This window comes from Rhamphochromis sp. 'chilingali' (genome assembly GCF_963969265.1).
Source record: "Rhamphochromis sp. 'chilingali' genome assembly, chromosome: 2".
NCBI lineage: Eukaryota > Metazoa > Chordata > Actinopteri > Cichliformes > Cichlidae > Rhamphochromis > Rhamphochromis sp. 'chilingali'.
In genome coordinates this window covers 55,274,537-55,378,414 of record NC_137930.1, presented here as the reverse complement: position 1 = coordinate 55,378,414, position 103,878 = coordinate 55,274,537, and the positions used below count along the sequence as shown (strand labels likewise).

The 103,878-nt window shown below is 39.7% G+C and overlaps 6 protein-coding genes across 9 annotated transcripts; 4 read left to right on the top strand and 2 right to left on the bottom strand.

Moving 5' to 3' along the window:
* Positions 1 to 10,203: 10,203 nt before the first annotated feature.
* Positions 10,204 to 30,297, bottom strand: muc2.1 (mucin 2.1; the record flags this gene model as incomplete). Its single annotated transcript, XM_080863099.1, has 43 exons — positions 10,204 to 10,411; positions 10,512 to 10,635; positions 11,075 to 11,114; positions 11,213 to 11,341; positions 11,471 to 11,569; positions 11,697 to 11,819; positions 11,910 to 11,950; positions 12,181 to 12,285; positions 12,373 to 12,553; positions 12,658 to 12,689; positions 12,776 to 12,876; positions 13,038 to 13,107; positions 13,229 to 13,404; positions 13,505 to 13,715; positions 13,803 to 13,986; positions 14,099 to 14,346; positions 14,427 to 14,601; positions 14,780 to 20,151; positions 20,252 to 20,380; positions 21,260 to 21,416; positions 21,505 to 21,744; positions 21,998 to 22,177; positions 22,294 to 22,404; positions 22,859 to 22,997; positions 23,134 to 23,285; positions 23,395 to 23,507; positions 23,593 to 23,645; positions 23,781 to 24,036; positions 24,144 to 24,270; positions 24,354 to 24,448; positions 24,863 to 25,027; positions 25,464 to 25,601; positions 25,721 to 25,790; positions 25,871 to 25,984; positions 26,107 to 26,257; positions 26,349 to 26,463; positions 26,559 to 26,684; positions 26,915 to 27,131; positions 27,231 to 27,364; positions 27,452 to 27,542; positions 27,915 to 28,029; positions 28,488 to 28,743; positions 30,201 to 30,297. The coding sequence occupies 43 exons, from the start codon at positions 30,295 to 30,297 to the stop codon at positions 10,204 to 10,206; spliced, it is 11,160 nt and encodes a 3,719-aa protein (XP_080719225.1).
* Positions 30,298 to 37,269: 6,972 nt separating this feature from the next.
* Positions 37,270 to 45,469, top strand: saal1 (serum amyloid A-like 1). The gene is made up of 13 exons (XM_080862294.1): positions 37,270 to 37,410; positions 39,342 to 39,541; positions 39,688 to 39,789; positions 40,412 to 40,495; positions 40,611 to 40,690; positions 40,979 to 41,038; positions 41,119 to 41,234; positions 41,401 to 41,566; positions 41,731 to 41,813; positions 41,928 to 42,113; positions 44,077 to 44,234; positions 44,343 to 44,435; positions 45,101 to 45,469. The coding sequence occupies exons 1-13, from the start codon at positions 37,407 to 37,409 to the stop codon at positions 45,176 to 45,178; spliced, it is 1,410 nt and encodes a 469-aa protein (XP_080718420.1). The 5' UTR covers positions 37,270 to 37,406; the 3' UTR covers positions 45,179 to 45,469.
* Positions 45,470 to 52,203: 6,734 nt separating this feature from the next.
* Positions 52,204 to 57,923, top strand: tph1a (tryptophan hydroxylase 1 (tryptophan 5-monooxygenase) a). The gene is made up of 11 exons (XM_080874977.1): positions 52,204 to 52,805; positions 54,580 to 54,714; positions 54,815 to 54,998; positions 55,085 to 55,185; positions 55,278 to 55,345; positions 55,427 to 55,623; positions 55,727 to 55,862; positions 55,947 to 56,073; positions 56,184 to 56,279; positions 56,501 to 56,634; positions 56,784 to 57,923. Exons 1-11 carry the CDS (start codon positions 52,716 to 52,718, stop codon positions 56,956 to 56,958), a joined length of 1,443 nt encoding a protein of 480 aa, XP_080731103.1. The 5' UTR covers positions 52,204 to 52,715; the 3' UTR covers positions 56,959 to 57,923.
* Positions 57,924 to 60,292: 2,369 nt separating this feature from the next.
* sergef (secretion regulating guanine nucleotide exchange factor) lies at positions 60,293 to 70,965 on the top strand. The gene is made up of 11 exons (XM_080870174.1): positions 60,293 to 60,425; positions 60,702 to 60,840; positions 61,162 to 61,314; positions 63,611 to 63,705; positions 63,877 to 63,937; positions 64,322 to 64,435; positions 64,528 to 64,590; positions 64,822 to 64,980; positions 65,069 to 65,235; positions 67,409 to 67,445; positions 69,839 to 70,965. The coding sequence occupies exons 1-11, from the start codon at positions 60,384 to 60,386 to the stop codon at positions 70,024 to 70,026; spliced, it is 1,218 nt and encodes a 405-aa protein (XP_080726300.1). The 5' UTR covers positions 60,293 to 60,383; the 3' UTR covers positions 70,027 to 70,965.
* kcnc1b (potassium voltage-gated channel, Shaw-related subfamily, member 1b) lies at positions 70,963 to 83,324 on the bottom strand. 4 transcript variants are annotated; one of them, XM_080870139.1, is made up of 5 exons: positions 82,847 to 83,322; positions 81,443 to 82,755; positions 77,353 to 78,268; positions 76,533 to 76,709; positions 72,652 to 75,416 (listed from the first exon to the last, which is right to left on the bottom strand). In XM_080870139.1, the coding sequence occupies exons 2-5, from the start codon at positions 82,004 to 82,006 to the stop codon at positions 75,277 to 75,279; spliced, it is 1,797 nt and encodes a 598-aa protein (XP_080726265.1). In that variant the 5' UTR covers positions 82,007 to 82,755; positions 82,847 to 83,322; the 3' UTR covers positions 72,652 to 75,276. The 4 variants fall into 4 exon arrangements, with proteins under 4 accessions (XP_080726267.1, XP_080726265.1, XP_080726266.1 ...); XM_080870140.1 differs by having other exon boundaries at positions 81,443 to 82,752; XM_080870141.1 differs by lacking the exon at positions 72,652 to 75,416 and adding an exon at positions 70,963 to 72,614 and having other exon boundaries at positions 81,443 to 83,324.
* A 479-nt stretch (positions 83,325 to 83,803) lies between these two features.
* On the top strand, positions 83,804 to 94,178 carry LOC308389054 (CD81 antigen-like). Its single transcript, XM_080870182.1, has 8 exons — positions 83,804 to 83,965; positions 85,607 to 85,721; positions 90,612 to 90,709; positions 90,811 to 90,885; positions 91,026 to 91,139; positions 91,266 to 91,367; positions 93,296 to 93,379; positions 93,496 to 94,178. Exons 1-8 carry the CDS (start codon positions 83,900 to 83,902, stop codon positions 93,559 to 93,561), a joined length of 720 nt encoding a protein of 239 aa, XP_080726308.1. The 5' UTR covers positions 83,804 to 83,899; the 3' UTR covers positions 93,562 to 94,178.
* The last annotated feature ends 9,700 nt before the right edge of the window (positions 94,179 to 103,878 follow it).

The window sequence follows — 103,878 nt, the reverse complement described above, 5'->3', positions numbered from 1 at the left end:
ATGAGGTCTATAGACTATACACATAACTATGGAAACTCACAGTAATGCACGTAAGCCAAAACTCTTGATGTTACAATCTTGGGATTATTTTAAAAATAATACTACATAATTATTACTTTAAAATAGTCACAGATTATAATAATAGCAAAAAACTATCAACAATACATAGGTCACAACTGAAATACTTGAAAAAATAACATTTGCGAAGACAACGACCATTAACTGCTTGACACGGTGTGTTCTTTTGGACAATTAGGCATGTGGTGGCAATTCTGTGACGTTTATTTTTTAAACAATATATTGCAGTCTTTGTTTGTAGTCTTTTATAATCCTATCCCCCATGAAGGAATACTCTCTACTTTTCTGAAGTATTTGGCTTCTCATTTTTAAGGTGATGAAGGTGAATTATACTAGCTTTATACTATCTAGGAGTTAGACAAGATTAGCTTTTACCTTTTTAAATTCGACTGGCTAAATCAAGAAAGAGCAGCAACACAATTCAACTTGTACACAAAGTAAAGTCTACTGGAGCTCACAATGCAAATTATTATGTGACATCTAAGCAGTTGTTTCCTTCAAGCTGCAACTCTACATCCCATCTTGGGCTTCCCCTACTTCCTACTTTAACATTTATATATTTATATTAAGAGGACTGATTCATGACCACCAATCAGAGCAGACATTCTGATGTGATTTGGGTCATTATAGAATATCCATGGAAGGCATAAACCAAGACAAATGTCGTCTTGATGCATTCTTAATCTGGACGCTACGTCCAGATGAACAGAATCAACTTTTGGAAACAAGACAATGTCTAGCCCAAATCTGGATCCAAACACCCTTTCTGGTATTTTATACTAAAACTGCCTAAATTTCTGGAAGTGCTCTAAAGAAAGGCACTATTTCTATTGGATTGACTCTAAATTTGTCTAGATGTGGCACATCAATTTAAAGAATTAATATTTTACAGCCAGAATATAGGCTTACATGGCTAAACTTATTTGTATTAAAAAGAAGTTGTACTTCATCACCTGACACATTTTGCATTAAACAATAATAATAACACTCAGTAACAGTAACAGTAAAGTGCCAGTAACAGTTACTGGAAAGGTCACAATTACTTTTTGACACTGGTGATTAAAGAATTACATTTCTTTCATAAATACAATTATAAATTAAAATGTGAATTTTGTGTTTATTCAGGTTGCAATTGCTTTAGGTTAGGTTTTTGTAAGGTTTTATAGTTGTGTCCAACGAGTCTGAGCACTGTAACATTATATACATTGAAAAGTATTACTATTTATTTACATTCAATAACAGCTGATAATTCTATAACCATTAGTTAATCAGTGTGTTTACTGGACTATCAGCTATATCAAAGTAAACACTGGATGTATTCACAGTCATTACCATACAATACATTACTATTACAATAAACACTAATAAATACAGCAATATTATAAAGGTTTAGCACTATCGGACAATTTATTTTAGTTTTCATAGTGTTTCTCCTATTTAGAAGCAATGTATTCATCTTATAACATGCAGTGTATTTAGAGCATAAGTGACTCAAATGTTGTGCTCAGGTATCTGCCTTAGGGAGGTAATCTGTGTGTGCACTATGCTTGGTCACTACACGTGGAATACTTTGAAGACAACTTGCAACTGGACCCATTGGATAGAAGCCATTAGAGCTCATTGGTATATCAACATGAATAGGGTTCTTCAAAGAGGAATGTTCTGACAAGTGAGATGCTGAAGTCTTGTGATTCAGAACGACCTAGCTAAAATCAGAAAACAGAAAACTGGAGAGTAATGTTTTTTGGAGATGAAGACTGAAGGAAATTGCCGTCCCGGGTTTCCTCCGTGGCGTGAGCGATAAGCAGAGTTTTGTCCTTTCCTTCTAAGATTCCTAATTATTTAAAGTAACACTCAGGTATGCCATTCAGCGTGTTAGTACGAGCTCGGGAGCAGCTTGGGAGAACAAGAAAACAGAGACTGCTTTAGGTTGCCTTCCCAATCGACTCAAAGGTTTATTTGATACACAGCAGTTTATATAGAGGAAAAAAAGGTTCGTGTGTCAGCAAGTTCTCAGTTCAAACCAGTACAGACCAAATAAGGAAACGTCTTCCTGCCTTGTGAGCAAAGAAGTATCCTGTGTGTAGTTTATCAGTTCAGCTACAATTTATGATCATCCCAGCAAAATACACAGAATACAGAGTTCTTTCATTAGTGAATTCTGAAACAAACCACCTGGTCTTTAACGAGCCTTTTTCTAAGAGATAAGGAAGGGAGGATGGGAGTAAGGAAGTGGTCTCGTCTCTGTGGTGTTTTCGACCTTGGGGTACCAGCCTGTGAGTCTTACACCTTAATTCTTGGGTCAGAGAGAAAGAGAAAAACAACTAGTAGATGGACCTTATTGAGTAACAGTTTTCCTGTATAAAACAATCTTCTGTAAATGCTAACCGTGGTATCAAAATATCATAACAAAGACCTACCAGAATGAAAACAGGAGTGGAAATCGAGGCATAGTATGTCTCCCTCTGTAAATTAAGAACCCCCCCAACAGCCCAGGTAGTGATCATCTTAAGTGCTAAAGCATCACAACCTATTATCTATTCAACATAATTGCCCATAGGTGCGAATGATTGTCTGTCCTCTGTATTAGCCCTCTCTGGATACCTGTCCAGAGTGTACCCCACCTCTCACCCTATGGTAGCTAGGATCGGCTAAAGTACCCCCACAACCCTGAATTGAAGAAGTGGAAGAGGATGAATGGATGATTAGCATGTGTGGCCACCCCTGATTGTACATGTTTTATGCTATGGTATATACATGCATATTCACACTGTTTTTTTAGTGAGATTCATTGTGAATCATCAACACCGGTGTGGCCTGTGATGATGCATTAAATGTCTATGGGGGGAAAAAACTGCAACAATTTAGCAAGAATTTAAACTGTGATTTCAAAGTGTTTGCATTTCCTCTCATCACCATCAAGTTTAATTACACATTGGCAGCCTAACACTAAATACACGTTCTAACTTGTGTAAGCACACACCATCGCTAGAAAGTACAGGACTGGGACTAAATGAATAAACAAGTCTTCATCTATACAATACTGGTTAAAAGTTTTAGAAGTTATTAAGTTAAGTTATTTATTTCAGTTAAATTATTTGAATCAGTTCACTGCAAAAGTAGTTTGAATCAAATGAATAGCTTGAAATGGTACAAAGGTAATTGGTAAACTGCCAGAGATTAAAAAAAGGTGGGTTATCCAAAACTGAAAAATAATGAACATTGCAGAATTGTACAAAAGGCCTTTTTCAGGAAACACAAAATGGGTTCCCTGAAAAAAATTCTTTTTTAGAGCTGTTCTGCATCAATAGAGGTTGATCAAGCCTTGAAAGCTGGTGTTACTAATTTCTACAAGTGTTTCAACTTTTCTGCATTACTTACAACCCCCTGTGTCTTTATGAAATCAGTGTTGGAACCCACTGTGGTACCATCCCCTCGTCAGCATCGGTTCAACAGTATTGTACTGCAGAAAGTAGTGTGTTGGTCCAAAAAAGGGTGAGAAAAAGGCAATAAACAATGGAAGAGAGACAGACCACCATAACACTTAAAAATGTAGGTCTTTCCTATGGAGGAAATACAAAGAAAGTCATGGTGTCCGTGAGTACAATTTCCTGCACCATCAAAATGCAGTCAGAAACTGGGGCAAACTCTGACAGAAAGAGGTCTGGCAGACCCAAAGCCACAACTGAGTCAAAGGACAAGTTTCTGAGCATTAACAGCTTCCGTGATTGGCAGCTCACAGGACAACAGCTTCAAGCACAGCTTAATAGTGGTCGAAGTAAGCAAGTCTCAGATTTGACAGGACAAGTTGCAGTAAGATAGCCATTGCTAATATATCAGAATAAGACAAAGAAGCTATGGGCCATGAAACACCACCATTGTACAACTGAAGACTAAAAGAAAGTATTATGGACTGATGAATCAAAATCTGAAATCTTCGGTTCATCACGCAGGATCCTTGTACGCCGTCGAGTAAGCAAAAGGATGGTTCCACAGTGTGTGGCATCAACTGTCAAACCTGGAGGAGGAAGTATGATGGTCTGGGGCTGTTTTGCTGGATCCAGGGCTGGTGACTGGTACAGAGTGAGAGGCACCCTGAACCAAAACGGCTACCAAAGCATTCTACAGTGTCATGCAATACCCTCTGCGATGCATCTAGTTGGTCAGGGGTTCAACCTGCAGCAAGATAATGACCCAAAAACATAAGTCTGAACTATGCGAGAACTACCTCAGGAAAAAAAGAACATAATGGTATGCTTGAAAACATGGAGTGGCCAGCACTGTCTCCAGATTTAAACCCCATCAAGCTGGTTTGGGATGAACTGGACAAAATAGTGAAAGCAAAGCAACCGACAAGTGCAACACATTTATGGGAAACCTTTCTGAAGAATATTTGACTTCTATTGTAGAAAGAATGCCACGGGTGTGTTCACCTTGTATATCTGCCAAAGGTGGCTACTTTGATGAGTCAAAAGTTTAGTGTACATTTTTTTTTACTATGCATTCATTTCAGAGTCCAATGAGATATTAAACTTCATAATTTTCAACAAAAATGTTAAAATTGAGGCGTTCTAACACTTTTGACTGGTGGTGTATATTTATCATGCATACACATATTATGTTATAAATTCCTTTTTTTTAACTTAATCGGGTTGGTACAGTTGTTGCACTTCAAGTGTATGAGAGTTAAAAGCTACACTTTGGGTATTAAGAGTGGCTCATGGTAAAAGTAGCCATTGATTTTACCTGAATCCTTGAATCTCTTTCTTCCTAATTATCTTGGTTCTAACCACATTGCTTTCACCTTCCTCTCTCTTCCTCAATCTGTTGTCGAGACTGCTGTCCCTCCTCTTGCACTTTTCCACGGCTGGTGCTAGCAACAGCAACCTCCTGTGATTACAAGTGAGTGACTACAAGACTCTTGCATTTGTCATTGGTTGATTTACGAGTGAGAATGAAACCTAACAGGCAGGTTATATACAATAAGGTTGACAGCATGGAGACATTTACTCAGAAAAAGGAAAATAATGGCATGCCAAAGCCCGCTTACACCTCCAACACATCGTTTTTACTTGTAATCCCTGTGGTGCATTTATGTTGCAGATGCCCAAAGTTGTGTTTATAATAGATAATTCTACCTAGCTCTACAAAATAATGTATGGAGGACATGGGAGAGAAAAAAATTAAGACAGACTTTTGCGAGATCTCGCAAAACAAACTCGGGATCTCGCAAAAGTTTTAGCCGCATTCTTCGGAGGCCGCCAGCTCAAAGCCGACCGGGAGGTCGAGGCAAGATGTGCCGGGAGAGCGGTGTTCCCCCCGGGTTTAGTAGGTCTTGACCTCCCATCAGCTTCGTGATGGTGGGTGTCAGACATCTCCGAAAACATCGGAGCACTTTTGCAAATATGTTATGTCTTGTAAACCGAGCAGATATTTGACGTTTACACAGCTACATTCACGCCTCAAAATATCTTAAAAGTTTATTTTGTGGCCCAGAAAGAGTAATATTACAACTAAGTAGCTGCCGCCATTGTTGGAATTCAACTTTTGCGAGATCCCGAGTTTATTTTGCGAGATCTCGCAAAAGTTCATCGTAATTTTTTTCTCCCATGTCCCTTGCAGGGCTCTGTAATAAGGCGAACATAATCAGACTAACATTTTTACCTTTTCAATCTCAGCAGCTCAGCAGATTTCACCAAACATAAACGTTTAACATTTAGATAAGTAAATGTAGCTACTGTGCCTCTATTGTGTAGAGACTGAAAACGTGAAAAATAACAATAAGGTCTGACACTGTCAGAGTAAGATTTAAGAAAGGCGGGACAAGACAGGAAGATTTTGTTTGTTTTTTTCAAAGATAACTGCACTGTAGGTGACATTTGATAAACTGGACAGAAATTTCCCTTAAGTCCTATTTATTTTTTTAATCAAATATTGGAACTGTATATTATATACTGCAGAGTTTTGTTTTTGTGAAACTTCCTGCAAAACAAACTGTAGTATAATAATAATTGTGTAATAAAAAGGTTGGGGTGCACATGGTTAGTATTAGGCTGCATTAAGGGTAGCATTCATGTATTTAAGAGGATGATGCTGATAAAATTTACTTGCCAAATTTGACATTCTATACTAGCTTTATAACATGTAGGCATGAGACATCTGCTCATGTCATGTTGAATTCAGTTGGCCAAATCCACAAAGAGCAGCGTCACAGGTCAGCTGACCACAATTTGTACACATTTTAATATATAGTGGAGTTCACAATACATATTAATATGCAACTTATTTCAAAGGGATATTTTTCCCTCACATACACCTGCTATATTCTCCTTTAACCCCTACATGTAACCTTTTCATTTTCGGATTAAGAATATTTATTCATGACCCTAAACTAAACACCAATAATACGAGGTGTAATTTCTTTTTAATTGACACTAAGATTATCTGGATTTAGGTAAGTCAGTTTAAATAATAAATATTATATCAAGATCATAGACTCACATTCAGAATAAGTCCTACATGATATATGTTATTATACCTGATATCTTTTAGATTAAGAATAATCATAATAAATAATGACAATCTCTTGCCCATGTACTTTTTTTTTAAAGGTCAGATACAATGAACTGCTTGTTTTACCAGAGCAAATGTTAATTGTGTCAACAAAACCTTTCCCAAAAAACATGTCAAAGTAGACAATGTTTGGTTTTCGTATGTTATAGCAGCACATGCACTGTTGTCTTTGCATGGTTTAATGATAACAGAAACTCTTGGTCTGACTCAAAGCAAATAGATCAGCTGGCTTTAACTCAGAAAATTTAGTCAAGCAGAAACTTCCACACGGAAGTGCCAGAAACGCAGATCCTGGAAAGGCTGTTTGACATTGACTCCAAAGTGGAGAAACTAAATCCCACAGACTCCTATGGTGAAATGCCCACATTAACAATTAAAATGCACGTCTACAGCTTTTGAACAGTAACAACTATACGATGGGTGAATTCATTGATTTGGAAACTGTTCAAGCTTAAAGTTAGAGGCAAGGCTGCTTTGATTGCCAGGTGTAGCTGTAGCCAGTCTTGCGCACCAGGCCCCATCTCTACTAATTTCTTTCACTGAACTGGACCAGAGATGCTACAATGTGAAGATGTGGTACTGTTAGAAATCTGGGTTTAAATACTTGGGAGATTTGTGTAACAGCAAAGATGGTGAAAGGCCAAATAAAAAATAAATAAATAAATAAATAAATAATAATAATAATAATAATAATAATTTTAAAAGTTTCTTTTACTGGTTTTCATTAGATTTGACCAGTGACAGTTTAAATTAAAGCCAAATAACTTCCAAATAAGTAATAAATATATGTGCCTAAAATTATACAGTGATGAGAGACCGATAAAAAGAGATGGTTACATTTTCACATTGGTGATTTAAGAATTACATTTCTTTAAATCACAAAATCATTTAAAACTTGCATTATGCATTTAGCAAGGTTGCCTTTTGCTTTAGAGGTTAGGTTTTCTTTAAAGTACTGTAGTCAAAAACAGACGCAGTAAAACATTTAAGTGCTAACACATCCCAACAGATTATCTGTTATTGATTTATTATTATTTAACATCGAGTATGAAACTCTACTGGGGGAACATTTAGGCATACATTTTACAGTATCTCGCACAGAGTTTTATCACATTACTGCTAAGTCTCTAATTTTAAACTTGTGCTGCAATCTGACACACTACCGTCTTAGTGACAGTTGAAAGCGCCAGACAGGTTTTAGAGGATGATAAAAGGTGTTGGAACTTAAATAGTAATATATCTTTGTGGATTAAGTGTGCAGCTGTCCTAGTGACCAAAACTGCTTCAGTGTAATCATTTGTCCTCCCTGAATAAACACAGTGCGTGCTGCGTCTGAGAACTTAATCTTGCTTCCTTCTTCTTACTGCCAGCTCATATTTGTCCTTGGAGGAGCTCTCACCTGAGTATTTGTTTGACAACATTCAAATTACCTTGGCATTTTCAGTTTGTACTCCAGAACCCCAGATGAAGTACTGAGTAAACAGACTTTAGCAAATACAATTCATGCTTAGTGTGGTTGGATGAGAAACAGGTTACATGAGCATCGAAAGCAGCTAGAGCCTCCAAAAATCCCCAAAACATTTACTTAACTGAGTTCTCCATTTAAACACAGGTTTGTGTGTGTGTGTGTGTGTGTGTGTGTGTGTGTGTGTGTGTGTGTGTGTGTGTGTGTGTGTGTGTGTGTGTGTGTGTGTGTGTGTGTGTGTGTGTGTGTGTGAACACTATTTATTAACATATTTCAGCACTTAGTTATGTGTTTATTTTAGCTTTCCATTTAGTTATTTATACTGCATTGTGTTTAGTAGCATACTGCATATACTGAGACTGAAACTAGTTATCATTACAAATAGCTGAATGACAATAAAGCTGAGTCTGAAAATTGGCTAACATCACTGTAGTTTCCACCCAGAGTACAAAGACATGTGATTGACTGGTGATGCTAAACTGACTGTAGTTGTGAGCGTGTGAGTGTGTAGTTGTCTATTTCTGTGTTTTAGACTGGTTATGGACTGGTGTACCCCTGGCTTTTACCCAGTTTTGGCTGGGAATGGTTTCCAGCCTGGTTGAACAAGCAGCAAAGAAAATGGACTGATGGAAGGAAAAAGAAATCTTATAGCATCTGACAGTTATTTGTGCCGTGTTCTTGTATACCCAGCAGAGGGTGTTCATTATGTAGAAGTTGCTAAATGGACTGGCCTACTCTGCTGGCTCCTAATATATATGTGAAAAAAGAAAGCTGTAAAGTCTTTGCAATTGCTTCAGCTTATTCTAAAACCCCAAACAACCCTGAAGCTCCCAAACAGACACTAAACATAGGATGAACTATTCCGGACTTCAGTTTTTCTTAAGCATTCATCATCCTTATTTACACAATTTGCTTATGGATTATTAAGGTATTCTGGTTGTTTTAGTAACCTATTCAAAAGTTATGCTAATTTGCATTGCAGAGGTGTGTTGCTATATTTGATTGATTTACAAATTAAAGCACAAATCTTAAAGTGCTTCTTCACTTATTTTTTTATGTTTACTACCTATTAAATCATTGTAACTAGTCTACAGTTTATTCACTCATCTGCATGCAGTGAAGCCATTAAATATAAGAAGCTGAAAATATTGTCTTTTTTCAGATAAAAATTGTATATAAATCTAGAATAATTTCATAATAATAATTTCAAATTGATCTGATGTGATCAATAAAGGACTGAAGTGATAGAATGTTTGTATCCAAGATTTTTTAAATACATTTAATTAAATTCTGAAAACAAAAAGCGTTCGTGTTTCCAACTACATAAGTGGACTGGCTGTGGTAAAATAGCAAAGTTAGCCATGTCTTTGGTATGTTGTCAAAGCAGAATTCAAAGTAATAGAAACTCTGGCTCTCACATAATTCTAGCGTCTTTTTTCATGCTTTGAAATAAACACCAACTGTATCACTGAAGCTTAACAATCTGTAACTCAATCACATCTACAGTATGTGGCCAACAATCTTCACTCACATCCAAGTCGATGAGCAACATTATTGCTGAATTCTTTTCTGTTTCATTCTTATACTTACTAATGTTGTAACAGCTTGTTTCACCCCTACCACGTTTCAAATACTCCACGCGTTTAGTGATTTTGTATCTATATCTACAGTCCATAAGCACATCTCCACTCTTTCCTATTTTTACTTATTACTGCTTCACCAAGAACAGTCAAAATGCAGACTCTCCTGGTCTTTTTATTTCAAAATTTCACCCTGCCAACTTTATTGTATATTTAAAAAAACAGCTCGCTAAACTTTAATGTTTTTGTGGAGAATAAGACAGTACATTTAGGGTTTGTGTGATGTAAATGTAAACACAAAATAAATGTTTAGATTTTGTTTTACTAGAAAGAAAGAAGATGGAGGAGATGCGACATGAACTGAGTTGCAAGTTCTTTTTTTATTTTGATCAGCAGATAAATACTCAAACTACAATACCAATTACTTTGTAAGATATATAATGATTTTTAAGAAAATATGGGAAGAAACATTTAAATGTCACATCTGTGAAGAGACGGACTGTTTCATCACAGCAGTGTGAAGCTTCTCTTCCTGCGAACATGATGTCGAGCTGTGGTGCAGTCCGTCTTGGTACACCCGCACTGTTCCACATACATGTATGTGTAGGGGACCGTGTCTCCATTCAGGCAGACCAGGTCAACAGTGCGATTGCTGAAGTTTATCTCCTTACAGCATGAGCAGGAATGCTCCATAGCTGCTGCTGCTTCAGAGTACCTAAAGATAGCAGGGGACAGGATTATTAATATAGTCAAAGTGTAAAATAACACTTTTTGTAACTTTCCAGGGAACCATATAACATTAAGGTTATCCTTACATGGTGTAAGTGTTGCAGGATCCTTCACAATATGGCATATCTACCTCCTGGGAGGACTGACAACCGCTGAATGTAATATGGGTTTTCATGGACATTAACTTGCATCCCTTCTCCTTCTCCACACCTTTTACAAAAAAAGATGTTGAGTTAGTTTCTTTTATTTCTATTTAATGTAAATCCATCCATCCATACTGTTCCGCTTATCCAGATGTCATAGGCTGAAAGGCAGGTACATCCTGGACAGGTCGACACTCTGTCGACGCCATCATAGGGCTAACACCGACAAACAGCAATTCACAGTTAAATTCACACCTATGTGGAATTTAGAATCAACAGTTAACCTAACTCCACTAAGTGCATGTCTTTGGACTATTGGAGGAAGACACAGTACCCGGAGAGAACCCATGCAGACATTAGGGGAACATGCAAACTACACACAGAAAGACCCTGGCTAGCTGCTGGATTCAAAACAAGTCCCTTCCTGCTGTGAGGCAACAATGTTAACCACCACGCCACTGTGCTGCCTCTGATTAAAATATTATATATCAAAATGTTATACTCACAAATTTTGCAACAGCCATTTGCTGCAGTTTGAATTGTTTCCTAACAAGGAAAATATACAACATTAACACAATTTGTTTCATTTCATTTCAGACAGATACAGTCAATCAATCAAGATTATTTTTTAAAAGCATACTTACAGGTTGACAGTTGCTCTCTTGGAAGGGTGGGCAGACAGTCTGTGAATGACTTGCTGTTAAAGTCTCACCATTCTTAACACAGGTGTAATGTTCACACTTATTCTCCGATGGTGACCAGGTTTCTCCTTGCTAGAAAGCAGTGAAATAGATGTATACACAAATCCACACAAACTTAGTAGTATTTATTTAAACACACAAATAAGCACTTATTGGGGGTTGGCTTAGATGAATTAACGCATGAAGTTACAACCAGCTTACAGTCAAAAGGTGTTTGGTTCCATTAATGTTGACAACACAGTGTTTCTGTACACACTTCCCGCAGCATTCATCTGAATCACTTTCCACATATCCATATCCCTGTGAGACACCGAGAGCGACGTTAGCTTGTGAAGCCCAATCTAGCAAGTGACACACTAAAGCCACCAAAGGAAAACAAACTGGGATGTATGGTGTAAGTGAAGATGACGGTTTTATTGTCTCTTACCAGTTCACAGTGTTCTTTGCATTGTTGAAACACACAAATTATTTTTAATAGACCAGATTTGGGGTCAATCTGATTGGCACAGGTACAATCCTGACATGCAATCACAGGAACTGAAGAACCAGGCTGACAAATAAAGAGAAAAGGTCATACATAATTATTCCATCATTAAAGGTAAAAAGGTGAGAAATGACAAGTCATCTGCTTCTTATTTACCTGATATTCAGTTTCTCTGTGTACACAAACTCTTTTAGGTTCTAGGAAAGAGTTGGACAAAGACGAGGTGAATTGCATGAAAGTACACACACACACACACAGATAGATAGATAGATAGATAGATAGATAGATAGATAGATAGATAGATAGATAGATAGATAGATAGATAGATAGATAGATAGATAGATAGATAGATAGATAGATAGATAGATAGATAGATAGATAGATAGATAGATAGATAGATAGATTCAGACTGTTTGAATGAGATTACCACATGTATGTTCTGCACAGCATTTTCCGTTAGGGACACTGACAACTGGCTTATATCCAATTGGACAATTCATATTGGTGACTGGGCAGGTGTTAGGTTGACATTCTGCAGAGATGGTGGCACAGTGAGATACTGCCAAAATCAAATAACATTCTGGAAAAATTTAAAGTGCTTTGATACTATATGTCTTACGACAAACATAGGTAGAACAGCAGGGGTCTGATGGACTGGTCTGGTTGACAAGGACAAACCCAGGAGCAGAGCAGTCTGTAGTGGCTGACGGTGGAGGGCACACCTTAGGCTTGCAAGTCACAGTCTTCGTAGATTCTTCACAGATGCAGTCCTGGCATTTGTACTCAAATCTTTCATTGAACTGAAAGAATAAACCACAACTTATATTATTTTCTCCTGTAAGGAAACAATAAAGAAAAGAATTTCTGAAAAAAAAGAAAAAAAAAAGAGGAAGAAGAAGATCACCTCACGAGGAATGCCCTCAGGATCAAGACATCCTGTTGGAAAATAAAAAAGTCACTAAAACTATATCATATACTTAGGTCAGTAGTAGTAAACTGAAAATATTACAAAAAGTAATTACCACATTTTTCAACACATATTCCAGACTCCTGGTTGAAGAGTTTCATTCCATCAGGACAAAAGCAGCCCTCAGTAGTGTAGTTCATAGTTGGTCCACTTGGACTGTAAAATAAGTTACGTTGGAACAGCAGTTAAATTCATTCAGTTAAGTTGATAGACAGTGTCACTTTTACTTATTGCCACTGTAACCATTTATATTTTGCCACATTTTGTTATTATCATAGTGCCTAGAAATGTTTTTGCATAGTTTTGCAGAAACTTACTCGTCTTGACAGGTTGGCTGTTCTGCAGGACCACAAGGCTTGTAAACTTTGCCTAATGGGCATTCACCAGCTGATGATGAAGAAAAGAACTTCATTGTTTTGTGCTTTGATTTTTATATACATGCTGGCAAAGTGTCACTTGTGATTCCAACCATTTCAAAACATTTACAAAATGATGAGGGGTTGCTTACTGCACAGTGTGGTGTGGTTCCTCCAGTAAATGCAAACTCCAGCCTGAGCACAGGCTGCAGCATAAGTCTGTAAACTTGTGCACTCCACTGTTGGATTTGAAACGTGACAGCTATCAAAAACACAACCTCTGTAGAAATTTTCTGGAGAGACAAATGGATGGCACTCTGCAAAGAGACTGTTTTAACAAAAGACACAAAAATTAATGTATTTTGTTTTAAGTGCAAACTGTTAATAGTACAGGAATAAACTTTTGGGACAGATCAGATCATGCTTACCTAGTTTTAAGTAGGTCACACATGGAGTCTGGTTTGCATGGAGCTAAGGTAGGTGGTGGTTCAGGTGCACTGGTAGGTAGTGCGGGTGGTGTTGGGCAGTTGGGCTGGTAAAGGTCTTCAACAGGCCAATAGTCAGCCATCACTGCACAGCTTTCCACCAGCTTACCTCCAGGCAACATGCAGTCATCAGCCTGATTATTGTTGCATGTTCCTGACAATAGTAATTAAACAGTTAATATTGCAGTACAACCTCAAAGTAAGGGTTAAGAAATATGGCCATTTTAGTGAACATTCTCACCACAATGTCCCTGTGTGTTTTTGCCAAAGTACTGGAATGGAAGGGTTACACTGAAGCCAGTTATTCCAAATGTAACAACCACTTTTAGACGAGGAATCTCTAAAATCAGGTTAATACCTGAATTCATGATCTTAACACCTTGTTGAGAATAAGGTAGGTTCAAACTTTCTCCATTTTTCAGTGCCTACAAAAGAATAATTGCACCATATGTAAAAATATACTATGAAATAATCTATCTTGGTTATTTTGCAGAAAAATACAATAAAATATTGGCAATCATATATGCATAAAGTTACCTCCAACTGTGCAGCTCCAATAAGATTATGATTAATGAGTGTGATGACTTGTGATACATATGATACTGTTATCGATCGTGGACAAGAAACATCTTCAGTTGGATCACAAAAGACATTGTCAATATAAATCTCCAGGTTATGTATCGGTAAGATCTCTTTCATCAAAACATAAGTACAGTTTCCTTGATAACTGTAGTAAAGTCCATCAAATGTGATGTAATGTGGATCTCCCCACCCTTCACATACACCTTAAAAGAAAGAAAAAAAATTTAATGGAGGGGAAAAAACATGAATGGAACAAATGTTTTTTACTCACAAAATAACTTACAGTCGCAAGTATAATATTGACAGCAGTAGTACTCGTCATATACCAGAACTGGTTTCTTTCCATTCGTGCAAGTTATGTTTTGAAGAGGTGGACATTCATATGGAATAATTTCTATTGTGTTGTTCTCTATGCATCTGGCCATGGTGCAGTTGCACAAATAGAAGGTCTCATTTTGCTTGAAGAAAATAGCACAAATAAAAATAGTAAAGGTACTTTAAGATGTTTTTTTGCCAAATACCTATGAGTTCATTAAGGTATAACCTATAAGTTAATTACTGGAAAAGTGAAAACAGTCAAAATCTCATTAAATACAAAGTTATTGAAATTTTTTTTTTATGTGTAATGGGTCTTACTGAGACACCCCAATCAGGGCAGTCTGGTGGAGGAGTTGTAGTAGGAGGTGTGGCTGTAGATGTTGTAGTAGGAGGTGTAGCTGTGGTAGTTGGAGGTGTTGGTGTAGTTGTAGTAGGAGGAGTGGTTGTTGTTGTAGGAGGTGTAGTCGTAGTTGTAGTAGTAGGAGGTGTTGGTGTAGTTGTTGTCGGAGGAGTGGTTGTTGTTGTAGGAGGTGTAGTCGTAGTTGTTGTAGTAGGAGGTGTTGGTGTAGTTGTAGTAGTAGGAGTGGTTGTAGTTGTAGGAGGTGTAGTTGTAGTAGGAGGAGTAGTTGTAGTAGTAGGAGGTGTAGTTGTAGTTGTCGTAGTAGGAGGTGTTGTTGTAGTTGTTGTCGGAGGTGAGGTTGTAGTTGTCGTAGTAGGAGGTGTACTTGTGGTAGTTGGAGGCGTTGGTGTAGTTGTAGTAGGAGGAGTGGTTGTTGTTGTAGGAGGTGTAGTCGTAGTTGTTGTAGTAGGGGGTGTTGGTGTAGTTGCAGTAGTAGGAGTCGTTGTTGTAGTTGTAGTAGGAGGAGTGGTTGTTGTTGTAGGAGGTGTAGTCGTAGTTGTTGTAGTAGGAGGTGTTGGTGTAGTTGTAGTGGTAGGAGTGGTTGTAGTTGTAGGAGGTGTAGTTGTAGTAGGAGGAGTAGTTGTAGTTGTAGGAGGTGTAGTTGTGGTAGTTGGAGGCGTTGGTGTAGTTGTAGTAGGAGGAGTGGTTGTTGTTGTAGGAGGTGTAGTCGTAGTTGTTGTAGTAGGGGGTGTTGGTGTAGTTGTAGTAGTAGGAGTCGTTGTTGTTGTTGTAGGAGGTGTAGTCGTAGTTGTTGTAGTAGGAGGTGTTGGTGTAGTTGTAGTAGTAGGAGTGGTTGTAGTTGTAGGAGGTGTAGTTGTAGTAGGAGGAGTAGTTGTAGTTGTAGGAGGTGTGGTTGTGGTTGTTGTAGGAGGAGTGGTTGTTGTTGTAGAAGGAGTAGTTGTAGTTGTAGGAGGTGTAGTCGTAGTTGTTGTAGTAGGAGGTGTAGTTGTGGTAGTTGGAGGCGTTGGTGTAGTTGTAGTAGGAGGAGTGGTTGTAGTAGTAGGAGGTGTAGTTGTTGTAGTGGGAGGTGTAGTTGTGGTAGTCGGAGGTGTGGTTGTAGTTGTTGTAGGAGGAGTGGTTGTAGTTGTAGGAGGTGTAGTTGTCGTAGTAGGAGAAGTAGTTGTAGTTGTAGGAGGTGTGGTTGTAGTTGTAGTTGTAGGAGGAGTGGTTGTAGTTGTTGTAGTAGGAGGTGTAGTTGTGGTTGTTGTAGTAGGAGGTGTAGTTGTACTTGTTGTAGTAGGAGGTGTAGTTGTGGTAGTTGGAGGCGTTGGTGTAGTTGTAGTAGGAGGAGTGGTTGTTGTTGTAGGAGGTGTAGTCGTAGTTGTTGTAGTAGGAGGTGTTGGTGTAGTTGTAGTGGTAGGAGTGGTTGTAGTTGTAGGAGGTGTAGTTGTAGTAGGAGGAGTGGTTGTTGTTGTAGGAGGTGTAGTCGTAGTTGTTGTAGTAGGAGAAGTAGTTGTGGTTGTTGTAGGAGGAGTGGTTGTTGTTGTAGGAGGTGTTGGTGTAGTAGTTGTGGTAGGAGGTGTAGTTGTGGTAGTTGTAGTAGGAGGTGTTGGTGTAGTTGTTGTAGGAGGAGTGGTTGTTGTTGTAGGAGGTGTAGTCGTAGTTGTTGTAGTCGGAGGTGTTGGTGTAGTTGTAGTAGGAGGAGTAGTTGTAGTTGTAGTAGTAGGAGTGGTTGTAGTTGTAGGAGGTGTAGTTGTAGTAGGAGGAGTAGTTGTAGTTGTAGGAGGTGTGGTTGTGGTTGTTGTAGGAGGAGTGGTTGTTGTTGTAGAAGGAGTAGTTGTAGTTGTAGGAGGTGTAGTCGTAGTTGTTGTAGTAGGAGGTGTAGTTGTGGTAGTTGGAGGCGTTGGTGTAGTTGTAGTAGGAGGAGTGGTTGTAGTAGTAGGAGGTGTAGTTGTTGTAGTGGGAGGTGTAGTTGTGGTAGTCGGAGGTGTGGTTGTAGTTGTTGTAGGAGGAGTGGTTGTAGTTGTAGGAGGTGTAGTTGTTGTAGTGGGAGGTGTAGTTGTGGTAGTCGGAGGTGTGGTTGTAGTTGTAGTAGGAGGAGTGGTTGTTGTAGGAGGTGTAGTCGTAGTTGTAGTAGGAGGTGTAGTCGTAGTTGTTGTAGTAGGAGGTGTAGTTGTGGTTGTCGGAGGTGTAGTTGTAGTTGTAGTGGGAGGTGTAGTTGTGGTAGTCGGAGGTGTTGATGTAGTCGTGGTACTAGGGGATGTGGTTGTTGAACATATCTTACAACAATATACCCTTATCTCATAGTCATAGCACTTTCTTGGAGGTCTGGTCTGATCCTCTACTCTACATATTAAACCAGTGTCCTGATCACAACTAACAACTTGGCCAGTTTCAGTCACAAAGTCATCAAAGGTTTTGTCCGGGTATAGTACCGCTCTACACTCAATGTCTTGAATATCTTCACATATTTGAAGACCGCTATCTGTGATGTTTTTGTATGTTTCCCAATCACTTTTGTCCGTTGGATCATCCACATCATACCAGTCTGACCACGCACATGTGGTACTTGGAATGCAAGTAGTCGATGAGATTGTGGTTGTACTTGTGGTAGTCGGAGGTGTAGGTGTAGTTGTAGTAGGAGGAGTAGTTGTAGTAGGTGTAGTCGTAGTTGTTGTAGTAGGAGGTGTACTTGTGGTAGTTGAAGGTGTGGCTGTAGTTGTACTTGTGGTTGTCGGAGGTGTAGTCGTAGTTGTTGTAGTAGGAGTGGTTGTTGTAGTTGTAGGAGGAGTAGTTGTAGTTGTAGGAGGAGTGGTTGTTGTTGTAGGAGGTGTAGTCGTAGTTGTTGTAGTAGGGGGTGTTGGTGTAGTTGTGGTAGTCGGAGGAGTGGTTGTTGTTGTAGGAGGAGTAGTTGTAGGAGGTGTAGTTGTAGTTGTTGTAGTAGGAGGTGTTGTTGTAGTTGTTGTAGTAGGAGGTGTTGGTGTAGTTGTTGTAGGCGGAGTGGTTGTTGTTGTAGGAGGAGTAGTTGTAGTTGTAGGAGGTGTAGTCGTAGTTGTTGTAGTAGGAGGTGTTGGTGTAGTTGTGGTAGTCGGAGGAGTGGTTGTTGTTGTAGGAGGAGTAGTTGTAGAAGGTGTAGTTGTACTTGTGGTAGTCGGAGGTGTAGGTGTAGTTGTAGTAGGAGGAGTAGTTGTAGTAGGTGTAGTCGTAGTTGTTGTAGTAGGAGGTGTACTTGTGGTAGTTGAAGGTGTGGCTGTAGTTGTACTTGTGGTTGTCGGAGGTGTAGTCGTAGTTGTTGTAGGAGGAGTAGTTGTAGTTGTAGGAGGAGTAGTTGTAGTTGTAGGAGGAGTGGTTGTTGTTGTAGGAGGTGTAGTCGTAGTTGTTGTAGTAGGAGGTGTTGGTGTAGTTGTGGTAGTCGGAGGAGTGGTTGTTGTTGTAGGAGGAGTAGTTGTAGTTGTTGTAGGAGGAGTGGTTGTAGTAGTGGTAGTCGGAGGTGTGGTTGTAGTGGAAGGTGTAGTTGTGGTAGTGGGAGGTGTGGTTGTAGTTGTTGTAGGAGGAGTGGTTGTAGTAGTAGGAGGTGTAGTTGTGGTTGTCGGAGGTGTGGTTGTAGTTGTAGTGGGAGGAGTGGTTGTAGTAGTAGGAGGTGTAGTTGTGGTTGTCGGAGGTGTGGTTGTAGTTGTAGTGGGAGGAGTGGTTGTAGTAGTAGGAGATGTAGTTGTGGTTGTAGTTGTTGTAGGAGGAGTGGTTGTAGTTGTAGGAGGTGTAGTTGTGGTTGTCGGAGGTGTGGTTGTAGTTGTAGGAGGTGTAGTTGTGGTTGTTGTAGGAGGAGTGGTTGTAGTAGTGGTAGTCGGAGGTGTGGTTGTAGTAGTAGAAGGTGTAGTTGTGGTAGTCGGAGGTGTGGTTGTAGTTGTTGTAGTAGGGGTGGTTGTAGTAGTAGGAGGTGTAGTTGTGGTTGTCGGAGGTGTGGTTGTAGTTGTTGTAGGAGGAGTGGTTGTAGTAGTAGGAGGTGTGGTTGTAGTTGTAGGAGGTGTAGTTGTGGTTGTTGTAGGAGGAGTGGTTGTAGTAGTGGTAGTCGGAGGTGTGGTTGTAGTAGTAGAAGGTGTAGTTGTGGTAGTCGGAGGTGTGGTTGTAGTTGTTGTAGTAGGGGTGGTTGTAGTAGTAGGAGGTGTAGTTGTGGTTGTCGGAGGTGTGGTTGTAGTTGTTGTAGGAGGAGTGGTTGTAGTAGTAGGAGGTGTAGTTGTGGTAGTCGGAGGTGTTGATGTAGTCGTGGTACTAGGGGATGTGGTTGTTGAACATATCTTACAACAATATACCCTTATCTCATAGTCATAGCACTTTCTTGGAGGTCTGGTCTGATCCTCTACTCTACATATTAAACCAGTGTCCTGATCACAACTAACAACTTGGCCAGTTTCAGTCACAAAGTCATCAAAGGTTTTGTCCGGGTATAGTACCGCTCTACACTCAATGTCTTGAATATCTTCACATATTTGAAGACCGCTATCTGTGATGTTTTTGTATGTTTCCCAATCACTTTTGTCCGTTGGATCATCCACATCATACCAGTCTGACCACGCACATGTGGTACTTGGAATGCAAGTAGTCGATGAGATTGTGGTTGTACTTGTGGTTGTCGGGGGTGTAGGTGTAGTTGTAGTAGGAGGAGTAGTTGTAGTAGGTGTAGTCGTAGTTGTTGTAGTAGGAGGTGTGGCTGTAGTTGTACTTGTGGTTGTCGGAGGTGTAAGTGTAGTTGTAGTAGGAGGAGTAGTTGTAGTAGGTGTAGTCGTAGTTGTTGTAGTAGGATGTGTTGGTGTAGTTGTTGTAGGAGGAGTGGTTGTTGTTGTAGGAGGTGTAGTCGTAGTTGTTGTAGTAGGAGGTGTTGGTGTAGTTGTAGTAGTAGGAGTGGTTGTAGTTGTAGGAGGTGTAGTTGTGGTAGTTGGAGGTGTGGGTGTAGTTGTAGTAGGAGGAGTGGTTGTTGTTGTAGGAGGTGTAGTCGTAGTTGTTGTAGTAGGGGGTGTTGGTGTTGTTGTAGTAGTAGGAGTGGTTGTTGTTGTAGGAGGTGTAGTCGTAGTTGTTGTAGTAAAAGGTGTTGGTGTAGTTGTTGTAGGAGGAGTGGTTGTTGTTGTAGGAGGTGTAGTCGTAGTTGTTGTAGTAGGAGGTGTTGGTGTAGTTGTAGTAGTAGGAGTGGTTGTAGTTGTAGGAGGTGTAGTTGTAGTAGGTGTAGTCGTAGTTGTTGTAGTAGGTGTAGTTGTGGTAGTTGGAGGTATTGTCGTAGTTGGCTCACATACATCCACACATGTTTTGTTTTTCTCATCAAATATGGGCTTATCTTCTGGGCATACAGGGTAACAGCCTGTATAAAAGGATATCACATAATAACCTTAATTAATATTTCTGAATGGCACATTTATCTGATTCAAGGTAATACAAACTGACACGACTGAACCTCCTACCTTCCAGGGTGGGTATCGGATTCAAACATACACCTTCTGGATTCAAACAGGTCTTGTAGCATGGAGAGTGGCAAGGGTTATAGTGCCACGTGCATATAAATGGGTCGTTGTAGTAATCACAATAGACAGCTAGGAGAAAAAGATACAAATTATGCCATTTACTTAGATGATTAAAATGTTGACTAAAATATATGAAATTTCAATTTATAATGTGAATGCAGTTCAAACTCCACTCTCACATTAAAATTTAATAAGGTTATTGAAAATATTTTGGAATTTCTGTCTGATTGCACTAAAATAAAAAGATTGCAATGAGATTATTTATTTGATTTTGGAAATAAGTAACCCTGACTATAATATACACTGAGTTTAAATTGAAGTGAATGTGTTACATATGCAAGTGTTATAAACTAAAGCAAATATTGTCTGTAGTATATTTGATGTTAGATTACATAAGTAATAAGTCTTTACTTATTACAGATGCAAAATTTGTTTCCTTTCACTTTTCCACATATTATTTTTGTTGTGATTATCGTTAATCACATTTGACCTACACTCAGTATTTAAGAATGATCCCACTACAATTGCATATCCTTTTCAATAGAGCCCAACATGTTATATTACAGGATTTTTTTAAGCTAACACAAACCAAACACCGACTCTGGAACAATCACTTTGCACATCCATTTTCTTTTGCATTTAACACTTAGAAATGTGTTGTCCGGAGAGGTTTAATTAATTGTCTGACTATTGTAAAAATGAGAAAATTCCGTTTCAGATGCTTTATAAGCTTGCAAAAGCACGTGTCCACTTTGGTCCCTATTGGTTATTGAGTGTAGCTTGATACAGAAAAGATCAAGTTTATTAATTAATAATAATAAAGTAAAAAATACGAAAAATGATGGGGTATGTTTACTGAGCAGATTGATATATAGATCTCTGTAGTTGCAAACACCAGGCTCACAAGAATTTAAAGCCTCAAAAAACAAAAAACAAACTGTTACTCACGACAGATCTCTGGAGTTCTCCATGCAATGCAAACATCATGCTCATTGCAAGCCTGAGCGTAAGCTGCAACTGCTGTGCAGAAACATTCACAGTCTCCTCCAGTGTCGCAGGCACATGAGTCTTTTACGCAGTTTTCATAAAATGGAAAAGGGCTAACCTGAACAGTGGTGCAAATTTGATGATGATTTTTTTAGAGCATTGTTTTAGATTTGCGTGAATGTGAACAAGTTACAAATTCTCATTACCTTTTTGTGGCATTCTTTAAATGTTTCTCCAATTATGATGCTACACATCAATTTTGCCCACTGATGTCGACCGGGTGTTACTGCGCACGGATCAATGTTCACCTCCGCATCTGGACAAGAGCTAGACACTTTCCAGCTGTTTGCAAACTCAAGTGGATTGCTCACCACCAGCTGACCCTGAGTGGTGTAGTCATTCTGTCCATCACCATCGAAATTACCACACAGGCCACACACCTCTCCCTGTGCAAATAAACAAAAGAGTCAATCGAGCAATGTGAGATCTTAATAAATATAATTTAGTGATTTACATTTATCATAATTTCATTAATATATTAGGCTCCTAGGAATTTTCTTTCTTTTTTTAGAAATGATTCTGTTAATTTTTTCAATATGAGGTATTGAAAACCACAAGTATGTGGTCAGACAAAAAAGGGTACAATAAAATAGTAAAACTTTAATGCAAGAATTTAATGTAACAGTTACTGTGACTCACGTTGTGCTTTGGTTCAAGCAGGATCCGAACAGCTGTTTTGCGATCCCACATCACTGCCATCCCAATCTCAGATTCTACAACCACATACAAGCCAACATTCCTTATCTTGTACTTGATCTCAGGTCCATGTCCCAGATCATCCTCTTCAACTCTTCCCCTTGATAGTTTAATTTCATTTCTCTGTAATGAAGGAAAGGAAATTTCTGTTGGTTCAATTGCAATGCTGAAAATATATTTACTTAGATTTACTATTGATGGCATAAGAAAGCTTTGATATTGTTTATAAGTGATCTTACCCCCAGTTGAATTCTGACTTTTTTAGAGCAGGTGGTGCCCGTAGAGCCACAAGGTACATTTTCAGTGATAACTCCAAAGCTGTTGTGCACCGTTTTATTGCCACAGTTGTTCTGTTAAAAAAAAAAAGGAAAAAAAAGGTTAAACTTTGTGTTTTTTGGGGGCTAAAGTAGACGATAACAGGAACAAGATTATGCACTTACATGTTATATATTGACTAACTGCCTTTGAATCTTTATGTAATGACTTTTGGAGACACAGTGTAGGTAATTCTTAACTGTGTCTCAAATCTTTGCACTTAGAAAAAATGATATTATTTACAATATAAGGCATTTGCTCCTTGCAATTTCACCTATGAGTTCTAAGTAAGTAATTGTATTTGGTAAACAAAATATACAGTGTGAATGGCATGTAACTTTTTTTTTTACAAAGGAAATTAGAGTTGCATAACTGACTTTACTCCTAGTTGTTCAGAGTTTATTTTTATGAGAAACTTTAGATGAGGACATGACAAGGTCAATTTAGGTGACAGCTGTGCTTTGGATGATTCTGGCATACATTATTTACCTTTACAGCAATATAGCCACACTGTCCTTGAAATGCATATGTTTTCTGATCAAATGTGGTGTAGTGACCACTTCCATAAATAATGCAAGTTCCTGGACATTTTTTCTCAGAGCATGTCCATTTTCCACTTTGGCAGGTACTAAATGTATCAAAAAAAAAAGTAAATACAGTACAATTTGAATACTGTGAGAAAAACATGTCATATATATCACATACTGTTTATTACTCTACAAGTATTAATTAGAAAATAACTAAAAAATAAAATAAGATCCTACCAGGTGTTGCACTGATTAGGTATTTGTGTCCCGGAGACATAGAGATGGCCATCATGTTTGCATGGACAGTCACTTTCTTTCACACAGAAACCTTTACCATCATCAAGGAGGCCACTGGGACACCGACAACCAGATTCACACTCTGTGGCATCCTGGGAGGATAGAAAGACCACATTGATAATAAATAAATAAATAAATAAATAAATAATATTTATCAGATATTGTTTTTTCAGACTTGGAGGTGCATCAAAAACAACTCACACAATCATCATTGTCCAGATTTAAACAAGTTCGAGCACACTGCACTCCAACAACTCCTGCGCTTGCAGTGGAGCAGTTGAAGTATTCTTTTGGAGAAGGACAAGCTGTAGAAACTGTAGGAAAAAAAGTACAAATTCCTTTAATATACTATATTTTGTCTTAAAAAAACTCTCTCATTGAAGAAGAAAAAAAACTGACTTGACATGCGGGTTCTCCCAGAATGGCAATGAAGAACTCCGTTGGTGCATATGCTAGAAAAAGTCACCAGAATTATAAAGATACAACACAAAAAGCCAAGTCTGTGTAAATCCATCATACTACATGTATTACGGTCCTGTTTAATCCTTAGTTTAGGATGTTTCATTTGAAATCCTGAAGTGACTCACCAGCGCTCGTTGTTGGTGCTGATGGACTTGCCTGACTTTACGTAGACTTCATTATGGTAACAGGGACACTTTGCCACTGGGACACAGATGCCGTTGTCATCTAGGTAGTGACCCTCAGCGCAGGAACAGCCATCCACAGGCAAGAAATCAGAGGTGCAGCTCTGCTGCTTTAAGCTCAATGAGCTGCAAGTCAGCTGGCATCTCTGATTTTTGTAAGAGAAGGTCTGAGATGCTGGGCAGTTCTTGGTGTATTTTTCTGTTTTACAGAAAATATGCTAATGATTACCTCATAGTTCTGGACTAACTAATAAAAAAGAACACGCTCATCAAACTTCATTACTGAGCTGTTTCAGATACACTTACCGCACACATTCTCTCTCCAGTCTGTCAAGAACACTCCCTTTGATGCACAAGCTCTTGTGTAGGAGGAGAATACAGCACACAGGCAGTCCTCGCTCTTCTCACAGTTACAGCTAGCATAAGTACATCGCTGTAGAAAACAGTGAACACATTTTTATTGTATTACAGTCCCACTGTATTTAGTTAAAGAAACACAGATAGATTGTGTTGTACCTTGTAGTAAATCTCAGGATCCACTACAGAATGGCACTCTGCAAAGGTGCTATTTGGCTGTCGTAGCAAGGCGCACCAGTGATTGGCATACTTTTCTATAAGTAGATGAGTAAAAATGTCATTTCTTGCTTATATTTCTTGCTTGTTTATATATGCTGCAATTAGTGCCTGGAAAGTAAGTTTCAAGAAAATGATAGCAATTAAAGAAATAAACTTCCTTCCATCCATCCATCCATTCTCTTCCACTTATCCTTGTCAGGGTCGCGGGGTGGGTGGGAGGTAGGGTACACCCTGGACACACCGTGGACACGTTGCCAGTGTGTCACAGGGCTAACACATAGAGGATAGACAACCATTCACACTCACATCCACACCTATGACCAATTTATAGTTACTAATTAATCCAAACCCACTAAACAAATAGGTGGAGTTCAGAAAAAACATAAACGTGGACAATAAAATAAGGAATAAGAAATAAACTTGATGGACAAAAACACTTTCCAGTTTACCATTTTCCACGCTGAAAGAACAAGGGTCATCGAGTCTGTCTTCTCTGTCTTGGCATATATGGCTAGCCTTCCAGGAGTTACTGAAAGCTGCTGCACTTCCCTCCACAATGCCCTGACGAGTGTTCATGTCATCAGACAGGACCATGTTGTAGTTCCCACATAAACCTAAAAATTACAGATTCTTAATGAAGAAATTATCATGAAATGCAAATAAGAATGCTAAAGAAAAAAAGTATATGAAAATAAATTATTTTCAATGACTTGCTAGTTGGGTGGTATTCAGAGTGGGACAATCCTGAGATCATCCCTGGTCACATACAACACAATTTCTCTATTATGTTCTTTGGCTACCTTACAAAAGGTTGTAATAAGGTTGCTGGCAGTGTTTAATTAAAAAAACAACAACATATGAATCACTGAAGTCAACATAATCTGCTGTTGTTTCATTTGTTTAAGCTGCAAATGGCAAAGTTTGTTTCGAAATGCACAGATATAACCATCTTCAACAGACAGCATTCTTTAAGTCTTGCAATAAATAGTTACTTAATAAATGCATACTAGCCCTCGTGATATAATGCTTTAAGACTAATGTAAAACTTACCACGTGTCTTTTCTCTGTAGCTCTGCTCCAGGCTGACATAGACTTGCATGAGAGGCACATGTTGGATCTGAATTTGCAAACCAAAACTGGTCTGGAGGATGATGTGAAAGGACGAAGCGTGGAATATACTGATATCCCCTGTGAATGAAGAGATACACAAAAATCAGTGGTATCAGTGGCTCAGTGGCTAAGTTCTTACATCTCAGCATAAATGAAAGTAACATCTTAAATCGAAAGTTCCTTATTTTCCGACCAACCTGAGAAGTACGGCAAACTGATACTCTGCATATTCTGCTTTACTGCGCCATCAGCAGTGAATGTTAACACCTGAATAAAAACAGAATCGATCATTAAAATGTTGCAGCTGTCAGTATCTATTTAAAGCACGAGCCCGGTATTAAACTCACATTGTGTCTGTCATTGTTCAGCAGGATTTTGATGGTCTTCAGACAGGTGTCATACTCTTGGTGTGCACATGGTACCAGTTTGACCAGAATGGTAAACGCAGGGCTTGCATCATCCTGAAATACACATAATGTAAGCAAAAGAAAAAAAATGTAGCCTAATCCAATATATTTTTACTTACATGTGCCCAACACAGTATTGTCTAAAATTTGACTGTACTGTACTAAGGCTCATTTACCTTTCTTTCCACCTTTGCCAGGGTGTAGTAACAGTCTCCATGGAAGGTGAAGTCTTTCCCATCAAAGGTGGTTACATGTGAACCTTCTTCAACCGCACACGTAGAAGGTGTTGAAAGACTTTCACAAGCCCATCTACCTTCAAAACACGTGCTGAAAAAAAACAAAAACCAAATTCATTAAGAAAACAAAATATGCAGACACATTGTTAAAAATTACATTCTGATTGCATTATGAACATTACCATTCCTCTCGCTCCTGTCTGTAAACTTCACCAGATTCATAGATTTTTCCATGCTTGCACTGGCATTCAGACTGAGCAATACACCCCCTCATGGAAATGTCATCGAACACGGTTCCTGAAATGGAAGGTTGGCATTTGAAGGTAACATCCCATGAAAAGAGAAGCTTTAACAGGTGTGTAGAAAGAAACTTATTTGACAAGCGCGCTAACCAGGAGGACAGAAGCAGCCGTCCATTTTGTGGTCCTCACAGAATGAGCTTGTGTCTTGATGCGTGCAGGTATCCACACAAGGGGATCCACTCTCTTCATAAACCATGTTGAATGGGCACTGTTTGGCTGTGAAGGAAGTGGGAATTTACGCAAAGTGTCTAAACATCAACTTGTTGAAGTTTTTCACTTGAGTGTAAAAACAGCAGATTTTTTTGTGCACTTATTTTACTTCTGACATTTGCCAAATTTCACCATATACTTGGCTCAGGTGATTTCAGTGTTTTGGTACTCTCTCTACCGCTTAATATATAAAATACAAAAAGAAAAAGAAAAAGAAAGAAAAAACAAAACTTTACCACAGAACTCAGAAGTCCTCCAGTTGGGAGGCTCCCCTCCTGCATGGGAACACTGTCGAGAGAACTCAGAGAGTGTGCTGCAGACACAAAAGTCATCTGAATGGTTGGTGCAGCCACACATGTCCTGCACACAGGCCTGAATGTAAGGCTCGGGGTCAATCAGTTTGGTACAGGAGCTCCAGGTTTCTGCATGCAGCATCTCTTCACAGGTGTTTTGCTAAACGACAGTAAACACATGCACAATTATTTAATGCAAACAAAAAAAAACATCAGATCTCTTTCGTTAAACCTGGCTAAAGTAGGTAACAAAACTCACAAACTCTTTGCATGACTCTGGCACATTCATAGCTTCCTGTGAGACATCTTCCTCTTCATATGGGTCCTCACAATCATCATTTGGACGATGGACTTTATGTATGTTGCCAAACTCAATGGGGCTGATTTTCCGACCTTTTGCATACAATTACATTAGTAGGGACACGCAATAGCCAGCATATTGAAGATTTAAAAAATTAATGAATGATGAACAGCTTTTACCATCAAGGAGGAACTCGTTGTAAACTGGAACACCGTTAAAATCTCCACAAAGTCCACAAGTGCGGTTAGTGTAATCATTATCAATTTCCACCTTAAATATGGAGTAAAGGGTTAGAAAAAGTTTTAGAAACCAGACATGACATGTTTAAGATATTAATACAGTATATATATATAATATATAATATATATAATAATAACAAAATAAAATGAAACGAATGCATCAAAGTTGCCACATTTAAGGACTTTACATGTATGCAAGGACAATAGTAACCACTGTAACTATTGTTGTAGTGAACCAGGTAATCGGCAATTCAACTCGAGGACAATGTATTTATTTAAATGCCACACAGACCAAAATATAAAAGTATGGCTAAGTATTTCTGGAGGTTGGGCTGTTAGTCATTAATAAAAGAAATGTGTTTAAAATAATGTCCTATTGGATCTGTCTATTTTAAGGATTTACCATGACTGCATCATCAAGGTTCCACATGACAATGATGCCAACTTTGGACTGGAGCTTGATGTAGACTGCATTTCTTTCCACTTGTACTCCGGCCTCGTAGTGTGGCAGTTTGACACTGAGAAGAAAGATAATATCTTTTTGACAATTATAATTCATTTATATCTATAATTAACATTATATAAGAAGCATCTCTGTAATGAATAAAGTCTTTTGCATTAGTAAATCACTCTGTGAACTTCAGCTGTGCTTTTTATGAGTGTATGCAAGTGCTGAGGGGAAGTGTGCGTAATGATGAACATGGTCAATCAATCAATCAATCAATCAATCAAAGATTAATAAGCATGTGGATATTTCTTCCTACTCCATTTCAGACTTGATGATGATTTAGTGGTTAATTCATGTCATTAGGATTGTGTGTATGTATTGTTTATATATATATATATATATATATATATATATATATATATATATATATATATATATATATATATATATATATATATATATCTGAGATAAAAGATTATCATTGTCATCATAATTCTATCAGAGTTGCTTTTTTTTTTTTAAACTTACGGCAGGTCGTTTACAGTGACCACATCCTTGCTGAGGTGAAATGCAAAATCGATGATGGTGACCACCACATAACTGACTGTCGGGTTTCCATTGTTTTCATTCCTCTTCATGTGCACAGAGAACTCTGGGAAGGTGTCATGGCAGTCGGAGACCAGGTTGTATTCACACATGCCAGGAAACTGGTACACATCACCATCGAACGTCTTGAAGTGCTCCCTGCCCCATGTGCTACAGATGCTGCTCACATGGTTGCGGACTGGAGAAACATTCACGTAAATAAAAGATGAATATTGGTGGAAGTATTATAAATGTTGTGTTCATATATGCATCAATGAAGAAGATACATTTATTTAAATAATTGAGGTTTAAAAGCAGACCAAAATTATTTGAGTCTTACCCAATCTGGCTTGGATCTCAGTGACATGGGCTATAGTCAAAGCAAGGAAGCACAACCCCACCGAACTCCCCCTCATTGTTGCCACTGTGGACTTGATGTTCCCTGAGTGGGTAATGTAGAGAGTGGTTCTTGACTACCTTTTATATTGAGATCAGACTTTTTTTTTCTCACAGCTTCTTCCTGTGTAAGACGTGAAGATTTATTGCTAGTCGTGGCAAACATGTGCTGGATGGCTGTCCAACACCCTTCACAAATCCCATATAACTTATTATTACATCCTTCCTCTTGATTGAACAAGTATGTTTGCACTTGAATATATCTTCATTTCAAGACAACAGAGGCAGCAATAAAATGCTCCTCTGTTCTAAATCTATTGTTTCATAAGGATCCAATAATTATAATTTATTAAAAACAGAAATGAAAAGGGGAAAATGAGACACTGGGATGTCAAATTTCTTACAAACCTGCCAAGGAAGTAAAGATCTCATGAGTGACTATGACCATGCAGGTATCACCTAACATAATATGAAATCTACGTGACATGCTTTAAGCAAAGCTTATGCCAACTTGTCTACCATCTGCTTTACATTTGATAAGATCATTGACAAACATCCTGCAATACTCGGGAGCTTGCTCATGTATTCATGTTCTACTCAAAAGCCATTAAGCAGCAGAGTTTGATTCCTTCAGCTTTATCTCTAGCAGCTCATTCTTGGGAATGTTGCAAATTCACAAACAGAAAGGAACTTTAAACCGAGGAAAGAAAAGTCTCAATTTGATCGGGGGTGTTTTACACATTACATACACAATTGACCAATGTATGTCTTTAACTAATTTTCATCAGTTTACTCATATATCCCTGTAGGGCTGCATTCTCAGCCCCCTACTGTATGCCCTATATATTTATGACTGAACACCAACCCAACCAATGTCATCGTTAAGTAGACCAATGTCACCACCGCTATTGGGCTCATCTCTGATGAGACAGCGTACAGGGCAGAGGTTGAGAATTGATAACCTGAAACTGAACCTCCCTCATACAAAAGAACTCAGATATTAGTACTTTAAGTTTGGGACCCATCAGAAGGCCCATCAGCGGCCACACTTCCTCTGCATCCAGAGGAAGAACAAACTCAACCTGAAGCTGCTACTGGCCTACTACCGCCCCTCAGTGGAGAGCGGGTTCTCCTACTGCCTGGATGTTTTCTATTCAGGGACCACGAAAAATCATTCACTGTACTTTTCCACCACTGAAGGGCATCGCCAGATCGTTCTGTCTCAGGAAAATCAGACCTATCACAGGTGACCCCTTGCACCCTGCCTGCTTGACCCGCTGTCCTCTGGTCGGCGCCTCAGGTCAATCAGGTCCCACACCTCCAAACGCATAAACTTCTTCCCCTGAGCCAGTGTCATGGTCCTGGGTCGTGTGACCCAGTGCTTTGAGTTTCCATGTATTTTGATATTGATTGTGTATGTTTAGTTCTTTTGGTAGTAGCTTCCAGGTTACTTAGTTTACTTCTTTGTTTATTAGATCCCTTTATGTCATCACCCCTGTGTTAAGTATTCCCTGCTGGTTTGTGTCATGTCTATGTCTCTCCATATTTCCTGTTTTATGTTGAAATGTCTTGTGTTTCTTTGTACAATGTGTTTAGTTTTACTCTCCCCTGTGATGTCATTATGTTTCTTTCTAGTCAGCTGTTTCCTCATGTGTCTCCACTTTCTCTGATCACCTCATGTGTGTATTTAGTCTTTGTGTTGTCAATCAATCTTTGTCAGGATGTCTATTTTCCTCCATGCTCGTCACAGCATTCATAATGTCAGAGCTTTCATATTGTCTCATAGCTTCACAGTTCTGTCATAGTTATCTTGTTTTAATTTTCCTAGTTTAGATTACAAGGTTAGTTGTCATTCCTCTTTCGCCCTTGCTTTTATTTTTTACCCCTGTCATCAGCCCTAATAAAGTCTCGCCTTTTGTTTGAATTCAACTCCGTTCTCCTGTATCTGCATTTTGGGTCCATAAGATACCGGCTGCTGACTTTTGGACTGTCAACAAACACTATCCCCCCACACCCCATCCCTGTCCACCCACCCACCAATCTAAGCCATGATCTGAGGAACCCTTATCACTCAGGCCACTCACACATGGACTATACTCAGACCAAGTCCAATGCACTACTTTCAAGCAATTTGCAACCTATCCTCTATTATGCGTTTTCCTCTTATTTGTTTATAATCCTCTTGTTTGATATTTATTCTTGCTGCAATACTATTTATAGCTTTAGTCCATGTACAGATGGTGTGGAACACCCACAATTTTATTGTGCATGTGCAATAACAATAAAAATCTATTTTGTTTTATTTTGTTCTATATGTCTAAACATTACAATGTTTGAAATTCCCCTCCGCGAATCGCTACCTTGTCATGGTGGAGTGGTTTGTGTGTCCCAGGGATCCCAGGGGCTATGTTGTCCGGGGGCTTTTGCCCCCTGGTAGGGTCTCCCATGGCAAACTGGTTCTGGGTGAGGGACCAGACAAAGGGCGATTCAGAAGACCCTTATGAGAATATCACAGAGGGAACAGATTTTTCGTAATATTTGAAATATATAAATTCAACCAAAACAATAAATGCTACCATAAAATCAAGACATTGTCATTTGACAATAAAATATATTTTAAAACATATCATAAAATTATATTACTTACGCAAAGTTAATATTTGGTAGTGCAGTAAGAGTGCGTAAGGCGCTGTCTAAATTGCTACTGGCTCATGAATTGCACAGGATGTGCAAATAAACTCACAGGTCTAGATCCTTGGTGACTATCATTGCCGACCTGCAGCGTCATGTTTACATGCATTAGGTCTGGTGGCATGTTAGGCTTCAAATTTTTTAACTCTCACACATAGTTTGGACAGTAGTTTTGATTTTTACTTTTAGAACATATTGAACGACTTTCATCACCTTCTACAAAATTCTACCAAACACCTGTATTTTGGTCACAGCTTACTAAATATTTGTATAGGATAAATCATCAACACCTTAGTGAGAGGAAAACTAAACATCAAATGCAGCTTTAAAGGTGCTTCTTCAAAACAGATTTTAAGAAATGTACATTTCAAACTGCTTTAAATGTACAAATATGGCTCCATGTTGAGTCAATGTGAAAGTCAGAGTTCAGATTTTTGCATTTTTGTGTCACAAGTACTATATAAGATAGATAAGTTAAACCTTAATTAGTCCCACACATGAGACATTTTTTGGTTACGGCAGAAAGTGGACAGTACAAGTTAAGAGAATTAAACGTTAATAGAATTGAGTAAGATAAAATAGAATAAGATAAAATTGAATAATATACTATACGAAAATAGAATAAAATACTTTGCTATATCAGGGATATTGCATCTATCTATCTATAGATACAGATATAGATATATTAATTAGGGTTTTTTTTTTTGCTTTTTTTCCCTTTTTGCCTCTCCTTTCTGGTACAGTAGCAATCAAAATTACCCCCTCCCTGGACCCAGCTTCCCTGCTGATGCCAGTGGGCACCCCCGTTTTCCATAATCAACCAAGAGCAGGGGCCCTAGGCCCATCCAGACTGGGTCCCAGCAGCAGCACTGCCAAGACCCACAGAGCACGGGGCAGCCCACCTGACCACACCACACCAGCAAAACTACACCCACCCCAACATGTGGTGGCTCAGGTGGTAGAGCAGATCAGCTACTGATCGGAAGGTTGGTGGTTCGAACCTTGGCTTTCCCAGTCTGCATGTCAAATATCCTTTGGCAAGATACTAACCCCAAGTTGCCCTCCAATGTGTTCATCAGAGTGTGAATGTAGTTTAGCTTGCACTTGAGTTTAGAAGTGCTTCGAATGGGTGGGTGTGAATGGGTGAATGAGGCATGTTGTGTAGTACTCCGGGAGAGTAGAAAAGCACTATATAAAAATCAGTCCATTTACCAACAATCAGTCAACTCCTAGAATGTTGTCTAGGAAATAGCAGCTCAATGTGGTGGGTTTGTTCCATACAGTACATTCAACATATGACAGGTCTTAGAGAAAGCAGATCTGTCAGTGATAAACCAAGTTTGATCCTGTCAAATCAAAGTGCCCCCAAATTTATTAAGACGTGAAGACAAGATGATTTTTTTTAATTAATAGACTAATTGGTGGGGTCTCTGTCCTTCTTAGGAAGAAGACAAACATGGGCATCATACACACAATCAGAAAAGAGCACCATGCAATGGAGCAGTTCACCATCCTGAGTAAAATTGGAGCAATTATATCAACATGGGCTTTACAAATGTCACAGTTCTGTGTCTGTGGGCTCCATGTTTTTCTGTTTGCATCAGTTATCTTTGATTTCATGATGCGTCTTTCCTAGTCTCTTGGTTTTTGATTTCTCTCTCTAGTATTCCCAGCTTAGCATTTCTTGTGTTCTAGTTCTGAGGTTGTGATTCTGTGCTCCTTCTATTTAGTGAACAGTCATCCCTACCGCTTTGTTCCCTTTGTTCTCTGTCAGCTGTATCCCTTAGTCAAGTCTGTGTCTGTTATGTGTTCTGTTTTACTTTGAAAGTCATTATTGAAATAAAATTTAATTTAATTTAATTCTTTCAAATAGATGCAAGTAAAACACATCAAAAAAATAAATAAAATCAAAGATTCAGCGCCACTAATTCCTGTTGCTCATAAATATATTTTCACCTGTTTAAAAATGTGAACACTGGCATCCTTGAAAGAGTGACCTTTGTTCTTTAGATGCAGATGGACAGCCGAGTCTTGTCTCGTGGAGGTGGCCATAGAATGGCCACCTCCACGACGTAATCATGATCAACTGAGTCCAAGGATGCAAGCTAAAATGAAAGCATTTGGCAGTCTCACTGGAAAGACACCATGGTCTAGGAAGCCTTTCACCTGTATCTGCCCAACTGCTTGCCATTCAGCATTACAAAAGGCTGGCCTCAGCCTTGGAACTCGTTCAGTTTCACCTTCACACTGTTCCAAAAATCGCTCCCAAAATGCAGTGTAAACCTCCCTTGACACTCCAGCATCATCAAAAGCATTTTCATTTACAAAGTTCATCTTTAAAGTCACATTCGTTATGTTACTGTCCATAAATACAGCCAAAAGATCATCAACAACCTTTGTCCTGTGAATTGACACACGGGGCTCTGTGGACTTCCTGAAGTCGATGGGGAAAGATGGTTGCTTTAATCAAAAGGCAAACCTTGTGCGATGAAATTCAGTACATGGTCCTGGGTACAAGACAAAACATGCACATTCCATAAGAAATAATAATCTTCCAGGTGTGTCAGAGTAGTACGGAAAAAAATGGGGGAAAAAAAAAATAAGATGAACTTTTGCGAGATCTCTCAAAAGATCCCGCTACTTTTTGAAAACTAGAAACTCGATTTCATTAATAGCATCTTTGTGTTTTCTTGTTGTTTCTGTTCCATGAGTAGGTTTCCTCCCGGAGCTCCAAAAGCATGCATGGTAAATAAATGGTAATTGTAAATTGGTCTTGGAATCTTTCCAAATGTACACTGGGACAGAGTCCAGCCCTGCATAATGCTGAATTCAACACTTGCTGTCATGGCAGGGTGTGTTTTACTACAGGACCAAAAAGAGGTACTGCGGTTTTCTGCAAAAAAAACCCCAAAAAAACTAACGAGCCATTATTCTCATATACTCAACACAATGACAAGAACACACCAGACTCTTTCAAAATAAACCGGAAACATGGAGACATAGACATGACAAAGCAAGCTTGACAGACCTAAAACACATGACGGACTAGACAAGAAACCAAAACACATAAACCAAGGAAACAGATGAGAAATAATGAAAAACCTAAACTCAAATAAACCCTAAAACATGAACTTATAACCAAAAACCTAACATAAGAGACTCAAAAATACAAAATAAAACTCAAAACAGGTACAGAGACCCAGCCTGTGACACTTGGTTAAAAAATGGCTGGATGGACGCCCATTAGGCCTTCAAACACAACTCCCTCTCTGAGAGCTTAATCTTTAACTTTCCCTGTTTATAACATATTCATCTAATAATAAGAATGCTAATAAAAAAAGAATTTGAGATTAATTTAATAAATTGTGCTGTAGTTCAGTGAAATGAGCTGTTAACAATGCAGTATAACATACAGGCTAGAGCTTACTTAGAACGAGCCCCAGACAGAGTTATTGCTTCCTTGGTCTTGCATGTTATATTTGAATGATCATATATTTGAATGATCATATTATAACTTTTAAATGTATTTCAAGTCTTCTGTTGTACTTTATTTCAATCCAACATGGAAAAGAAAAAAATAAAGTGAATAAAACAAAAATAAAAAAATCATCTGTGCAAAGCAAATTGTGGGACAGTGATCATATCTTGATATCCAGAATTGCGAATGAAATTATAATATGTTCAACCACACAGCTCCAGTGAAGATTTTTTGTTTTCGCAATATTTAAAATATCTAAATCCAACTAAAATCCTACAAAACAATAAATGCTACCATAAAATCAAGACATTCTCATTTGACAATAAAATAGATTTTAAAACATATCATAAAATTATATTACTTACTTAAAGTTAATATTTGGTAGTGCAGTAAGAGTGTGTAAGGCACTATCTAAATTGCTTGTGGCTCATGAATTGCACAGGATGTGCAAATAAAATGACTGGTCTACATCCTTGGTGACCACCATTGCCGACGTGTTGTATCACGTTTGCATGATACTGTATGAGGTCTGGTGGCCTCTTAAGCTGCGAATTTTTCAACTCTCACACACAGTCTGGACAGTAGGTTTGTGTTTGCTTTTAGAACACATTCGGCTACGTTTAACACCTTCTACCAAATTCTACCAAACATCTGGCTTTTGGGCCCAGCTTACCAAATAATTGTATGGGATAAAAGATCAGTAACTTGGTGAGAGAAAAACTAAAGATGGGCAGCTTCAGAGATGCCCAAAGAATGATTATGATGATTTATGTTCACTATTAAATTTCTACTGTCCAAAAATCACAGATGTCCTGTGATGTATTTTGTTTCTTCTTAACAACAAATTTCAAGAAATGTGCATTTTTACAAACTGCTTTAAATTTACAAATTTGCCTACATGCAAAAGTCAAAGAGTTTTTGAGCATTGTGCGTCACAAGTACAAGTATAAGCAGTTGTATAGTCATCAATTACTGAAGCTGGTGCAGTCATTCCTCTGGTGAGCAGGGATGTAACCAAGCTATCTGTGATTAGATGTATCTACAGATAAACACATGTTTAATCAAATGTTATTTTGCACGCAAAGCTCTTCTTAGTGCAAACAGGGCTTTGAACCACTCCCAAGTGAGGACAGCTGCATGATGAGAAGTCTTTTGCTATTCCTGTCTATGAGTATACATTGTGTTGATTCAGGGAGGACAGTACATGCATCAAATTACTCCAAGACAATTTTGATTAGAGGTGGGTCCCTGATTACATAATACTATTTAACATTAGATACTTGTTTCAACACTGCTTAAACCAATAAAATAAAGTCCTTAAGCAACTTAAGCATGCTCTTAAGATATGAATCAAATTTTGTAATATATTTGAGATTATAAAGATAAATTTATAGATTAAAACATTTTTTAATCTATAAATTATACATTTGTATTGCTTATATAGTTTGGTGTACTATGGAAAAAAATAAAAAATATAGTATTAAAAACATTTTTTTTAAGTTTCCATTGCAATGCATGTGGAGCATCATGATATTCTGAACCTTTCTTTGAGGAAACTTTCTCTGACTGGACTTAAATTTTAATAGAATTTCCCTGGTTTATGTATTCTAATATTATTTGGAGATTTTACATCAAATCAGCATTAAATTAATAAGCAGCCTTGGTTAATACAACAGAAACTTGTTTTATGTTTTCAGCAAGTAAATTGATATTCCAATAACCTAGATACTACTGTGTACAGTGAGTTCAAGCCCTCATGTTTGCAGAAACATTCTGATAAATGATCAGAATTTTAATATTTCTGACTGTCTGGGTCAAAATTGAATCGAATGAAATCAGTGAGATCAGTGAAATCAGTGAAACCCAGCCCTTTATGTAACTTCATGGACAGAGAAGCTGTTTAGCGGAAGGTGCCTTACAGAAGGAGAAAGAGACATGCTACAAGCCTCTCTGTGCGTTTTGTTTGTTTGTTTGTTTGTTTTTTGCTGTAAGTGCAACAGTTTTCAGAATCAACTTATAATTTTTAAAATATGACACTATCTTGCAGATTCAATCCACTACCAGCTTCGCTTCTCTCACATGTGGACACGTAGTACCGTCTGCGCACTGCAGATGGCGTTATTTATTTGCGGGTGGCAGGAAGCTTGGTCCTGGTTTCACGCATGCGCAGATACCCACTAGTACTAAATGGAGGCTGTTTGAAACAACCGAGCGGCTTGCTGTGGTGGAAAAGTTAAAAGCATCCGATGATATTGCCTTTAATTGCCTGCTAATAACGGTAGTCAAGAGCGGTCAGTATGGGTGAGTTAAAAAGTGTGCGTCTGCCTGCGAAAGTTAGATAGAAATCCACCATTAATAACTAATTATAGCTGTTAGCTTAACCAATGAACGTGAAATGGACAACATTTAGTATTTATAAGCACCACCTTTACCTTTTACTGGGTGTGCCTTTGTTGTTTCTTGATATTTAGCGTTTCAGTATTTAGCATGACACTGAAATGATACAACAAGATTTACTGTAATCTGTTTAAGCTTTGTGTGGTGAACTATAAACTGTATTCAAACCCTGCCACGGTACATTTAACGTTACGTTAACGACAAAGTGCCAGGAGGGCTGGCTGCCTTTTCCTTGTCCGGATAAATGCCTGTAAAATTAAGGTATGCCGTCATTCTAATGCTCCGAGCATGTCAAGCGCAGTGGCTGTCACGTATATGGCACACTTTAAAATGCGATTCATTGCAAACGTCTAATGTAAAAGGCAAACGTAAACTAAAGCACGACTATAACGAAAAGGAAAGGTAAAGTAAACAAGTGAAATAAAAACCTAACAAACTTAAAAGAGTGAATAAGAAAAACCTTGACTGTGGACTTTGGGGGGGGGGAATCTGAGGCTTGACAACAGTCAAGCAGGCTATAACAGAGAAATCCCAGCCACTTTGGGGTTTTAGGTGTGGTTTGGGAGCTGAATATGAGGACATATGTGGAGATAATCGATCTCTAATCTATCATGCAGCTGATCCTTAAAGGGCTCTCAAAAATTATTAAAATATATTGGTTACCAAATTCTTGAGCCATCCTGGCCATATTTTGCTTCCAAGGAGAAAGGGTTTAGTCCAGTCTTTGTACCTGACTATTTTCTGAGAAATATTTTTCCTTGTTTGTTTCTTTGTTTGTTAAGCCACTTAACACGTGACCTATCAATCACCCAAACAACAACAAAAAAAAAAAAGATAACTGACTCAAAATCCAGCAATGGCCTGAAACAGACCTGAGAGATGCGGCTATTACAACTTACATCTATAAATATATTGTTTCATGCATTGTTCAAAACACTAGACTTAAGGAGCACGACGCCCAGCCGAAAACACTTCAAACAAGTTGAGTTGTTGCTTTCACATTATGAGTGTTGGGCCGAAGTTTTGGAGGAAATCTGCAATGTAGCATGCTGCACTGCAACGACAAGCCGAACAACGCATCTCTGTATGAGCTTAATGGCACACTTGATCCGAGACTGGACACTCTGTAGTCAATATTTGCAGACAAGCTAGTTTTCTAACAATCATACAGGAGCAGTAATGATAGCTGAGGAAGCTCTTGCGTGACTGGGGTCAGCTAATGTGTGTCACAACGGGATAATGCCATGTAAGGCCCATATTTAATTCATTTTTAATTATTTAATTTAAATGTAAAAATATAAATAGTAGTTTCGATGTGGTGATAATATAAACTATTCTCTCATTTTTACGGAAAATGCACTATATTGTTATATCCATTGCTAATGATTTGTAACAGGATTTTTAACATTTTGTTTGTGTCACACAGTCTTATTGACAATCAAAAATGACTGGAATTGGATTAACGTGTGTACAGGGAATTATAGTATTTTATATAAGAGGTAATACAAGCAGGGATAATTATTTGTACGTTTTTTGTAGTTGGTAAATGCAAGGAAGTAGCTATTAAAACTCCAAGCTTTTTAACTACAGTTGTACATATGTGGATAGAGGTTCAAGTGCTTTTGTTAGGGTATTAACAGAAGTAAGGGGTAAAATGACTTAGATTTTGCTGCCACTTATTGATGTTAAATTTTTCAATCTGAAGAGATCTGAATAATCACTGAGCCTTTACATCAAGTGCTACGGAGAAGTTTGTAGAAATCAGAAACACCAAAATATTGGCTGATAATCTCCTTCATCATTTCTGTAATGCGTTCCTTGGTTTATTTCCTCAGATGGTGGCGCTGACGGTGCTGGGCAAGTGGAGAAAGAGAGCTCATCCCCTCCAGCTGAAACACAGTCTCCTATCATGGACCGTAACCCATCACCACCCCCAGACGCAGCAGATGGAGCGGAGGACGAAGATGTGGATGCCATTGGAGACACTGTTTACAGCAAGCACTGGCTTTTTAGCACCCTGACTCATCTCATCCATGTAGGCTGGCTGCTGATGTAAACTGAAGTGATAAATATTGCACGTTTCATTCAGCACTTAAGTCATGCATCGGTTTGCTGGTTTGGTAGGTGAAAGTGTGCAGTGTTACAGCAGCATTTGCTAATGTCTGTAAAATTGTCTTGCAGATGGTCACAGAGCATTCAGAAGAGCACTGTGAAGGTCCAATGCAGCTATCTGATGATGAGGAGGAAGACTTGTGCAGAGTGTGGGATATGGCAATGGATAAGGTAGACTTTCTCTTCTGTGTTCCAAAGACCACACACTGTTTGTTTTCCTTGTTAAAGGAGAATAGTTTCATTTGAACAAGTGGCATCGAGGTAAGTATACTGCCCAGAACAGAGAAATCAATTACTCGTTAAAGAAAAATTGAAAAATAACAATAGAATTTGCATTTCTGCAGGTAAACTTTCCAAATACCAAATGATGTTAAAGCTTAAAATATTGCTCTGTCACACATGATGCATACAGCTTGTGTCCTGTTTAATGGCGATCGTGGCTCAAGAGTTGGCAGTTCGCCTTGTAATCGGAAGGTTGCCGGTTCGAGCCCCGGCTCCAACAGTCTCGGTCGTTGTGTCCTTGGGCAAGACAATTCACCTGTTGCCTATTTTTTTACTGCAAGTAGTTTTGTCAACAAACTCAAGTTGGTTTTATCACACCTTGTTTTGGTATGAGTTATTACAACAGAGTTTATAATAGCTATCTTTTTTGCATTTAAATAATTTAATTACAAAGCAGTGCAAATAAAGCTGGTTTCTACCTGCCTGGCTTTCACATGGTCTGCAGTTAAAAGTGATTAATTAAATGTTTATATATTTACTAACTGACTATTTATTTACCACCTGTTTGTAGGATGTGGCTGGTTTTCTGCAGGAATTTAAAGCTGCAGATATTCTTCTAGGAGTGATTTCCAAATCATGTTGTCCACGACTTACAGTGAGTGAAATCCTTTTTTTACGCATACTTTCTCTACCAGAATAAATCCTGTACAATTAATTTATTTTCTACCGGTAATACATTTCTGATACAGTGCTTTCTTTTTTTCCTCTAGGAAATTAGTGTGGGAATCCTTGGGAATATTTCGTGTTTTCCTGAAACTTGTATGACTTTGAGCCAAAATGAGGACTTGGGGTGGGTAAAAAAAAAAAGTTCTTTGATAGATGTTGTGCATCAGGGGTGGGGAACTCCAGGCCTCAAGGGCCAGTGTCCTTCAAGTTTTAGGTGTGTCTTTTATCCAACACAGCGGATTCAAATGTTTAAATTATCTCCTCAACAAGTTCTCCAGATGTCTGGTAATGACCTAATGGTTTGTTGACCCAGGGTGATATCCAAAACCTGCAGGACACTGGCCCTTGAGGCCCAGAGCTCCCCACCCCTGTTGTACATAAATGGGTTTCAATCTACTCTTTGTGTCCACAGGTCTGTGGTGCTGCTGCTTCTGGGAGATACCGATCCTCCAACACTGCTGGAAACAAGCAGGTGCGATTTGCATTTTATGTAGACGTGTGAAATAGAGAAACGGAACGAGAAATATTCATATTTCCTCATGATGTTTGCAGATTGCTGCTGACCTGTCTTTCTCAGAAAGATGTCTGTTCACTGTGGCTTCAGCGAATACGACAGCACACATCTGTGCGCTCCAATCTCTGTTTCATCATGTGCAGCTCCACCAATAGTATTTATTTTTATTCTGTTTAATTCCAGTTTTAGTCCATTTCTCCAGTAATAACCTGGTTACTTGTATTGTTTGACACTGCAAGTCCCTGTGACGCTTATAATTATTGTTGACATGAGTGTGTTGTAAACTTACCATTATAAGTATATACTGAATGTGTTTACAGCGGATCTGCTTGAGAAGGTGGGAGAACTAGTTGACAAATTGTTTGACCTTGATGAAGAGTTAATGAAGAGTTGGATCACAGCTCAGCCTGATGAGGAGCAGGGGGATGATGGTGAAAGCCATCTGGAGATGACCTCATGTCTTCTTGAAGCAGCCAAGCAGCTCAGGTGGGAATCTGAATCTGTTTTATGAAGTATTTGTATTACTGTTTTTGATGACGCATATCATTTAACCAGGCTCTTACTGCAGAGTTAAACTAAATACAATGTACTTGTGAAATTAAAGGTGAGGTTGATTGTCAAGAATCCACAGTTGTAAATTGTTTTCACAGATCAGAGAGTCCGAATGGCCTAGAGGTTTACCTTCATATCCTCCAGTTACTTACAACTATAGATGAGGGGATTCAGGTTTTTGGTGAGACATTTCAGTACTAAAAGGTCTTTATTGAAATCTTGTTCTTAAACCATTATCAGATAACAATAGAGAAGCGGTTGCCTTTTAAAATTAGACTTTGTGTATTTCTTCTAGCTGCTTCTGATGGACCGGGGAAATCTGTGTGGGAGTTTGTCTGTGACGTCGTGTGTGAGGACCTCTGCCAACCAAATGATCTTCCAGTTGTACTGCATGAACAGAAAAGCATTCTGGTCCAAGCACTTGCTGTGCTGCAGGCTCTTTATAAATGTCACGATGAGTGGTGCAGCAAAAGTGACACAAGTAAGTTTTCATAAAGCTACACTGATGTTTAGCTGCACAGAGAATGTTGCCGATAATAATAAGTCCTCTTGATAGCCATACAGGAAGTGAAGAAAGCAGATTTTGTGGTCACCCCATTGTTTGAATAATTAGTTTAAACGAATGTTGCTGTATATCACGGTATGATTTTCAGTGCCATCCTAAAATTAGACTTGTCTGTCTGTTAAGCTGTTGTCATATTGAAGCCTAAAACACCACCAGAGGTCACCAGTGTTCACAAACATTCAGCTGAGCTCATTAAGCTGTGAGCAGGGGTCCGTTCTTCGTACCTCGCTTACTACATCCAAGATCAAATCATCGCGCCAACTTTGAGCTCGCTATTCCGGTTCTCCAAACACACCTGTTGTTGATGATTAGTATAGCTGGATGAAGTAATGTGAGATCACTGGGTGGCTTAACAGGGGCTACGCATCGATAGTAGAAACATTGATCGGCAACCCTTTGATTGGTCGGCGAAAATGTCGAAGGAGCGCGCTCAGTATTTTTCGGCAGCAGAGCAAGAACTCTTGAGTGAGGGATTTCAGGAGTTTCAGAGTTTAATCAAAACGCAAGGGAACACTGCAAAGGCTGCAAAAGCAAGGAGAGAGGGCTGGCAGAAAGTTGCTGACAAATTAAACTCGTAAGTAATTTAATAATAATACTAATGGAGTGGGTTTATATAGCGCTTTTCAAGGCACCCAAAGCGCTTTACAATGCCACTATTCATTCACTCTCACATTCACACACTGGTGGAGGCAGCTACAGTTGTAGCCACAGCTGCCCTGGGGCAGACTGACAGAAGCCAGGCTGCCATATCGCGCCATCGGCCCCTCTGGCCAACACCAGCAGGCGGTAGGGTAAATTTATTATATTATATTACATTATATCCTCTTTCACATTAGAGCCACAACAGGACCCACTAGAACATGGGAACAAGTAAAAGTGAAATATAAGAATATTCTACAGAATGGTAATATTTATCGCTTATATTGCTTTTAGTCTCTTGAAAAGAGACCCTGGAATAATCTGTTTGTTTGTTTATCACAGCAACCAAGAAAAGGGCAGAGAACAAAAAGACAGGTGGTGGTCCTGCACCCCCTCGTCAACAAGTTGGTTAAGTAAATAATACCCTCACGGGAAAATCGATATCTCTCTATGAGCACACTGTCGCGCTGAGCTAAAGGATCCTGTCTATCCCGCAATATACGCTGAATTCTGAAAACTCTCCTTATCAATCTTGCACCTTCCGCAATGGGTGGCTCGCGTATACGGACAGGACATGGCTGCGACAGGCTTCCCAAATCCACCTTCGCTTTTATAGCCGTGGTCTCTCATCTTGATTACACGAAGTAATTTACTATTACTACTCTAAAATATGAATTACATCTGAAATAATCAAATACATGAAATAGAATGATTAATAGTACATTTCCCATTTTTTAGGAAATGACCTGTATGTATCTGTATGAAATCAATAAAAGAATCAAGTACTGCATTATCTTTAGTTACATTGATAATATTTATTTATGGTAAAACAGTGGTAAAATGTCACTGTTGCTTTCGTATAAATGAAGCGGACATACCTGAGTGGCTGCGATCTAATCCTGTTTACATAAAGTAAGCCTGCTCCCGAGCAGGTTTACGCTTACGGATCTGTTGCTATGACAGCAAGTCCCGGATTAGCTTCGGAGAACCGAACGATCCAAGATCACACGAAATCGTCAACAATCAAATCCAGCTAACTTACTTAGCGAGGTATGAAGAACGGACCCCAGAACTGCAAACAGTAAACAAAGATTAAACTGTGTGGAAGTGTTTGGGCTTTAGTCTCTTTGAAAAGGATGACCCATCTGTGCAGTTTCAGTTTTTTGGGTGATGAATGAATATACGGTAAACATTATTTTGTTTTTTTTAATTTGCTGCGTTTTTGGTTGAATACCTCTAGGTTTGCCTCTCATTGGGAGCATCTTGCGGGTATGCCAGTACCAAAATGAGTGCAAAGACGGCAGTGCAAACAAAGAAGATGAAAAAGATGAGCACCTCGAGACTGTTGCAGAGATCACAGCAGAGTTTTTGGCTGACCTCTTCATTCACATTCAAAAGGTAATATTTAGGGATTTATTTTGCTCACTTTTGTGGGCCAGATCATTTTAATCAGCAGCCAGTAAAAACCAAGGTTTAAATATGGATTTTTTTTACCCCCCATTTTAGGACACAGTTGCAGATTTGGTGAAGAAAGTTTACCTCACAGAGAAAACCTGCCTCGCAGCTGCTGCCACTTTACTTCCCAAGTTTAAGAATTCAGTAAGTGCTCCTTCTAAATGGTTAATTTACAATGAGACACGTACATGTGAATAGATACCGTTCAAAGGGGTTTAGGCCGTTTTAAGTTAACTGAGGTTTCATTTGCACAAACACAACAAACTGTTGTTTTGTCAGAAATAACGGGACAACTTGTCAAATATTTTAACACAGACTTATTGCTTTTACTTGAGAAGGATGAACTCATGTTACAGAGTTACAGTCAGATTTTTAAGACCTGGAGTCCTTGTAGGTATGTTACAGTGAGTCACAGTTCATCATGAAATCCTAAAACCTTCTGATTAAAATTCAAATTTATATTATTTTGAAAAGATTTATTGAGAAAAAAGATTTATTCATAGCAAAATGAACAATGACATTCTTCACTGGGTATAAAAAGCAAATGCTCAGAATTTCTAATACTTTAATACCTTTGGTGGGTTTTCAAGATACAATACTACTATACTATTTAAAAAACATCACATAATACTTGTCCAGATGTAAACTGTAGGCAGAAATTGTTGACCTGTAATGCTATTAATACAGCAAAAGACTTATTTTAGAGCTCGTGTCAGATCAGGATGTGTGATGGACTGCTGCCATACTCCCACAGCTCCTGTGGAAAATAAACATTATGTTTCCACCCTGCCCTTCCTCCTCTTGTGCAGTTTCAGCACCTGCAGACCGTGTTGTCAGAGGCTGATCCCCAGTTGGCAGATGTGATAAGGACACAGTGTCCCGTCTGAAGCACCCTGCAGATCAGTGTTCAGCACTCATTCAGACTCTCACCTCTGCTTTTTATAGCAGCCAGTATTTCCTCTCCAAAGATCCTGCCTCAAAACGAGCTATTTGCATTTCCACTGGAAGGACAACATCACGAATGACAAACTGTCATGTATTTGAATATTGTAAGCTACTTTTAAGTTAAGTCTGGAAAATTAAAGTTTGGGTTTGTTTGTTTTTTTAAGCCTTTTTTAAGAATACTATTTTTGTATTTAATTACAGACAGTGTTTAATTAAAAGTAATTTGTCTTTAAGCCTTTTTTAGTGTTTTTTCATGTAGAAATTGCAAAAAAACAGCTGAATAATCTGCAATGAGGAATTCAAGTCATTATTAATACTACGTTCTGATTCCAGACTAGGAATAAAGTATTTTTCTTAACATTCAGCTTCAGTCAACACAATTTAGAGCTTTTAAGACAGCCAACTGGCACTAAAATTTAATAATGTCAAACCACAATTTTAAGTGTTTTTTTTATATAAGGTAGTAGTTATATATTTGGTTATAAGTAAATGAACTCACTTTGGTTATTTAAATGCTTCTGACTGTTTCTTTTTTCTTTCCTTGTGTCTGTCAGGAACATACACAGGAGAAAATATCTTCTCACAGGCTGAGAAAAGAAATTTCTAACCAAACATTAACAAACCTGTATGCTTACTTCTAAAATACTTCAAAATGCACTGTTAAATATTCTAAATGTATGTATATTTGATTAATTCTAGATTTTTATATAATTAAATTTAAAAAATATAAATATTTATTTAAGATAAAACTGAGATAAGTATATGGGCTCACCTTTTTAAGCATATGAGTAATGATGCTAATGCTGATGACAACATCAAGTGTTTACCAGAGGGTGACAGTCACTCTTGTAAGGACAATAAAATTAGATGAAAGGCTTGAGCCTGGCAACAATGAACTCATTTGGTTTCCAAATACCCCATTTCGCCCACTCATTGAGAAGAGCAGGAGAACCTGCGCATTTCCAGCAAAGCTCAGGAAGGCTCTGTGAATATAGCAGCTTTTTAATTAAAGCTTGGATTGATGTGAACGCTCTTTCTAATGGAAATCCCGAGTGTACGTGAGACAGATCGCCCTATGTGGGGGGAGAAAACACAGAACAAAACACGTGTTTGAGCGTCAGCTACACCCATGATCCACGTAGGTTGAGGTAACCAGTGTCTTGATCTAGACGTCATGACCTGTTTGTGCTGTAAATGGCTAGAGTGTAATCACGCTTGGCCTGTCAAGCTTGCTTGTAGCCAGTGACTTGCACTGTGCTCGCTACTCTGTCTCGGAGCCTCGCTTCCAGGCGTGTCATGTCACTGAGATCAGGGTGAAGCCCAGATGTTTCCTGCTGCCCTGCCAAACCTTATTGTCGGTCTGCCATTCTTCATGTAGAGTTGATATGATCCGACTCTGTGAACACAACACAGCAGGCTGTTCGCTGCGTGGATGGCGTATTATACACATCACTGGCACTGAGGCATGTCAGATCTGTCTGAGCCTGATGTTGGATGTCAGTGATTTCTTTGTTTTTTGCCCACAAATGTGTTGGTCTTTTAAATGACATAACATTTTCCCTCACACTGAATTTTGGATTAACCTTAAGGTCACGTCCTGTGAAAGGGCTTTTATAAAGCACTGACATAAAACACTGACATGGAAATGTTCTCTTTGAGAGACTGAGGAGTTAATAAAAGTCTCTTCTACACCAAGAAACAGTCATTAAACATTAAATTGAGGGACCGCATCAATGAAATTAGAAGACTATTTAAGATTAAAAGGAATTTGTCAAAATCAGCAGACGTTTAATTTTTATGATTTTGTGACTTGATCTTTCAATGTGCTTTAAGTGCATTTTCTAAAGCCAGGGTTATCATAATTGAGCTGTCACAAGTGTGCAGAATGGCCCCAACACTGTTCTAGCGGTTGTTGCTGGGGGTGGATGAGCGATAATGAAGGGATGAAGAATGCGTGTGCAGCGTCACGTCCCCATCCTTTGATTCCAAGGCCCGTCCTATTCAGATCCGCCTGGTTAAGGCGTGTTAATAAAGACGCGTGATGCAGTGGGTGCAATCAAAGCCCCCTTCAGTTCATTTCCTGAGTTCCCTGGCTTTCTATCTCTTGTCAACAGATTGACAATGAAAATGTTCCCCTCACGTTATCCCTGGATATCAAAGCCTCTGACCTTTGCTGCTCGCAAAAAAGTGATGTGGCTACGACGATATTTGCGTTTGCCTTAACTGCCTTTTGTGCTTCTTTAATAAAGTTATCAAGGAAGGATATTGTAATGATAAAATACACAGCGTGGGCGCTACTTAGCAGCTCAATCTCTTTTATAGAGAGGTGGAAAGGTTTTGAATCACCAAATAAATGAATTCAAATATAATGATATAATAATTATAAATTAAGAATGAATTAATCTGTGTTTCATATTTGTTAGACATCAGCCTATGAGAGTTATATTTGCTTGCCTTGATCTGGACGTCATCATTAGAGTGTAAAAGGCTTATATGAAGGCAAATGATTTCATAAAATAAATTAGTATCACATAAGTAAATTAATTAATATATTTTTGTTTTTTCAAGAAGTGCTGTGTTAAAAAACATCCTTTATATTTTTCCTTGAATTATGTTTTAAGCTGCTTGTATTGGTGAATCTGTTACATTTAGGGATGCAATACTGCCATTGCCATCACTTTAACTAATTGTGTTTTTTACATGATCTGATATGACACCAGAATAAACAGAACATGCGGAACATGTTCAGTGATGCTCTATCATTTTTTTGCATCACGTCCAACGCGTCTGTTTTGAATGCAGCAGGTGTTTATGGGTGCAGCTCTAGCCGGTTCTTGTGTACACTGACGCCTGTCACCAAGTGGCATATGTTGCTGTTTGTTCTGCATTGAAAGAAATGGAGCTAATTAAAGAGAAGCAGCCCTGTCACAGGAAGTGTACGCAAGCTGACCATTCATTGCTCTGATTAGTTAGTTGTTGAAACAGAGCTCAGGATTAGGTGAAAGACTGGAATTCTATTGATGAAGTGCTATTAGAAGACCTTGGATATTTGGAAATTCAAACACTGGTCTTATAATCAGCTGCTGGGAAGAGAGCACAGATATCCCATCCCACTGGTAACGTTCATCTTCCTACAATATGAAAAGAAACATTCGCTCAAATTATTTAATTTATACCCACTCGTGTATCTGAGCTTTCCTATGAAATGCAAGTCCTCACTATTGATATACCATTAAAAGAAATTTGGTGTGGCTGAGTTTGTTCAATAAAACACATTAAACGAATTCCAATAATGTCTTTATTAATAACTTTTATTATTTAGGAAGAATAATCAGTACTTTACTTGAACTGAAGCCTGTCAAATTACAAAATTGTATATCAAATAAAATACAAATTACTCGATTCATTAATAAATAAAGTTACTATAAAATCACACAATTAACTAATCAAATTACTGTGATATTAAATAAAGCCTTAATTGTAAGGGTAAATTGCCTTTCTTTTTTTCTAACTCTACAAAATCTGTACGTGTCCAGTGTGAATGGTTACATATGTATTTATAATTACATCGTATATAACAGCGGTCCCTAACCCCCGGGCCTCGGACCGGTACCGGTCCGTGAGTCGTTTGGTACCGGGCCGCGAGAGTTGAGGCTCATGTGTGAAATGTATGATTTTCAGGGTTTTTATCGGTTTTCGGTGTTATTTTGTTATCGTTTTGATCGTTAACTCGGTTTTCCTGGGTCTTTTCACGTGTGTTATGAATAAATCTTCTTTTTTCCAGTACCGGTACTAGTTTTTGTTGTATTTATCCACGACACATTAAAGGCCGGTCCGTGAAAATATTGTCGGGCATAAACCAGTCCGTGGCGCAAAAAAGGTTGGAGACCGCTGGTATATAACACAGCACAGCATAGCAGGCAGTTGTAGTTAATCTTTATATCAGCATATAAATGCTAGCACATAATAGCACACCAAAATAGTTACATTCAGTCTGTATTTAAGCTCCTCGTTAGATCTTGATTAATCATGATCTTTTATGATAAATAAGTGTTTCTTATCTCCAAAAGTTGATTCTGTTCATCTGGACGTAGCGTTATGAGACAAAACGTTTCTCCCACAAAACGCTACATCCAGATGAACAGAATCAACTTTTGGAGATTTACTTTCCTGGATGATTGAGAATGCATCAAGAAGTGTTTCTTATCTTTCTTATTGCATCCCAAACAAACAGGCATGTTTGATCATGTTTTTTTCCAGCATTTACTTCTTTATTGTGTAGTTTTTGCTGTGCTGCGTATGTGTAGCTGTTGTTGGTGTATACTGATCATGTGAGTGCAAATGTAAACCTTGTATTTCTAAACTAGGGAAGGACTCAGTGCATCAAAAGGTGGCATCTGCCCTGCTGAAGTATCATTAAGCAAAACCTCCTGCACTGTGACCCCTGACCTCTCCTTGGAGAGTGCACCATGAATGCTCATTGTTATTGTAGTGAGTTAGTGTTGTTCTTTTTCCAAACACTCTGTGAGATATAGTAAGTTCTAATACACATAATGCGCGTGTTAGCCATAGCCATGGGTGAGATTAGCCAGAGAGATCTCTTGCAGCTTGATGCTCAGACACTGTGAATAAATCCCTCTGATTAAAGGGAACAGAACTGGGACAGACTGGCTACCATGCAGCTTTAACGCGCTCAGTCACGTCTGTCACAAACCACAGGAATAAGAGTGTGTACAGTGACTTATGTGCTGCGTTTTCCTTTGAAACTTAAAAAACAACTGTGCTTGCACAATGAGCCTAGCAGGCCTATTAGAGAATCCCATGGCTGGTTTCTTCTAAAGTAGGTTATGTTTCTGTAATCGGATGTGTTAATGTGTTGAGTAGTCTCATTATCTTACTCTAGAAGAGCATGAAAAGCCTCATCAAAAGCTGGAAGAAATCTGTTTTGAGTCTAAGAGTATTTGAGTTCAAGAAAAAAAAGAGTATAAGTAGATGTATTTCTGTAACTATACCAAAAATTGCACATTTAACTTGAAACTTTAGAAGGTTTGTGTGATGAGTGTGTTCACAAAAGAGGTTTTGCATAATTTTCATGATATAATTTCCAATAATATAATTATTATACTTCAGCTGGACAACAGGGTTTCAGATTGATGTTTATTATTAGCTATATTGTTGCACTGTAGCATTTCATCTTAATTATCAAGAGACTACTGTTCACATAAGAGAGGTGAGTCATCAGGAGAACGAACTAGAATGAGCCATCTTATTCATGCTGCACTCTCTGACCCTTGTTGGCTTAAAGCATCTCAGTGCATCTTGAGTCAATTCCCCTCTGAGTGGTGAAGCAGAAACGGCACGAGCCACTAGTCATTGTTAATAAGAGTTTAGATTTTTGTTTAAACGTGATTTAAAAGAAAATTATATTCCCAACATAAGACAGGAGGGGACAGATAAACCGATGCTTTTTAAACTGGATCCAACATGAACTCTAATAGCCTCTGACACTCATTAAACAAAGGGGAGCTGGTCCTGGAGCTGTCAAGATGCAAGGACATCAAAGACATAGACAGGGCCTGTGCAGCATAAAAGTCAGATCTGTGGAAATTATATTATGAGGGAATTTGGATGTGCTCGGTGCGCTGTGTGCAACACCGTCTTACTTGATTCTTGAAAGGTACCGTTCGTTAGAGAGCCCTGAACGATACTGACACACTGTTCATTAGGCTGCTTTCCTCTCCTCGTGCTCAAGAGGCAAGACACAATACTTTGCAGAGGAAAAAAATGTTCCATCTATTAATATTTCTCTAGTGGCCACAATACCTGCCAGAGCACTCTTTATTGCTTTACACAGCAGCAGTCTTCTTAATAACCTTCAACATATTGTGGTGTAAATAAAGAGCCTCTGGATTACAAAGACTTTTATCAGAGGTCTAAATTGCATCATATGGAGATTGATTTATTCTTAAAAAATGATCTGCGCTGATTCCTTCATATTTTATGACATGTTGAATCAGTTTAGTTTTTTTCTAGCAGTGCACCAAAATGACAAACACAGACATATACAAATATATATATAGTGTATTTTTTTAGGTTTTGTTTTTTCTTCCTATTGCTAATAAATACTATTATTATGTTCTTAAAATTAGGATTGAGGAAATTGGGAAATTTAACTTCTAACTTATTACAAATCCTTAGGTTTAAAAAGCTGGGTATCTGAACTTAAACGGTTAACTGACATTTTTATTTCATCTCCCTAAATAAACAACAGAGTTCCTGTTTCAGTGCTTCTTACCATAATGTAACTTAATAAAATTCTGATTTGTTTATGTTCAGCCTGTGTTTTGTTACCCAGGGTGTGCATATTGTGTTTGCACAGTGAAGCAGAAATGTTCACCTTCTACATGGAAGCAATAAGGAGCTTAAGCTAACAGTAAGGTAAACATGTTTACGCGTTCTTTGCTACAAACTTTATGGCCACATCACATCAGTGCGAGTCTTAAGAGGCTGTCAGGTGAACACTTCTAGCTCTATCTTACACAACATCTGAGGAGGAAGTTCCCTTCATTGCCCGCTTGGGTTGTGTAAAGCATCTGTCCGTGTCACGAGTGACACAGCCCAGGACCACCTGAGACAAACAGCATGTGCATTAGCCACATGTATCATCACATTAGATCAGCGAGCAGCTAAAAGAGCTTGCTAAGAGCCAGAGACATGTCACCCGTCCTATGTGTAAGGTGACTAAAGCTTAAGAGTAAACAGTGGTGTTATCTGTTTAAAGTAATGAGGTCTCTCACGTCCAGCGCCGCTTCACCTTGATTCTGTCTGTAGAGGCCTCTGAAGCTCTCTCTGCTTTCTGTCTTGATCTCATTTAAAAAGGTGCATTGTGTTAAAGAATGGAAAGCATGCAGATTATGGCTGTTATGTGCAAGAACTTAGAGGAGCTTATGGTGCGGGATTTCGAAGTGGGGGGGAGCATGTTTGGATCACTGGATGGAAGGCTGGTGGGCTACTTAAATCTTAAACCTCAATCTTTTCTTTGTCTCAGGGTGTCAGCAAGCAATAAGAATGACCTCTGTGTACCAATCTAACATGAGTTCACATTTAACATATTTAGTAATAGCTAAACAATTCAAACATTAAAAGAGAGAGAGAGAGAGAGCAAAGCTTCCTAATAGGCGTGAAACGTGATTGGTATTCTCCTGGTAAAATCTGATTTCGTGACTGATCGGGCCTTTAGGTGAATTAAAAAGACACCCCTTTCCCCCTAATGATGTGGGCGGTGCTGCTGCTCCTTTTCCATTTGCTGCTTTGGGTGAGCTTATTGCCCCCTCCCTATTTCTCAGTGCGGTTAAATAGCACGGCGCGCCACTCCACTGGGTAGACACCCCACTTTGCAAAGAGGAAAGCCAACTAAATAAAAAGGCCTGAAAGGGGAAAAACAAAAAACAAAAAAAACAAGAACAGCAGCACTTTAACATGTACTCAAACAAAATCGAAGGACCACGTAGAGGAAGATCTTTTGACTCTATGAACCTCGGCTTTGAAGAAAAACTGCTGAACAATGAGGTAAGAACTTCACAGAAAGAGAAGAAGGAGGAAGGTTTTATTATTCTATCTTAAAGAAACCCCTTTATCTTCGATCAAATCAATAGAAACAAACAAGATGAAGAACTTTTGCTTTGTTTTGTTTTTAAGTGACTTTTTTGGACAGTGGTGGGGAGATCTGTGCGGGTCATCTTATCGAATAAGCTTTCACTTTGTCGTCAGCGCAGATTAATTTAAGCCGTTTTGTTATACCGTAATTTACGTCAAAGAGTTAAGAGGGTTAAAGAAAGAGAGACCTCTGAATTTGGTATGATAAAAGACACTTCAGTGCTCATGCTGAGCACCATTCGCAGACAGAGGAGATAAAAGATAAACCGATCAACCTGCAGTATGTGATGTCTCCAAGCACATGCAAGGGGAAAATAGAAAACGCTGACAGGTACTCCAGGACAATATCGCAGCTGCTTTAGACATGGAGATAAAACGAAAAACACACATGTTTAAACTGGAGTAAAAGAAATCAACGACGTTTAAGGCAGATTTTACAGCGGAACACGTTACTAAATCCTATTAAAGTAAAAGCTGGACAAATTATACCCCCATGCATGCAAATGTGATCACACCTGTTTTAAAAAAAATCTAACATTTTTTATGTTTCTCGTTTATACCCCTGGATTTAAAAAAAAAAATCGTATTTATTTCACAACTATAAAAAGTAAAGTATTTGATGAGGGGAAGCGATGTTCTCCCACTTAACGGCCTAAAAAACGTGCGCGCTGTAGTGATTAAGCGCTTCCCTAACGTGTGGCGAGATTTCAGAGTGGAGGGGAGCTAATAATAGGCTTCCCCGCTCTCCAAATGAGATTGCTGTAAGGCGATTCTTTGAGACAGAGACAAGTTCATCTTCGTTAAACCGAGACGCAAAACGTTGACCTCGGGCAGCGTCCTGATCCAGACTCCATGCACTAATGCTTTCAGGGATACTACCGGCAAGGGCTCACCGAAAACTGGTGTGCCGCGCGGTCTACACCATGTACGAAGGGCGAAATGTGGTAGGAAATAATTTAACTGAATTTAATTGTCTCACGTGAGGGGCGTGATCCTTTTAATCCAGTCTAAACGTTGGACTTTGGCATTATGTACCTATTGTTTGATGACAAATTCGAAAGTTTTTGGGGGGGGAGCGCGGGTTAATTTTTTTAAAAAATACCTCAATAAGCAGTATACAGGTAGAGTAAAGGAGAAGACTTTGGAGTCAATCAAAACAGATTAGTTATTCTGTGCTGTTGGCATCTTAACAGCCTCGCTGCTAAAATCTGAGGCAGGATTAAAATAATTTTCCCCTGGCGTGTGCAGCGCGCACAGGCACGCGTCAACGTGAGAGCGCTATCCGAGGTGCTGAACTGGACAAAGAAGTTGGTCAGCCTTAATCTGAGCCCTGCCTGTGCGCATGCACTGCACTTCCATTACTCATTTTTTACACCAGCGATGTCAAGAAAAAGCCAATGATTCCCTTTAGAGTAACAAATATACCTGCCAGTGTATGTTTTAAAGACTGACTGACTGTCTGCAACTCTTTATATTTATAGGATTATTATTGTTGTTATTTAGGATGGTTTTATAGTCTTAAGTAATTAGAAGCTCTGCATCAAGTCTGTGGATAAGTGCAATATGTAGACTTAATTATTATTTTAAAGACAGTTTAGATTGGCTAGCAAAAGTTCATTTGCTCCACTGTTTTTTTTCTCCCTATTATACACAACTGAATCTCTCTGTCTTTGTTGATCATTTTCAGATAAACAAGTCAACCTTCACCAAAATTGAAGAAAACAACGAAAAGAAGAATTCATCAGAGAAAGGGAGAGCGACAATCATCTTTTCCTTGAAGAATGAAGTTGGGGGACTTGTAAAGGCACTCAAACTCTTCCAGGTACATCCCCCAAACCCTGCTCCTTTTTACAGAATGACTTGATTGCGACACATTGTTAGCTTTGAAATGAATAAAGAATTCTTTTGTTTTATTCTCGCAGGAAAACCACGTGAACCTTGTACACATTGAGTCCAGGAAATCCAAAAGACGCAACTCTGAGTTTGAAATTTTTGTGGACTGTGACAGCAACCACGAGCAACTGAATGAAATCATCCAGCTGCTGCGGAAGCATGTGAATGTGGTGGATATGGAGCCTCCAGATAACTCCTGTCTACGCGAGGAAGGTGAGAAAGTAGTGAGTGAATACACTCCAGATGCTGAATTAAAGGTACAACATTAAATTTGAGCACCTTTTTTCTTCTGTTCTCAGATATGTATGAAGTACCCTGGTTCCCAAAGAAGATTTCAGACTTGGATAAGTGTGCTAACCGAGTCCTGATGTATGGATCTGAACTGGATGCTGACCATCCGGTACATTATCAACCCGCTGCCTCACTTCAGCAAACAAAACAAAACTCTCTTAAAATGAAGCATTCTTATATTTTTACATTTCTCTTTATCAGGGTTTCAAGGACAATGTCTATCGGAAAAGGCGAAAGTATTTTGCAGATCTTGCCATGGCCTACAAACAGTAAGTTTTGATCTATTTAAATGTCTATTGTATTTTTAAAAAAATCATGATTCTTATGGAGTTTTTTCTGTCTTTTTCCAGTGGAGATCCCATTCCTCGTATTGAGTTCACACAGGAGGAAGTGAAGACTTGGGGTGTTGTGTACAGGGAGCTCAACAAGCTGTACCCTACCCACGCCTGCCGGGAATACTTGAAGAACTTGCCACTGCTGTCCAAATATTGTGAATGTCGGGAGGACAACATCCCTCAGCTGGAAGATGTGTCACGCTTCCTCAGGGGTAAATTATCAATTTTGATTAAAATATTCCTTTGATTTAAATCATTTTGTTCACTTTTAGCGGTGCAATCACTCAATGCAATATATTTTCACTATCTTTCTAGAACGTACTGGATTTACCATCAGGCCTGTGGCAGGTTACCTGTCCCCCCGTGACTTTCTTGCTGGTTTGGCATTCCGCGTTTTCCACTGCACCCAGTATGTGCGGCACAGCTCCGACCCCTTGTACACCCCTGAACCGTGAGTACTAGCCAACACTATATCTAAATATGTAATCTAAATGTTAATTTTGGTTTTAATATTTGGTTTTCTTTTATTATTAAGGGACACATGCCATGAGCTGCTGGGCCACGTCCCGCTGCTGGCAGAGCCCAGCTTTGCTCAGTTTTCTCAGGAGATTGGTCTCGCTTCACTTGGAGCCTCCGATGATTCAGTTCAAAAACTGGCCACTGTAAGAGTCACTGCTGCAATCTTCTTTTCAAACAATATTTATGAAGATATTTCTTTTTTAAAATCCAACAAGGTCGTCCTAATTGCTTGTGTTCTTCTTCTGGGTTGCAGTGCTATTTCTTCACTGTGGAGTTTGGTCTATGCAAACAAGAGGGGCAGCTGCGAGCTTATGGAGCTGGACTTCTGTCATCTATCAGTGAGCTCAAGGTAAAGACATCCAAACAGGATGGTAGGATGGTACAGTGGGCACCTTTACCCAAAGAGCTTTAAAAACACAGACAGAATAGTCTTTTTACGTTACAAACTTGATCATATTCCACCTTAGGACACACAATAAATAATCTTTTTTTGTTGAGAAAATATAGATGCACATTTATTAAATGATCAACTTGTGTTTTCAACATCTCCACTGTGTCTCTCTCTGACAGCATGCACTCTCTGGTAATGCAAGGATAATGCCTTTCGACCCCAAAATTACATCAAAGCAGGAATGCATCATCACAACGTTTCAGGATGTCTACTTTGTGTCAGACAGCTTTGAGGAGGCCAAAGTCAAAATGAGGTGAGCTTAATTGTAAAGACTGTGTTGTAAAGACTACAACACTCAGCATTTAACGTATACATTATAATATATAGGTAGACCCAGCAAGAATAGCTGTAAGCTTTTTAAGCTAAACTGCTGATAGCATATTATTTAATATTGTGTTTCAGGGAGTTTGCCAAGACCATCAAGCGTCCCTTCACGGTTCGATACAACCCCTACACCCAGAGTGTGGACGTGCTAAAAGACACTCCCAGCATCAACAGTGTGGTGGAGGAGCTGCGACACGAGCTTGACATCGTCGGTGACGCACTCAGCCGGCTGAACAAACACCTGGGTGTCTGACTGCGCACAGTTCACATGGAGTTACACTGACAGTCTGTCATCCCCGGCACTGCTGTAGAGACGTTGCTTGTGTGTTGTCCTTTGCCAGTAACATGAATGTGCGTCGTTTTTTTTTTTTGCAAAAATGTTCTGTCGTCTCCACTGCATGGTTTATATAGCTTACACAATTTACAGGTGCACTAGGTATGTTTAGACGCTAACTTTAAGATATTTGACAAACCCAAAGAGCTGCTTAATCTGAGGTACTATTTGGCTTCTATATTCCAAACAGTTTATGTGCTTTGATGGTACTTCAGTTCACTTTTGAAACACTTCCAGCTGTTACAGACACCTCCAATTGTTATTTCTGCTTTTGTATATGATTGTGTGAGTTTTCTTTTCTTTTTTTTGTAAATCATTTCATTCTTCTTCTTCATGTTTAATACTCCTCTCTTCAGTGAAATGTTTAAAATGTACCTTCTTTGTATTTGTCTTTTGGTGTGTGTGTGTGTAATATTCCTTTTTTGTGTGCTGTTGAGGGAAATTATGAAAGTGACACCTTTAACTAGCTGTTCTTATAAGAATGCTCTTGTGATTGATTATGATCGATTTGACCCATGTCAGCGATTACTTTACAGTGATGATTTTTAATACTTCCTCTTGAATTGAATTCAGTTGTAGAACTCCAGAAATCAAGACATTATTTTTCTACTGTAAAGAAATATAGAAATTAGAACTAGGTTATGAATCAAACAAGAAAAAAAATGAAAAAAAAAGTCATTTGTGTGTTTATAGCATGCCAAAACAGTTGTTTAATTGTTGATTTATTACTTTTATTAGTTTTTGTGGATGTAACTTTGTTATTGAACCCTGAGAATGCTGCTGCTGTTGATGATAGACATGCAAGATGATGGCAGCGAAGACTCTGAAAGTGATTATAACAATTATTTTGAGGCTGGAGTTTGCAAAATCTCAATAAAGTGTTGCAGAAAAAATATGCCTTTGATTTGAGAGCCAGGACGCTTATTACCTAATGAAAAAGTCCAACTGGGAACAGAACTTTCCAAGATAGGTAGCAGAAAAATCAATAATGACTCTTAAACGCATTTCGTGGACACGTAAATGGCGTCATACAATTTCATTTTTATTATGTTGTTATTATTATATTATATTTATATTATTTATTTATACTTTGAGGATCTGATGAATGAAGAAAATGAGAAAGAGAGTTAGTGAATCTGGAAGTACAAAGGATTATTAAGGAGAAAGAGGATGAAGACTGGAAAGGTGCTAGGTCCAGATGATAAACATGGAGATAAAGCACATGCCAGGGTGCAAATAGTGGAACCGCACCAGAGAAATATGTGAGGGTGGCGCAGGACATCTATGAGGACAGCAAGACAGTGGTGGGGGTGGGATAACATCAGAGACTAGCCCTTGTTGTTTTCAGTGGTTGGTGGGCAGACTGACAGAGGTCAGGCAGGAGTCTCTGTGGACAATGATGTTTGCAGACAGCAGTATGATTTGTAGTGAGAGTAGAGCAGGTGGAAGACAGCCTGGAGAGATAGAGGTATGCTCTGGGGAGAAGAGGAATTAAAGTCACTAGAAGGAAGACAGAATAAATATGTGTGAACAGTGAAGATGACAGGAGGAGAGGCAGCAAAGGACAGAGCAGACAGACAGAGCAGAAAACTTACTTTACTGCCCAGCTTAAGAAATTGGTCTGATTTAACACATCAAAACTATAGTTTCAAGAAATGACACACATAATGGTAGCTTATATTTAAAGGTGAATAAAATTAAAACTTAGGCAGCAGCATAATAGTGCTGCCCAGATTATTCTAAATTTGTCACCTGAAGAATTTGATCATTTAGCATTGAAGTTGTTTTTTTGTGAAGCTGTAGTCTCTTCTGCAGTGGCGTTACAATCGATACTGAAATATCGATTCCTCCGATACCAGACATTTATGATCTAGAATTGATTCTCATATTAAAATATCAACATTTTAGTGATTTGAGGTAAATTTGTAGTTTATGATTAACAAGAACACATTGGAGCGTAACTGTATTATTGGGATCCTAGGAACTACTTCCACTAGTTCCACCTGTCGTGGTGATATGTGAAATACGGCTGTATAAATGCATCAGGGCTTATGTGCATCAGGCTTTACAGATCAACGCCAGTAAAACCAAGGAACTGGTGGTAGACTTCCGCAGGCACAAGCATTCTCCACTGCAACCACTGAACATCCAAGGTATGGACATTGAGGCTGTGGACAGCTACAGGTATCTTGGTGTTCATCTGAACAATAGACTGGACTGGACTCATAACTCAGACGCCCTCTACAGGAAAGGGCAGAGCAGGCTGTACCTGCTGCGGAGACTCAGGTCGTTTGGAGTGGAGGGCCCACTCCTGAAGAAATTCTATGACTCTGTTGTGGCTTCTGCTATCTTTTATGGCGTGGTCTGCTGGGGCGGCAGCATCTCTGCTGGGGACAGGAAGAGACTGAACAGGGTGATCCGAAGGGCCAGCTCTGTTCTAGGATGCCCTCTGGACCCAGTGGAGGTGGTGAGTGACAGGAGAACGGCGGCTAAGCTGTCATCCCTGATGGACAACATCTCCCACCCCATGCAGCAGACTGTGACAGCACTGAGCAGCTCCTTCAGTGGGAGACTGCGGCACCCACGGTGTGGGACGGAGAGATTTCGCAGGTCTTTCCTCCCCACTGCTGTCAGACTCCATAATAAAGACTTTAACTGATCAAGCACACACATCCATACATATGCAATAATACTAAGTGCAATAATCCTTTCTGTCATCGTTGTATTTTTACTCAGTTGTATATAGTATTTGTATTTGTATTCTATTTTTATCTTATTGTATATTTATTTTATTTTATTCTACTGTATATAGTATTTTATTTTATTCTATTCTGTACAGTTGTGTACTGTATTTATTCTTATTGTATTCTAATTTTTGCCTCACAACTTTTGCACTGTCCACTTCCTGCTGTGACAAAACAAATTTCCCACGTGTGGGACTAATAAAGGTTATCTTATCTTATCTTATCTTATCTTATCTTATCTTATCTTATGTGTGTTTACTCTCTCAATCAGTGATAATGGGTGATAGTAAGGCAAGTCACGTGTGGAGCTATTTCAGCTCCACAAACAGCCGAAACGTGGTTTGGCAAAACCACAAACCTTGTCGAACACAAACAAGTTAATCATAACACAGAATATGATGATGAGTTTATGTTGAGGTGAATACAAAAATCCACCCATTATTTTACCAGATATTATGTATCTGTATGTTAGATATTGTTAGATATTACATTTCTACAAAGTCATAACTTAGTTTGTAACTTTTGCCACTCATATATCCGTTTTAAGCGCCTTCGCGACAGTGTCGCAAAGCATACTTGAGTGTTTAGCCCAGATACTCCATGGAAACACACGCACGGTTGGAGTTTTGTTTACATTCTTGGGTAAGTTTGTTATATTGAACAGTACACTGTAAAAGTCGCGTATATCTGGTTGTGTAATTCCTTTATTTAAATGCAAGGAACAAAGTGACTCTTCAATTGGAAACGCAGAAGACGTAGCACTTTTGCTAACGTTAGCTTAACTAGCGTCCAAACTTACTGTCTTTACAGGTGAGGCGACAAAAAACAGATGTTAACATCTGGTTCACGGTCACCTGAGCACTGATAGTAGTTTTCGGTCTGTCATATACTTTTATTAAGCTGTGCTGTTATTGTCAGGGAGCCAACAGTTACGGGCAACTGAGCCAGGGACATGTAGAGGACCAGGCTTTGCCCCGGCTCTCTAACATTGCTGCCCTACAAAACAGGCCAGTCCGGGCTGTCAGCGGCGGTGGGGGACACTCCGTAGTTATTACCGGTACGTATCCTTTCGTCCTATATTAAACACAAACTTCAGCCCACCAGCGAATGATGTTTGTAGTCTGTTGTGGTATTGTGAGCAAGACCTTCATAAGTCATGTGGCGCCTCCTTCTGGCCAGTGAAATTAATTGTTTGTTTTTATGTTGATAATCTGTTAATGCAAAAATTATGAATGATCTAACAGCAAACGGTAGAAGCAAACTTCCACTCAGTTCAGTCTCGTTTGTTTAAGTAAATGTCTAGAGTGAGTGTACAGGTGTAACTGTCCCAAAAATAACACATCTAAGTAAAATCTTTGATTGTTTCCATGCTGGACAGAGAGTGGCCAGGTGTTTGTGTGTGGACAGAATAACAGAGGCCAGCTGGGACTTGGCCACAGTGGAGACATCGCAACTCTTCAGCACTGCCCCATCCTGAATCAGAGAGTCACAGACATCGCCTGTGGTTGGGATTTTACCCTTCTTCTCACTGGTGAGCAGTCAGCACCGTTTCCTACCAGGAATTTATCCTCATTTCTAGTTGTACTTGGTTTAAGGGTGATATTGCTAGCCAAACCACAGGTGTTTCTTTGGGGCAGGGATAATAGATCTTTTATGGCAATGTTAGTTTTTATTCTAATATAACATTTTATTATATTTGAATAATACAATAGATGAATTTTATATAAAACAAAATAATATAGCTGTGTTATATTAGAAATTTCATTATATTAGATCTAATTTTTCTGAAAGTGCAGATAGAGTGGCTTGCAAAAGTATTCGGCCCCCTTGAACTTCTCCACATATTGTCACATTACAGCCACAAACATGAATCAATTTTATTGGAATTCCACGTGAGACCAATACAAAGTGGTGTACACTTAAGTGGAACAAAAATCATACATGATTCCAAACATTTTTTACAAATAAATAACTGAAAAGTGGGGTGTGCGTTATTATTCAGCCCCGTTTGGTCTGAGTGCTGTTAGTTGCCCATAGACATTGCCTGATGAGTGCTAATGACTAAATGGAGTGCACCTGTGTGTAATCTAATGTCAGTACAAATACAGCTGCTCTGTGACGGCCTCAGAGGTTGTCTAAGAGAATATTGGGAGCAACAACACCATGAAGTCCAAAGGACACACCCCACTTTGCAGTTTTTTTTACAAATAAATAACTGCAAAGTGGGGTGTGTGTAATTATTCAGTCCATACTTTGTAGAACCACCTTTTGCTGCAATAACAGCTGCCAGTCTTTTAGGGTATGTCTCTACCAGCTTTGCACATCTACAGACTGAAATCTTTGCCCATTCTTCTTTGAAAAACAGCTCCAGCTCAGTCAGATTAGATGGGCAGCAGTTTTCAGATCTTGCCACAGATTCTCGATTGGATTTAGATCTGGACTTTGACTGGGCCATTCTAACACATGGATATGTTTTGTTTTAAACCATGCCATTGTTGCCCTGGCTTTGTTTAGGGTAGTTGTCCTGCTGGAAGGTGAACCTTCGCCTCAGTCTCAAGTCTTTTGCAGACTCCAAGAGGTTTTCTTCCAAGATTACCCTGTATTTGGCTTCATCCATCTTCCCATCAACTATGACCAGCTTCCCTGTCCCTGCTGAAGATAAGCACCCCCAGAGCATGATGCTGCCACCACCATATTTGACAGTGGGGATGGCGTTCAGAGTGATGTGCAGTGTTAGTTTTCCACCACACATAGCGTTTTGCATTTTGGTCTCATCTGACCAGAGCACTTTCTTCCACATGTTTGCTGTGTCCCCCACATGGCTTGTGGCAAACTGCAAACGGGACTTCTTATGGTTTTCTGTTAACAATGGCTTTCTTCTTGCCACTCTTCCATAAAGGCCAACTTTGTGCAGTGCACGACTAATAGTTGTCCTATGGACAGATTCCCCCACCTGAGCTGTAGATCTCTGCAGCTCGTCCAGAGTCACCATGGGCCTCTTGGCTGCATTTCTGATCAGCGCTCTTCTTGTTCGGCCTGTGAGTTTAGGTGGACGACCTTGTCTTGGTAGGTTTACAGTTGTGCCATACTCCTTCCATTTCTGAATGATCGCTTGAACAGTGCTCCGTGGGATGTTCAAGGCTTGGGAAATCTTTTTGTAGCCTAAGCCTGCTTTAAATTTCTCAATAACTTTATCCCTGACCTGTCTGGTGTGTTCTTTGGACTTCATGGTGTTGTTGCTCCCAATATTCTCTTAGACAACCTCTGAGGCCGTCACAGAGCAGCTGTATTTGTACTGACATTAGATTACACACAGGTGCACTCTGTTTAGTCATTAGCACTCATCAGGCAATGTCTATGGGTAACTGACTGCACTCAGACCAAAGGGGGCTGAATAATAACGCAAATCCCACTTTTCAGTTATTTATTTGTAAAAAGAAATGTTTGGAATCATGTATGATTTCCGTTCCACTTCTCACATGTACACCACTTTGTATTGGTCTTTCAGGTGGAATTCCAATAAAATTGATTCATGTTTGTGGCTGTAATGTGACAAAATGTGGGAATGTTCAAGGGGGCCGAATACTTTTGCAAGCCACTGTATATTATCCTTAGACCATTATGATACATGTGTTTCTAGAAAAAGGGTGGAAAAAAAACTAACTCACATTCATTGCTATATTGTCAAAAAAAAAAAAACCCTACATATTTAACAGAATGGGAATAACGGAGGACACCTTAACTACTTTCCACTCATCCAAAAGCGTAATTTTTCAGTGTGTCTTAGTTAAAGGCATATTTCTTTTCTTGTTATGGCACACTCTCAGACGGTGGGCAACTATTAGCATGTGGTTCCAATGCATTTGGGCAACTGGGTGTTGGAGAGACTGTGACACACTCAGCAGTTCTACTGGTTGTTGAGGTGAGAACACGTTGGGGGTGCAGTTTTTATAAAGTAAAGTTTTTAATTTATTTTTTTAAAATATCCATTCAATACATCTTGAGTGATCTACATTAGTATAAATGATCTTTACTTACCTGTCATCTTAATCACTTTCATTAAGGCAGATGTCATTGTGCTGTTTGTTGACAGAATCTGAAGGAGCCACTAGTTAGTGTAGCAGCAGGACTCCGACACTCACTTGCTGTTACTGGTAAGGTAGCATTGTGAACGGCCCTCGTTTTTTTTAACATCTGCCAAAGTGGTTACATGATTGGTTTTTTGCCTGTCTTTTTGTTTCTTTGTCTTTATGTTTCTTAGCTGTATTTATTATATATATATATATATATATATATACACACACAAACAGCCAAACCACGTTTCGGCTGTTTGTGGAGCTGAAATAGCCTTTTATCAAATTTAAACTTTGGCTTGATGTTCTCAAGAAAATACCATAAACCAGTCTGCAACCAGATATCTTTCATCTCATAGGACTTAGTGCATGCAGGGAATTTTCAGTCTTGGTGGAGGTATGCACTCTGACTGCTCCTGTTTTTCATGTGAAGCTATAAATCCTGTAATTCTGTTTGACTTTCAGGCTCAGGCTGTGTTTATCAGTGGGGAACTGGTCTTTTCAGTTATGCTAAGAGAGCATTCAGTCCACATGCTGTCCCATCTCACTTTAACTCTAAGGTGCCCTGTCTGGTACCAGGTAACGTAAGTTGTACTGAACATAAATAATTAATAATTTATTCTATTATTGGTGATTTGTAGATGTGACAGATATTTATGACCTTGTTGCAGGTCTGGATCAAAGAATATCACACCGGGTAACTGCAGGGTCAGCACACTGTGTGTGCCTTACAGGTAGGATGGTAGTGAGTTGCTTCAATATGTTCTGCAATAATAAGCTATGTATTTTGCACTGCTCATTCATAGGGACAATTTACACACATAAGCACACTTCTTTATCATACATCAAGTCTGCCCTCTCTGATGTCCTGTAATTAGTTCACCAGAGCATCTCAATTGCTGTTCTGCTTTTTTGCTGCTGCTTGTGCTGAATGAAGAGTAATGCTGTCGCTGTCATGTGTGCAGGAGATGGCGATTTGTTTCTGTGGGGAAGCAACAAGCATGGTCAGCTGACCACCACAGAGCCCTTCCTGTCTTCTCCCACTCTTCTGAAGCGATCTCTGCTGGATGGAGAAAAAGTGATAAATGTGTGGAGCGGCTGGACTCATAATGTTGCTCAGACAGGTACTCTGGTCTGTGATGTTCAGTAGTTTTTACAGGATTTAGAGGACAGTTGCCCAAACTGAAAAAGCAATCCCATTATCTGTTTCAGAGAGCGGGAGAGTGTTCACATGGGGAAGGGGAAATTATGGACAGCTGGGCCGTCAAATATCAGCCAGTGAGGACACAGAGCAGCAGCCAGCTGGCCCTGCGGCACAAGGTGGCACCCAGGAGGTTGGACTCCCTGCAGAGGTTGAAAACCTTTGTGGAGCAACACAGGTAGGAGTGTTTAGCACTTCGCCAGATGGCAGAACCTATAGCTGTGCTGCAATCAGTAACAATTAAATGTTTTCTTGACTTGTGTTTGGATTGTTGGTCTTGAGGATAGTGCTTTGTTGAAAATGCCAGTAGACGTCCAGCAGGAGGCAGCAGACAGTTACAGTTAAAGTAGCTGTTGATTGTTTAGTATAAGGCGAAGCATGTTTCCCCTGAACAGAAGGTTCTTAATGATTTGGATAATTATCTCTTATGTACAAAGCATACTCGCACTGTCATTATAGTTCAGCAGGGGGAAAAAAACGACTTGTGTTTATCAGTGAAGGCAGTTTTCTCTACTCCCGTAAGGACAATTACATGTGAATGGGATTGTAGCAACTAACCTGTAGTCTAAATAGTGACAATATGGTCATTGCCAATGAAGCAAATGTCAGGGACAAACAAGGACAAGCGCTCCTTTCATCTTTCCACTGCGCACAGATCATTGCAACAACACACAAGGTGTCAAAGCTTTGTCACCTTGTGTGTTGAGCGTGAAGTAAGATGAATTGGCTGAGTGGGATATGAATCACTCAGGCCACACTACTTTGTTAAAGCACTGTACATATACACTGACTGGCCACTTTTTAGGTACATCTACCAACAGCCAATCACATGACACCAACTGATGTATGAAGACGTGGTCAGGACGATGTGCTAAGGTTCAAACTGAACATCTGAATGTGAAAGAAAGGTCATGTAAGTGACTTTGAATGTGACATGGCTGTTAGTGCCAGGAGGGAGCCATGTGAGCATTACTGATGGACAAATTTCAACCCGTTAGTGGTTCATGATCAGTGGGTCAGTTTCAGTTAATCACTTGTTTTCTTTGTCAAATAAAGTGCTACATGCAAAATTCTATATTTTGCTACAAAAATGGGAATTCTGTACACTTATTTATTGGTTAAAGTGCAAACATACATGTAAATACAGTGAATAAGGAAAAAACTGCGTTTGCACCTTTCTAACGAAGCTTAAAGTTGATATTTGTTATGGCTGCCTTTATTCTTTAACACTGCCTGAACTCTCTTAGGGAAGCTTTGTTGTAATTTCTGCAAGTAGTCTTCAGGAACAGTTCTCCAGGACCTTTGAAGGACCTTCAGACTAACTGTCATTCTGTTCTGTTCCCACACTGCTTCAATAATGTTGAGGTCTGGGCAGAGGGGAGGCCAATCCATGACCGATGGTGTCCCTGTACATGAGCTCAGTTAATCACATGCCCATCTCTTGCATGTTTTTCTATCCATCTATGCTTTTATTGTTTTCAGGATCGTTGTCATTGTGAAAACTAAAGCTGTTGCTAATTAGATGCGTTCCAGATAGTTCTGCATGACAAATCAAAATTTGACAGTACTTTCCATCAATTTTGACAAGAGCCACTGGCTAATGTGCACACCCAAGCCATGACACAACCTCCACTTTTCTTTTCTTTTTTTTACAGATGGCTGCAAACACTCACTTTTGTACCTCTATCCTGACCTCCTCCATGCAAATTGACAGTTATTTGAACTTTGAAAGACCTTCAAAAAACCTGGAGAACTATTGCTCAAGACTGCTTGCAAGACAGATTGCAAGAAAGTCTGGCTCTTTGGAAACAAAATATAAAGAAATGAGGGGTGGCTCAAGACAGTACTTTAATTGCATTTAACAGCCATGCAGTGGACTGTGTCTCATATGCAGGATTCAATTAGCATTTAAGCATGTCCACTCAATTCTTGTCATACTTGTGAAGGGGGAAGCAGGAGAAAAGGCCATTAAAATCTAAAAGGTTTCGGTCAGCAAAGGGAAAGACTGTATAAGCATCCTCAAATGGCTGCATTAACTCCTCCAGCAAGCCCAGCAGTGGCTTTTAAGAGTTATGAATCAGTTGGGTCTCTGCTATAGTTTCAATTTATATTATGCGCTAAAGGGAATCGTATGCTGGAGTACCAAACGTATGTAAAGATGTGAAAAAAAATCATTATTAAATTATCAAATTTTAAAATTAAATCTAAGTGGCTTTATCTTGTCATTTTATTTAATTTGTAAGGGAGAATGCGATTAATTCAATTGTCAGTATCATATGTCATTGAATATTAGAGTCTTAAAATTGCACATTTGCTTTTCAACATGTATTTAAAAGTTATTTTCTCCACAGATTTGCTGTGGATCAGAACATAACCTTGCTACTGTAGGTGAGTGTGTTCTCTCAAAAATGTCCTTGCAGTTTCTTCACTTTTCTCCTAACTTATTATTCACATAATGCACAAGTGCACTCAACATTTCCATAGGAAACAAAAGCCTTTTATGAAAAATTAAAAGCAAAGTTTGAACTTACTGGGTTCTTTAAATTCTCATGGCTGAAATGAGAGACATCCTCAATGGCCTGAGGTGACTCTGGCTGTGTTTGCGTGAAGTAATGTAGAAGACACATCGGTGAGGCTAAACTATTTCAAGCTGCCCTCACCCCTACTAAAAAGTTAGTAAGGGAGCTGTCTAATGCATTACAGTGTTAACAATTAATCCTTGTAAAGCTGCAGAGCATTTCTGAGGTCAGCTCATTGCTCAGTGGCTATTGCATGAGGATGTAATTACAGTGTGGATAGATGGATATCATTGACAGAAGCAATTACCCGAACAGGCCTGTAAAGGGGATGAATTAACCAGATGCCCATTTACAGGCAAGTTTTTCCAGTCATATGTTTGTAGAACGATCTCCCTTTGTCTGCTTAACCGCTGAACAGACTCCGCACACTCACATGCATCCCTCAAAGAGAACTGAACAAAGATAGACATGTCTGACTGCTTGTTTGCGATCGCTCATTAGATTAAATGTGCTTTTATTCTTGCCAGGCCTGCCAAAAGTCTCCTGCTTTTCTATAGTAACCAGCTAGGCATGTAAAAGGGTTTTTGGAAGTAAAATCTATCACATTAATTTTTGAACACTGACCCAGTTTTTTTTACATGAGCACGAATATAAATATCACAGATTATCACTGAAATACAGGCGCATGCTTCCATAAGAGAGGAAACTGTGAACATCGGTGGTGTTTCTGCAAGCATCCATGCCATTCACTGGTGTTAATCTCACTAATTGATAGCGATAATGAATGTGCGATTCTAATTTGAATATGTGGAAATTGTCCATCATCCATAGTTCGCAAGAAGCACTTTGAAAAAGTTGAGTTATGGGCCGTGAAGGCAGAACTAGCAAATAGAGGTCTCATCTGAACCTCCAGCATCTCAATCTTCTGCCACGCTCACCTCTCTTCCTCCTCCTGTCTGACGTGTGGTGGCAGGAGCAATGAAATAGCAAAACAGGATTGGAAGCGCAGACCTGAGTGCTGCTATTTCGGGTGCTGAAGTAGGTCAGGCGGAAAGGAACGGAGAGCATTGCATGCTGCTTATGATATCTGTTGCCTGCTCATCCTTTGCTCATTAGAACCTGAGCAAGTTCTCCTGGTGTGTGAAAATCATCAGCGGTGGTCAGAGGTAGGGAGATGGGTCAAAGACTCTGTGGCCACAGCTCATCCAATCTGAGGAAAGATTTTTGGTTCATGTGAACATTTTTCCACTTAATGGGATTGTAGAAGCACGAACACCTTAAATTAGAGCTGTATCTGTAGAATGATGCAAGTCACACTAAAAAAAAGGCAACCTCCGCAGACTGTGTCACTGTGGCGTTGTTATTTGGGTGTGAAATTTTAAATTGACAAATTTCAAAAACAAATAACAGCATTTGTTTGCATGCACAAATGGCCTTTTGGTTTGAGATTCCTTATTTTTTTTAATTATCCTTTTGTCGTGCAGAATATTATGCAGACACTTTGTTGCCATGGAAACACTGATGTGCTATACTCCAGTCAGTGAGCCCATGAATTAAGCACAGCACCAAAATAAAGATTTTTTTCTTCCCAATGAACCAAATGTTTCAACACATTTAGTCCAATAATACTTTCTGAACACTAAATCAAAGAAAAGGTGTCAGTCCAGTCGTAAATACATGCACTGTCTTTAAGACGGGCACTACATGCATGTTTGTAACGCATAAGCGGTTTCTGGCAAACTGTCACATTGGCATGAGCTGCTTGGCATGGCATCGAGGTCTGTGAACTGGTGAAAACATATGCATCTTTCTGGCAAGCGCTGCGGCTTTTCGGGGACGAGCTGAAAACGCAGACAAAGACAAAGACAACCTCGCAATGAAACAAATGAAAAGATGACACGAAAGGCACACGACTGCAGTACGGGGAGAGCTTGAAGATGTGTTACCCTTGAGAAAGCAAGCTCGCTTCTGTTGTCATGGCAATGGAGCCTGTTAGGTAACTGTGTTGCCATGGCACGTGTCTCCTCGGTGATGCAGACCTGACCACACCCACCGATAGGCTCTCCAGCTGTGAAGAGCAGCGAGGCTTTGTTATTGACCAAGTGTCAGGGTGGGGAACAGGAGCTGTGTGTGTTTTCTTTTGCACCCTGTTTTTTTGTAATCCAGGATGCTGATTTTAGCCTACATTGTACACACTGTACTACAGCTCCCTCATTCTTTCTCCTGTCAGTTACACTGACCCATGATCCTTCTCCCTTTCAGGGGGAAGTCTCTTCTCGTGGGGCTGGAATGAACATGGAATGTGCGGAGACGGCTCGCAGGCCAACGTCTTTCATCCACAGCTCGTTCCTGGTCTAAGACCTGTTCTCATTGGCTGCGGAGCCGGACACTCCATGGCAGTTTGCGCTGCAACGACCGGCACAGAAAAAAATTCTGCACCACTCGAGTAACGCTGGAGCAGGGACATTTATTCTGCATGACAATCAGAGGCTATAAAAAGCGAATGCTTTGGGGAGTTAACACATTTGTGTTTTAGTGGTTTATCGGTGCCCTGTGAAACCCACGTGCGATCATTTTAAGTGCCCTTGACTCAACACTAACTTTCACATGTTAAAAGGCTACCTGAGCTACTTGAAGCGGTCACACTTTAATCTGCAGTTTGTCATAAATATCCTTGTATGGTTCTGTGATTTATGTTTCATGTGGCCATAATTTGTCTATGATGGACACGATGGGGTCAATGGCTTTGCAGGGTATGGCCACGCCTGTAGCTGCAACTCCACCTGACGTGTTTGCCTTCCTCAATGAAGCTGTTACAGGTCATATGAGGGATGGGCTAGACTAGTGTTACAGCTCCATCTTCTCATGTCAGGGGTTTTATTGCTGTGATCTTGAATGTCAGGAGGCAGTCAATCTCAGCAATCCATGGTGAAAAATTCTCTGTCATGTGATGTACCACTCGCACATACACACAACAGCATTTTATTTTCCATTTTTCTACTGGTCTATCAATTATTTATGCCTTTGCCCATCTGTGTCATATTCTTTGATTTTCTGTTTGTCTGATTTGCACCACTTTCATACTTCATTAATCTTGGAAGAAACTCCTCCACTGGACATGACCCAACCTACATATTTATAAGGAGTAGACCTCCGCAGTGCAGCACCTGGATACCAACTGCAGTTGTTAAGGCAGTGCCTTTGAGAAAGGCAGTGAAGGTACTCAGAAAAGCTGATGCCGACTTTTCCGTGACTTTCTTTTATATGAAAATTTTTACTTTAAATGTTCATATAAGTTAAATGTGGAAACATTAAAAAATGTTAAAGTGCTTTTACCAGGATTATGTTCGGGATGGGAAAATAAATGGACACTCGCTGAAAAGTGATAATTTCTGTGGTTCTTTTTTATTTATCACTATTGTACAAGTCTGAACTGTATTGGTCAAAAAAGACACAAAAATCCCTAAACAACAAACCAATCAGAACGACCACTGAACACCTTATTGAGATAACTAACCACAAAATGCACGGTGTTCAAAACACACACTCTGAAATCGCACCAAATGCCACAAATTAGTTGCCTCTAAGTTGTGTAATTGATTCTGTTTCATGATAATAGCTTTCTTTCTTGCTTTCTGTCTTACATGTATTATAACTTGACCAGCACACAGTCCCCCCAGCTCTATTGACATATTCAGATCTGCTGTACCAGACTGCACTCAGATCTCAGCAAGTGGTTGGCAGTGTGTTTGCAGTTGTTTGGTAAAAAGTTGGTCCCTTCTCACTAACTTTGTCTACACAAACAGTGGATCAGGACTCTGTATCTTTAACTAGGTTATGCTCGTTGCTTGCCTTTAGAAGCTGATCAGCACTGGGGTCGATGCTGCGTACACGTGCTTTCAAGTACTGAGCTGATGCTTGTTTTCAATGTGCTGGTGACTGATGGTTAATTTAAAAGAAAATGCATATTGTTTCATCGTCGTGTTGGTTAAGCTGTAATCCTGAATGGTAAGAAGAATTTACATAACAGAGGCACTTGTCCAGTATGATGAGGATAATGGTTTGGTATTAGTTAGTATTACATACCAATGTAGCAATTTGGATGTGTCCAAAAAAAATGATGAAGAGGTATAATCCAATTATACGTGATTGTCAATTAAACAATTATTTAAATGCCTGTGCTTTGATACGAGAATGCATGTTATATAGGAGCCGTCTTTGATAATCAAAGTACAACTGCATACCATCATTCAGTAAATAAAAATCTGTCATTTCGTTCCTACCTACCCTGCAAAACCAAGATTTGCATCACAAACTATTATTATTGTAACAGCACAACTTGCCATTTTAATGCCTCTTTAATACAAGGTAAGAGTGGTGTGTTTTTTAGTTTTTTTAAAGTTTTTTTTTAAAGCATGACATTATTATTACTATATTGTTGTGGACATTATCTTTGATGCATGAAAACATATCGAAGGAATGTTAAAGATTCACTGGTGCAAAACAGTGCAAAAGTCTACAAAGGTGTGACGATGACAGTGCAAAGTTAATGACTTGTTTTCAACGGTTTAGTCTGGCTGACGTGACGCGTGACAGGTTTTTGCTGAAGGGGGTTTGCGGTTTAAAATCGGAGCAACATTTCTTTTTGTTCACTTTTGGACAGAAGAAGCACACAAATATTTGATGATCACTCAAAAAACATTGGTACACACAACTTCAGCACACAAAAAGCATATTTACAGCACTGGCACACACCAAAAATAGGCACACAAATTACAGCACATTAACCAGTCACAGATACTGAGCTACATAAGGCTTGACAACAAAACGTCCTCTGTGCTACATCTATGCTGAGTTTTGTGATGTACAGGTTGTCACTGTCACACCCATTTAAAAATACTAATACACACAACAATGCTACAGCACTATCAGGTGGGTGATGGGCCGTTATGGGTCATACACATAGTGGTTGGTACACCATGGTTCATAACACAAACTGACTCTGTTGGTTGTCTGCTCCGGTGCTGTCGTTGGGTTTCTATAAACATATAAAAAAACAACAATAACAAAAATAAATTATTACACAAATTATGTATAATGGTGGAAATGATGGCGATGATGGCTACCTCTGCAGGTGCAGGGAGAGGTGAAATGACACTGGCTTGGAGAGTAAAGAAAATGTGCTCCGTTAGTTCTTCATGGTAAACATGGGTTTACCATGTTTTGGGTTTTTGTTCCCCATGCTTAGCGGAAGGCGTCAGACACCAATGTACTGTCTGTGTGCAGAGGTTAGACTCTGAGTCGGTTAATAAACATGCCCAATCATGCTGCGTTTGACAGGTTTATGTACAGTAGTTCAGTCATTGTCATGCGTTTTTTTATACTTTGCGTCATGCTCTCACAGTCACCTCTTTTTTTTCTTCTCTTTTTTTTTAAAGCTCTCTTTGACCTGGACAGGGTCAAACAGCAGTTGGTAACACTAGCCGGACGCTAGTAGGAAAGGAAAGATGTATGTAGATGCATGTGCTGTTGAATAAAAACGGAGTCTAAACACTCATTGTGTATAAAATTTATTTCATGCAAGGACTTATATTTACATATTTTTATTTGAATACTTTTCTTTTGCATAAATGTAAAATACATGCATTTACCTTTCCCCAAGTAAACCCACAGCCCATGCTATGTCTCACTGTACTTTTTTTTTCCTTCCCACCCCTCCACTTGAATTGCATGAGCATATAATTCACCTGCATCTCTTCACATCAAATCTTAACAAGTTGTTGTTGTTGTTTTTTTGTTTTTTAAATATATAACATCACTTAAATACCACAAGAGACATGACTCAAAAAATGTAAAACTCTGCTCATTCAGAATAAAAACAAAAACTAGTTGCTATAATTTGCCTATCTTCTTCTAGAAATGAACATTTCTGATTGGTCAACAAAACAAAAAATAAAGAGGAAAAGAAAAGAAGAAGAAATTTGTTAAAGTGCCCTGAAAAATTTGTGCATAATTATTGGGACAGTATCAATACATGTAACCGTAACAGTATTGATGTTTTAAATCAATAGACATACATACTGCACGAGTCATCGTGACATCTCCAACTGATCCTAACTCAATATATTTTTGCTCTGTGGAGTTGCCTTGTCCCCTTTACTTATATTTTGTGCTTTATTATACAAAAGACGTGGGGACTAATAAGTGATTTTTTAAGGTTTTCTTTTTTAGTGCTTCTTTTTTTTCTTTTTTTTTTGCTTGGTGCTATGTATCCCTACTAAAGGTTCAGTCCTAGTATGTGTTCAGTGGTGTAACAACAATATCCAAGAGGGCTATTTTTTTTAAAACTGTGATTAAGGGAACGAGGGTTTTGCAAAAGGTACAAGGTTCACCTACAAGGTTATAAATAAAGCTTTTGTTACACTGTTATGAGCATGGAATAAAGTGTAATGATGCTACACTGGGAGCACTTATGTTAATATCATGTCAATTTATTACTCGTTTTTACTTTGCCTCTCCAAGTATGAAGGCACCGTTGTTTCGTAATTCATGAGTCCTGCCTTAATTTAGCAGCACAGCGGTATAGACGTGGTGGCAGTCTACTGATACCCTTTAAAAACTTGTGACTACCAGTAAATATATTTGTATAAAAACTATTTATGCTCATAACAGCATTAGTTGGCTTTATGACAGATTGTTCAAGTTAAATCACGCTATTTTTTTTTTCTGTTGGAGGCCCCAGTCAAATAAATACAAGAAAATAAATATATGAATTTGGGGAAAGGCAAAGAATGGTGGCTACATAAAAACCTCTGCTATGACTGAGTCTCTTGTAAAGCTGTTTCAAAATGCATAAAAATGACAAAGCTTATGAAGCTTTTGAAAGAAAACCTTTTTTTTTTCTCCTTACAGGTAATTGCAATACAGTTAGCTTCTTGTTGAACATAATTTCTCATGCAGTTCATGCAAATGAACAGTTTTAGTTCTGTTGACATTAGATGTATTCATCACTGGCATCATAGGAATTGTCATCATCTCCATATTGCATCGGACATCATGAACTGTATGTTCATTTTTTCTTTTCTAATGGCCACTCGGGTAACATTATCTGGACTGCACTTTCAGAATGACGTCTCTACTTTGCAACGTACAAAGCACTTAAGAGAAGTTCCCTTAACAGCTTTTGGATATGTTTTAAAAGCCTTGTATAATTAATGTCCAGCATATTATTGGCAGGGGTTACATCTTATGAAAATTTATTTCACAAAAAAAGTTGTTGAAAAACAAAAAACCAAAACCAAAAAAGCAAATGAGATAAGTTATTGGCAGAAGAGAATGAGAGATCAAAAGCAACAGAGCAACAGGCAATGATGTAAACACAAGGAAAAGAGTGTGGTTAGCCTGTGATAAGAAGTAGAACGGTGCTTTGTCTGCAACTGAGGTGACCCATGCAGAGTGGCATGTGCCAATGTTTTCTAGTCTATGATATGATGACACACCCAAGGAGAACACTTGGGAAGCTTAAGTATAAGCACAGTTAAGATACAATTTTCCAGAAAAATAAACATAAAATAATAATAATTTTAAAAGAAAAAGAAACAAAAGCAGGTGTGAAGGCAAGTGTGAAAGCAAAATCTGACAGGAAATATAAGAAGTGTGGACTGGCCTTCCAATGGCATTGTATCTGCTACTCAACCATGCTACATAATGGATGGGATGGGAGAATGTGAGTGCTGCATTAGACAGGGTGGGCTGCAGGGCAGGGCGGACACTGAGGACACTCCAGAGGCATCCCCGCTCATGCCAGACATGCTGTTAAGGCTCCAAGGCTTTTCATAACCTTCAGTTGAAAAACAGAGAACGTTCTGAGTACACTGCAGCACTGAATCCACGACAAAGTGTTTTGGTGTTCCTCACTGGTTATACTACACCTGTTGCTTTCTTGTTTTTGACTCCAAAGAAACAGGTCAACACAGACGTGAGACACATTATTATTCTCCATGCATTGAGTGCATTAGGAGTACAACAGCATGCACCGGGTGGTACTGGAATGGTTTGGAGTATAACACTTAAAAAGTCAAGAAAGCTAGGCACCTCAGGCAGGGAATGTTTCGTCAGCTACAGGTAGAATATCACACTGTATGCCGTTTTCTGCACACAGCTGGAGACTTACAGGACGTTCTTAGAGGAATGTTTTGATTTATCATTAATAGAAAATTTAAAAGCAAAACAAAAACAAAGGGGCGATCCCCATTATTAAAGTATAGAAATCTGTAAATTTCAATTTTGTCTTGTCTTCTTAATAATAACATCTGATATTAGCTGTCATCCATCTGTGTTGTGCTCCTTCACCATACTGATAGCACCCATCAGCAAGACACTTCATGCACCGTTATGATCAAGAGCAATGTTCTCAAAAGTCAGGATTCCGCATGGTATTTATCATTAAAACACATATACATACATGGTACACGCGTAACACGTAAATACTTTCTTAGGCAGATAAGACAACACATTCTAGATCATATAAATCTCGAAAATAGTTTTCTTACTTGTAAATAAATAGGGGTATTACATTATGCACGTATCAAAAAATATAGTATGTAGATGTGGACAATTACTCTGGACATTTGTGGTGATTGTGCTTGATCTTAACATGTTTTAGTGAATCGGAATATATACAAATCCCAGCAGGATGACTGAGGAGAAGCAGCTGCTGTGAACGTGTATGATAGCTGTAATAAAGAGGTTTGTTGTTGTGTGCATGTGTGTGTGTAACTGTGCCTGTGTCTCTGTGAGTGTGTGTGTGTATGTGTGTGTGTGAGAGAGAGAGCCTGTGTAAAAACTGAGGTGTAACTCTCAGCAAAGAGGCAAAAAAGGGGGCTTGTCCTGCCTATATGGTCTACAGGGTGTCAGTGTCTCAGGGGGGCCTGTGATTGGCTGTTACTGTACGTACCCCTCCTCACTCTGCCCCCTGTGTGGTTGGGGCGTTCAGTAGTAGTGGTGACCAGGAAGCAGGGTCGCTCTCTCTCGCTGGGGCTGAAGATTTCCTCCGGAGATATGGCCTGGTCTATATGAGGGCAATCTTCATTGGCCAGAGCTGCGTTAGCTGCCTCACCGTTCAGTTTAGAATCTTAAAAGAAACCAAAAATTAAAACGAACAAACAAACAATCAGATTTTTCTGTACAGGCTGTTTATTTAATTCAAGCACTACATATTTGAATATGTAGTTTGTTTTTATGTTCTGCTACCTTAATTCACACTGGGATAAACTCGTTCAATAATGCTGTCTGCATAACTGCTGTTTACCTTCCACTCCTTTGCGGAAGCTCTGTTTGAAGCTTTGTTATTGAAGCTTGGAGATTTATGAGCGCAAACTGAATCAAAGGTCAACATATCTTCGCTGTAACGACACCAAGGGTGGGGTGGGGGACATCAAACTACTTACACTTTTCTTAATCTTACAAATACATGCATCCGGTTAGTTTTAAGAGAGAGGAGGAGTGAATCACTGCATTAAGGAGTGCAAAATCAATAGCAAGATTACTCACAGTCTGCTGAATCTCTCTATTCGCCTATCCAGTCAAATATGCTTTTCATTACATATTTTATTGATTTGTTATGAGCGGAGAACTCGTTTTGTTTAATCTCGTGCCTGAATCATAAGCTGATTGAAGTGTGGGAACAGACGAACAGTGAAACAGCACAATAGAAATAGGATGAATAGAAATGAGACAACTCATTTATCAGAAAGTATGTCACGCTTGTTTCTTACCTTGAAACTTTATCTCGAAAACATCGTCATTGGCAATGGGGCTCTGATGCTGGGAGCTGATGCTTGTTTTGCAGAAGTTAGGAGAGCCTGGTTGGGGTGCCCGAGGGATATGCCTGTTTTTTTTCTTTGGTAGTTTCTGTTTTGCCATCGCCAGCGAGTAATACATTCCAAAGTTGTTGACAATCACGGGGACGGGCATGGCGATGGTCAGCACACCTGCCAAGGCGCACAGAGCTCCAACCAGCATACCGGAGGTCGTCTGAGGGTACATGTCTCCATAGCCGAGGGTCGTCATGGTCACTACAGCCCACCAGAATCCAATCGGGATGTTCTTGAAGTGCGTGTGCTCGCTGGCTCTTGGGTCGTTGGGATTAGCTCCAATCCGTTCAGCGTAGTAGATCATAGTGGCGAAGATGAGGACACCGAGAGCGAGGAAGATGATGAGGAGCAGGAACTCATTGGTGCTGGCTCTCAGCGTGTGGCCCAGCACCCTCAGCCCAACAAAGTGACGGGTCAGCTTGAAGATACGCAGGATCCGCACAAAGCGGACCACTCTCAGGAAACCCAGCACATCCTTAGCTGCTTTGGAGGAGAGGCCGCTTAGGCCCACCTCCAGGTAGAAGGGAAGGATGGCCACAAAGTCGATGATGTTCAGCGCATTTCGAATGAAGTCAAATTTGTTTGGGCAGAAAGTTATTCGCATTAGAAATTCAAACGTGAACCACACCACACAGACACCTTCGATGTAGGTGAGATAGATGGCGGTCTCAGTCTCCTGGTAGGTGTTCATCACTGTCTCATTGTCCACCACGTCCCATTCTGTGCGGTTGATGATGGGATTGAAGGCTTCGTGGGTCTCCAAACAGAAGGTGGTGATGGACACCAGAATAAAGAACAGCGAAGCCAGAGCCACCCACTGAGCAGGAAATATTTAGGGGGCAGAAAAAGAAAGGAAAGAAGGAAGAGGAGAAGGACAGAAAGGAGAATGAGCACACTAATACATGCAGTGTAATCAAGCTTGACGGCCTAGCAGCCATTCTTAGTAAGACACAATGCAATTTAATCTTCTATCGCAGACAGTGGCATCTAGTTTGACAGTGGCAATAACACCCCAGCTGCACTCCTCTCTGATGTGTGTCTTGAATCTGAAGCGCCGCTGCAACAGGGACAATTAATGCAAGCTTGCTGTTCTTCCTTCTCATCCATCTGCTGTATATCAAGGTTGTGGCATTTTCAAGGGTATGGTACATATATAATTATTAAGCGCCTGTAGCAGCAGTAGCAGCAGACAGGACACTAGTGTCAACCCACTGGACTAAATTTAGCTGGGGTTCTTCCCTTTAGCTCCATCACCACAGCAGGTCTTCCCTTACACAAGGTCATACTGTCCACATCATAAAGCTCTTGGGAATGACGGTGAGCTGAGAGGCTCACTGAGCTGAGGACAGACTTTTATGTGAAGCCATAATTTCCCTTAATGGGAAAAAAAAAGTACTTCACCCCCTAGTATTGATTAGCTGATCAAATTTCTTTACATTTAGGTTCTGTTATTCTTCCATACTACATGGGTGTAACAGATACAGTGCTGTCCCCTGGGTATTGATCCCAGCCCTGTCCTCATGCACTACTGGTTTACAGCATGTGTTATTGTTCATGCTCTTTACTGTAGGGGGGAAAAACAACAACAGTAAACAGTAATCTAAGTTCAATCAGAGGAAAAAAGATGGACAGAGAAGTGCACAGGAAGAGCAAATATCTGCTTAATGATCCTATGAATTGCAAATGTTGGATCAATAGCAATCGACTCATGCATAAAACCTTCCTTAAATGAGGCCCTGCTGTACCTTTCAAACTAATGCACAGTCTTGTTAAGTAGCAGGGAGGAATAATGAATGACTAAGTTGGAAAAGGGCCGGTCTGGGCATGAAGTCCTCTGAGAGAGGGGAATGATCTGTACTTGTCAGTCGGTCTCATTCAAAGTGGGCCACTAAGACAGGCGATGCAGCACAATATAATAAGAAGAAGAAGATGGAAAACAGGCCTTCATCATCATGTCTCATCAGTGGCAATTCATTGCCCCGTGCTGAGGAAATCACTGCTCCTTATGAATGCCTGCCTTCCTTCCATCTTAGCATGATGGTCCAGAGGGAAGCTGTGTTGACTGCAGAAGCACCAACTCCTGTCAGCAGAGCTGTCCTCTTTGTTCAGAGAGACAACATCCCAGTTCACAATGTGGATCTACACGCTGTTATGTAACACAAATTTGGCGTAAAATGTTTAGCATTTACGCATTCAAAAGGAACGTGGAGCACTTAGCATTCGCAGGCAATCGAATAGTGAGGCGACTTTAATAAACACGCAGTGGTCGAGATAATAACGTTCAGCTTTTGCAGATATGATGTAAGAGGAGTTTTTTGCCAAGTTTCAAGGCGTTAATAAGTGGTGGTGTTTTTATCAAATTGCATAATGTTGTTGTTTTTGTCCACCCCCTCTCCACTATGTGCTGCACGAAAAAAGAAACAAGTACTCCTTAGACAGTAATAGAGCACAGTACCACCACGCTGCAAAACAATGACTTCAACCAACTGCACACGTTGGAGTCATAATCGACACCTGCTGGCTTGCTGTGTTTTAGGCGACTGTAATCTAAATGTCATTGTGATTTGAATTTTTGGGAGTTGCACTAACCATATTTTTTTTCTCTACTTTGACACAGAAAATTAAAAACAATTATGAAAACAATCCTTATTTGAGGCAAGTCACCACTGCTGCCACTACCATACAAACTCCAGTGCGATAAAGCCTCATAATTTGAGCTGCTTTGCCCCTGATTCCTCCTAACAAGCAGGCTCGCTCAACCCTCTGAACATCCCACCCTTCGAACTGTTAAACAAACGCTGTGTCTCATCAGACTGCCTCCTAAATTATGTGTCTGTGTGACAGTTAGGAACAGTGTGGCCTGGAGGAAGGGCAACAAGTGACGATTGTTTGCTCCTTATTGGCTAATTCTCACTGTTGCCAGAAAACCATGGGTCTACTGTGCTGTGCAGTGGCAAGGGTTTTTCCACTGATGTATCTACTGTGAATAGAGTCAGTAATTAACTCTGAGGCTCACTTCTAATTAATCTTTCTGCCTGTCTTTGTGGAGTCGATCCCTGCTCTGCTTTTGTCATGCTTGTTGTTAAATGTAGGACACAGCTGAGCTTCTGCTGGGGGAATCTTTCCTGTGTGAAGAAAATCAAATTTGGAAGTGTGTATGTGACGGGTGGGGGGTGGCACTGATTCCATAATGCTTTCTGGAAGAGTGAGAACAAGTCAATGCAGTTTACTCTGTCTGGATTGGTGCCTGATAACTAATTACTACAGCTACAACAGCAGCTGTTAAAGCAGCATGCAGCACAGCAGTTGTTTTAGGGGCTCATGGTCCAAAAAAAATTACAAATATATTTTAAAAAAAAGTGTAAAGTTGTCCTTGTCACCAATGGCAAGTATTACACCCTGATGGAAAAGTGCCCATGACAAAGACTAAAAATGTCACCCCTAACAGCAACCTAATTTTGTCTGGAGGTCTGCCACAGAAAGAAAATGTGGTGATGCCAAAGATCTGGTTTCCTAATGTGCAGCTGACCTATTTAACCAAAAAAGCCAGCCTGCCCTGGGATCCCCGTGTTGTGGAAATATCTATCTAAAGACCTGTGAGATTCAAAATGAGTTTCTTCATCTTCTCCAGCAAGATAAGAGGAGGACAGAAGTGATGATTTTCATGCAAATGGTTCTTCTACATGAAGTTGGTTCATTTCCCCCCTCTCCTCCTCTTTCTCCCACATGCACTCTCATCGACCTGCTGTGGGGACCCTCAGAAGAGCAATTTCAAGGTCATCAAAAGCCCTTTCTACAAAAGCCCACCACCAAACGCCTTTGTTTCACCATCAAGGAGCAGAAGAGGACCAATTAACAAGTGTATTACTTTTAATGCATCATGACAACAACACCAGAACATTTTTAGCATTTTTGCATAACATACATAATATATACTTTAATTTAATTTAAGAAAAACAATGACACAAGGACATTTTTAAAAGTGACTCACCCTTGCATATTTAGAGGAGTAAGGGTCCTCAAACAGAGCCCAAACCCGTTTCTGCCACCGACTCCACAGGCTCCCATTCCTGGTATCAGGAGAGTCTCCCTGAGCCAGCCTTCTCGTCATTTCATCCACATCATCCTCAGCATGCTCCTGGTCTGGCTCCTGATCATCATTCCCCAGGTCTAACAGGCCCCCCCCGCTGAAACTATCAAGGGCCTCTTCTGCCTCCCGGTGCTGGCGATAGGTCATCCAGCAGCATGGCTCCACGTCTGTTTCATCAATCCCCCAGAAGGCCAGTTCCTCCTCATAGAGCGGCCCGCAGACATCGGCAGGGCAGTGCAGTTTACCTGTCCTGTAGTAATTAAGGATATGTGCAAAAACGCCAGGGTGGCGGTCGAAGAAAAATTCCTCGATCTTGGCATCATAGTCAAAGTGGTTGGGCGCATCAGGCTCGGCCAGCCAGGACAAGCGAGTGCCAGGTAGAGTGCGCAGGGTGCTGCGGTATGTCTGATGTCTGATCCCTCCCACGTTTATCACAATGCGATCCTTGTCGTCGCTCAGGCCCATCGCGTCCCCTAGGCATTTCTCCAATAAGTTCCCTTCATCGCAAAGGTAAGTCTAGGCGCACAGTGCAGACCATGCACAGGAGTGATCAGGGTGACGGAAACAATTACATAAGGAAAGCAGCTCACAAAGCAACCAGTCCTTTTCTCAGCAGCTGTGAAAGAAATCGGGGCAGTCTGACACGCATCCCCCTCTAAACCCTGAATTTTCTGCAAGCATCCATTCATTCATTCATTCAGCTGGAGGATCAAAAACGCTCAGGGCTGCCAAGCTCGCTGGAAGGTAGAGAAACCGAATCCAAAACCCAATGTAGCCAATGGCATCACATTAAGAATGGACGTCACATCATCGATAAATCCAAGATGTCGAAAGAGATATATAAAGAGAGGGAAAACGCCGACAGAATAAATCCAGCTCTTTAAACTCACTAGTATGCGACAGTTGATAGATCAGCCCTGAGGAAGGTTTATGACTTTCACAGCAAGGTGACTGCGGTGATGATGATGGTAGTGGTGCTGGGTGGAAAGCTCCTGATGGAGCTGCTCAGTCCTTCTGTTGCTGCCTACAGACTCACCTCCTTCACACTCCCGCTCCCTTCCTGAATTTAACGACACGCCGCCACTAAGCAGCAGGTCTTTGTCTCAGCGCTGAGATGCTTCCTCGCTCACAGACTTCACTGCCGTTCATGCATCGCTGAGAAGAACACATCCATCGCTCTTTTTGATGGGAGGACCACCCCGTTCCCTGCACTGCTGATAAAGAAAATCAAAGATGAGAGGGCGACAAACCTCCCCCAAGAAGAAGAAAAAAAGAAAAAACGCCCAAACGGCCAGTTATTCTCACCGAGCACAGCTCTTCTCTCAGCACAGATGGAGCATGCCCAGTGGAGAGCCCTGCGTTTATTAAAAACACGCTGTCAAATCCCCCAATTACTGTAAGGATGCTCAAATAATCATCCTTGCTCAGTTTTACTTGTCCTCCTCCTCCTCCTGCTCGCTGAACGTCGTCGCCCAGAGGGTAAATGCAGGGTTAGCGCCTCTAACAGTCCGGATGCTGCCAGGGAAGGTCTTCATCATCTTCACGCACAGCTGGCTGGAGAAGGTGTGACCCTGAAGCCATGAACGCGCACATCTGCTCGTAGCATAAAAACACTATTAGAAGACGGTAAAGCTTCGTGGTTTGCAGACAAGTTCAGACAAGAGCTGAGAGCTCAGATATGAACACAAAGACCGGAGAAGATTCAAGATTTGCGCAAGTCTGCGTGCTGCACAGCGCGCCTAAATAATTAGTCGATGAGGATCGTGTTTAATTCGCCAGCAGAGGGCGCGACTGCTCAAAGCAAGGAAATTTTATGGTCCGAATCATTTCAAACATTAAAAAACATAATAATTAAAGTTGGCAGAATTGCTCCATAATCTAACTAAAAAAGTAAGTAACAAAACAAAAACAAACAATGAGATATTTCTAAAAATGCCAGTTTTATAGCTTTATAGTGTTTTTAAAGCTGTTTTGAATATGTGATTTAGTTGATTTAAGTTGCTTTAAAAAATTGTCCTTTCGTTCGTTCGTTCTTTCTTAAATCTGGAATACTCCCTAGTGTGTTCACATTTTATGAAATCATTGGTTTTTTACTTGCTCACTCGGGTAGATGGGCAACTTGTTATTCACTCGGCCACCTCCTGTCCAGTTCACTTGGTGGGCAGTCCTCCCGTCTCGGTTTTCACTCTTGATTATAAAGGAGGAGTTTGCTGTATGAGTCCTTCCAGCCCAGCTGGCCGAACAAACTGAGCCCCCCCTCCCCCCGGCAGTGACTGTGTGATCCTGGGAAGTAGACTCCTCTCACTCTCACAACTTGTTTGATTTGGGCGTAAGGACGAGCTGACAAGACCTGGAAACATGGCTGTTACGGGCTGCACGAAATGCATTAAATATATGTTATTCTTCTTTAATTTTATTTTCTGGGTGAGTCGACCATATTTTTGTTCTCCGACGTTAGTTCTAAATTTATTTGAGTAACGTAGACTTCCTCTGCTTCTTCTTCTTTTGTTTCTCTCGTTTTCTGTTTAACTGATTTAACAGCTGCAATTTTACACATCTGTGAAGACCATAGCTTAAAATAATTTCAAAAAGATAAGCACAGAGGAGTTTCCCTCCTGAACTGCTCTACAAATTAAGCTGCTCCCTCTTAGTGAGAAGGGCAGCATCCATATATCCACACAGGCACAGCGCACAAACTCTTGGCAGGAGCTAAAAATGCTCTCCCAACCTTCATCAACTTCTTTTCAGCCTGACTGAGCAAACGGGGAAAAGTGAGTGAAAGAGCCGGGAGGTAAAAGCCCTCCAGGCTGGCTGGTGTCTCTTCCCCCCCCTCCCAGTCTTTTTTACCGGGATTGTACTCTCTGCCTGTCACTCATCATCTGTACTTCAGGTCCACCGTTGATTTAACCAGTGTTCACCTTAACTGTGAATTCCAGACAAAAAAAAAAAAAGATTTCAGTTTAAAAAAAGACTGAAAGACATTTAGGTGACGGGAATAGGTGTTTCCCTCCGACTGTTTCCTTTTCCTAGAGTAATTCCCAAATTCCTTAATTCCTAAACATCGTGCTCAGACTGCACTGTGTGAAATTTCACATCATTTTAGTACATTCATTCTGTAAACTGAGCTCTTCTCAAGGCAGTCCCTTTTTTCCTTGCTTCAGTAATATGGGACAAGCCACAGTAGTTAAACAGCCTAATCTGGGTACATCAGTACATCACTGCAAACTATAGATATCCATTTTAAGTGCAGAATTGACCATTTGCATGGGGTGTTTTTAGATTTCCATTTGGTTTGCCTGTTTAGAGTGTGTTTTTGTTTTTAGGACGAACAGAATGCCCATATCCTGGACATGCTGCACTTGATTGAGTGTTTCCTCTGCTGGCCTCACTGCTGTGCCTGTCATTGTAAAAGCGCTAAGCCCCTTCTTCCTCATTTTGCTATTTTCACGCTGAGGATTCCGTTTCCTGTTTGCTGAGAACAATGGATTTCAGCCATGGCCAAAAAACACAAAAAAGAAACGAAAAGAAAAGTGCAGATATAAACACGGGCATGTGAACAATAACAGGAGCTACGTGCACTTTAGCTGTTCTATGATGACACTTGTCAATATATTTTTGCTTCATCAGATACATAATTTAGAAGAGAGATCAGGGAGTTGAAGTTGAGTCGATTTTAAACAATGCTGCGTGGACATGTCTGTGTCGTGGGTCACTGAGGTGTCAGGATGTCCTTTCTTTTCTTAAATGACAGGGGGACAGGTCACACACACACGCACACACACAGATATTAGCAGAAAGGCTTTGGTGTGGATTTGATCTCCCGAAAGTCAGCTTTCATGTTGTCTTAGATGTCACGGTGCTGTCACATGTAAAACATGCTGATGGGTCTTTTCTAAAAAGTCTTTAAAATTTAAAAACTACAGGATGATTTTAATATTCATGCTTCCTTTTCACTTTCATTTCAGACACTTAGGTGGGTCTGATCCTCATAAAGGATTCATCAAAGTGACCAAAAAATATGAAACAAAACAATTAAAAACCTTTTTTTGTTTCTTTCTGGGACAGCTGGCCGGAGGTGTGATCTTAGGAGTGGCTCTGTGGCTACGCCACGACAGTCAGACCAGCAACCTCCTCATTCTTCAGTTTGATGATCAGCAGGCACCGGGCACCTTCTATATCAGTGAGTATACACCAATAATTTGAATAATAGTGAACTGGTCCTCAGGACTGTGTGTAGTGAGGCAAGGAGGGCTGCTAGAGGAGAGGTGTGGACAACCAGGAGAAAATGTGGAAAAAAAAAAGAAAAGTATGTGTAATTATGTTTTTAAAGGGGAAGAAATTAAAAAAAAAGTGAACTTTATTGTTAAGGAGTATTTAAAAAATTGGGCAGGTGTTGGGGATTAATTCTTTTTGGGTGGGACCAGAAAACATTTGCGAGCCACCAACTGTCCTGAAATACACCCCTCCCTAACACACACAGAGCTCATGGAAATCATAGTTTTGAGTTGGTCTTCAAAACTTTTACCACAAGTAGATTATTCTTAGACCAGTTTTGAGGTGGCTTTAACACCACAGGGAGATTGTGCCCAAATTTAATGTTGGGAAAGCTGTTAATATTTTATGTTTCAAAGCTAAATATTCACAGAGTGAAGTGGCCTCATTTTGGCATCTACGGATTCTTACATTATAGCTCATACCACCCTCTCATTCAGAGTCAGGTTTCTATTTTAAGGATACTTTACTTCATATAAGGAAACTGCTCTGCCCTCGTTTTTCATCCTTATCATGATGGAAAGTTTACATTTAACAAAGTGATCAAATTTAACTTACGTGCTTCATGGTGAGCTGTGAGTGACATCCAGATATTTTGGAAATAGTAGGCGTGACACGACCTCTAAGAAGACCAGGAAACAGGACTTGCGTACATCCGCAGCATGAATTAAAAGCGGCAGGGCCAGGAGCTACACCTCAGTCCACATGCTGTAAGGCACATGCAGGAGAACATCTCTGATTCAGTTTATGGAAAAAGTCCCAGCCTTGATGTTCTTTCAAGAGAGAGGCCAGATGCTTCAGACAGATGTTTAAACACATGCTGGCTTTGAGAAAGTGGTCTAAGAGCGCAGCTGAAGCGATCATGAGCCTTCTGTTGTTCACACTTTAAAGTATTTTATCCTCAGGAAAATTCAGGAGTTCTGCACTACTGAACCGCAGCTCCATCTCTGTAACTGCACATGTTTTGCATTTTTTAACCTTTGTGTTGTGTCATGCCCACGACATGAACTAAGGTTATGGGTTGCAAGCACGTCTCCTTCACTGCCCTCAGAAGTCCTAAGGTTGGCCATGAAACCTACAATACATGATACAATTTAAAAATGTCAGTAGTCCGTGATCTTGGTTTGTTGTGGTGGTGAACTCTAGTGAGCCCATTAATTTACATTTGGGCCCCTGCTGCGCTCCCATACTTACTCCTCAGTAAGTATACGGAGCAAAGGCGGGCCGTGCTTTTTATAGAGGCGAGACACACTCGTGATTTTAAAGGCAGGGCGGCAAGTGGGGCCCACCCAGGCAAGATCAAGAGACTGCTTCTTCTTTTTTCCTCCCCTGTCCCTTAGACATACGCCCTTACATAATTCAAAAAAACCTTGTACATCTGCACATTATCCCTCAAATTAGAGTTTGGAATGGATGTTTTTAGCATGCTGGCACACCAAAGTGGTATTTATGTAAGACTGAAAATACACACCATCCTGCCTCTTCACCAGAGCTTGAACCCATTACTTGTGGCAGCTGACAGTAGTCTGGTCTGGGTAGTGTTACAACTCCTCGTACTGTACATTTCTACAAAACATGCTTAATGAGGCTCTTAGAGGCAGATAAAAATTAATTCCCCCTCTCATGTCTGTATGTAAATATGAGATTACAGCCAGGACTGGAAAACAAGGGATAAAAGCTTATAAGGCAAGCCAAGAGCTGACTAAACCCAGAAGGTTTACACAATGTTGTGAACTCTAAAAGTGCCAGTTGTCTTTATACATGCCCCCATGTTCGGCTTCATGATAAATCACCATATTTGACAGTACAATCACAATGAGAGAGGAGCCAACCAATTAGACCACTATTTTCAGTGGCAGGAAGTAGATACATTTCCTTGTATTTTTAACTGCACTATTCTCACCTCTGTAGCCCAGTGAGTCAAACCCCCAAACTGCCCCTGATATATCAGCATGTGTGTAAAGCTCTTTGGGTGGTCCACTTTTTTATTTTAAATTGGATCTGTTATGTTCATTTGCAACTCCCCCTTTTCTTGGAATTTTTCGAGTAGCTTGCGTGATTTCAATGTTCATAATAATCCTTATTTATCTTACACTTAGGTCCTGATGCAGGCTTTCGGTTCAACCTCTGATTCAAACAAGCCGCTTCGGTCAGAAAAATGGAAAAAGTCCTTGTGTGTCTCTTTTGTCTGCCCTTTTTGTTTTAAAGTCTTTGAAATAACAAGAGAAAAGCCAAATAGATCTTTTTTTTAAACAACTAACCCTCCTCACATAATTTCTCCACTGACATGCTGTATAACAGGCTTCGTCTCCGTTGTCTTGCTCCTGACTTTTCCCTTTTTAAATACTGGATGAGACGAGCAAGTGGGGCTTTTAGCTGGCGCCCACCCCACCACCACCACTTGGGGAGATTACACTCTGAGACAAGAAATAAATGAACTACCCCGGGGGTTTAAAATCGCCTGTCTCCCTTAAAGTCTCAATAGCCTTCAAGCTTCAAAAGGTGTTGTCATAGTAATGGAAGGCAGTGGAAATAATGCCTGCTTTTCCGCGTTGCCGGGTTACTGGCCCTGGTAGCCGTTTCACAGCGCGACAAAAGAGAACGAAAAAGGAGGGGTAGTGAGTCGACACACAGAGAGCGCAGATCTAAGGATGGGAGATAGTTCTGCGTGATAAATGAGGTACAGTGTGAGGTATTGGAGACCTGCAGATGCAACAGAGTCAGAGTCACTTACTGTCTGTCCCCTTTTTAGACTGCTCTGTCAGGCCACATTAGAGGATCGGTGTGCTTTGTTTTTTTATGCACACAAGAATAGAAAAGCCAGAAACAGACTGTTCCCGAACCATTTCCCACTAAAAGCACCGCTAGAAGACCCCCTTCACATCTTATGTAAAAGTAGCGGTACACTGCACGCTGCTAGTTTAGTCCAGCAGCTCTAACTTTAGCAGCTGCCCTCTGAAGTTTGTAAATGTAGGATAGAAAGGGCTGTGACTGATTTTCATATTCCTAGTTTGAATTTTTTCCCTTTATATGGAGTCTTTTATGCTTTGTGAATTACATAGTTGAAGATATCGTTTCACTCCCCTCTAACATGGTTCAGGAGTCTAGTCTTTGGACATCATCTCGTAATATGAGATCTTCTGTACTCTTGGGGATTTAAAAGGTGAGATTACTTTGGGTACTTTGGGAAGTACTGGTCTAATATTAGGTGGTGCGGTGGTTAGTTCTGCCACCTTACAGCAAGAAAGTCATGGGAGTGAATCTAGGCTGGAACTTTTCTGCATGTGTCTTCCCACAGTCCAAACACATGCCTGTCTCTGTGTTAACACTGCAACATACTGGCAACCTGCCCAGGGCCTAACCCCACCGCTCACCCTGTGAGAGCTGGGATAGGCTCCCTGAATAAAATAAGTGAAAGAAAATGAATGAATGGTTTAGTATCATGAGAATTTCTTGCTTATTGTGCCTATCATGTTGTGTTATCCAATATCATGTTCTGAAATCTAAACCTGAGCTACAGAAGAAATAAGAAAACTGTAAAATAGCAGAAAATCTCTAAAAGGATTCTTAAAGTTATAGCTCGTTGGATGGATATCATGAGATTATTATCAAACAAATTGCAGTTTGTCAGGAATGTTATATCTTCTAGATTTTTATTCATGCTGATCATTTGTTTTCATTAAGATTTTTTGTGTGTGTTTGAGCGGTGTCCACCCGCACCCTTCTCGTGATGCCTCTGGAGAAAACTGATTGCAGTTATTCTTTTTTTGTATGTGTGTTTCTTTTGCGTGGGCAAATTTCCTGGTGTAACACAAATATGCTGCCATTTAATAGGAGATCTCCACAAAAGTGGTAGAAAGCGAGTACGCACAGTGCTTACAGCACAGCTTTCATGCTGGGTGTAGTTGAATGCAACGCCTGCTAGGAGACAATTCCACATGACTGATGCTGCATATGAAATTTTTTCCTACAACGCAAATGCTGAATCTATAAAACACAGTCAATTTCCTTTAGAGACTCTAACAGTAAATAAAGCAATTACACTTGGCTTCATGTGAGGCAACCGACGTCAAATTACTGGTTTCATGTTATCACCAATAAGTAAAGCAACTCATGTATACACGAGAAGAGATTAGAGGGCACAGTAATTCTGAAGGAGACTTTATTGCATTTCAAGTAAATTTACTTTTTATATAATCCTACACCGATAATGCAAAACAGATTTTTAGCACCCACACAGTGTTTTTTCCTTTAAGCTGCAGAAAACACAAACTGGGCCTCTGCTGTAACTGGAGCTTTATTACCATCCATTGACTTTCTGCTAGTGTGGAGTGCCTCCATTATGGCTATGTGCCATTTACATTTAAAATATATATTTTTTAAACATAATGCCAGTTTAAATTGCAAATAAAAAAAATGTGTGTACATTTGTGGGTGGGTGTCAGTGAGTGTCTGTCCTTCTGTTTCCTGGGGAAGTATAATGGTCCAGGTCAGAGGTCAGTACAGAGGGGGGTTGAGGGTGTCTCAAGGGAATTTCCTCCCCTAAGGGAAGCACGCAGTCATCTCTGCCTCTCTTAGTCAGGATCTGGAATCTTACCTTCAGGATGTCAACAGTTTCATTCTACAGAGTCATCAGGAAGTCAAAACCCAAACAATGAGCAGTGGACTAGCGAGCAGTGGGAACTTGCAGGTCTAACACTGCTGCCCTCTAGTGGTGCTGATGATGCGCTGTCGCTATGATAAATCAAATGTCTTTAAGCCGTTGATGGACAGTTTCCTGCTCACTGTGCGTTTACAGGTGTGTACATACTGATAGCTGTGGGAGCTGTTATGATGCTTGTGGGCTTCCTTGGATGTTATGGTGCCATTCAGGAATCTCAGTGCCTTCTGGGCACAGTGAGTATACCGTTTTATCCACAAGTGACACTTTTTTTTCCAAATAAAGTATTTTAATCTTTGGAGTCACTGAAGTTAAAATAAATATCTTTGATTTGTAGTTCTTCTTCTTTTTGGTGATCCTATTTGCCTGTGAAGTGGCTGCAGCAATCTGGGGTTTCATGAACAGGGACACTGTAAGCACACACACACACAGTCACGGTTCACAGCATGTTTGATGTCTGCGTTGATGTTCCTTCTCTGCACCTCTAGTGAATCGTCTCTGTTTGTTGCTGTGTCTGTTAAACACCCCATCCCCACTCCTGATTATTCACAGATCTCCAAAGAACTGATCAATTTCTACGACTCTGCGTACATCAAGGCTATGGATGTGTCTGGGTCTGCCAGTAAAGACAGCGCCATCAAGGTGTTGGATGTCTTCCACAAAACGGTACGAAATGATGGGGGAAAAAATCATCACATTCTTTTTTTTTTTGGCCCTGCTGCTTTGTTTTTGAAATGACAGGGTACAGAAATATTGTTGACTTCATGTTCCTGTGTTTTCTTTCTTGTTCAGCTCGACTGCTGCGGTAAAGGAGACGACACGGCTCTCTTTTTACAACTTGCCACCACCTTATGTCCTACAAAGTCTCCAGAGGATTTTCAGTTGAGATCTCAGGTATGCACAAATCTTTTGTTGTCTTCCCACTCCTTTTCAATATGTAACTAAAAACAGGTGAAACAATATTGAAATGTATTAGCTTTATTTTGTAAAGCATTTTTTTTCTTTTCTTTGCTTAATGAACTTTGTATATTGTTTCCATGATCGAAATAAATTAACACACAAACAAGTATTAGTAGTAATAATACTACTAACAACATTAATACTAATGTAAGCTTGTTTATTATATTTTTGTAATATTAAAAAAAAATCACTGTAAAGTATTACTAAGGAACTGGGTTGCTACATGTCCCAAATGTAATATGTTCAAGTACATTTAAAATACATTTAGTCCCGTGAAGGCCACAGCAAATGAATCACATGTGTGCTCACATCATTCAGTAATTCCTTACTCATCATGGACTGTCACTCTGGAGAGACCACTCCCTTTAGGATTTGTCTTAATTTGCAGTGATATCTCCCTAAGGGACAGCTGGACTGAAACCAAGCAAGTGTTGCAGAGCTGATTAGCTCTCATTACTATGTAGGATTCACGTTTTTTTTCCTGTAGTTTTGTAGATTTGTAGGTATTTTGTTGGTTTTTCAGTGACTGCAGTGCGGTCACGTTAGACAGAAAATGTTAATGTTAAGAAATTTCAGGTATAACAAGTTTGCAATATTCTTAAGACACCTCTCAGGCTCAAGGAACAAATCAGTGTTATTGCTACACATAACAGACAACTTAGCAAAGAATCAATATTGAATTGCCTCTTTAGCCACTGTTGCTGTCAGTCTATCATAAAAACACAAAGTTGTTCCCATTTCTTTCGTTAAATTTACAAAAAACACAGTTTGACAGGCATAAAGTTGCACTTTTGCACCAACATGGTGACTTAAAAAAAATGTTTGTTAAAAACTTAGCATATTTCAGCACTGTGTGCTGTGTGTGTCCTTAAAGATTTGAGGAGAGTGAACAATTGGAGAACAAAAGAAGTGACAGGCCTAGAAAAAGCTGTTTATATATAGCAGATAAACAGTATCTGAGCCACGACCTTAAGAAACAGGAAAAAACATTCAGCAAAGACTAGATGCATCTGGCTCTTCAGTTGACCCATGCACTGTTCCCTGAATCGTCATCAGAGATGGTCTGAGTGGAAGGATAGCTGTCAAGAGGCCATTCTTAGCCAATTCTTCCTGTTTTGCCTAAGGAAGTGAAAGAGCGAGCAAAGGCTGAGGTATGCGAAAATACACACAAACTGGACTGGAAATCAGTGGCAACAGGTCAAATGAAGTGATGAATGAAAACATTTGAAACTTTGGGTTAAAATCAGCGTCAGTGAGTGTCTACAACCAATCGATAAAACACAGTGGAGGCATCATTTCAGTTAGTTGTGTTGGAAATCTTGAATTGCTGAAATTCCGAACACAGAAAAGTAGAATCAGACTTTAATATCGTATGAAAAACGTCTGATTGGCAAGGGCTTCATTTTTCAGCATGGCAATGATCCCATACACAGTGCCGGTGCAGTGAAAGCATACACAGATGCACGAATAGAAAAACACAGTAAAATAAGGCTAAAATGTCAGATTTTTATTCTTTGACAATTACTTGTCATCGTGATTTTAAAAAGAGTTTGGAGATTCTGACATGACACATGCAAGGATACACCTCATCATATTTAGTAAATGACCAAACTTGGTGATACCATTAACAATGACTTGTATCCTCTTATAACTGTTAATATGAACATTGCTATCAGAAATCATTTAATTCACCATTCAGAAAACTGATCAGAACAAGCGGATATTCTCCACCTTGTTTTGACTGCAGGCTCTGCTCTCAGTTATTAGTGAGCCGTAACAGTATGTGTGCAGAGTGAAGAGCATTCTCATTCATTACTGTGGCGTGGTCAGCATTCCTTATTTTCCCTCTTTCTCCCTGTCAGAGCTGTCATTATAAACTGATCGAGCTCTTCTCTGAGAAGCTCTACGTCATCGGTCTGGCCGCCTTGGTCGTTGCTGTCATCATGGTGGGTATTAGATTGAAAATGCATTTGTCTAAATCTCTGCTTTCATCAGCTGTGATAACATTGCAGGTACTGGAATACTCCCTTTGAATTAAACTGCTTTCATCTTTCACATTTAGATCTTTGAGATGATCTTCACCATGGTGCTCTGCTGCGGGATCCGCAATAGCCCCGGAGTATACTAGCAGTGCAACAGGCAGCAAGAGCCGCACCATCCTGTATTGGAATCATTTTGTTGTGTGTTTCTGTGCATCGGCTCCACTTCTTCATGCTTAAGTCACAAGATGGATATTTCTGCATTTGTTTTATTTTCTAGAGAATTGAAAGCTGTTTTTAAGATCTGTCTTCACTAACTATTTAGACAGTATCGTAGTTTCTAGCAGTGAGATTTTCCTTATTTATCATGGAAAATGTCTTCATTATAAATCTTTTATACATGCAATTTGTTGTGAAATATTTATCTGTCAGTCATTAATTCTGTTTTTACAGATGTATAAATTGTACATATACTTCTCATATGTTCATGACAGGAGTTAGTGTATTCCCTGATTGATTGTTGCATCTTGCTTCAGTGTGATAGTAATTTAAGTGGCAGGCTTTCAATAGTTGAAGGAAATATTCTGTTTTGCTCAAATAGCAAAAAAAGAATCGACGAGCATGTTTTCAGTCCGCTGTGTGTTTCTTCCTACTTGAACTTGCTAAACACCTTTCTTTAAAAAAAAAATAGGATAAAACATCAATATCTTCGCTCATAACCGGTTTTAATAACTGTAATAAATTATGCTAACTCTCTTGTACCATTGATTCGTCTTCATCTTTGTCTTTTTTTCTTTTCTTTTTTTGTTTTTGACTACTCCCTTTAGGTGTTGTCACAGAGGATTAACTTTCTTATTCACATATTTGACTTGGCAAAGATTTATGGCTTACCTGACGCGATCCTCCTCACTTACCCAGGCTCGGGCTGGCAGTGGGAGTGCACTGGCTTTTGGCCCTCAGGGGCTTGCTTTCTTGCATCGTTGCTTGTGATCTATAGGTTGAAGTGCTTTCTTATGTCTTAGGGATTTTCTCACATTGCTTCCCATTAGTTAAATTAAAAACAAAAATAACAACATTTAACAAAAGAGAAACACATCTGTCGTTTCTGTCTTTTGTTCTATTTCCCTCCCGTCACGCCCAACCGGTCATGGCAGATAGCTGCCACTCCGTGTGACTGGTTGTGCTAATCTCAGTGATAGCACGCACTTCCAAAATAGTTTGTATGAGCAAGTCTCATAAAAGATGTAGTATTTAAGTCACTTTAGCCTCTGGAAGCCACTTGGCAACCCAGCTCCTCCTTACTATATTGTGTCTGAATCCTTGTCGAGCTCTCCCTGACTAAGGATTTGCTAATGCTTGTGGAATAAGGAGCAAGGTCCCAGAGCAGAGCCACACTTCCAAATTTAAATCACAGCAGGTCAAAAACCATCTTCTTTTAACTAAAGTTAATCTTATTACTCTCATTTGGTAATATCTCAGTTCTTATTTCCTACCCAGCAGCCACTACATTCATCACTGCTGCATCACTGTTGGCTTCCTGTTGAATTTAGAGTACATTTTAAGATCCTGGTCTTGACATTCAGAGGCTTGCATGGACTGGCACCACCCTACATCTCCGATCTGCTACAGCCCTATGTCCCTAGCAAGTCCCTGAGGTCATCTGATCAGGGCTCACTTGCTATAAAACAGACTAAGATGAGAACTAAGGTTGACAGAGCTTTTGCCGCTGTGGCCCTGAGACTCTGGAACTCTCTCCCTCATAAATTAAGAACCGTGGACTCGGTAGTTGTTTTTAAAAGACAACTCAAAACTCACCTTTTTAAAACTGTTTTTGGTTAATTTTTGCCTGTTTTATATTGTCTGTTTTACCTTTTTATTATTTGTTATCTTATGTGCAGCACTTTCTGAGTTCGTCTCGAAAGATGCTATATAAATAAAAATTTATTATTATTTTTATTATTGATAATTATCCAGGAGGAAAAATATGCAACTCGGACATTTTTTAAAAAGTTTCCATCTTTGAGCCATGTCCAGGTTGTCCATGTGAATCCACATCTTCATAAAAACATCCAGTTTCTACACTGTGAGCTTTCCAGTATAGAACATGCCGTGCGTGAGCTCTCTGTTCAACATTAAGGACTCCGCTCTGTTGAACCATCTCGCTCTTTAAGTTTCTTCTTGATTGCCGCCTTGTTTCAAACCTGCTCACAGGCCTGCCGTTTTTGATGCGAGTCACCACCGGGTGGCACTGTTAGCTTCTTGCTCACTCAGCACCCCCCCACCACCATCCTCAGCAGCAGCAGCAGAGTCACTTCAGTTAAAAAGTGAACTGACTTGTCTTTCTGGCCCTTTGGCAGACACACCCGGTACACATGTTTGCTCTGGCTGCTTTCTCATCAGAGAATGAAGCATTTGTGCTCATCTCACGTGTTTTTAAACCTACATTTTGCTGGTTGACAATCTCTGGCATGTTGTTCTTTGATTTATCATATCATCGTGTGTTGTTATGTGCAAGCCCACACATTTGGCCTGACTTTGGTCTGTTGCTTGAGGGCATGTACTTTGGTTCCAAGTTGAAAGAAAAACCAATGCAATAATATTTAGATAACAGCGCGTTACAGTCAGAGTGGAGGATACAATATGTGGAAGCTGCATTTCCTGTTAAAAAAAATCAAAAATCAAACTTTGATCTCATTAATGATCTTGTGGCTGATTGAAAACTGCTTCCTGACGCTTGCACCCAAAATTTCATGGAAAGGCAGAGGAGTGGAAGCTGTGACAGAAGCACAGCAATGCCCATGGGTTTGCTCTGGGATGTTCAGTTACCACACATGGGTGTAATCAGCGGCCATTATTCACATTTTGGCTGGATGTTTGAATCAGCACTGAGGTTTGGCAAGCAAATTAGATTAACTTTCACCTGGAGAAAAATCATCCACGCCTACAACCTTCACACCTCCTTCTTGCGTCACTCAGGTTTAAATGCTTCAGCAGACCCTGGGCTCTCTTTAAATGGACAGTTTGAGTGTGTGTGTGTGTGTGTGTGTGTGTGTGTGTGTGTGTGTGTGTGTGTGTGTGTGTGTGTGTGTGTGTGTGTGTGTGTGTGTGTGTCTTAAAGGACGTTGAAAGTTTTTACTTTTTAGTGAGGTGACCAATTATTGTCAAGGTACGGCTGAGAGGCATGATATGAACTAGAACGCTGGACTCAGGAGACGGAACATAAACTTAAAAAAGGACTTTTAATGTTGAACTCTTGAACAAAAATACAAAGTGCAGTTAAACAGGAGCAAGTACTCTGAAAACTAGGAATATCTGGGGGGGAAACAGAACAAGGAAACACCCAACCATGCAGGTTGATGCAACGAAGAACAAGGGAAGACTCAGACAATGTATGCACACGCATGCCAGCTAATGAGGAGATAGGAAATAGGTGGGAGGACAGTTGAAGCTAATCATGAAAATTAGATGGACACAAATGAAAGGGGAGTAACTTCCCACAAGAACAACTTCACACAGGAAGCACAGAAAGACAAAAAACCCCCACAAAAGTGGATAAACTAAATACTACTTAACTGTCATGGTCCTGGGTCGTGCGACCCAGTGTTTTGTGTTTTAGCCTATTTTGATGTTTATTCTTTGTTTAGGGTCACTAAGGCAGTCCAGCCATTTGTACATATTACCCGTGTATTAAGTCTCCCTTGCCCTTCGTGTGTTTATGTCTGCGTGTCTTATATTGTCAAGTCCATGCTGTCAGTTATGTCATCTCCCCTGTACTACGTCTCCCCGGTTCATGTGTCTTGTTTAATCTCCATGTTTCCTGTTTTACTTTGAAAGTCTGTATTCACGGTCAGTGTATTCAGTTTCACTCCTTCTGTCCTGTCGTTAAGTTCATGTGTGTCAGCTGTGTTCCCATGTGTGTCTCCACTTCCCCTGATCACCTCATGTGTGTATTTAAGCCTTCTGTTTTTTGCATGTCATTGTCAGGTCGTCTGTTTGCATCCCCATAGTGTTTCGTCATAGTTTACTCAGTGTTCATAGTTTGTCATCGCATTTTCACTGAGTTTCTTAGTCCTTTAGTTTTCTGAGTGTTCACAGTTTTCTTAGTTTTCATAGCTTCATGCTTTTTCGTGTGCCAACATCCAAATAAAGGATCGTCTTCTGTTCGGCCAGCAACTCCGCCTTTCAGCATCTGCTTTTGGGTCCTGTTTCCATTCACATCGGCGCACCCCGCTGTAACATTAACCAAGGTACACAAAGACAATTGGAAGATAAAGGTAAAATATAAACAAGACAACCCGTTATACAAAAGGAGCAAACACAACACAAATGATCCTTCAAACTAAAATGTATCATAATTCATCACAGAAACTCAAAAACCTGGGCATTTGTGACAGATCTCACAGATAAAGCTAACACTTTATAATACGGCCTGCAACCAAGGGTGTAATCCAACTTTAATTGAAAGGCAATTTTAGTGTGTTTTATTTGAAATAGATACACTAGAATAAGGGAGTAAACAAGTCAATTTTCCATAGGAAAAAATAAATAATTATACTGTAAGTAAATTTAAGTACAGCCTAATTTCCTGGTAATTTTGCAGAAAAACAATCAAACCTTTCCCCTTCATACATCAGAAGTACACTGCATGTTTTGAGACATAAGACATATTATGGAGTGTGTTAGCATGGAGTGTGTTAGCATGCCTTTTTATGTCTTTAATTTTTCACAGCATTCTTTTAATGTTGTTATGTTAATAATAAGCAATGGTCGGGGCGACCATGGCTCAGGGGGTTGGGAAGCGTATCTGTAACCGGAACGTCGCCGGTTCGATCCCCAGGCTCTCTGTCCTGGTTGTTGTGTCCTTGGGCAAGACACTTTACCTACTGGTGTTGGCCAGAGGGGCCGATGGTGCGATATGGCAGCCTCGCTTCTGTCAGTCTGCCCCAGGGCAGCTGTAGCTACAACTGTAGCTTGCCTCCACCAGTGTGTGTGAATGAATAGTGGCATTGTAAAGCACTTTGGGTGCCTTGAAAAGCGCTATATAAATCCAATCCATTATCATCATTATTAATAATAATAATACATTTTATTTAAGAAAGCGCCTTTCAAAACACTCAAAGACACTGTACACAAACACGTTACAACATTTAGCAAATAAATAAAATATTTCAAAGTAGCAGGATGGAAAAATGTATGTAGAACAGGCTAATGTGAATAGGTGAGTTTTGAGTCTGGACTTAAAAAGAGGGAGGGAAGTGATGTTTCTTATCTCAGGAGGAAGGGAGTTCCAAAGACAAGGGGCAGAGCAACAGAAAGCCCTGCGCCCCATGGTGGCTAGCCGGGGGACAGGGATGGGAAGAGAAAGAGAGGAGGAGGATCTGAGACACCGAGAAGGAATGGTGACTTGAACCAGGTCAGAGAGGTATGAAGGCGAGAGATGATGGATAGCCTTGAAGGTGTACAAAAGTATATTGAAATTGATGCGGTATTTAAGCAGTGAAGCTGCTGCAGGGCAGGGGTGATGTGATGCATAGAGGGGGTTCTGGTGATAATACGAGTGGCAGAGTTCTGGACACGTTGAAGCTTATGGATAGATTTTTGACTAAGACCAAAAAGAAGAGGGTTGCAGTAATCGATCCGGGAAGTGACCACACTATAATTATTTCTTTGTTTCCTGTAAAAATCAGACTTGTTACTTTTGTTTGTTTCTGGATAATAGATTATAATAGATTATTTTCTCTCTCTCTTTAGTTTGATCCTCAGCAGGTCAGCTGCAGATGAAACTGAAATCAGGTGCTTAACCGAGCCAGTTGAGAATATTGCTGCAATGGGGCGATCGTGGCTCAAGAGTTGGAAGTTCGCCTTGTAATCGGAAGGTTGCCGGTTTGAGCCAGTCTCGTTTGTTATGTCCTTGAGCAAGACACTTCACCCGTTGCCTACTGGTGGTGGTCAGAGGGCCCGGTGGCACCAGTGTTTGGCAGCCTCGCCTCTGTCAGTGCGCCCCAGGCTGGCTGTGGCTATAATGTAGCTTGCCATCAGCAGTGTGTGAATGTGTGGATGACTGGATGTGTAAAGCGCTTTGGGGTCCTTAGGGACTAGTTTTTTTAGGTTCGTGTGGTAAATCCTCTCAGGTTGTGATCCTGAAGTCTTCCCATGCGGACATCCTGGATCCGAAAGAGAATTATCGATCACAGTCAATCGTGTCATCAGTCAGTTTTCCTTTATCTAATATGTACATGTCAGTTTTCAGGTGGCATGGTGGGGTGATTGTTGCACTGTCAACTCACAGCAAGAAGGTTCTGGGTTAAAATTTACATCCTCCAGTTTTCTCCCACAGTCCAAAGACTTGGGGTTGGGTTAACACGTGATTCTAAATTGAGCAAAGATGTTAATGGTTATCTGTCTATCAATGTTAGTCGTGCTATAGATGAGTGACCTGTCCAGTGTGTGCCCTGGGACAGCTGTGATATTTTTTCCACTGAAGCTTTGGGTGTTTAAAAGACTATGTCTCACCTACAGGTATCACCTATCTCACCTGTGAATAGTGATGTAAACCGACTCAAATTAAAATTGAGACATCAGTCTAGTGTCAGTTTATTCATTTCACATTAAATATGCACAGACCCTGGCAGAATTGAACTGCAGTAGCAGAGCTGTCCAAACACTTGAGGTCAAAACTTTATAATGAAGAAATAATAGATTATAATAGATTATTTTCATGGTCAATCAATAAACTGACTTTTCTTGAGTTTACAATCTTTACAAATAAAATTCACAAATGAAATAAAATTTGACCTGTAGTTTGCTCCGACCTGAAAAATACCAACAAAAGAGACGACCACAGCAGAAATGATGCAGCCATGACAACCGATATGTGCATCTTCATGTCTGAATGTCTGGTTTCTATTTTTTTTTTCTATGCTTTCCTAATGTCTGGGTGTCTTCATTCTTCTAGTCATAGGTTTCAGAGATTACCACAAACAAACAGATGGTTTCTAATACATGAGGCAGCACGCAGAGCAAGGGTGTCTTGCTCTTACCATCAGCTTCTCTGACGCACACATGCACACACGCACACACGCACACACGCAGACATGCACTGCCCTGAGTCAGTACCCTCTATGTAGACTTCTGTCACTCAGCACCTCTGGTTTGTGCTGAGAATTCAGTGTAACAGTTGCTCCAATGCTTTAATTACTGACTGACTCATCAATGAATTGTTGCGACATCCTAAAATAAATTCTAAAAAAATTCCACTAACATCGAGCCGTAAAGCAACATAAACAGAGATATTTAAAAGCAATTCACATTACAAAACCTGCTCTGTGTTCTCAGGGAGCCTCGGAAGCAGAGGCAAAAGTTCAGTTTTAAAAAAAAGTTTTTCGTTTTCATTTGCCGCTCTTCCTCGGAATCACTGACAACTGTCGATTTTTTTCACGCCCCACAATGTCTTACTCCCATTTGACTCACCTCTTTGTTTTCTGTACCTCTGCATTTGGTGGAATTAGAATTTTCTGGGCGGTGACAGTAGATATAACTTATACTTTCTAATTGCCCCCAGATCAGGTCAGAACAGGTAAACGTTTGCAGAGAGAGAACCTCCACACTCAACTCCACTTCAGTGGTAATGGTAAGTCAGAACTTATGAACAGACTTTTATACTCAGTGCATTATGTTTCCTGCTGTTTGGACCATGAAGTAATATTCTTTTGAATTTCATTAGCTGTGGAACTGAAAGATTTGCAGCATCACTCGGAGCTTCATTTATCTCCTACATGTGAAGCGGCCAACCGTTTCTGCTTATAAATGTGCTTTGACAATAGAGGGGAAGTCAGAGAGAACGGGTTTGCAGAGTGTGTGAGGAAATATGTAAAAGGTGATTTTTCAGTTACTAATCTGAGGAAGGAGGTCATGTTTCCATAGATCACCTGCTGCATGTGTTTCAGTGTAAATGCACTGAGATTGATTTGCTTTTGGATAAATGAAATCTTTAACGTTATTAGCAAGATGAAATTGCATAATCACGGGAAAATCAGTGAAAAATAAGCTTTAGATAGATGAAGTGTAATATTCCTCTTTTTCTTATATGTCCAAATGCATTCACACAATAGGAGGAAGCAGACAAAGCAATAAGAGTTGTAATGTCTTTGTACAGTCAGATAGAAACCATTACTGTGTTTATCCTGTGTTTTTCTTTTCCCCTAATCTTATCACATTTAGGTAGGTAGATGGTGCCGACATGGAGATAACGCGTCTTACTATCACGCTCTATATCACTTTTGTTTTGGATACAGTGACTCATAGTTGCTAAGAGCTGGAATAAAGCAAACTAGATAAAACTGGGGTGTGGCTCAGCTTAATAACAGAGTGTGACTGTGCCACACCTTGTAACAGTCCTGCATTCATACATGACGTCATTTGCGAGACTCAGCTTAATATCGTGCCAATTTGTGAAATCACAGAGAACAAAGCTCTACGTAAATCTACCCAGTGTATTTAAAAAAGTACAACGAAGTAATACTATGATTATTACAAGCATACAAATAGGATTATTTAGAATATATAAGGATATGTTGACAAATCTGCATAATAATTGACAAAAACACAAGAAAAAGAAAAAGGTGAAAGACGTGTTTGCTGCACAGACATTTTTCTGTCCCACCATCTGACATACACACTGTCACATTATCTTCTGACATCATGTTTAAGAATAACTTTATTTTAATGGTTTAAATGTTAAATAGCAGTATTCCTCAAGGGTCATTATACTGAAGCATTCCAGATCAGCAATACTCAATTTACAACCCACATGACATCTGGTGCTGGCTGACCCACCAATCATTTTCTAATTCAGTAAATAGAACTGACTGAAGAGGTTTAATGTGTGAACGCTTTCAAATGTAACAAAAAAATCGGTTGGTGTTTATAGCGTGTCTGCAGTTTCGTGTGCTTAGCTGATGACGGGAAAGTGATGCATGGGTTTAAAAATCTAAACTTACAAGCCAATCAGTAGAGAGAGCACAGACTGAGAAAGTTGGTGCATAAATATGGCAGAAGGGGCTGGCCGGGATTCAGATTGCACTGGTTAGCTCCACCTACCAGGCAGCTAAAGGAACACAAAGGGAACACACACACACACACACACTCAACAGGCCTGGACAAAGCTGGGTCATTACAAGTGTCAGCTTTCAAATGCAAAATAATAAATTATTTGTTTGTCAAATGAACATCAGTGAGTGTCAGTTCTTGTATACGGCTAATGTAACTAACATGTTAGTTCATTTATAAATAATTCATTTTGAAGGAAAATTTGTTTAAAAAAAAAAAGTTGAAAAATGTCACTGTTATTTATTCATATTTATCTGATCCATGTATTTTATTGTGTGTTAAGTACCCCTGACCTAAACCTAGTCTTACACTGAGGCTTATATTTATACTGGCACTAGTTTTCAAAAGTCAGCAGATATTTTTCTAAAATCCAGTGACTCTCATCACGAGTCTCGTTAACAGATCACCGTGTTTTTCTGCCTTTGCTATATGCTCAAGGTGGAACATTGTGAGTCACCACAAAGTCACAGATTGGATTTTTGTGGATGGTTATCACAACTACAGTGTGAGCCTCACAAACCTGTAGCAAAATGATGCATGCCTCACACTGAAAGCCAAACAAAATATAGGTATAAGGTAGTTGAAATAACAAATTTTTTAAAAGTTATTGGGATAAAAAAAAGAATACATGACAGGAGACTATCACGGCAGGGGAAAAAAGAACTTTTATGCTCACAGTATTTATTTAGTGAGGTGTTGAGAACAGTGGATCTACATGCCAAATGCCTCAAGCTATTAGTAACATTTCCAACACAAACAATTTTTGTCCCACATTTAGGTTGTTGCAATTTATTTGCCCTCACTGACATAAAACAATGCTCTTAATATATCACATCTCCCTCTATGTAAAGCTTTCACATAATATTTTTTTATTAGATTAAATTTGATTTGATTACTTTTTTTTTTTCAACATTTTCAACAATTTTCAGTCAGTCCCAGTACCTGACCATGATTTATAATTTGCTGAGCCGCTTAACACTGACCTATGAAACATTTAAAAAAATGCCAAAGATAACACAGTTATCAGGCATAAAATTCTATTTTTACACTAGCAAGATGACCCATTAGCCAAAAACTTCATGGCTTGGAAGAAACTTGACCAGTGGAGGACAAAAGAAAAAATGGAAGTCCTAAAACATAATGCAGATACAATATGTTCTTAAGAAACAGGAAAATATCCAGCAAAGATCTGACAAAGGTAGAGATGCAAGAGAACTGACCCCTCAGCTGAGCCATCTACTGTTCACCAGTCTCATCAAAAATGGTGTCAGTGGAAGGATGGCTGTAAAGAAGTCATTTTAAAGGAAGGGAAACGAGGACAAAAGTCAGAGGTATGTCAAATTATTGTATAAAAGAAC

Coding starts and splice junctions, on each gene's coding strand:
- saal1 (XM_080862294.1), top strand. Junction 39,542..39,687: donor CCCTGACTCATCTCATCCAT/GTAGGCTGGCTG, acceptor ATTGTCTTGCAG/ATGGTCACAGAGCATTCAGA. Junction 39,790..40,411: donor GGGATATGGCAATGGATAAG/GTAGACTTTCTC, acceptor ACCTGTTTGTAG/GATGTGGCTGGTTTTCTGCA.
- tph1a (XM_080874977.1), top strand. CDS start 52,716: ATGTACTCAAACAAAATCGAAGGACCACGTAGAGGAAGATCTTTTGAC. Junction 55,186..55,277: donor AACTGGATGCTGACCATCCG/GTACATTATCAA, acceptor TCTCTTTATCAG/GGTTTCAAGGACAATGTCTA. Junction 56,280..56,500: donor CATCTATCAGTGAGCTCAAG/GTAAAGACATCC, acceptor TCTCTCTGACAG/CATGCACTCTCTGGTAATGC.
- sergef (XM_080870174.1), top strand. CDS start 60,384: ATGGAAACACACGCACGGTTGGAGTTTTGTTTACATTCTTGG. Junction 63,938..64,321: donor ACACTCACTTGCTGTTACTG/GTAAGGTAGCAT, acceptor TTTGACTTTCAG/GCTCAGGCTGTGTTTATCAG. Junction 64,436..64,527: donor GGTGCCCTGTCTGGTACCAG/GTAACGTAAGTT, acceptor ACCTTGTTGCAG/GTCTGGATCAAAGAATATCA.
- kcnc1b (XM_080870138.1), bottom strand. CDS start 82,006: ATGGGCCTGAGCGACGACAAGGATCGCATTGTGATAAACGTGGGAGGG. Junction 78,269..81,442: donor ACTCCTCTAAATATGCAAGG/GTGAGTCACTTT, acceptor TTTCCTGCTCAG/TGGGTGGCTCTGGCTTCGCT. Junction 75,417..76,532: donor AGGGGGCAGAGTGAGGAGGG/GTACGTACAGTA, acceptor TTTCAACTGAAG/GTTATGAAAAGCCTTGGAGC.
- LOC308389054 (XM_080870182.1), top strand. CDS start 83,900: ATGGCTGTTACGGGCTGCACGAAATGCATTAAATATATGTTATTCTTC. Junction 91,368..93,295: donor ATTTTCAGTTGAGATCTCAG/GTATGCACAAAT, acceptor TCTCCCTGTCAG/AGCTGTCATTATAAACTGAT. Junction 93,380..93,495: donor TGGTCGTTGCTGTCATCATG/GTGGGTATTAGA, acceptor TTTCACATTTAG/ATCTTTGAGATGATCTTCAC.